Below are 144,179 nucleotides of genomic sequence, written 5' to 3' on the forward strand. Positions count from 1 at the left end.
AAGCATTGGCGAAACGACGGCGTCGGGTGCAGCGCTGCACAAGGGGGGGACACCGGTGTATGGCTGATTGTGAGGCAGAGCTGTTATACACTCGTGCTGTGATCCTACAGACTGCTCGTTATTGGCTTTGAATACTCTGGATATAGACATTTTTAGCCGCTCTTTCTTCTCTAGACGTTCTGTGCCACGCTTTGTTTGGTAGCTCAGGCTTTTCTCTGCTTTTTACATTTTTAATATATTTTCAATAAAAATGATGTATTTTTTTTAAACCTCTTATAGCAAATGTCTGTTGTGAACCCTGGGACAGGTCCCCTATAAGAGCTGCACTGGCGGCCATACTGCCGCTCGCGAGTCGCAGTGTCTGGAGGACATGGACGCTGTGAGTGACGGGGTACCATCGCTACAAGAGTCACGGAGCGGAATTCTCCACACAAGGCGTCAGAAAATAGATCTGATTAGTTTGGCAGCAAAGTGTGCACTTGTCCGCCCCTCACTGTGTCTGATGTGCCCCTCGCTGTGACTGATGTGCCCCCCGCTGTGTCCGATGTGCCCCTCGCAGTGTCCGATGTGCCCCCCGCTGTGTCCGATGTGCCCCTCGCTGTGACCAATGTGCCCCTCGCTGTGACCAATGTGCCCCCCGCTGTGACCAATGTGCCCCCCGCTGTGTCCGATGTGCCCCTCGCAGTGTCCGATGTGCCCCTCGCAGTGTCCGATGTGCCCCTCGCTGTGTCCGATGTGCCCCTCGCTGTGTCTGATGTGCCCCCCGCTGTGTCCGATGTGCCCCTCGCTGTGACCAATGTGCCCCTCGCTGTGACCAATGTGCCCCCCGCTGTGACCAATGTTCCCCCCGCTGTGACCAATGTGCCCCCCCGCTGTGACCAATGTGCCCCCCGCTGTGTCCGATGTGCCCCTCGCAGTGTCCGATGTGCCCCTCGCTGTGTCCGATGTGCCCCTCGCTGTGTCCGATGTGCCCCCCGCTGTGTCTGATGTGCCCCTCGCAGTGTCTGATGTGCCCCCCGCTGTGTCCGATGTGCCCCTCGCAGTGTCCGATGTGCCCCTCGCTGTGTCCGATGTGCCCCTCGCAGTGTCCGATGTGCCCCTCGCAGTGTCCGATGTGCCCCTCGCAGTGTCCGATGTGCCCCTCGCAGTGTCTGATGTGCCCCCCGCTGTGTCTGATGTGCCCCTCGCTGTGACCAATGTGCCCCTCGCTGTGACCAATGTGCCCCTCGCTGTGACCAATGTGCCCCTCGCTGTGACCAATGTGCCCCCCGCTGTGACCAATGTGCCCCCCGCTGTGACCAATGTGCCCCCCGCTGTGACCAATGTGCCCCCTGCTGTGTCTGATGTGCCCCCCGCTGTGTCTGATGTGCCCCCCGCTGTGTCCGATGTGCCCCCGCTGTGTCCGATGTGCCCCCCGCTGTGTCCGATGTGCCCCTCGCAGTGTCCGATGTGCCCCTCGCTGTGTCCGATGTGCCCCCCGCTGTGTCTGATGTGCCCCCCGCTGTGTCTGATATGCCCCCTTGCTGTGTCTGATGTGCCCCTCGCTGTGTCTGATGTGCCCCCTTGCTGTGTCTGATGTGCCCCCCACTGTGTCCTCACAGCCTGAGCAATCAGACAAGAGCGGCTTCTAAGGGGGGATGCAGCTTGACAACACCGGTTCCTAGGCAGGGTGTCCTTAGCAACCAAACAAAACGCAGCTAAATGGCCTCATAGATTGGATTTCTGTGGGAAAATAACCTCGTTACACTGACTGTGAGGTGTGAATATCCCGACAGGAAGCCAGAAACTGAGGAAACCTGACCGCGTCTCCATAACACTTCACATTTCATCACGTGTAGCCGGGGATTTTCAGTGGTGGCCATAAAGGGGACCAGAATGATCCCTGCACCTTCAAGGGACGAGCCCGCGGTATAATCCCTCCAGCGCCGCTGATCTCCACACTTCTTTACCCTCTCAACCAATCAGGAGGTCACATGACTGTTCCGCCACTATGAAGCCCCGTCATGGCGCGGGATCACAGACCACACGATCAGTCGCTGAGTAACAATCAGAATTTTATTATCCCTGAATTTGTGACACAATGAAAACAGCAAAACAAATAAATAATAATAATAAAGCGAGGCGTCAGCAGGCCAAGATGGCGTCTCAGGCTCCTCACAAGAACAGATTGTTAGAAAATCGCATTATTACAGCTAAAGAAAAAAATGTGCAAACATGAAGAACAGAAGCCGAAAGAAGAAAATGTGAAGATGGCGGCCGGGTCCTAGACCGTGCGAGGTACGAGACGCAGCCGCCACCGAGAGCAACAACAACCGACATCCACAACCTCACAGATACCAGAACCGGGAGCCGAAACTCCCAGAACATGGCAGCTAAAAAACTAAAAACAACTTCTGATGGAGATTCCCAGATTATCTCAGAATGGTAAATTGGGGAAAAAGATCAGGAATAAAAAAAAAAAATAAATAATACAAGAAAATGACAAAAAAAGTTATATTTTTGCTGTAGATGATTAAACTTTGCAAAACGTAGAAATTAATTTGTGGGATTATATTAATAAGAGTGAAATGTGTAGACGTTTCCTCTACTCGTCTGCGTGTCGCAGTTATTGAGCCGCAGCCGCCATGTTGTGCGCTGGAGTAGAGGGGTCTTCTGGTGAGATCGTGCTGATCGTCGGGGGCCGACTGCTGGGACCCGCACTGATGTTTTTGGCAGGGGGTCAGCCATGTTACCTGCAGGTATTTCTCCTCTATCCAGGGGATGAGAACAATGATGGCGGCTCCAGTCTTTGTGGATAATATCCATATATTACGATATGTGGAATATACAGAACCCCTCCCCCCATTTAATAGAACACAATGGGAACACACAAGTAATGCGGAGGGAGAAATATAAAATTTTATATAAAATAGTAAAAAAAAAAATCAAATCTCTGGACTATAACTTCTTGTAGAGTCCATCCCTCGGGGCAGGATGAAGGTGAGGGCTCCCGTAGACTGGTGGTGGGAACGCATGGGGCTTGATTGACCGCGCAGAGCAGTGGAGGAGGCAGCCGCCATCTTACAATACTCAAGAAAAGTGCAAGTGCAACTTCAAGTATTCACACGCATAAGACGAATACACATCTCCATGAGAAGAAGTCCTTGTGGTAGAGACCTGATCGAGTTTGTGTCCTGCAGGACTCCAGCCACCAGAGAAGTCCTGTCCTTACACGATGGTGGGTCCAGCAAATGATCTCCAGCCATCTTCTTATATGAGATTACCCCAAGATCTTTCGTAAATGACGACCAACGTCAATGACGGCCGATAGTCTGGAGCACATTCCGTCCAGGGGATGAGGCGCTCTCAGGAGACGTTGCAGCATTACAACTTCATCTGCTGCCTGTAGATCTCCCGCTTGCTTCTGTCACCTCCCCATGTCCGACTCTTGGCACGGTAGAGTTTTAGGTCTTCCTTAAAGTCTTTGTGATACATGGAGCGATAAGCCTGAGGCTCACAGAGCGTCTGCAAAAGAAGAAGGGAGCATGATCAGACCAAAGCTCATGAGCCATAACAGACACCGGTGCAGACCTGCAGTTCTGTGTACAGATCGGCTTCACTATAGGGCCTGCCATGGTGACCACCGGTATACAGATGACCTGCACCATGTATACTGTGAAGGGGGCAGCGCCGTCACCCACCTGGAAGCCGGGGAAGAACTCTTTGTAGCCTCCTTTCAGCACGTATAGCTCGGGGTAATGTAGTTTTGGGTATTCATTGCTGCTCCTGTCCTGCATCCTAACAAAGCGGCACCTACGGAGTAATAAGGGACAGTAAAATAACAATTCTATACAAGACATAAAGTAAGACTTGTTTACATAGGAGGAGGACACGTACATGCGGGGTCCTCTCTCGGAGGAAAATTCACAGTGGAAGATGATGATGACTCTCTTATCCTCGCTGCTCGGCACGATCGGGGTCTTCAGGAGGAATTCTTCCACATCGTGCTCCATTGGGAGATTCACTGCTCCCTGCAGGAAGGAGGCACAATGCAGTAAGCACAGATTATATGTATAATTCCACACATCCGTCCATCAATCCTGCTCCTCCCTTACCCTGATGTGTCCGCCTTCATACTCGTACGGATAGCGGCAGTCCACAACGATGCAGCGATCGATCTGATGCGTGTATTTTCCGTTCAGCACGTCATTCATCTGACGGAACAAACAGGAGGGTTATATCATATGTACCCCGTCCTAATATACGGTCTGCTCGGGGGTATGTAGTACGGCGCTGGAGGTCCTATTATACAGTCTGCTCGGGGGTATGTAGTACGGCGCTGGAGGTCCTAATATACGGTCTGCTCGGGGGTATGTAGTACGGCGCTGGAGGTCCTATTATACAGTCTGCTCGGGGGTATGTAGTACGGCGCTGGAGGTCCTATTATACAGTCTGCTCGGGGGTATGTAGTACGGCGCTGGAGGGCCTATTATACGGTCTGCTCGGGGGTATGTAGTACGGCGCTGGAGGTCCTATTATACAGTCTGCTCAGGGGTATGTAGTACGGCACTGGAGGGCCTATTATACGGTCTGCTCGGGGGTATGTAGTACGGCGCTGGACGTTCTATTATACAGTCTGCTCGGGGGTATGTAGTACGGCGCTGGAGGGCCTATTATACAGTCTGCTCGGGGGTATGTAGTACGGCACTGGAGGGCCTATTATACGGTCTGCTCGGGGGTATGTAGTACGGCACTGGAGGGCCTATTATACGGTCTGCTCGGGGGTATGTAGTACGGCGCTGGAGGTTCTATTATACAGTCTGCTCAGGGGTTTGTAGTACGGCGCTGGAGGTCCTATTATACAGTCTGCTCAGGGGTATGTAGTACGGCACTGGAGGTCCTATTATACAGTCTGCTCGGGGGTTTGTAGTACGGCACTGGAGGCTCTATTATACAGTCTGCTCGGGGGTATGTAGTACGGCGCTGGAGGTCCTATTATACAGTCTGCTCAGGGGTATGTAGTACGGCACTGGAGGTCCTATTATACAGTCTGCTCAGGGGTATGTAGTACGGCACTGGAGGTCCTATTATACAGTCTGCTCGGGGGTATGTAGTACGGCACTGGAGGTCCTATTATACTGTCTGCTCGGGGGTATGTAGTACGGCGCTGGAGGTCCTATTATACAGTCTGCTCGGGGGTATGTAGTACGGCACTGGAGGTCCTATTATACGGACTGCTCAAGGGTACGTAGTACGGCACAGGAGGTCCTATTATACGGTCTGCTCGGGGGTACGTAGTATGGTGCAGGAGGTCCTATTATAAGGTCTGCTCGGGGGTACATAGTATGGTGCAGGAGGTCCTATTATACTGTCTGCTCGGGAGTACGCAGTACGGCGCTGGAGGTCCTATTACGGTCTGCTCAAGGTTATGTAGTACGGCACTGGAGGTCCTATTACGGTCTGCTCAAGGTTATGTAGTACGGCACTGGAGGTCCTATTATACGGTCTGCTCGGGGGTACGTAGTATGGTGCAGGAGGTCCTATTATACAGTCTGCTCGGGGGTACATAGTATGGTGCAGGAGGTCCTATTATACTGTCTGCTCAGGGGTACATAGTATGGTGCAGGAGGTCCTATTATACTGTCTGCTCGGGGGTACATAGTATGGTGCAGGAGGTCCTATTATACTGTCTGCTCGGGGGTACATAGTATGGTGCAGGAGGTCCTATTATACTGTCTGCTCGGGGGTACATAGTACGGCGCTGGAGGTCCTATTATACTGTCTGCTCGAGGGTACGCAGTACGGCACTGGAGGTCCTATTATACTGTCTGCTCGGGGGTACATAGTATGGTGCAGGAGGTCCTATTATACTGTCTGCTCGGGGGTACGCAGTACGGCGCTGGAGGTCCTATTACGGTCTGCTCAAGGTTATGTAGTACGGCACTGGAGGTCCTATTATACGGTCTGCTCGGGGGTACATAGTATGGTGCAGGAGGTCCTATTATACTGTCTGCTCGGGGGTACGCAGTACGGCGCTGGAGGTCCTATTACGGTCTGCTCAAGGTTATGTAGTACGGCACTGGAGGTCCTATTATACGGTCTGCTCGGGGGTACGCAGCACGGCACTGGAGGTCCTATTATACGGTCTGCTCGGGGGTACATAGTATGGTGCAGGAGGTCCTATTATACGGTATGCTCAAGGGTATGTAGTACGGCACTGGAGGTCCTATTATACGGTCTGCTCGGGGGTACATAGTATGGTGCAGGAGGTCCTATTATACTGTCTGCTCGGGGGTACGCAGCACGGCACTGGAGGTCCTATTATACTGTCTGCTCGGGGGTACATAGTATGGTGCAGGAGGTCCTATTATACGGTATGCTCAAGGTTATGTAGTACGGCACTGGAGGTCCTATTATACGGTCTGCTCAAGGGTATGTAGTACGGCACAGGAGGTCCTATTATACGGTCTGCTCAAGGTTATGTAGTACGGCACTGGAGGTCCTATTATACGGTCTGCTCAAGGGTATGTAGTACGGCACAGGAGGTCCTATTATACGGTCTGCTCGGGGGTATGTAGTATGGCACTGGAGGTCCTATTATACGGTCTGCTCGGGGGTATGTAGTACGGCACTGGACGTCCTATTATACGGTCTGCTCGGGGGTATGTAGTACGGCACTGGAGGTCCTATTATACGGTCTGCTCGGGGGTATGTAGTACGGCACTGGAGGTCCTATTATACGGTCTGCTCAGGGTATATAGTACGGCACTGGAGGTCCTATTATACGGTCTGCTCAAGGGTACGTAGTACGGCACAGGAGGTCCTATTATACGGTCTGCTCGGGGGTACGTAGTACGGCACAGGAGGTCCTATTATACGGTCTGCTCGGGGGTATGTAGTACGGCACAGGAGGTCCTATTATACTGTCTGCTCGGGGGTACGTAGTACAGCACAGTAGCCGCACGCTGGGGCAACACTTACCATTTCTGGGGTGATGTACTTGAGGTCCTGGTGCTGACCCTCCACCGTCTTCAATAAATATGTCTATAAAATAGAAAGGTACAAATATCTGTACATCTAATAAAAGATTATAGGTAGTGTCTAATCCACCATCATTCATGGGAATTGCAGCCCGTCCCTGCCAGGATCAGACTGGGATATACACACATACTACCCTTATATAGGGTGATATGATGGCGGCAGAATATTACCAGATGACTTATTTCTGTCGTCTTACCTTCGAGGAGTCACCAATTAAATCCCCTTGATCGTCATCTAAAATCTTCTCAACCGTTTCCACACAAAGTGACTTGGATCGTCCGAGCTTCAGTTTCTAATATGGAAGAAGAACGTTCAGGGCTGAGTTATCTACAGATGGGTCCGTATGACGGAATGATTCCTATAAGAGGGGGTCTCTATACTCACAGGCTCCACCGGATCAGGCTCCTCCTTGGCCACACAAACCACTGCCACGTTTTTATGCCGCTTAGGTTTTACCGGAGTGTCGCCATCATCTGGTCTGTCCATGCGTTTCAGGACTGGTCGTATGATGCTGCTCGGCATGGATGGTGAGCGGAAGAGGCGCCGACATTTGCTTCTTATAACCAAATCCTAAGAGATGAAGGGAAAGGAGAGGTCAGCAGATGGGAGCAGCCCAGACGCCCGTCACAGAGCATAGATCTCTACAGAGAGGACACAAAGTAATAAAACACGACAGCGTACCACATCACGCGTGTCCTCCTTCAAGGGTGCGCACAGAAGGTTCTCCATACCGGTGGGAAGATTTGGTTCCTCCTGAAAATAAGGTTACAGCAGGTGAATAAAGAAAAGAGCATTAAGGAAGGGTCCTGCTTGTTACAATATACGGTGGACGCACTTTCCGTTCATCATCATCCATGATCTCCATGAAGCCATCATCATCTTCATCTTTCAGAGAGAAGGTCAGGGAAGATTTGCGTAACCGGACAGGGCTTTCAGAATCCAAGTCATACTCGATTCCCTCCGGGGAGAACTGGAAGGGGAGCGATAATTTGGCTCATGCATACTGCCATACGACATATCTTCCTTTACATGAGGTAGACACTTTCTTTTTCTACTGATGTCACCGTATTAAAAGGAGCAATGTGGGATTTTTACTTTTTTTTTTTTTAAATATGGCCCTAAACCAGATAACGAGTATTGCTTCATTTACTGTTTTTACTCACCTATTCTGTCCCCAGCTGTGATGGCCTCCGCCGGCCGGCCCTGGAGCGATGATGATAGCATCCACGCAACATCATAGCTGCCGGACCCACGGAAACCACCACAGCCGCAGCGCTGGATTCAATAGGTGAGTATTTTCATCATTACAATGCACCATCTTCTGCGTTCTTACATATTCATTGTGATATATGGATTTATTGCCTTATGTATGAAAATTCCACTTCATAAAGTAATTATTTTTCCATACACCATTGCAGGGTAAACAGTAAACACTGCAGTTTTTTGGAACTGGACGATTCTAAAGGCCCCGTCACACATAACGACTCACCAGCGATCCCGACGATATCAACGTGTCAGGATCGCTGGTGAATTGCTACATGATCGCTGGTGAGCTGTCACACAGACAGCTTCACCAGCGATTAGCACAGCGACGCCGAGCACGCGGCGTCGCTGTGTTCGTTAGTTACCAGCTCTCTGCATCCAGCGCGCTGGTAACTAACGTACACATCGGGTATCCAAGGAACGTGCGTCCCTTAGATACCCGATGTGTACGTTAGTTACCAGCTGATCGCTGGTCTCCCGCCTGTCACACGCAGCGATGCGTGCTGGCCAGCGGGAGACCAGCGACCAAAGAAAAGTCTAGGGCATTCCTACAGCGATCAGCGATACCGGCAGGGGGGGCCGGTCGCTGATCGCTGTCACACACAGCGATCTTGCTGGTGAGATCGCTGTTGTGTCACAAAACTTGTGACTCGCTAGCGAGATCGCTATGTGTGATCGGGCCCTAAGGGTCATAAGTAGAGCTGGTGTGAATCGATCCGCAGAACGCTTTACACCGGCTACATCAGTAGGTGCAAACCCCTTCTAAGCTGATGGCATTCGCAGACCCTCTTTTGATTAGCTGGCATTGCATGACGTCATTGATGGAGCGTGACACAAATGTGACGTCGTGCCAGGCCGGCTAATGAGTAGGAGGCAGTTCTCTAGACCCCTGTAAGAATGCCACTGTTACTGATACTAGGTCCAGATTTACGCCACCTCTAGTCATAAGCAGCGGCACCCCCTGATGGGGAGGCTACAGCATGAGACTCACCATGAGAGAGGGGGCAGAGTTAGGTCTTGACTTGAAGGTCTCATGGCTACGTAAACGAGTCCTTGACACCGGACACAAGAACGGCCTCTTGAATAAGAAAACTTCCTGCAACGAAGGGAACAAAAAGATTAAAGATAAAGTGTAAAAAACCCATTAGTTATAATGTGTTTCTTATAAAGCACCATCATATTCCACAGACATCATCACTGTCCCCACAATCTAATATCCCTATCAGTATGTCTTTAGAGAACTGGGGAGAAAACTCACACAAACATGGGGAGAACATACAAGTTCTTGGCAGATGGCGTCCTTAGTTGGATTTGAACCCAGGACCCCAATGCTGTACAGTGACACTGCTAACCACTGAGCCACCTGTGCTGCCCACTATCCCACGGACTTACATTCTCCTTGTTGTCTTTGGCTGCAGGCTGCACTTCCCTGGGGCTGGTGATATCCAGGTCTGATGTACTGTAGAGTCTTCTTAGGACTGGACTTCCATGGAGGAGCGTCACCTATAAAATGCAGGAACAGTCTGTCAGGATGATGATAGCGGTGTGCTGCATACATGCAGATAGCCCAGGACAGGAGATGAGCAGTTAATCTCGTTTCCTTTATCTCCTGATACACAGACCATCAAGGGGTCAGAAGAAGGCAGGTTGTGATATCCTGCAGAAACCAGCAGGTATTTACTGATAAGTCCGCAGCTCCCCGCCTTAAAGTATATATAGGTGCACACTGGAAGCCTACGCTGTATGCGACTGGTGCAATAACCGGAGGACACTTACTGGTAAGGACTGTCTTCTGATCGATGCTTTACAACTGCAAGAACAAGAGGAGAAAGAACGGAGAGTTGGTGTTATCATAGGCATATTTCACATTATGGGTAGCACGGTGGCTCAGTGGTTAGCACTGTTTCTTTGCTAATGCTGGGGTCTGGGGTTCAAATACTGCAAAGGACAACCTCTGAAAGGAGTTTGTATGTATCAGGTTTCTTCCCACTGATGGGGGTTCTAGATTGTGAGCCCTAATGGGGACAGGGCCAAGACTGTCTGTAACGTGATGTGGAATTAATGGCGCCATATAAGTGGGTAAAATAAATAAAATCTGGGGTGAAGAAAGTTCAAGTGAAAACTTTTCTGTAATGCACCCGCAAAGGGTTAACGCCAGCCATTGTTACGACTGCACTGAATGAGGGGGTGTCAGCGGCCCGCGCGTCATACTCACTCATTGTTCAGGACTCCTCTGTCAAAAATAGACTTCTGGAAGCTGTAGGAAGGAAAGAGAAAATTAGAAAGCGGCAGCCACGGACCCGCCGTCCTGTGCAGGTGTAGGACGCGGTAAACACGGACACCGTACGGTCACAGCGGCTTTTGTTCTAGTGCACGTATCTGGGGTATAGACGGTATACACGGAGGTCACATGGCCCCGGGATTAAACATTAGACACAAAATCCCCCAACAAAAGGCGTTTTTGGTCCTGCCGGCCCCCTCCTCTCTATGGCCGGGCAGCCCCCTCCACCTGTATGTAAATGTCCGCCTTTTGTCAGCATGCCCCGTGCAGGCGTCAGGCCGGCAGCTGTCTGATGATAAGTGTGGCATCTGAAAAGCTTCCATTCATTACAGGACAGCAGGCCTGCAGCGGGGGCACGTGTGCGGCAGATGGGGGGCAGCCACCACCCAATTACCTTACTCTACAGACGTGTCCCCCCCCCAGATTACTGCATTCACTGCAGGTCACCATTAACCCCTTCTCTGCTCTCCCAGCCAGATCTGGGATATCGACCCCCAGTTTTCATTTCCCCCCACACATCAGGGGAGCCAAGCTATTGTGCAATCCGGGTCCATGTATGAGCAGAGACCACCACAGAGGGTAATGAGATGTAATGGCGGGGGCAAGGGGTCAGGGCCACAGGAAACCCAGCAGCTGTCCTTTATGGGGCAGAAATGACCCCGCACCCCCATCCTTTGATGTAGACTTTATATGAAGTGCGAACAGGTGCCCGGCAGTGTCACCACCAGACTGACCCCAATTACACCCACAAGTGGGGGAGCGGCCATACTGTTATTTTCTTCATCATATCTGACATGTTTGTCAACAAAGTGCACCTGTCACTGGTACTAAAGCCGTAAAGTAAGTGACCCCCACAGATTCCCCCACTTTACTGACATGTTTGCAGTTAATATCACATTGTGAAAACGTGCTAGTAATATAGTAAGAAAAAAACCTCGCCGTGATAACAACCAATCAAATCACAGCTTTCATTTTTTTCAGTGGAGGTTGGAAATGAGACAAGCAATTTGATTGGTTGCTAGGGGCAACAGCTCCAGTTTGTAATCAGTGTAGGCCTAAAGCCTGAACACAGCCAACTCTTTCTTCAATAAACTTTATCGCCAAGTCTGTCACCGGGTTTCTTCCACTTCTAATAACCTTTACTGACATGCTGGGAGTTGTAGTTCTGCTCTAAATAGAGAACCATACATTTTCTAGTACAGGACTGCCCTCCATGTCGGCCGCCGCCGTCCCGTGGGATTGGTATTGACAGCTGCATTCCCGAGAACAAAGTGGCCGTCTGTTACCCAGAACGAAACTGCGCTGGTGTGAACATCGCCCACCACCCTGCCTGCGGCTTCAGAGCCACGGTCCTGCCACTGATGGGTGGCACTGGTTACGGGGGCGTTCATGCATTATACGGGTGTAATGTGAGACGGGCGATACCGGATCGTATCGGCAGAGTCCTGGGCCGCCAGATGTCTATGACTGTGCCCCGAGGACGACGGGCGGCCCCGCACAGCCACAGAGAATGCATAAGATCCAGAAGAGATAGAACCCACCGTCGCCAAGCGAGGGGTCCGACAACAGAGACAGAAAACGGGGAGACTTACATGTCTGGGGGTAAATCCGGGTCCAGGGGGCTGAGGTAATCCATACACAAGCCTGGGGATGACACAGAGGCAACGGTTAACCCCTAAATGGGACAAGGCTCGTTAGTAATAACCTCACTCATTATAAAACCCACCAGAGTCGGAGGACGCGGTGCGGCTCAGGGACGCCATCTCCACGCGGCTCAGGGACGCCATCTCCACGCGGCCAAGGGACGGCATCTCCACGCGGCTCAGGGACGGCATCTCCACGCGGCTCAGGGACGGCATCTCCACGCGGCTCAGGGACGCCATCTCCACGCGGCTCAGGGACGGCATCTCCACGCGGCTCAGGGACGGCATCTCCACGCGGCTCAGGGATGCCATCTCCACGCGGCTCAGGGATGCCATCTCCACGCGGCTCAGGGACGGCATCTCCACGGGGCTCAGGGACGGCATCTCCACGGGGCTCAGGGATGCCATCTCCACGCGGCTCAGGGACGGCATCTCCACGCGGCTCAGGGACGGCATCTCCACGCGGCTCAGGGACGCCATCTCCACGCGGCTCAGGGACGGCATCTCCACGCGGCTCAGGGACGGCATCTCCACGCGGCTCAGGGACGCCATCTCCACGCGGCTCAGGGACGGCATCTCCACGCGGCTCAGGCACGGCATCTCCACGCGGCTCAGGCACGGCATCTCCACGCGGCTCAGGGACGGCATCTCCACGCGGCTCAGGGACGGCATCTCCACGCGGCTCAGGGACGCCATCTCCACGCGGCTCAGGGACGGCATCTCCAGGGTTCTTTTCGGTGTATCGCTTTCCCTGTAATATAGGAAGTGATAGCGACACCAATCAATCGAAGGGAAGGCATTATGGAACTACAAGTCACAGCAAGGCCGAGATGGCTGCCTAGAGTCTTATAGAACTCTTGGCAGCCATCTCAGAAATGATCTCGAAGGCTCAGACCCCGCAGGGCTGATCAGTGACACCTATAGGGTCTCTGTCGGACAGAGAAAAGACTCTGCACGGCGGGGTCAATGGGATCTGACAGCTACAAAGACCACAACCCCACAAGAGAGCGCCATGTTATACCGGAGCAGAGCTTTTTATGTACCCCAAAATACTGTATGCCCCATGTGTACCCCCATATACACAGCTAAATAACACTGCGCACCAGTGCACCCAGCGCGGCACACCAGTACACCAAAATACAATGGGATACAGAGCACTGTACCCCGATGTACACAGCGCTGTGCACAAGTATAAGGGTGTGCGCACACGTTATGGATTCTGCTGCTGATTTTTCCGCGCAGATTTGCCTGCGTTTTACCTGCGGTTTGACACCTGTAATGGAAAAGGTGTCAAACCGCTGCGGATTCCGCACAAAGAAGTGACACGATGTGGATTTAAAACCACAGCAAATCCGCACGGAAAAATCCGCAGCATGTGCACAGAGTTTTTCATTTTCCATAGACTTAAATGGTACTGTACAATGCAGCACCAACTGCTGCGGATCCGCAACGTGTGCACACACCCTAAGGCCGGGGTGACACTCGCGAGTATGACGTGAGAAACTCGCGCATCAATCTCCGGCACTGCCGCCAGCACTCGGAGCCGGAGTGTGCAGCTGCATAGAAATCCATGCATAGAAATCCATGCAGCTGCACACTCCGGTCCCGAGTGCCGGCGGCAGTGCCGGAGATTGATGCGCGCGTTTCTCGCATCGTCCTCGCTAATGTGACCCCGGCCTAACTCAGCATACACCACAACACAGTACACGCAGCACTGCGCTCAGTCCTTACCCTCCCAGGCCGGTGAGTCGGTTCATGGTGAAGGCTAGGCTGGTGACCGGGGACAGCACCCCTCCAGTGTCCGGGGACCGCAGGCTCCGGCCGCAGGGCAGCAGGGTGCAGGGTCGCGGCAGTTTAGGGCGGCTGGGGCTGAACTCTCTCAGCAGTTTTGTTATCTCCATTTTGCAAAGAAAGCAGAACCCAGGGTGTGCAGAAGAGCGCCAGTGACCAGAGCGTGCAGAAGAGCGTCAGTGACCAGAGCGTGCAGAAGAGCGTCAGTGACCAGGGCGTGCAGAAGAGCGTCAGTGACCAGAGCGTGCAGAAGAGCGTCAGTGACCAGAGCGTGCAGAAGAGCGTCAGTGACCAGAGCGTGCAGAAGAGCGCCAGTGACCAGAGCGTGCAGAAGAGCGTCAGTGACCAGAGCGTGCAGAAGAGCGTCAGTGACCAGAGCGTGCAGAAGAGCGTCAGTGACCAGGGCGTGCAGAAGAGCGTCAGTGACCAGGGCGTGCAGAAGAGCGTCAGTGACCAGGGCGTGCAGAAGAGCGTCAGTGACCAGAGCGTGCAGAAGAGCGTCAGTGACCAGGGCGTGCAGAAGAGCGTCAGTGACCAGAGCGTGCAGAAGAGCGTCAGTGACCAGGGCGTGCAGAAGAGCGTCAGTGACCAGGGCGTGCAGAAGAGCGTCAGTGACCAGGGCGTGCAGAAGAGCGTCAGTGACCAGGGCGTGCAGAAGAGCGTCAGTGACCAGGGCGTGCAGAAGAGCGTCAGTGACCAGGGCGTGGAGAAGAGCGTCAGTGACCAGGGTGTGCAGAAGAGCGTCAGTGACCAGGGCGTGCAGAAGAGCGTCAGTGACCAGGGTGTGCAGAAGTGCGTCAGTGACCAGGGCGTGCGACTAGAGCGTGCAGAAGAGCGTCAGTGACCAGGGCGTGCAGAAGAGCGTCAGTGACCAGGGTGTGCAGAAGAGCGTCAGTGACCAGGGCGTGCGACTAGAGCGTGCAGAAGAGCGTCAGTGACCAGGGTGTGCAGAAGAGCGTCAGTCAGTGACCAGAGCGTGCAACAAGAGCGTCATATTGTGTCCACAGTGTGCAGAAGAGCGTCAAGCCGTGGCGGGGACGTGCTGTAGAGCGCAGACATCGGCGCAGGATGAGGTCGCTGCAGGCAGGAGGCCCGGAGTCCTGGTGTAGGCAGAATCCCGGTGCACGAACAGTGAGAGCCCCGGTGCAGGCAGGGTCCGGGTGCAGGCAGAGTGAGAGCCCCGGTGCAGGCAGAGTGAGAGCCCCGGTGCAGGCAGAGTGAGAGCCCCGGTGCAGGCAGGGTCCGGGTGCGGGCAGAGTGAGAGCCCCGGTGCAGGCAGAGTGAGAGCCCCGGTGCAGGCAGGGTCCGGGCAGAGTGAGAGCCCCGGTGCAGGCAGGGTCCGGGGGCAGGCAGGGTCCGGGCAGAGTGAGAGCCCCGGTGCAGGCAGGGTCCGGGGGCAGGCAGCGCGCACCTTCCTGCTCCGCCGTCGCGGCCTCGCTCTCTCTTCTGTACTCGGTGCAGCCACAGCGCAATATTTATATTCGAATCATAACACTGACGGGAGGCCAGGAGCCAGCCAATCAGTGAGCGCGGCGGGGGCGGGGCCGGTGACGTCACGTACTGTACTGCTGCCTGATGGGAGGGGGAGGACACTGCCCAGAGCTGGGTATCACAGTGCGCCCCGGAGGGCGGTGATGAGAGGGTCGCATGGTTTGGGCCGCTGCTCTCACACTGCAGACACAGAGCCGGGAGCCGCACACCCCGGAGCCTCCAGCCTGGCGTCAGCACTCACAGATCGGAGTCAGTGATGTCAGTGAGGGGTTACATGGTTTGGGCCGCTGCTCTCACATTGGGGCCTCTCTGGTCTCAGTACCGGCGCTGTGCGGCTCCATGTGTTTCTATGCAGCGGAGCGCTCCGGTCCCGGCTCCGGTACATCTGGCCGCTCCTGCACTGTGTCGTGTTCTGTCCCATGTTACCTGATATCACTGCATTATATATTACTATTATTTATTGTTATAGCGCCATTTATTCCATGGCGCTTTACATTGTAAGGAGGAGGAGTATACATAATACATACAAGTACAGTAATATTAAACAATACAAGTCACGACTAGTCCAGGAGGAGAGAGGACCCTGCCCGCGAGGGCTCACAATCTACAGGGGAGGAGAGAGGACCCTGCCCGCGAGGGCTCACAATCTACAGGGGAGGAGAGAGGACCCTGCCCGCGAGGGCTCACAATCTACAGGGGAGGAGAGAGGACCCTGCCCGCGAGGGATCACAATCTACAGGGGAGGAGAGAGGACCCTGCCCGCGAGGGCTCACAATCTACAGGGGAGGAGAGAGGACCCTGCCCGCGAGGGCTCACAATCTACAGGGGAGGAGAGAGGACCCTGCCCGCGAGGGATCACAATCTACAGGGGAGGAGAGAGGACCCTGCCCGCGAGGGATCACAATCTACAGGGGAGGAGAGGACCCTGCCTGCGAGGGCTCACAATCTACAGGGGAGGAGAGAGGACCCTGCCTGCGAGGGCTCACAATCTACAGGGGAGGAGAGAGGACCCTGCCCGCGAGGGCTCACAATCTACAGGGGAGGAGAGAGGACCCTGCCCGCGAGGGATCACAATCTACAGGGGAGGAGAGAGGACCCTGCCCGCGAGGGCTCACAATCTACAGGGGAGGAGAGAGGACCCTGCCCGCGAGGGCTCACAATCTACAGGGGAGGAGAGAGGACCCTGCCCGCGAGGGCTCACAATCTACAGGGGAGGAGAGAGGACCCTGCCCGCGAGGGCTCACAATCTACAGGGGAGGAGAGAGGACCCTGCCCGCGAGGGCTCACAATCTACAGGGGAGGAGAGAGGACCCTGCCCGCGAGGGCTCACAATCTACAGGGGAGGAGAGAGGACCCTGCCCGCGAGGGCTCACAATCTACAGGGGAGGAGAGAGGACCCTGCCCGCGAGGGCTCACAATCTACAGGGGAGGAGAGAGGACCCTGCCTGCGAGGGCTCACAATCTACAGGGGAGGAGAGAGGACCCTGCCCGCGAGGGCTCACAATCTACAGGGGAGGAGAGAGGACCCTGCCCGCGAGGGCTCACAATCTACAGGGGAGGAGAGAGGACCCTGCCCGCGAGGGCTCACAATCTACAGGGGAGGAGAGAGGACCCTGCCCGCGAGGGCTCACAATCTACAGGGGAGGAGAGAGGACCCTGCCCGCGAGGGCTCACAATCTACAGGGGAGGAGAGGACCCTGCCCGCGAGGGCTCACAATCTACAGGGGAGGAGAGAGGACCCTGCCCGCGAGGGCTCACAATCTACAGGGGAGGAGAGAGGACCCTGCCCGCGAGGGCTCACAATCTACAGGGGAGGAGAGGACCCTGCCCGCGAGGGCTCACAATCTACAGGGGAGGAGAGAGGACCCTGCCCGCGAGGGCTCACAATCTACAGGGGAGGAGAGAGGACCCTGCCCGCGAGGGCTCACAATCTACAGGGGAGGAGAGAGGACCCTGCCCGCGAGGGCTCGCAATCTACAGGGGAGGAGAGAGGACCCTGCCCGCGAGGGATCACAATCTACAGGGGATGGGTGATAATACAGTAGGCGAGGGTAGAGCTGGTCGTGCAGCGGTTTGGTGGATCTGTGGTTACTGCAGGTTGTAGGCTTGTCGGAAGAGGTGGGTCTTCAGGTTCTTTTTGAAGGTTTCGATGGTAGGTGAGAGTCTGATATGTTGTGGTAGAGAGTTCCAGAGTAGGGGTGATGCGCGAGAGAAATCTTGTATGCGATTGTGGGAAGAGGAGATAAGAGGGGAGTAGAGAAGGAGATCTTGTGAGGATCGGAGGTTGCGTGCAGGAAAGTACCGGGAGACGAGGTCACAGATGTATGGAGGAGACAGGTTGTGGATGGCTTTGTATGTCATGGTTAGGGTTTTGTACTGGAGTCTCTGGATAATGGGGAGCCAGTGAAGGGATTGACAGAGGGGAGAAGCTGGGGAATAGCGGGGGGGACAGGTGGATTAGTCGGGCAGCAGAGTTTAGAATAGATTGGAGGGGTGCGAGAGTGTTAGAGGGGAGGCCACAGAGCAGGAGGTTGTAGTAGTCAAGGCGGGAGATGATGAGGGCATGGACTAGGGTTTTTGCAGATTCTTGGTTGAGGAATGAACGGATCCATGAAATATTTTTGAGCTGACGTCGGCAGGAAGTGGAAAGGGCTTGGATATGTGGTTTGAAGGAGAGATCAGTGTCAAGGATTACCCCGAGGCAGCGAGCTTGTGGGACTGGGGAGAGTGGGCAGTCATTTACTTTAATGGATAGGTTCATTGGGGGGGGTCACGTGCGATGGGAGAAAGGTGATGAATTCTGTTTTGTCCATATTAAGTTTCAGAAATCTATAGGAGAAGGATGAAATAGTGGACAGACATTGAGGGATTCTGGTTAGTAGGGAGGTGATATCTGGTCCAGAGATGTAGATCTGTGTTTCATCAGCGTAGAGGTGATACTGAAAGCCATGAGATTCTATGAGCTGTCCCAGGCCAAAGGTGTAAATGGAGACGAGCAGGGGCCCAAGGACTGAACCTTGCGGGACTCTAACGGATGGGGGGCGCGGTGAGGAGGTATAATACAAAACATGCAAATATTATATACTCGGCGCAGCACACTAGCTCAGTATTTAGCACACAGTGGCTCTGTAGTTAGCACACAGTGGCTCAGTAATTAGCACACAATGGCTCAGTATTTAGCACACAGTGGCTCAGTAGTTGGCACACAGTGGCTCTCTAGTTAGCACACAATGGCTCAGCAGTTGGCACACAGTGGCTCTGTAGTTAGCACACAGTGGCTCAGTACTTAGCACACAGTGGCTCTGTACTTAGCACACAGTGGCTCAGTAGTTAGCACACAGTGGCTCTGTACTTAGCACACAATGGCTCAGTACTTAGCACACAGTGGCTCTGTACTTAGCACACAGTGGCTCAGTAGTTGGCACACAGTGGCTCTGTAGTTGGCACACAGTGGCTGAGTATTTTGCACACAGTGGCTCTGTACTTAGCACACAGTGGCTCAGTAGTTAGCACACAGTGGCTCAGTAGTTAGCACACAGTGGCTCAGTCGTTAGCACACAGTGGTTTAGTAGTTAGCACACAGTGGCTCAGTAGTTAGCACACAGTGGCTCAGTAGTTAGCACACAGTGGCTCTGTACTTAGCACACAGTGGCTCAGTAGTTAGCACACAGTGGCTCTGTACTTAGCACACAATGGCTCAGTATTTAGCACACAGTGGCTCTGTACTTAGCACACAGTGGCTCAGTAGTTAGCACACAGTGGCTCTGTACTTAGCACACAGTGGCTCAGTAGTTAGCACACAGTGGTTTAGTAGTTAGCACACAGTGGCTCAGTACTTAGCACACAGTGGCTCTGTACTTAGCACACAGTGGCTCAGTATTTAGCACACAGTGGCTCAGTAGTTAGCACACAGTGGCTCAGTACTTAGCACACTAGCTCAGTACTTAGCACACGATGGCTCAGTATTTAGCACACAGTGGCTCAGTAGTTAGCACACAGTGGCTCAGTATTTAGCACACCGTGGCTCTGTAGTTAGCACACAATGGCTCAGAAGTTAGCGCACAGTGGCTCTGTAGTTAGCACATAGCAGTGACTGGCGCTCAGTTGTCGGCTTTGTTCTGTAATGTTTCTGTTTTATGACACGAGCGGAGATCCTGACAGTGTATTAGCGTCTGCTCCGGGCCTGTCAGGTCGGGGACCGGTAGAACAGCTCTGGGTGGGTGCGGCCGGCACCCTGTATTACGCCCACTCCTCCAGGTGTGTTCACACCACTAAACTATGGACGGATGTGCTGATTACAAGCAGGTAGAAGAGGGGTAAAGAGACCCCCATCCACGAATCTACCACAAATGTATCATTATGCCAACACTATTACATGGCGATGGCGGTATACGCTGTGTGATGGCGGTATACGCTGTGTGATGGCGGTATATGCTGTGTGATGGTGGTATATGCTGTGTGATGTGGTATTTGCTGTGTGATGGCAGTATATGCTGTGTGATGGCGGTATACGCTGTGTGATGGCAGTATACGCTGTGTGATGGCGGTATATGCTGTGTGATGTGGTTTATGCTGTGTGATGGCGGTATACGCTGTGTGATGGCGGTATATGCTGTGTGATGGCGGTATATACTGTGTGATGTGGTTTATGCTGTGTGATGGCGGTATACGCTGTGTGATGGCGGTATACGCTGTGTGATGGCGGTATATGCTGTGTGATGGCGGTATACGCTGTGTGATGGAGGTATATGCTGTGTGATGGCGGTATACGCTGTGTGATGGCGGTATATGGTGTGTGATGTGGTTTATGCTGTGTGATGGCGTTATACGCTGTGTGATGGCGGTATATGCTGTGTGATGGCGGTATATGCTGTGTGATGGCGGTATACGCTGTGTGATGGCGGTATACGCTGTGTGATGGTGGTTTATGCTGTCTGATGGCGGTATATGGTGTGTGATGTGGTTTATGCTGTGTGATGGCGTTATACGCTGTGTGATGGCGGTATATGCTGTGTGATGGCGGTATATGCTGTGTGATGGCGGTATACGCTGTGTGATGGCGGTATACGCTGTGTGATGGTGGTTTATGCTGTCTGATGGCGGTATATGGTGTGTGATGTGGTTTATGCTGTGTGATGGCGGTATACGCTGTGTGATGGCGGTATACGCTGTGATGGCGGTATGTGCGGTGTGATGGCGGTATACGCTGTGTGATGGCGGTATACGCTGTGTGATGACAGTCACATAATATTCTTGGGTCATATTTCGGGTTTCCATGTGAATCACATGTTACACATCAGAGCCGCGGGGAGAGGATGTGCGCTGTCATGGCGGCCGCTGGCTCCTGGCTTCTATTTTATGGGTAGAGAGTAATTGGACGTTCCTAAATATCTCCATATAGCAGTGATTCCTCCAGGCCGGGCTCACCCTCGTCTGCAGGGCGGCCATTGATGTTGTGTTTGTGTACACGAACAATCTTGGGCTCTTTATAATGCAAATAAATGGAGGGAAAATCAGCTTCTTGGCGGCAGATGATTCCCTCATGTGTTAAGGCCCCTTTACATTTAGTGATGCGCCAGCGATACGACCACGATACGACCCGGTCAGGATCGCCGGTGCATCGCTAAATGATCGCCAGTGAGCTGCCACACAGATCTCACAGCGGCGCAGCGCATGATGCTCACCTGTCACACACAGCGATCCTGGCGTCCTCCCGCCCGCCTCCAGCGTCGCTCATCGTCACAGCAGGAAGCAGACGACGAGAAATGGAGCCGGACATTCTCACGCGATCAGCGATGGACAGCGGGGGAGCCGGTCGGAGGTAAGTATGAGATATAGCGATATCGCTACGTGTAAAACCCCCTTTAGAGGACGACCCGAGGGTCCCGGACCACCTCATGTCACCACTGCTGGATATAGTACAGCGTCCATCACAAGGCCTAATCCATCACAACAGCCGTGGGAATCAATTCATGGCAGCGAGCAACCAAGCGCCTCAGATTGAAGGAGGAGGCCATTGTGGTAGACGGGCAGAGCGTGTTATTCTGGGGTTCTCTCCAGTATAAGAATACATTACACACGTGGCGGCCATTACTGGGGGCGCGCACCTCACACTTCAGCCTTCTGTATATGTATATACACCTATACCACATATTACTATATACACATGTATGTAGAGCTTTATTACACACGTGGCGGCCATTACTGGCGGCCATTACTGGGGGCGCGCACCTCACACTTCAGCCTTCTGTATATGTATATACACCTATACCACATATTACTATATACACATATATGTAGAGCTTTATTACACACGTGGCGGCCATTACTGGCGGCCATTACTGGGGGCGCACACCTCACACTTCAGTCTTCTGTATATGTATATACACCTATACCACATATTACTATATACACATATATGTAGAGCTTTATTACACACGTGGCGGCCATTACTGGCGGCCATTACTGGGGGCGCGCACCTCACACTTCAGCCTTCTGTATATGTATATACACCTATACCACATATTACTATATACACATATATGTAGAGCTTTATTACACACGTGGCGGCCATTACTGGCGGCCATTACTGGGGGCGCGCACCTCACACTTCAGTCTTCTGTATATGTATATACACCTATACCACATATTACTATATACACATGTATGTAGAGCTTTATTACACACGTGGCGGCCATTACTGGCGGCCATTACTGGGGGCGCGCACCTCACACTTCAGCCTTCTGTATATGTATATACACCTATACCACATATTACTATATACACATGTATGTAGAGCTTTATTACACACGTGGCGGCCATTACTGGCGGCCATTACTGGGGGCGCACACCTCACACTTCAGCCTTCTGTATATGTATATACACCTATACCACATATTACTATATACACATATATGTAGAGCTTTATTACACACGTGGCGGCCATTACTGGCGGCCATTACTGGGGGCGCACACCTCACACTTCAGTCTTCTGTATATGTATATACACCTATACCACATATTACTATATACACATATATGTAGAGCTTTATTACACACGTGGCGGCCATTACTGGCGGCCATTACTGGGGGCGCGCACCTCACACTTCAGCCTTCTGTATATGTATATACACCTATACCACATATTACTATATACACATATATGTAGAGCTTTATTACACACGTGGCGGCCATTACTGGCGGCCATTACTGGGGGCGCACACCTCACACTTCAGCCTTCTGTATATGTATATACACCTATACCACATATTACTATATACACATATATGTAGAGCTTTATTACACACGTGGCGGCCATTACTGGCGGCCATTACTGGGGGCGCACACCTCACACTTCAGCCTTCTGTATATGTATATACACCTATACCACATATTACTATATACACATGTATGTAGAGCTTTATTACACACGTAGCGGCCATTACTGGCGGCCATTACTGGGGGCGCACACCTCACACTTCAGCCTTCTGTATATGTATATACACCTATACCGCATATTACTATATACACATATATGTAGAGCTTTATTACACACGTGGCGGCCATTACTGGCGGCCATTACTGGGGGCGCACACCTCACACTTCAGCCTTCTGTATATGTATATACACCTATACCACATATTACTATATACACATATATGTAGAGCTTTATTACACACGTGGCGGCCATTACTGGCGGCCATTACTGGGGGCGCACACCTCACACTTCAGCCTTCTGTATATGTATATACACCTATACCACATATTACTATATACACATGTATGTAGAGCTTTATTACACACGTAGCGGCCATTACTGGCGGCCATTACTGGGGGCGCACACCTCACACTTCAGCCTTCTGTATATGTATATACACCTATACCACATATTACTATATACACATATATGTAGAGCTTTATTACACACGTGGCGGCCATTACTGGCGGCCATTACTGGGGGCGCACACCTCACACTTCAGCCTTCTGTATATGTATATACACCTATACCACATATTACTATATACACATGTATGTAGAGCTTTATTACACACGTGGCGGCCATTACTGGCGGCCATTACTGGGGGCGCGCACCTCACACTTCAGTCTTCTGTATATGTATATACACCTATACCACATATTACTATATACACATATATGTAGAGCTTTATTACACACGTAGCGGCCATTACTGGCGGCCATTACTGGGGGCGCACACCTCACACTTCAGCCTTCTGTATATGTATATACACCTATACCACATATTACTATATACACATATATGTAGAGCTTTATTACACACGTGGCGGCCATTACTGGCGGCCATTACTGGGGGCGCACACCTCACACTTCAGCCTTCTGTATATGTATATACACCTATACCACATATTACTATATACACATGTATGTAGAGCTTTATTACACACGTGGCGGCCATTACTGGCGGCCATTACTGGGGGCGCGCACCTCACACTTCAGTCTTCTGTATATGTATATACACCTATACCACATATTACTATATACACATATATGTAGAGCTTTATTACACACGTGGCGGCCATTACTGGCGGCCATTACTGGGGGCGCGCACCTCACACTTCAGCCTTCTGTATATGTATATACACCTATACCACATATTACTATATACACATATATGTAGAGCTTTATTACACACGTGGCGGCCATTACTGGCGGCCATTACTGGGGGCGCACACCTCACACTTCAGCCTTCTGTATATGTACAGTGCCTACAAGTAGTATTCAACCCCCTGCAGATTTAGCAGGTTTACACATTCGGAATTAACTTGGCATTGTGACATTTGGACTGTAGATCAGCCTGGAAGTGTGAAATGCACTGCAGCAAAAAAGAATGTTATTTCTTTGTTTAATTTTTTTTTAAATTGTGAAAAGTTTATTCAGAGGGTCATTTATTATTCAACCCCTCAAACCACCAGAATTCTGTTTGGTTCCCCTAAAGTATTAAGAAGTATTTCAGGCACAAAGAACAATGAGCTTCACATGTTTGGATTAATTATCTCTTTTTCCAGCCTTTTCTGACTATTTAAGACCCTCCCCAAACTTGTGAACAGCACTCATACATGGTCAACATGGGAAAGACAAAGCAGCATTCCAAGGCCATCAGAGACAAGATCGTGGAGGGTCACAAGGCTGGCAAGGGGTACAAAACCCTTTCCAAGGAGTTGGGCCTACCTGTCTCCACTGTTGGGAGCATCATCCGGAAGTGGAAGGCTTATGGAACTACTGTTAGCCTTCCACGGCCTGGACAGCCTTTGAAAGTTTCCTCCCGTGCCGAGGCCAGGCTTGTCCGAAGAGTCAAGGCTAACCCAAGGACAACAAGGAAGGAGCTCCGGGAAGATCTCATGGCAGTGGGGACATTGTTTTCAGTCAATACTACTAAGTAACGTACTCCACCGCAATGGTCTCCATTCCAGACGAGCCCGTAAGGTACCTTTACTTTCAAAGCGTCATGTCAAGGCTCGTCTACAGTTTGCTCATGATCACTTGGAGGACTCTGAGACAGACTGGTTCAAGGTTCTCTGGTCTGATGAGACCAAGATCGAGATCTTTGGTGCCAACCACACACATGACGTTTGGAGACTGGATGGCACTGCATACGACCCCAAGAATACCATCCCTACAGTCAAGCATGGTGGTGGCAGCATCATGCTGTGGGGATGTTTCTCAGCCAAGGGGCCTGGCCATCTGGTCCGCATCCATGGGAAGATGGATAGCACGGCCTACCTGGAGATTTTGGCCAAGAACCTCCGCTCCTCCATCAAGGATCTTAAGATGGGTCGTCATTTCATCTTTCAGCAAGACAACGACCCAAAGCACCCAGCCAAGAAAACCAAGGCCTGGTTCAAGAGGCAAAAAATCAAGGTGTTGGAGTGGCCTAGTCAGTCTCCTGACCTTAACCCAATTGAAAACTTGTGGAAGGAGCTCAAGATTAAAGTCCACATGAGACACCCAAAGAACCTAGATAACTTGGAGAACATCTGCATGGAGGAGTGGGCCAAGATAACTCCAGAGACCTGTGCCGGCCTGATCAGGTCTTATAAAAGACGATTATTACCTGTAATTGCAAACAAGGGTTATTCCACAAAATATTAAACCTAGGGGTTGAATAATAATTGACCCACACTTGTATGTTTAAAATTTATTAAAATTTAACTGAGCAACATAACTTTTTGGTTTGTAAGATTTATGCATCTGTTAATAAATCCTGCTCTTGTGTGAAGTTTGAAGGCTCTAACTTATTTGCATCTTATCAAACCTGCTAAATCTGCAGGGGGTTGAATACTACTTGTAGGCACTGTATATACACCTATGCCGCATATTACTATATACACATATATGTAGAGCTTTATTACACACGTAGCGGCCATTACTGGCGGCCATTACTGGGGGCGCACACCTCACACTTCAGCCTTCTGTATATGTATATACACCTATACCACATATTACTATATACACATATATGTAGAGCTTTATTACACACGTGGCGGCCATTACTGGGGGCCATTACTGGGGGCGCGCACCTCACACTTCAGCCTTCTGTTTATGTATATACACCTATACCACATATTACTATATACACATATGTAGAGCTTTATTACACACGTGGCGGCCATTACTGGCGGCCATTACTGGGGGCGCACACCTCACACTTCAGCCTTCTGTATATGTATATACACCTATACCACATATTACTATATACACATATATGTAGAGCTTTATTACACACGTGGCGGCCATTACTGGGGGCGCACCTCACACTTCAGCCTTCTGTATATGTATATACACCTATACCACATATTACTATATACACATATATGTAGAGCTTTATTACACACGTGGCGGCCATTACTGGCGGCCATTACTGGGGGCGCACACCTCACACTTCAGCCTTCTGTATATGTATATACACCTATGCCGCATATTACTATATACACATATATGTAGAGCTTTATTACACACGTGGCGGCCATTACTGGGGGCGCACCTCACACTTCAGCCTTCTGTATATGTATATACACCTATACCACATATTACTATATACACATATATGTAGAGCTTTATTACACACGTGGCGGCCATTACTGGGGGCGCACACCTCACACTTCAGCCTTCTGTATATGTATATACACCTATACCACATATTACTATATACACATGTATGTAGAGCTTTATTACACACGTGGCGGCCATTACTGGCGGCCATTACTGGGGGCGCACACCTCACACTTCAGCCTTCTGTATATGTATATACACCTATACCACATATTACTATATACACATATATGTAGAGCTTTATTACACACGTGGCGGCCATTACTGGCGGCCATTACTGGGGGCGCACACCTCCATTCCTGGTCATTCCAAATCTTAGAAGAGAAATTCTTGTTTTCTTTAATCTTTTGTTCTAATCCAATAAAGGCCGTTTTCCTTATGAAAAGCCTCTTGGACCCTCACCTGGCTCCTGCGTGGCCACAACATCTCCATTCAATGCAGATTGACCCCAGCCAAGACTTTATTTATCTTCTGGGGCCCTGAGCCAAACAGAAAGCCATCAGCATAAAATAGAGACAACAACCACACAAGAAAACACACCAGAAAGGTGTGAAGCCTGCAAACATCCGCCAGATCGCCCCCTCCTCCATGAGAACTGCCCCGAGGGGTCACACTGAGACACAGAGCTGATATTGTGCCAAAATACACAGAAAAGATGGGAATATGGTGAAGTTTTCTTTAGAACGTGGGAAAAAAAGAGACGCGTCAACTATGGGTGCGGTTTAAAATCTCACAAGAAATATATGGGAAAAAAACTGCTGAAAAAAAATTGTCATTTTTTCCAAGGTGTTTTTATATTTATTGGAGAGTTTTTGATCTAAATGCTCTGTGTGAACAGATTGGGGATCTCTTTAGACCTCTTTCACAAGTGCATCCATGATACGGGTCCGTGGTACGTACCCATGATGGAACCTGAGACATCCGTTTTTCATCAGTTTTTCATCAGTTTTTTTACATTTGTGTTTTTCCTTCATTGCTGTTTTTATACCATTTTTGCCCAGTTGAAAATAGATCTGATAAATGCAAATACAGATGTAAAAACCAATCAAATAGCGAAGCCTCCGTATGATAAGTCGTCCTCGTAAGTGTTAATGGTCAGTAAAACCACAGGACACGGTTATGTAAAACAGACGTGAAGAAAAACAACCCTCGCGTCCTTTTTGGCTGACATTTTCTCCGTGTTTCAATCTGTATAAAATAGATGAAATCTGCACAATGTGACCGTGTGAATGAGGCCCGATTCATCGAGTGATTATTGGCATTTTTTTTAGTAATTTTTCCCCTTTTTTCTTGCTGCATTCATTGATGTTTTTTGTGACCACAAGGTCAAAAATGCCTTTTATTTTTGTCTTATATATATTTTGTGCCATTTAATGGCAAAAATGTGCATGTTCTGCTGAAATGTTACAAAAATAAATACATTTCTGGAGTAATCAAAATGATTCCAGGGGAGAAGTGCGGGATTGGAGCAGATTTCAGCCAAAATGTGGTGAACTTTTAAAAAGTCGCAATTGAAGAAACAAGTGAAAAATATCTGGGAAAATCTGAAGCAAACCCAATGACCAACACAAGACAAAAACACAGGAAAAAAAGAGAATACTTGAAAAAACGGAGCAGATTAAATGAGGAATTTTGGTGCAAAACATAAAGCAGGAAGAAAGCTCCATAAACTGGAGAAAAGGGGCAAATGCAAGAATAATCGTCCCGAAAAGTGCCAAGGAATTGTATTTCTAGTACGCGCCTATGGAATCCCACTGAAGAATTCACCGCTTGTAGTCAGTTTCATGTTTTACAGCAGATATTAGGTGTGAGATATTCATAAAAGTAAAAAAAAAGCCAGGAAGAAAAAAATCAGCTTAAAAAAAAACAGTGCGGCTTTTGAATGCTGAATGTCCTGGATATTACAGATATGAGGCCTTTGTATGATTGTGGCCTCCGGGTGGTGACAGGTGTTCGGCGGTGGGTTGTGGCTTTGGCCCTCTGCCACCTGTCACTCCACCAGCCCCAAACAGCATGGCCCTCTCTACACACTTCCCGCCTGTGTTCAGGATCTCCCGCCATCCCCCAGGGAAGGGATTCCTGCATTGTGGAGTAAAGGGACCTGCAGTTCTGTAATCTGCACCCCTGGAATGTAACCCCTGCAGGCCAACTACCTCCCCGCAGATGGAGGACTGGTGCATTACAGACTGGGCTCTGTGGATAGGCCATGGCGGTCAGCTTGATCCATTGGGAAGCTTTATCTGCTCATTAGAATGGTTAGAAAAAAATACATCATGAGATAATGGACGTAGGGTTCATAAAACATGGAAGACATTGTAGGGCCGGCACAGCCCAAAAATAAAGACTCCTGTGTTTTTTGACTATTGGACCCTCAACACAGTAGAGGTGATCAGGGATTTGGATCCTACTGCTCCTACGACAGGGGTTAACAGAATTAAATCACAGGACAAGAAGTGTTGTCATAGGCACCAAATAGTAGAAAGGCTAATTTTTATATGAATGCTTTAATTTAGGGTTGTGGACTCTTGATTTAATTCTTGTAACTCATTCACCGATGTCAGTGATGGGGTCGTATACAGATGACTGACAGCCAGGACCACCACACCTATAATCACCCCCTCCGGCCAAACGTTACCAGCCCAAGGCTAGAACAAATTACTGAGAGATTGGAGGCCTTCAGCGTCCCCCATAATCCGCCTGACTATGAGCAGCTGCTGTGATGACCACAGACACATGGAGGGATCTGATTACTGACTGCTAAGACCCCCAATCCTCCTGCATAAATGTGTACAAGACTGTATAGAGAGGCACATGGCGTCCCCTACAAAACAGTGCTGAGATAATACTGCCATACACTGCAAATATAATGTACTGTACTGTGCTACAGAATACTACCATACAGTGTGGAAATTATAAAGCCATACACTGCAACAGTAATATACTGTACTGTGCTACAGAATACTACCATTAAGGGCTGAAATAATACTGTCATATACTGCAAATATAATATACCGTACAGTGCTACAGAATACTACCATTCATAGCTGAAATAATACTGCCATACACTGCAAATTTAATATACTGTACTGTGCTACAGAATACTACCATTCAGTGCGGAAATAATACTGCCATACATTGCAAATATAATATAATGTACAGTGATACAGAATACTGCCATACAGTGCTGAAGGAGCACGCTCATACTGTGCGGAGCAATGGTAACACCACAGTGCCGATACAGAGGTTGGGCCGAGCACTCTGCACCGTGATTGTCGGGGTTTCACAGTGGCAGTTTTATTATTTCATAGAATTGTATATTTCATGTTACATTGTGCTCTGTGCAGACTGTCTGTACATTGTGACGAGCGCCTCACATTCCCTCCGCTCTGCCGCAGCTTTGGAGGGATGGATGATTCAATGGATGCAAGAGTGTAATAGAGGAAGTGCTGAGGTTGTCCTGGGCCCCGGAGACTATGGGGTCCCAAAAGAACCCTGAGGCCCATAAAAGTAAACCAAAATTAGTTGGGGCCATGAGGCCGAGGAGCTTGATGAGTGGCGGGATAAGACCTGCTGGGGGTCACTCCGGGCCCCCACAGCCTCACGGGCCCAGATCTGTAATCAGACTCATCACAATGGGACCATACAGTCTGCTCTGCTGCGCATACAATGACTGGAGCAGTAGTATCGCAGATACCCAGAATGTGCAGAGTTGATACCGGCCGGGGCAAGGAACTGATCGGCCATGGCTCTGCCAGGAGGCTTCACCAGCAAGAATTCACTTGGAATAGCGTGGTGAATTAGTATTAGTATGGGCACCGTAGATTAGGGTGTGACAAGATCCCCTGACTGTTCCCGAACCTTCCAAATCTGAAGACCCCCAGAGATGTCACTTCTGAACCATGGAGTGCCCCAACGCAATATCATGTTTTATATATTGAGACTTTACCCCTTCCTCATACATAATTCCTGAATAATAATAATATATTTTATTTCTATAGCGCCGACATATTCCGCAGCACTTTACATTTCAGAGGGGATTTGTACAGACAATAGACATTACAGCATAACAATAATCACATAGATCATAACAAATAACACGAGGAGTGAGGGCCCTGCTCACAAGCTTACAGTCTATGAGGAAAGAGGGAGACACGAAAGGTGGGTGGTAACAGTTACCCTGATTGTATGGACCAGCCATAATAAGTGTGTGAATCCCGGCTTTGGGGTGGAGGGTGATCTCAGGGTGTTGGGGGTGGGTACATGGAGGACTTTTCAGGACAGATGTCCATTGTTCAGGCTCCTCCATTGTCCATCAGGCGGCTGCCAGCTGTCCCTAAGGACCCAGCCTTCTATTCTTCTGTAGAAAAGAGCAGGACTTCAAGGAGCTCTCCAAGAATTAACCCAATTATTACCGGAGGAAAGCAAATCATAATAATCTATGTGGGGGGAACCAAAGAAAGGTAGAGACTCCCTACACAGTATGGAGAAATCTGCCCTAAAGAGGAGAAACCCCTCCATAACCCTGCATGGTGAAGGGACAGGGGCAACAGACCCTCTAGTCTTCCCATTCTTACATGTAGGTGTCCTGAGATAACCCTTCCTCTGTCTCACCGCTCTTACAGAAAAGAACACTTCCCACCACTGACAATCCTCTGCAATGGTCTCCGCTCAAATAGAAGGCCACTGATTCTCCAAAAACAAATATGTGCGGCCCCTCCTGGGGTCAATGCTTCCCTGTATGACATAGGTGTGGGCTCCTATGGAGGGTCACGTGGTCATGGGTACGACTCGATTGTACAAACAGTTGGGTGTAAAATGTAACCAGCCACCTCCAACAAACGTGTAACCAAGGAGCTATCCAAATAAAGTGCAATAATGGCCACCCCTGGGGATGGATTGTTACCCATGTCCTCCAGATTCTCCCAGTTCTGCAGCCATATGACAGTGGGATGGCGCCGGTCAGGTGTCTGGGAAAGCGGAATGACTAGTCCTGCACACAAGGTCCAGGACTGGGGGTCCCACATGGACCCCACAAGCCTCTTTTCTGGTTCATAGCTATAGTCTACGACTACAGTCCCTCAGCTAATTTCCACCGGACACATTATACACAGGTCACCGCTGCTTTACACAGCGCCCATCATCATCCTCCCATGATCGCCCCCTCGTATAGAAGCGTGGAGACCCTTATTAGTGGGTAATGCACATTCGCAATGGTCGCCCCCAGCGACCGGAGATGGCGTGCAGAACCAAACCCCAGGAGGAGACGTCACCAGGACCGTTTATCACCCCCCACATGTGTGACACCCATCACTGACGCTCCAATGGGGGAGATAAGACGGCGCTACATAAAACAGCAAAAAAAGGAAACAAAGCTGAAAAGACAATGAATGGCACCAACATAGAAAAATGATAAAATCAACAAAAAGAAAGTGATGATAAAATATGAATACAAATAAAGAAATGGAGAGAATTAATAAAAAGGGAAATAAAATAGGTTAAAAAATAGTAAAAAGACAATAAAAATAACAACAAATAGTGAATAAAATAAAAACAAAGGATAAATAATAACATAAAAATGTAAATAGTTTAAAATAAATGATTTAAAAAATAAAATATAGAAATAATTAAAATAGATTTAATGATGTAAATGTGAAGATATCTGGTGGGTTGTTGGGTCACATAGTAATCATTATGTAGATTGGGGGCTGATATCAGCAGCTTCCCCTCATACAGGACCCTGGCAGCCCCCAACCCCAGGACAATAGAGGAACTGAACCAGAAATGTGACAATCTCCATATCATTACCATGGAGGGGACGCTGATCTCTGCTGACGCCCCTGGAGCCATGGCTTGTATTATCATTCATAGGTGGGGGGCTCAGACACCATCATCCACCCCCCACCCTGCAGCTGAATTTGCCTTGTTTAAACAGGAAGAACAATATTACTCTATAATGAGGGGAGAGCGCGGACCCCTGACCCCAGAAGATGGAGGGGGGGAGACCCGCACAATGAAGAAAGTGTTCCCTCAATGGAGCCCAAGACCCCAAATTACTGGATAAACAGACACTTAACTACAACTAAGCATAGACACTGTGAATCCCCCCAACCCCAAGCCCCCTACACCCCGGAACGAGGGGCCACGACACAGTCCGCTTATGTGTCTTGCCAGGGAGGATAGAAGTGTATTTCTCTGAATATACAGCCCCGACCCATAGGTATTATCACACAATGTGCTGCTGAGATGCTGTATCTAAACCTATAGATGGTGATACAATCTGCTGAGCCGTGTATCTAATCCTATCCTGTGTGATACTGACTGCTGAGCCATGTATCTAATCCTATCCTGTGTGATACTGACTGCTGAGCCATGTATCTAATCCTATCCTGTGTGATACTGTCTGCTGAGCCGTGTATCTAATCCTCTCCTGTGTGATACTGTCTGCTGAGCTGTGTATCTAATCCTCTCCTGTGTGATACTGTCTGCTGAGCTGTGTATCTAATCCTGTCCTGTGTGATACTGTCTGCTGAGCCGTGTATCTACTCCTGTCCTGTGTGATACCGACTGCTGAGCCGTGTATCTAATCCTGTCCTGTGTGATACTGACTGCTGAGCTGTGTATCTAATCCTGTCCTGTGTGATACTGACTGCTGAGCCGTGTATCTAATCCTCTCCTGTGTGATACTGTCTGCTGAGCCGTGTATCTAATCCTCTCCTGTGTGATACTGACTGCTGAGCCGTGTATCTAATCCTGTCCTGTGTGATACTGTCTGCTGAGCCGTGTATCTAATCCTATTGTGTGTTACTGACTGCTCAGCTGTGTATCTAATCCTATCCTGTGTGATACTGACTGCTGAGCTGTGTATCTAATCCTATCCTGTGTGATACTGACTGCTGAGCTGTGTATCTAATCCTATCCTGTGTGGTACTGACTGCTGAGCTGTGCATCTAATCCTCTCCTGTGTGATACTGACTGCTGAGCCATGTATCTAATCCTATCCTGTGTGATACTTTCTGCTGAGCCGTGTATCTATTCCTATCATGTGTGATACCATCTGCTGAGCCATGTATCTAATCCTATCATGTGTGATACCATCTGCTGAGCCGTGTATCTAATCCTATCCTGTGTGATACTGTGTGCTGAGCTGTGTATCTAATCCTATCCTGTGTGATACTGACTGCTGAGTCATGTATCTAGTCATATCCTGTGTGATATATTTGGCTGAGATGTACATCTGATCCTATCCTGCGTGATACTGTTTGCTGAGGGTTGTTTATCTAATCCTTTTGTGTGTGATACAGTCTGCTGGGCTGTGTATCTAATTCTCTCCTGTGTGATAGTTTGCTGGGTTGTGTATTTAATCTTAGCCTATGTGGTACAATATTCTGGGTTGTGTATCTAATCCTAGCCTGTGTGATACAGTCTGCTGGGCTGTGTATATAATCCTTTAATGTGTGATACGTCTGGTGAGCTGTGTATCTAATCCACTCCTATGTGATACAATCTTCTGGGTTGTGTATCTAATCCTAGCCTGTGTCATACAGTTGGCTGAGCAGTGTATCTAATTCTTTTGTGTTTGATACAATCTGCTGGGCTGTGTATCTAATAATTTTGTGTGTGATACCGTCTTTTGAGCAGTTATACTGTGCCCATGTATTGACATGACGATGTCTATATTGAGCCCTATATATTAGCATTAGCACCGATGCGCCATATAGGCTTCCAGCAGAGTTATTACAAGCCTTGTTGTTGAGGGATTATTAATTATAGCAGTCACTCATATCTAGAGAGGGCCTCTGTTAGTTCAATGAGGTGCATAAGGGTTTGTATATAGATTAGTGTACCCAACACTTGGAATTTTGGGTTCTGCTCCTTCTTTGTATAAATATATGAAACAAATATTTAGAGAAACATACAGGGATAATTCAATAATCTTTGAATGTCCCCTAAAAATAACAGCAACATGACAGCTTATAACTGCTACATTATATAATATTATGGGACCGTAATGGGTGCATACAATACCCCAAACTTGCAAAATTAATCAGAGTTAACCATTTTGTTTGTGGTGATAACTGGTATGTACTTGGGTGCAGTATGATCACTCTTCATATATAATAATCCAGAATATTTAATAAATGACACCCATATAGTCCCGTATCTCTTCTTAGTATACCTGCATTTGACATTGAGCTGGGACCTAACATGCCAAGAATGAGATACATCTGATAATGACAAGTCACATTGCTCCTGCCCTGGACGTGTTTCCTGTAAGATTTTCTTACAGTAACTGGGTGTGGACTCATTAATATATTACAGGATTATCTCTGGAGTGGAGGTCTCCTCCTGCTTTGTGGGTGCACTGTTCTTCCTGACAGACTTCATGCCTGGAACAATGGATCTGTTGGGGGAAGCCAAAAATGTCTAAATACATTGTGTTCCCCTCAAGCCTCGTTGTCTCTGGCATCTGTCGAGCCCCATATCATAGCATTTTGTATATGCATAGATCCATTAATGTTCACATAAACCTACGATAAGGCTGAACAAGTTCGGCACTACGGAAGTGTTGCCATAGGGTCTAATGATTAGAATCACTTCATCTAATAAAGACATGTTTGACCTTTTATATAATGCTTCTCTAGATTTTATGGGATCGTTCACATTGAACTTTGGTGCTGGAGACTAATCCAGGTCACTGACAAAAAAGAGATAAAGGGGTCAGTCAGGCATCCTTTGTTAATCTGATTATGGAGGTACATTCATAATCATAATCGATTAAAGGATTATCTTATTACATTCCTCCTAGGGATCAGCAGAAACATCCACTTAGAAGGTTGGACCCTCTGATAACTCTTCTGATACAATCACCCCACAGTGCTGTCTCCATTGTCCTGGTTGACAGTGTGGTGGCTGTCACCCTTCAGCCATTATTGACTGTGGTGTGAATGGAGCTTCCTTTCCTGGCAGATATCAGTCCCATCAGCCTCATCTCACAGGTCCTCAATGAGTTCAATTATAGCACAGGATTTATTTATCTATTGATAGTGACAGTCCAGGGAGAGATAAGGCTAAAAGCCATGGCCTGAGGGATGATGGGGGAAGCGGGTGTTTTATATGTACACAGCCACACTGCATAGCAATGAGCTCCCTGTGGTGTCTCCTGGAGAACCATCTCCATCAATGGTCACATCTATATATACACGGGGCAGCCGGCCGGGCGTACACATTAGTGTAGATGGTGATTATCATCCATACATGGGTTGAGGATCATCAAAATTGGCTAAAATCTGTCATTGCAGCCAACACCAACCAATCACAGTGCAGCTTTTGCTTACCAAAACTGTTAAAAAAAAAAGATCGGTTGCTATGGGCAACAAAAACGTTTTTTCTTTTAAAAAGTTTTGAAAGATGAGGTCTCCGTGACAACACTGCAACTGATAAGACATGGAAAGTCACCAGAATGTCTCAGTAGTACAGCCTCAGGCTTCCGGCCTGTAACTTTTTATTCCCTGTGACGGTTATCAGAATTGGTGGTTGTCCCAGAAGTCAAGACCACCACTGATCAGACGTCCATGGTTGGAACAGCTCTTCAAAAATGTATTAAAGTTTGGTGGTCTGTGTTGTCTTTGGAGGCACGACCCCCGGCCCTTCTTCATAGGCCCTGAGCTCTAATATGATAACTATTGCTATGGATGTGGTTGAGGTTCTCCACCGTCCATCTTCTGTCCTATGACAGCCTGCAGTGGTTGATGACAGAGAGCAATGGGTGATCTTGAGCTGCATTGCCGGGAGAGTGCAGCTGTAGTGTTTCTGTAAGGCGTGACTGTGTAACCACGGGCTGCGGTGTGAGCCGGACTAGGTCTCCTGTTGATCTCCACCTTGTCTTCGCTTCGAGGCTTTTTGATGGAACATTTGTTGCATATGAAGCCTTGAAGACGTTACTTTTACCTCACACAACTAGTGGGGTTTATACGTCCCACAGCCCCCGATCTGCTAGGAAAGGGGGCAACACTCCAGCGACTGATCATGGCGGCCACATTGATTTTCACCCAATCAATACGACTATGAAAAGCCGAGTATGACGATGTTTCTGATTTTAGGAGCCCCGGGTTGGGGTTCGTTGTTGGCCGGAGACTACGTTACGCAGCACACCTTAGTATTGGAGAAGTGGTTTCGGTGGATTTCTCCTTTAAGGAGCATCAGGCCCTTTGTACGGACGAGGTGCTATTCCCGGCCATATGTCCTCCACGTCCTGTGGTGGGGGGCTTCACATTTGGTGCAGCTGTTGTCATGTGCCAGGTGGAGCTGCACTATGCAGCCTGGGGCTGGATGGACAGAGGCAGGTGCACGGCACGGACATCGTTCACAGCCTCATCTTGGCCACGGACGACCAACTTAACCTCCATGACACGACCGTCATTCAGTGGAGTGATGTGGGTACACATCACCCCACGTTTATCCCCGGTATTGCTGCGGGCCTCTTTGCTTTGGCTGCACAGGCTCCTGGACTGGAGGCTCAGCGGGTAAAACCGCCAGAAGGCAGATCATCATTCAAAGGACCTCCCCTGTGGACATCACCCCGGCCGCTGCCGGTGCTACACCCCCAAAGGATCATCTGCGGTGGAGGAACAGTAAGGACACGATAAGTTTGATAACTGGACTGTTATTATTCTGCACTTGCTTTTCACCATCAAACTCTTCATAGGGAGATAAAAGATTAATCTTCCCTATTAATTAAATTGTTAAACTTGTTAACCCTTACTCTGCCTCCTTTACGCTAAGTCTGCAGGATGCAGTGAAGCAGTCAGCAGGATGCATTCTACAGGTGCAGAGTCAGCAAACCAAGTGGTCATGGCTGCCCCACAAGGGCCGGCTTGTCGCTGGGGACCATACTCGGCAATCTCCCAAAGGTTACAGTGAGCAATTCACTGCTGTGGGACTGAACTGAGCGAGTTAAGGGAATGCTGAGGATGCACCCTATGATCCCCGCTATGCAAGCAGAGATTGCTGTGATGGCCCTGGAAGGAGAAGCTAGATGTTCTGTGATGTTTCGGCCCCCACATGAGCGGAACACCTTCACTAAGGTGCTGCAGATTCTAGAGGAGATGCATGGAGACCCCACTGATGTTGGAGAATTGCAGATGCGATTGTTCAGCCGCGCTCAAAGGGAAAGTGAATCTGTGACCCAATATATTTATGCGCTACAAGAGGTGCACGCAGCGATCGCTGAGCGGGATGATGTGGGCATGGGACCCCCGATGTGATTCTGAGGGATCAACTTGTAGCAGGTCTCCGTTATGCGCCACTTAAGCAAACTTTGCAGGAGCTCCTGCGTGCTAATCCGCACACAACTTTCCTAGAGATTGGGGCAGAAGCATGGAACGGCAGCCTGGGCAGGGACGGTGAGGAGCAAGGAGCAAGGAGGTACCCGCTTCACCTACAGCTGAACCAGAATAGGCCAGTGAGATTAGGAAGGAAATTCAGGAAATGCGGAAAGAGTGGTCGGGCGTCAGAAGGGCCCCCTGTGGCTCGACTCCGTCCAGAGACGAGACTGACCCCGGGCCTCACTTGCCTGTGGCACTGTGCTGTCCCATCTAAAGTTATGATTAAATGCTTTATATAGATTGTGTTATTTTCCATGCTGTGTAGTCTTGCATTTGGTCTGCTTCCACCTGCTGTCCTTTTTCTGTATAGCAGACTGCAGCTAATTATTTCTTGTACATGCCTTCCTCTTCCTGGTCAGGGTCACTGCTTCTCTTCCTGTTAGCTGCCATTATTACTTTCATTTTCTCTTGGGAGAGACTTGCCTGTACGGGCTGTGAAAGGCATCAGTTTTTTGACCACAGACTTCATTGCTCACACAACTTGCTGAATCATCTTGCTGTACCACCTGGTTGTTACACCTGCATTTCTGGAGAAGTACTGCATTACCAATCATACGCTGCATGTCCAGATCTCCAATAAACAAGTCTGGACTTCACAATATCTGGTGTGTATCATCTCTCCGGACGCATGAACAGCAAAACAGCAACAATGGTCCTGTCTGCTCTGCATTGAGGAAACGGAAGGTAGGAATCTCTCCCAGCCCCAATCAACTACACCTCCATTCACCACATGTGGGGACAGAACAGGCACATCGCCAGGAAATGGGGCCATCCCGAGTAGAGAGACAACCGACCTGCTACAAGTGTGGAGGTGTTGGACACTATGCCCGAGGGTGTGCAAGATGGGGACGGCCGCTTACCCGGCAGCCGTTAAAGGGAACTTATCACCTCAAAATGCCGTAGATAAGCCCCTAATGGCGGTGGCCGCAGCTTATATGCGAAAAATGAGGTGACAGGTTCTCTTTAAACTAGTGGGCTTCGTGACTGGGGGAAGTCACCCAGAGCCTGAGCAGCCAAGCAGGACAGAAGGCAGTCCCGCAAGTTTAATCTCCCTGAGTCCCCTCGTGTGGGGTGAAAGACAGCGGACGGCTCGTCCATCCATACTTGACACCGGCTCCCAGGTGACCACCATGCCAGAAACGTATTTCAGACATCATTTTTCTGTAGCGACGCGGCCTGAGTGGGGCCCAGTGCTCAAGTTAACAGGAGCCAAGCAGTTGCCCATCCTGGTTGCAGGGGTGGTCAGGATGCAAATCACCGTATGTGGTACAGATGTGAGCCGAAAGGGAATCATGTTGACCGCCGGGGACCCTGGCAGTGGCCCTGCAGTGACTTTGGCGGATGAATGTGTTGAAGGAACTTGGAACTCTGTTGATCAGCCGTCAGACGGGTTTCTGGATCGATGGCAGACTATATGGTCTGGGGGCTGTGCTGTCCCAAATACAAAAAGGGAGAGATCAAGTGATTGCCTACGCAATCCGGTCACTCCACGACTCAGAACGGAACCCGGATAATTACCGTTCCTTCAAGTTGGAGTTGCTGGTGCTGGTATGGGCGATGACCGAAGTTTGCTGAATACTTGTCAGGGTCCGAAGTCTTGGTGCGCACCGATAACAATCCCCTGGCCCATCTGGAAAATGCCAAACTGGGAGCCGTGGAGAAAAGATGGGTGGCCCACATGGAGAAGTACCGATACAAGATTGCATATCGAAAGGGAGCTGAAAATACACACGCTGATGCTCTGTCCAGAGTGACCCATGAGCGACCGGGACATGATCGAGACGAAGAATAGGAGGCAGAAGAGATTCCTAGCTGCCGAAACTTCGCCAAGTCATTGGCGGCAACGCAGGGACAGATCGGAGAGGCGTCCGCAGAACAGGTGTTGGGACGACCTCAAGATGACTGGGTGCAGCTGCAACAGGAAGATAAGGAACTTGCCCAATTGTGACAGTGGTTGGCTTTGAGACAGCTCCCTAGCAGGAGTGAAAGAGGTGCTCTGTCCCCGGGATCTCTGCAGATCCTCAGACAGTGGGAGAGGCTCCAAATGGAAGATGGTTTGCTGTATCGAAAAGTGCAGTAGGTGCGGGAGTTGGGAGTGACCTGGCAAGTGGCACTCCTGCATACATACTGTATGGGCACTGCTGTATATATACTGTTTGGGCACTGCTGCATATATAATGTATGGGCACTGCTGTGTATATACTGTATGGGCACTGCTATATATACTGTATGGGCACTGCTATATATACTGTATGGTCACTGCTGTATATATACTGTATGGGCACTGCTGTATATATACTGTATGGGCGCTGCTGTGTATACACTGTATGGGCACTGCTATATGGGCACTACACCATGATCACTAGGGTCACACTGGTCATGTTGGGTACATATATGAGCGTATACTGGTTACGCAGGGTGCTCTCTTCTGCTCGCTGATCTCCCCACTACTCCGCATTATGTTCCTGCCCCGACACCTGCCCCTACACCAGTATATACAGTTGTGGCCAAAAGTATTGACACCCCTGCAATTCTGTCAGATAATACTCACTTTCTTCCTGAAAATGATTGCAAACACAAATTCTTTGGTATTATTATCTTCATTTAATTTGTCTTAAATGAAAAAACACAAAAGAGAATGAAGCAAAAAGCAAAACATTGATCATTTCACACAAAACTCCAAAAATGGGCCAAACAAAAGTATTGGCACCCTCAGCCTAATACTTGGTTGCACAACCTTTAGCCAAAATAACTGCGACCAACCGCTTCCGGTAACCATCAATGAGTTTCTTACAATGCTCTGCTGGAATTTTAGACCATTCTTCTCTGGCAAACTGCTCCAGGTCCCTGATATTTGAAGGGTGCCTTCTCCAAACTGTCATTTTTAGATCTCTCCACAGGTGTTCTATGGGATTCAGGTCTGGACTCATTGCTGGCCACCTTAGAAGTCTCCAGTGCTTTCTCTCAAACCATTTTCTAGTGCTTTTTGAAGTGTGTTTTGGGTCATTTTCCTGCTGGAAGACCCATGACCTCTGAGGGAGACCCAGCTTTCTCACACTGGGCTCTACATTATGCTGCAACATTTGTTGGTAGTCTTCAGACTTCATAATGCGATGCACACGGTCAAGCAGTCCAGTGCCAGAGGCAGCAAAGCAACCCCAAAACATCAGGGAACCTCCGCCATGTTTGACTGTAGGGACCGTGTTTTTTTCTTTGAATGCCTCTCTTTTTCTCCTGTAAACTCTATGTTGATGCCTTTGCCCAAAAAGCTCTACTTTTGTATCATCTGACCAGAGAACATTCTTCCAAAACGTTTTAGGCTTTTTCAGGTAAGTTTTGGCAAACTCCAGCCTGGCTTTTTTATGTCTCCGGGTTAAGAAGTGGGGTCTTCCTGGGTCTCCTACCATACAGTCCCTTTTCATTCAGACACCGACGGATAGTATGGGTTGACACTGTTGTACCCTCAGACTGCAGGGCAGCTTGAACTTGTTTGGATGTTAGTCGAGGTTCTTTATCCAACATCCGCACAATCTTGCGTTGAAATCTCTTGTCCATTTTTCTTTTCCGTCCACATCTAGGGAGGTTAGCCACAGTGCCATGGGCTTTACACTTCTTGATGGCACTGCGCACGGTAGACACAGGAACATTCAGGTCTTTGGAGATGGACTTGTAGCCTTGAGATTGCTCATGCTTCCTCACAATTTGGTTTCTCAAGTCCTCAGACAGTTCTTTGGTCTTCTTTCTTTTCTCCATGCTCAATGTGGTACCCACAAGGACACAGGACAGAGGTTGAGTCAACTTTAATCCATGTCAACTGGCTGCAAGTGTGATTTAGTTATTGCCAACACCTGTTGGGTGCCACAGGTAAGTTACAGGTGCTGTTAATTACACAAATTAGAGAAGCATCACATGATTTTTCGAACAGTGCCAATACTTTTGTCCACCCTCTTTTTTATGGTTGGTGTGGAATTATATCCAATTTGGCTTTAGGACAATTCTTTTTGTGTTTTTTCATTTAAGACAAATTAAATGATGATATTAACAAAGAATTTGTGTTTGCAATCATTTTCAGGAAGAAACTGAGTATTATCTGACAGAATTGCAGGGGTGTCAATACTTTTGGCCACAACTGTACTGTATGCACACTGCTGTATATATACTGTGTGGGCACTGCTGTATATATACTGTATTATTATTATTTATTATTATAGCGCCATTTATTCCATGGCGCTTTACTGTACTTGTATGTATTATGTATACCCCTTCTCACATGTAATCTTAAACAATACAAGTCACGACTGGTCCAGGAGGAGAGAGGACCCTGCCCGCGAGGGATCACAATCTACAACGGGATGGGTGAGGATACAGTAGGCGAGTGTAGAGCTGGTCGTGCAGCGGTTTGGTGGATGGGTGGTTACTGCAGGTTGTAGGCTTGTCGGAAGAGGTGGGTCTTCAGGCTCTTTTTGAAGGTTTCGATGGCAGGTGAGAGTCTGATATGTTGTGGTAGAGAGTTCCAGAGTAGCGGGGATGCGCGGGAGAAATCTTGTATGCGATTGTGGGAAGAGGAGATAAGAGGGGAGTACAGAAGGAGATCTTGTGAGGATCGGAGGTTTCGTGCAGGTAAGTACCGGGAGACGAGGTCACAGATGTACGTACGGAGGACTCAGGTTGTGGATGGCTTTGTATGTCATGGTTAGGGTTTTGAACTGGAGTCTCTGGGTAATGGGGAGCCAGTGAAGGGATTGACAGAGGGGAGAGGCCGGGGAATAGCGGGGGGAGACAGGTGGATTAGTTGGGCAGCAGAGTTAAGAATAGATTGGAGGGGTGCGAGAGTGTTAGAGGGGAGGCCACAGAGCAGGAGGTTGCAGTAGTCAAGGCGGGAGATGATGAGGGCATGGACTAGGGTTTTTGCAGATTCTTGGTTGAGGAATGTATGGATCCGTGAAATATTTTTGAGTTGAAGTCGCAGGAAGTGGAAAGGACTCGGATATGTGGTTTGAAGGAGAGATCAGTGTCAAGGATAACCACAAGGCAGCGAGCTTGTGGGACTGGAGAGAGTGGGCAGCCATTTACTTTAATGGATAGGTCTGTTGGGGGGTCACGTGAAATGGGCGAAAGATGATTAATTCTGTTTTGTCCATATTAAGTTTTAGAAATCTAGAGGAGAAGAAGGATGAAATAGTGGACAGACATTGAGGGATTCTGTTTAGTAGGGAGGTGATATCTGGTCCAGAGATGTAGATCTGTGTGTCATCAGCGTAGAGATGATACTGAAAGCCATGAGATTCTATGAGCTGTCTGAGGCCGAAGGTGTAAATGGAGAAGAGCAGGGGTCCTAGGACTGAACCTTGCGGGACTCCAACGGATAGGGGGCGCGGTGAGGAGGTGGTGTGCGAATGGGAGATGCTGAATGTCCGGTCTGCTAGGTATGACGCAATCCAAGATGGTATCACAGACTTGGCCCTAAGAGATGAGAGGGTCTGTAGTAATAGGGAATGGTCCACTGTGTCAAAGGCAGCCGACAGGTCCAGGAGGAGGAGGACAGAGTAGTGTCGCTTGGCCTTGGCGGCTAGTAGGTCATTGGTGACCTTAGTTAGGGCAGTTTCAGTGGAGTTGTGGGGCCGGAAGCTGGATTGCAAGTGGTCAAGGATTGAGCAAGAAGAGAGGTGGGAGGACAGTTCAAGATGGACGTGTTGTTCCAGTAGTTTTGAGGCATAGGGGAGAAGTGATATAGGGCGATAGCTAGATACAGAGGATGGGTCAAGAGAGGGCTTTTTGAGGATAGGTGTGATGGAGGCATGTTTAAAGCTTGAGGGGAAAACACCAGTTGTTAGTGACAGGTTGAAGAGATGGGTTAGGGTTGGGATGAAGTGAGAATGAGGATGAATGAACTCATGGAGATCAACATCCAACACGGCGGAGACACCATCACGTGTTTCTCAACACAGTGATTCTAGAGCACTACCCCCATCCCTTATGGGAAATATGCAAAACATGCAAAACAGAAGCCGCGGAGACACCATCACATGTTTCTCAACGCAAGCAATGACCAGCCAGGTCTTTCCCCGGGAAGGAACAACCACGGGAAGGGCAGTCTCCAATGAAGGAAACCACCTATGCCAAAACATGGTATCCATCCACATACAGCTGTTTCGGGGTATTGCCCCTCATCAGTGTGGAGTAGGAAACTGGCTGGTAGGAGCAATGCCTAGTAGAAGACTGTGAAAATGAGGATGAGTGACCTCATGGAGATCAACATCCAACACTGCGGAGACACCATCACGTGTTTCTCAACGCAGTGATTCTAGAGCACTGCCCCCATCCCTTATGGGAAATATGCATCCTCATTCTCACAGTCTTTTACTAGGCATTGCTCCTACCAGCCAGTTTCCTACTCCACACTGATGAGGGGCAATACCCCGAAACAGCTGTCTGTGGATGGATACCATGTTTTGGCATAGGTGGTTTCCTTCATTGGAGACTGCCCTTCCCGTGGTTGTTCCTTCCCGGGGAAAGACCTTGCTGGTCATTGCTTGCGTTGAGAAACATGTGATGGTGTCTCCGCGGCTTCTGTTTTGCAGGGTTGGGATGAAGACTGTGGTGAGGTTTGGGATGAAGTGGGATGGGATCGGGTCAAGTGCACAGGTAGTGAGATGTGATCTTGAGAGTAGAGTGGAGAGTCGATCTTCTGTAATGGTGGAGAAGTTGGTTTTGGGGGGAGGAGGGCAGGGCAGTTAGGAGGAAGGGCACTGGGGCTTGTTGACCAAAACTGTCTCTGATGTTATCAATCTTCTCCTTGAAAAATGAGGCAAAGTCTTCAGCTGAGATGAGTGGGGAGGGAGGAGGTGCTGGGGGGCGGAGGAGAGAATTGAAGGTGTTGAATAACTGTTTAGGGTTGTGAGACAGGGAGGATATGAGAGATGAGAGGTAGGTTTGTTTTGCTGCAGCGAGTGTGGCCTTGAAAGTAGTGAGGGACTGTTTGAATGTGATGAAGTCCTCTTTGGAGTGGGATTTTTTCCATCTCCGCTCAGCAGCCCTGGAAGCTCGCCTCAGTTCTTTGGTCAGACTGGTGTGCCAGGGCTGTCTGTTGATTTTGCAAGCTTTGGTATGTTTGAGAGGGGCAACTGATTCCAAAGCTACAGCTATTGTGGTGTTATATAGAGCGGCAGCGTCATCCGCATTGTGTATGGAACTTATATCTGTGAGAGGGAGGAGGGATTCAGACAGTGAGTGTAGATCGAGGTGTTGAAGATTTCTGCGAGGGTGTGCGAGTTTTTGAGGTGGGGATTGTGGACCTGAGGAGGAGAGGGAAGAGAATGTAAGTAGGTTGTGGTCAGAGAGAGGAAGAGGTGAGTTAGAGAGGCTAGATAGGGAGCAGGGGCGGGTGAAGATGAGGTCTAGTGTGTGGCCATCTTTGTGAGTGCATGCAGAAGACCATTGAGTGAGGCCGAAGGAGGAAGTGAGAGATAGAAGTTTAGTGGCAGCTGAGAGGGAAGTGTCAATGGGGATGTTGAAGTCGCCCAAGATATGGGCACTGTATATATACTGTATGGGCACTGCTGTGTATACACTGTATATATACTGTATGGGCACTGCTGTATGGACAATGTATGGGCACTGCTGTATATACACTGTATGGGCACTGCTGTGTATATACTGTATGGGCACTGCTGTATATATACACTGTATGCCCACTGCTGTATATATACTGTATGGGCACTGCTGTGTATATACTGTATGGGCACTGCTGTATATATACACTGTATGCACACTGCTGTATATATACTGTATGGGCACTGCTGTGTATATACTGTATAGGCACTGCTGTATATATACACTGTATGCACACTGCTGTATATATACTGTATGGGCACTGCTGTATACTGTATGGGCACTGCTGTATATACACTGTATGCGCACTGCTGTATATACACTGTATGGGCACTGCTGTATATATACTGTATGGGCACTGCTGTATATACACTGTATGCACACTGCTGTATATATACTGTATGGGCACTGCTGTATATACACTGTATGCACACTGCTGTATATATACTGTATGCGCACTGCTGTATATACACTGTATGGGCACTGCTGTATATATAATGTATGGGCACTGCTGTATATATACTGTATGCACACTGCTGTATATATACTGTATGGGCACTGCTGTGTATATACTATATGGGCACTGTATACATACTGTATGGGCACTGCTGTATGTATACTGTATGGGCACTGCTGTATGTATACTGTATGGGCACTGCTGTATATATAATGTATGGGCACTGCTGTATATATACTGTATGGGCACTGCTGTATATATACTGTATGGGCACTGCTGTATATATACTGTATGCACACTGCTGCATATATAATGTATGGGCACTGCTGTGTATATACTGTATGGGCACTGTATATATACTGTATGGGCACTGCTGTATGTATACTGTATGGGCACTGCTGTATGTATACTGTATGGGCACTGCTGTGTATACACTGTATGGGCACTGCTGTATGTATACTGTATGGGCACTGCTGCATATATAATGTATGGGCACTGCTGTGTATATACTGTATGGGCACTGTGTATATACTGTATGGGCACTGTATATATACTGTATGGGCACTGCTGTATGTATACTGTATGGGCACTGCTGTATGTATACTGTATGGGCACTGCTGTGTATACACTGTATGGGCACTGCTGTATGTATACTGTATGGGCACTGCTGCATATATAATGTATGGGCACTGCTGTGTATATACTGTATGGGCACTGTATATATACTGTATGGGCACTGCTGTATATATACTGTATGGGCACTGCTTTATATATACTGTATGGGAACTGCTGTATATATAATGTATGGGCACTGCTGTGTATACACTGTATGGGCGCTGCTGTATATATACTGTATGGGCACTGCTGTGTATATACTGTATGGGCGCTGCTGTATATATACTGTATGGGCGCTGCTGTGTATACACTGTATGGGCACTGCTGTGTATACACTGTATGGGCACTGCTATATGGGCACTACACCATGATCACTAGGGTCACACTGGTCATATTGGGTACATATATGAGCGTATACTGGTTACGCAGGGTGCTCTCTTCTGCTCGCTGATCTCCCCACTACTCCGCATTATGTTCCTGCCCCGACACCTAATAATGTAATAAGTCACCGCATCAGTCTATTATAGGAGCCGCAGTCACCCCCATCAATGGGGCCCAGACAATGGGGCCAGTGGAGCACAGACTATGTGACAAAGGCCCAGCAGGGGGGAAGAGTCACAACTGGGGAAGAAGTGGGTGAGGTGGTCTGCAACTGTGGGGGGCTGGAGATAATTAGCATACCACCCAATAAATGGCCATATGTCCTCAATGCACCCGACCACCAACTGATGGCTCTCTGCTGCCAGCTATGGGTGACAACTGGTAATGGCAGGTACGAGTATAAGACCAAGGCTGCCCCCTAGAGGAAGAAGGAGGAAGAGCAAGAATAACACCGACCCTGTGAATGATAGTCTGACTATTGCTTGCTGGGAGTTGTAGTTTCACAACTGCTGCAGAACAGCATGTAATCTCACTGGAACAACATCCTGCCCAGCTCCTTCATAATCTGTGCAGGAGCAGAAGGGGTGAGATGGCGGGCTGTCACCAGATACTGATGATGGAGGTGACGGGCGGTCACCAGATACTGATGATGGAGGGGACGGGCGGTCACCAGATACTGATGATGGAGGGGACGGGCGGTCACCAGATACTGATGATGGAGGAGACGGGCGGTCACCAGATACTGATGATGGAGGCGACGGGCGGTCACCAGATACTGATGATGGAGGCGACGGGCGGTCACCAGATACTGAAGATGGAGGAGACGGGCGGTCACCAGATACTGATGATGGAGGCGACGGGCGGTCACCAGATACTGAAGATGGAGGAGACGGGCGGTCACCAGATACTGATGATGGAGGGGACGGGCGGTCACCAGATACTGATGATGGAGGGGAAGGGCGGTCACCAGATACTGATGATGGAGGGGACGGGCGGTCACCAGATACTGATGATGGAGGGGACGGGCGGTCACCAGATACTGATGATGGAGAGGACGGGCGGTCAAGGGGACGGGCGGTCACCAGATACTGATGATGGAGGGGACGGGCGGTCACCAGATACTGATGATGGAGGGGACGGGCGGTCACCAGATACTGATGATGGAGGGGACGGGCGGTCACCAGATACTGATGATGGAGGGGACGGGCGGTCACCAGATACTGATGATGGAGGCGACGGGCGGTCACCAGATACTGATGATGGAGGCGACGGGCGGTCACCAGATACTGATGATGGAGGGGACGGGCGGTCACCAGCTACTGATGATGGAGGGGACGGGCGGTCACCAGCTACTGATGATGGAGGGGACGGGCGGTCACCAGATACTGATGATGGAGGGGAAGGGCGGTCACCAGATACTGATGATGGAGGGGACAGGTGGTCACCAGATACTGATGATGGAGGGGACAGGCAGTCACCAGATACTGATGATGGAGGGGAAGGGCGGTCATCAGATACTGATGATGGAGGGGACGGGCGGTCACCAGATACTGATGATGGAGGGGACGGGGGGGTCACCAGATACTGATGATGGAGGTGACGGGCGGTCACCAGATATTATTTATTTCTATAGCACCATTGATCCCTTGGTGCTGTACATGAGAAGGGGTTACATACAAATTACAGATATCACTTACAGTAAACTAACAATGACAGACTGATATAGAGAGGAGAGGACCCTGCCCTTTCGGGCTTACATGCTACAGGATGGTGGGGAAGGAGACAGTAGGCTGGGGGGTTGCAGCAGCTCCAGTGATGGTGAGTAGGTAGCGGGATCACTGCAGGCTGTAGGTTTTCCTGAAGAGGTGGGTTTTCAGGTTCCGTCTAAAGGATCCGAGTGTGGTTGATAGTCAGACATGTTGGGGCAAAGAATTCCAGAGGATGGGGGCTATTGGGGAGAAGTCTTGGAGGAGGTTGGGTGAGGAGCGAATAAGTGTGGAGGAGAGAAGGAGGTCTTGGGAGGACCGGAGATTACGTGAGGGAGGGTATCGGGAGATTAGTTCAGAGACATATGGGGGAGACAGGTTATAGATGGCCTTGTAGGTCAGTATTAGTAATCTGAACTGGATATGTTGAGGGAATGGGAGCCAGTGAAGAGATTTGCAGAGGGGAGAAGCGGAGGATTGAGCGAGGAGAGAGATGAATTAGTTGGGCAGCAGAGTTAAGGATGGACTGGAGAGGTGCGAGGGTGTTAGCAGGGAGGCCACAGAAAAGGATGTTGCAGTAGTCGAGGTGGGAGATGATGAGGGCATGCACATGCATTTTAGTAGATTGAGGGTTGAGGAAAGGACAGATTCTGGAAATATTTTTGAGTTAGAGGCGACAGGAGGTGGAGAGAGCTTAGATGTGCGGTTTTAAGGACAGGGAAGAGTCAAGGGTTACTCCTAGGCAGCGGACCTCCGGTACAGGGGAAAGCATGATGTCAATTGTGATAGCTAGGTCGGGTAAGGACGATCTGGGAGATGGAGGAAAGATGATGAGTTCAGATTTGTCCACATTGAGTTTGATGAAGCGAGAGGAGAAGAAGGAGGATATGGCTGATAGACACTCTGGGATTCTGGACAGCAGAGAGGTGACGTCTGGGCCAGAGAGGTAGATCTGAGTGTCATCAGCATAAAGGTGGTACTGGAATCCATGGGACTTTATGAGTTGCCCCAGGTCAAGTGTATAGCTTGAGAAAAGTAGGGGTCCTAGAACAGAGGGACTCCAACAGCGAGAGGGTGGGATGAGGAGGTGGTGTGGGAGTGGGAGACGCTGAATGTGCGGTTGGAAAGGAATGAGGAGATCCAGGATAGGGCGAGGTCTTTGATGCCAAAGCAGGAGAGGATCTGTAGAAGGAGACAGTGGTCACCTGTGTCGAATGCAGAGGACAAGTTTAGGAGGAGGAGTATAGAGTATTGTCCATTTGATTTGGCTGTAAGTAATTTTGGTCAGGGCTGTCTCGGTGGAGTGATGGGGGCAGAAACCAGACTGAAGATTGTCAAACAGCAAGTTAGGGTTTGTTTCCACGTAGCTGAAACATTCAGGATTAGCTGCGGATTGAACGCTGCTTCCTGCTGCAGCATTTAATCCGCAGCGGCCAGATGTTCCTGCATAGTGGAGGGGATTTTATGAAATCTCATCTCCACTATGCGTCCGATTACGTGGGTGACACACCTGCTAAAGCGGACATGTGGCGCCTCTTTTTAGACCGCAGCATATCGGTTTACCTTGCGGAGATGCTCAGTCTCCGCAAGGTAAACAGCCTAGTCCATGGCTACCCTGCGGCGATTCCGGAGTGTTCACTGAGCACATCCGGAATCACCGCACGGACAGAAGGGGGTGGGGTTTTGCGTGGAGCGGGGGTTTCCGCTCTGTCCAAAGCGCTGTGATTACGGTATGTGGAAACGTACCCTAAGATGAGAGGTGGGAGGAAAGTTCACCGTGGACGTGCTGCTCCAGGAGTATAGAAGTGACTGGGAGCAGCGATATTGCTGGACATAGCCGTTGGGTCGAGGGTTGGCTTTTTAGGGATAGGTGTGATTGTGGCCTGTTTAAAAGCAGAAGGGAAGGTACCGGAAGTTAGTGATAGGATGAAGAGATGGGTTAGGGCTGGGATAAGTGTTGGTGGTGAGGTTGGGGAGGAGTGCACAGCTGGTGAGGTGCGATTTGGAGAAGAGGTGATTAAGCTCCCCTTCAGTGATGTTGGAGAGGGAGGTTATGGGGTTTGGGCATTGATCTGGTATACAAAGGGGTTGTGGTGGTTGAACAATGAAGACTTGCCTTGTTTGGTCGATCTTGTTTTTCAAGTGTCTGGCAAAGTCCTCGGCAGAGATTAGGGAGGTTGGTGGAGGCAGTGGTGGGCGGAGGAGGGAGGTGAAGGTTTTGAATAACTGTTTGGGGTTGTAGGATAGGGAGGATACAAGGGTTGTGAAGTAGGCCTGTTTAGCAGAGGTGAGGGCAGATTTGATAGCGAGTGTTGCCTGATTGAATGCAGTGAAGTCATCTTGCAAATTTGTTTTCTTCCATCGACGCTCTGCAATCCTGGACACTTGCCGGAGCTTTTTAGTGGTGTTATTGTGCCAGGGTTGTCTATTGATACGTTGCATTCTGCCATGAACGAGAGGGGCGACCGTGTCAATAGCTGATGCGAGAGCGGCATTGTAGAAAGCAGTGGCACCGTCTGTGTCATGGAGTGAAGCTATGGAGGACAGTGGTAGGATAGAGTCAGACAGCGCGCGAGTGTCTAGATGTGTGTGGTTTCTGCGGGGGTGCGGGTGCTGCTGGACATGGGTGCCAGGAGAGGAGGACAGGGATGAGAAAGTGAGTAGATGGTGGTCAGATAGAGGGAGAGGGGAGGTGGTGAAGTTAGAAAGAGAGCAGAGGCGGGTGAAGACCAGGTCTAATGTGTGTCCATCTGTGTGGGTGGCTGAGGAGGACCACTGAGCACGTCCAAAGGATGAGGTAAGGGACAGGAGTCTGGAGGCTGCAGACTGCTTGGGGTTGGCGGATGTTGAAGTCACCCATGATGATAGTGGGGACGTCAGCGGAAAGAAAGTGGTGGTCACCAGATACTGACGACGGAGGTGACGGGCGGTCACCAGATACTGACGACGGAGGCGACGGGCGGTCACCAGATACGGACGACGGAGGTGACGGGCGGTCACCACATGGCTGATGGGATTTACATTTCTTTTTTATTATTTTTTTTGGTTAATAAATGATTAACCCTTCCAGTACTGGAAGCTTCTTACGCTGCAGCATTTCTTGCACATGCCTGTGTCCAGGTCACCGGACTCTGGTGCTACCTGTCGTCACCTGTGCAGGCCTCTGAGGATGGGAAGCTTCGGTGCAGACGCTCTTCAGCTGTGGTGTGTCCGGCTCTGGAGGAATGTACAGGGTGAGACCCCGCGTACAGTATAGCGGAGGTGTACAGGGCGCCCCCTGCTGGCAGTGACCTCTGACCTGTCACATTACTATGTGGTAAAATGATCGGTGTCATTCAGAAATCAGAGGCGGCTGACGGGAGGAGACATGAATGTGGCGGACGTCTGCTTACACTGCGCTGCCATCGAGTGTCTGAGCGCGGTACTGCACGCCCTCTATTATGAACGACATGCTGGAGCTTGTAGTCCTACCCATTTCACAGACCGCACTCCGTATATCACTTTCATCACTTTTGCCCTTATAATATCGGGCAGCGGGAATAACGTCCATAAATGTAGTGGCATAAACCCTGCCGAGTCCTGAGTCACGTCCGTATTCCCATCATCTCCTAAGGAAAATGGTGGCCATCACGTAATAATAATATAATGCTTATTATGACACGCGGCTCAGACCGCTGATAGCTCATGTCACACCGATGACATCATCGTCCAGGACATCTGGGGAACTACAACTCCCAGCATGGTCAGAGGTGCGTCCTGGCGTCTGCTCCTTGTCCATCGCCAGCATTTCGGATGGCGGGGGATCCTGCGGCCACAGATAAATGGCGGAGTCTGACTGCGGAGGGGTGAGGACGGCCCCTCGAATTCTCCTCCGCCATCTTGGGCTGAATCATGAGCAGCTGCACGCAGGGGGATCAGGACGGCCATTTCTTCAGCGTCGTTTCTCCAGGTCTCTTCTTCCAGAAGATGATGGTCAGAGCCACGAAGGAGACCACAAGGCAGAGGAAGATGGAGACCTTCCCCAACTGAAAGAACAAGCACAAGGATCCATTAACCCTTCCCAACTAGAAGAGCAATCACAAGAATCCACTAACCCTTCCCAAATGCAAGAGCAAGCACAAGGATCCATTAACCCTTCCCAAATGCAAGAGCAAGCTCAAGGATCCAATAACCCTTCCAAACTGAAATAGCAAGCACAAGGATCCATTAACCCTTCCAAAATGCAAGAGCAAGCACAAGGATCCATTAACCCTTCCCAACTTGGAGAGCAAGCACAAGGATCCACTAACCCTTCCCAACTGCAAGAACAAGCAGAAGAATCCATTAACCCTTCCCAACTGGAAGAGCAAGCACAAGGATCCACTAACCCTTCCCAACTGGGAGAGCAAGCACAAGAATCCATTAACCATTCCCAAATGCAAGAGCAAGCACAAGGATCCATTAACCCTTCCCAACTGGAAGAGCAAGCACAAGGATCCATTAACCCTTCCCAACTAGAAGAGCAAGCAACCCTGGCACACCCTGCAAACACGTTTCCTGCAGCGGTGCTCCAGGTGCGCCGAACGTCTGTGGAGAAAATCCAATCTACCCGAAGATTTCATCCATTATAAGTTTATGCTTTGAACATACAACACTGCCCTTCACCTCTCCAAACAAACCTATTTCACCACCCTCATCACCTCACTATCCAATAACCCGAAATGTCATTTTGACACTTTTTATTCCCTGCTCAACCCAAGAGTACAGGCCCCAACCACGGAGCTCCATGCTGACCCTCTCCAATCCGGTTTCCGCTCTTTACATTCTACTGAAACTGCCCTCACTAAAGTCTCTAATGATCTACTAACAGCTAAATCTAATGGTCATTACTCCATGCTAATTCTCTTGGATCTCTCTGCAGCATTCGACACTGTGGATCATCAGCTCCTCCTCACTATGCTCCGTTCCATTGACCTCAAGGACACCGTACTCTCCTGGTTCTCCTCCTATCTCTCTGACCGCTCCTTTACTGTATCTTTTGCCGGTTCCTCCTCTCACCTTCCCCTTACTGTTGGGGTCCCCCAAGGATCGGTTTTAGGCCCCCTCCTCTTCTCCTTGTACACTGCCCCTATTGGTCAAACAATCAGTAGATTTGGTTTCCAGTACCATCTCTATGCTGATGACACCCAATTATACGCTTCTTCTCCTGACATCACGCCAGCCTTTCTAGAAAACACCGGCGATTGTCTAAACGCTGTGTCTAACATCATGTCCTCACTATATCGGAAACTGAACCTGTCAAAGACTGAACTCCTGGTGTTTCCTCCCTCTACTAATGTACCTATACCCGACATTGCCATTTCTGTGTGTGGCTCCACTATTACTCCCCAGCAACAGGCCCGCTATCTTGGGGTCATACTTGATTCTGAGCTTTCCTTTGCCCCCCACATACGATCACTGACTCGCTCTTGTCATCTGCACCTCAAAAACATTTGTAGAATTTGACCTTTTCTTACTTTCAACTCTGCAAAAACTCTTACTGTTTCTCTTATTCATTCCCGTCTGGACTATTGTAACTCTCTTCTAATCGGTCTCCCTCTTACCAAACTCTCCCCCCTCCAATCTGTCTTGAATGCTGCAGCCAGGATCATATTCCTCACCAATCGTTACACCGATGCCTCTACCTTGTGCCAGTCATTACACTGGCTACCCATCCACTCCAGAATCCAGTACAAACGTATTACCCTCACCCACAAAGCCCTCCATGGCTCAGCACCACCCTACATCTCCTCCCTTGTCTCAGTCTACCACCCTACCCGCGCCCTCCGTTCTGCTGATGACCTGAGGTTAGCATCCTCAATAATCAGAACCTCCCACTCCCGTCTCCAAGACTATACACGTGCTGCGCCAATTCTTTGGAATGCACTTCCCAGGTCAATACGATTAGTCCCCAATCCCCACAATTTTAAGCGTGCCCTGAAAACTCATTTATTCAGACTGGCCTATCGCCTCAATGCATTAACCTAATCTATCCCTGGGTGGCTCATTCAGAATTTTTACCATAACCAGATTCCCCGCATCATGTTCCCACATGCTTTATGCATTTAATAGCCCTCTGCGTCTGTACTGTTACATACAGTATTTAGACTGTTAACTGGTTCATGCAGCAACAGGAACACCCAAATCTTACACTATGGCTGGTCCATACAATCAGGGCAACTGTTACCATCCACCTTTCATGTCTCCCCTTTTATCCTCATAGACTGTAAGCTTGTGAGCAGGGCCCTCACTCCTCTTGGTATCTGTTATTATCTATGTGATTATTGTTATGCTGTAATGTCTATTGTCTGTACAAGTCCCCTCTGAAATGTAAAGTGCTGCGGAATATGTCAGCGCTATAGAAATAAAATTATTATTACTATTATCCATTAACCCTTACCAACTGCAAGAACAAGCAAAGGATCCATTAACCCTTCCCAACTGGAAGAACAAGCACAAGGAGCAAACAGAAGGATCCATTAACCCTTCCCAACTGGAAGAGCAAGCAACAGTGGTACACGCTGCAAACACGTTTCCTGCAGCGGTGCTCCAGGTGCGCCGAACGTCTGTGGAGAAAATCCAATCTACCCGAAGATTTCATCCATTATAAGTTTATGCTTAGAACATACAACACTGCCCTTCACCTCTCCAAACAAACCTATTTCAACACCCTCATCACCTCACTGTCCAATAACCCGAAACGTCTCTTTGACACATTTCATTCCCTACTCAACCCAAGAGTACAGGCCCCAGCCACGGAGCTCTGAGCTGACGATCTGGCCAATTACTTCAAAGAAAAAAATTGACCATATCCGACAGGAAATTATCTCCCAGTCACCTCATACCATGCACTGTCCTTCCTCCCCCACTGCATCTAGCTCACTCTCTGAGTTTGAACCAGTCACAGAAGTAAGCAGGCTCCTTGCATCTTCTCGCCCAACCACTTGCATCAGTGACCCTATTCCCTCACATCTCCTCCAGTCCCTTTCCCCTGCTGTCACCACTCACCTAACTAAAATATTTAACCTCTCTCCCTCTTCCGGTATCTTTCCCTCCTCATTTAAGCATGCCATCATACATCCACTACTTAAAAAAACCATCCCTCGACCAAAACTGTGCCGCTAACTATAGACCTGTTTCTAATCTTCCCTTCATCTCTAAACGCCTGGTCCACTCCCGTCTTATCCGCTATCTCTCTGATAACTCTCTCTTCGACCCTCTCCAATCCGGTTTCCGCTCTTTACACTTTATAAGCACAAGGATCCATTAACCCTTCCCGCTGAAGGCGACTTCTTTTCTATCTCTCCATTGTCGGCCGTCTCAGAATTACTTTTTCCCGGACGGTTTTCAGTTCTGTCTGACGCCGTTCACTTTACTGTAAAATATACTGAAGAAAACAGAAAAAGATTCCAGGTTGGATTCCATGGTGAAAAAAACCCGCCATTTCACAATCTTTTTGGGGATTCATTTTGCGCCGTGATTCTCCCGATCCGCACGAGTCCAGAGATACCAAACTCATAGGCTTCTTTTGTTCTCACTATCCTGCCCCCCAGAAGGTTTCTCCGGCGGCGCAGAGCTTGTTTATAGATGGGCCGAGGTGGCGGATGATTTCGTCACAGCTTGTGCAGAGGCTGTTACTCTAAAATGCATTAAAAACCGCATGGTGTGAACATGGCTGAAGAGTTTGGTTTTGCTGTAAATCCCGGTCTATGAGGACACAAGGGCGAGGATGGCGGCAGCGGGAGCCTTCACCGTCACTTAGGATCCGTGTAGTCACACTGCTTCCATGCTGTGGTCACAGTGCGGCTCTGGCGCTATGTCACTCACATCCTCCTGGGGGGTACCGCGGACTTACTGGCTTCCAGAGTCACCATCGGGTCGCTGTGCAGCATCGGCTCATCCTGGAGACAACAGATCGGAGTATCACATTCAACATCTGTCAGAGGATCTGGATGAAATTACCTCCCTGCTATGCTTTACACTGCAGCTCTGCTTGATTAGTACATAGCAAGGATCAGTGACTCCAGCTCAGCTGCACTGTGTAATGGGGTCTAAGGTCATCTGGAATCATCTTCCTGCTGCTAAGTCCTACCCCCCATGCTTTACACTGCAGCTCATCTTGGAAATCAGCACCTAACTCTCCCAGGAGGACACCGCTATGTAATTATCATGGAGCGGTGACTGTATCCCCCCACATAGGATGATGGCGGACTCACTATGTAGGTGTGCGGTCGGTCCATCAGGCAGGTGATGTCATTCTCCTCCAGGAATCGGTGGAGGGCGCGGTGGCTGCAGTCGCTGAACATCTCATTCATGTTGTGTCTGCGGAGGAGACAATGCAGCAATGACCACCATACCTGCCTCCACCACTGGGGGCAGCACAGACACAGGCGGCACCGCTACAGATGATTGGTCGGCTTTCCTGCCATAACCCTGGGATGAATGTGGTGTCTGTGCCACTACGAGGATCACAGATTAGCTGAGGATCTACGCTTCGGACAGAAGTACTTTTCTTGTACAGCACAGAGTATTTCAGGAGAGCAGAGTGCTGACCTTACTGAAGGTTAATGGCCGAGAATTCCATAGTGGAAGGAGCAGCACAGAGTGTTTCAGGTGTGCAGCATTTGTTGTTTCGGACAGGACCACTGCTTACCCGGTGCGCTGTGATAGCAGACATTTCCCGGTGGCGACAGGGCAGTAGCAGTGCTCAGTGTCGTGGCTCATGCCCAGATTATGCCCCATCTCATGCGCTATATACTTAGCCAGTTCTCTGGCACTGAGTCCCGTGTCCTGCAGAGAAATGACATGGATGAGAAGCCACAGATGGAGGGGACGACAAGTGTTTATTACAGCGCCCTCCACAGGTCACTGCTAATATAATCTACATGTGCTTATGTTATGATCCAACAAGAGAGGATATTGTGGAGAAAGCACAGATACAGAACTAAGACAACGCAAAGTCCCAGATCTCAAATGGCTCTTACTGTATTGAACCATTCAGGACTGAATCCAGCATGTAACTCTGATCTTCACATGACAGCCTAATCCTCATCTACAGCCTCCCCTCCAACTACAGCCTCCCCTCTACAGCCTAATCCTCATCTACAGCCCCACCACTACAGCCTAGTCCTCATCTACAGCCTCCCCTCCAACTACAGCCCCACCTCTACAGCCTCCCCTCTACAGCCTAATCCTCATCTACAGCCCACTCCTCATCTACAGCCACCCCTCCAACTACAGCCCCACCTCTACAGCCTAATCCTCATCTACAGCCTCCTCTCTTCAGCCTAATCCCTATGTACAGCCTCACATCTAATCACAGCTTCAACTCTACAGCCTAATCACCATCTATAGCCTTGCCTCCAACAACAGTCTCACATCTGCAGCCTAATCCTCATCTATAGCGTCATCTCCAACTGAAGCCTAATCCTCATCTATAGCCTCACCACTACAGCCTAATCCTCATCTACAGCCTCCCCTCCAACTACAGCCTCCCCTCTACAGCCTAATCTTCATCTACAGCCCCACCACTACAGCCTAATCCTCATCTACAGCCTCCCCTCCAACTACAGGCTCACCTCTACAGTCTAATCCTCATCTTCAGCCTCACCTCCAACTACAGGCTCACCTCTACAGTCTAATCCTCATCTTCAGCCTCACCTCCAACTACAGGCTTACCTCTGCAGCCTAATCCCCATTTACAGCCTCACCTCCAACTACAGGCTCACCTCTACAGCCTAATCCTCATCTTCAGCCTCACCTCCAACTACAGGCTCACCTCTACAGTCTAATCCTCATCTTCAGCCTCACCTCCAACTACAGGCTCACCTCTACAGTCTAATCCTCATCTCAACCTCACCTCCAACTACAGCCTCCCCTCTACAGTCTAATCCTCATCTTCAGCCTCACCTCCAACTACAGGCTCACCTCTGCAGCCTAATCCCCATTTACAGCCTCACCTCCAACTACAGGCTCACCTCTACAGTCTAATCCTCATCTTCAGCCTCACCTCCAACTACAGGCTCACCTCTACAGTCTAATCCTCATCTTCAGCCTCACCTCCAACTACAGGCTCACCTCTGCAGCCTAATCCTCATCTTAACCTCACCTCCAACTACAGCCTCCCCTCTACAGTCTAATCCTCATCTTCAGCCTCACCTCCAACTACAGGCTCACCTCTGCAGCCTGATCCCCATTTACAGCCTCACCTCTGCAGCCTAATCCCCATTTACAGCCTCACCTCCAACTACAGGCTCGCCTCTGCAGCCTAATCACCATTTACAGCCTCACCTCCAACTACAGGCTCACCTCTACAGCCTAATCCTCATCTTCAGCCTCACCTCCAACTACAGGCTCACCTCTACAGTCTAATACTCATCTTCAGCCTCACCTCCAACTACAGGCTCACCTCTACAGTCTAATCCTCATCTTCAGCCTCACCTCCAACTACAGGCTCACCTCTACAGTCTAATCCTCATCTTCAGCCTCACCTCCAACTACAGGCTCACCTCTGCAGCCTAATCCCCATTTACAGCCTCACCTCCAACTACAGGCTCACCTCTGCAGCCTAATCCCCATTTACAGCCTCACCTCCAACTACAGGCTCACCTCTGCAGCCTAATCCTCATCTTCAGCCTCACCTCCAACAACAGTGTCCCCTTTGAGGGCAGACTCAACCCCAACAGCAGCCTTAACCCCGACCGCTGCTTCCTCTCTGACTGTCCAGCATCTCTTTTTACCTTTATGACTCCCCCGCTCTGAGCCTCAGTGCACATCTTGGCAAGGTACGCCTCCCCCAGTGCATGGTTCTTGAAGTGGGCGCCACTGGATGTAAGAGAGGAGGCCATGAGGGGCGTCACGTATGATAGAGATGCAGTGAAGGGGGAAATGTTTCATGCACAATTTTAAAAGTAAGAACAATTCAGAAAGGAAAGTTGTGAGATTCGAAGTCTGTGACTCTGGAAGATTGTCTGGAAGACGTCGGAGATTGTAGGGACACAAACCTGATGAGCTGGATATTATCGTGATGCTTGCGAGGCAGCACGTCCTCAGTCCTCCACCGCAGGAACCTCTGCAGGGTGGTGGAGGCCTTCTCTGACACCACAGCTTTGTTTTCTTGTGTCCAGATCTCCACCCCCACAAGGAAGACCTGGAAGTTGATCCTTGATAATATCTAGCAGAGTAAAATAGGACATTTCTCCGTGAGATCCGGAGAGGACACTGCTGACAGGTCTGTTACATGGGAGACCCCTGCTGTACCTGGTTTAGGTGGTGAGCCACCGAGATAAGATGGTGTCTGGTCTTCTCTAGGTCTGCTCCATGGCGCTGATACTACAGAACGAGGACATTAATAATATGCAGCCGCAGAGACAATCACCAGAAAATCCGTAATTGCACTAGTCCCTAGACTCGGCTCCAGCGGTGGAGATGGCTTACCTCCTTCTGATCAGCCACCAGGAACAGCTCAATGTTGTAGATCTGTCGCTGACCCTACGACACGAGCATCAGACATGGAGATCAGGGCTTCTAATACTAAGGGTACGTAACCCAGAGGGCCTCCGCCCAGTGCCTCATCCGCCACATGCCGTACCTCTCTGCTGATGGACTGTAGCGAGCGCTGCGGACGCTTGTGGGAGTCAGCCACCTGCCGCTCGTTGTGAAGAGCAGTAATGACGAGGTCTGATGATCTTGACGAGACAGGATCAATGCTGTATGTCTCATCTCCAATAGTTATATAGCCGCTGTAAGAAATACATATATATATATATATATATATATATATATATATATATATATATATTGCCACTTGGGGGAACTCAAAACAGGGGATCTGTATAAGGCTAGGCTCACATTGCTGAGCATCCGTTAAACGGATACCCCTAACGCAGATGTCATTTTTTACATCATTTGTGACCATAGCGCTAATGTATGCGCTAATGCATGGTAGCAGCTCGTTACCATGCGTTAACCCATACAAGTCTATGCACAGCGAACGCGTCCGTTCGCTTTGAGCTAGTCCCAATGCATCCCCGATTTTGGCATGCGCTAGGAAGCGCTACTGTCATTGCAGGCAATGGCGGCGTTAACACGTTAGTGCTGCTGTGTAACGGATGCCGTCAGCGCATTGCCCGCAACGCCATGTGAAACCAGCCTAAATCTGTATGTTATTAACTTCCTCTAGTGGTGGCTGTATAAATCTGTATGTAGTGAGCTCCTCCTAGTGGCGGCTGTATAAATCTGTATGCAGTGAGCTACCCCTAGTGGTGGCTGTATAAATCTGTATGTAGTGAGCTCCCCCTATTGGTGGCTGTATAAATCTGTATGCAGTGAGCTCCCTCTAGTGGTGGCTTTATAAATCTGTATGTAGCGAGTTCCCTCTAGTGGTGGCTGTATAAATCTGTATGTAATGATCTCCCAATAGTGGTGGCTGTATAAATCTGTATGTAGTGAGCTCCCCCTAGTGGTGGCTGTATAAATCTGTATGCAGTGAGCTACCCCTAGTGGTGGCTGTATAAATCTGTATGCAGTGAGCTACCCCTAGTGGTGGCTGTATAAATCTGTATGTAGTGAGCTCCCCCTATTGGTGGCTGTATAAATCTGTATGCAGTGAGCTCCCTCTAGTGGTGGCTGTATAAATCTGTATGTAGCGAGTTCCCTCTAGTGGTGGCTGTATAAATCTGTACATAGTGCACTCCCAATAGTGGTGACTGTATAAATCTGTATGTGGTGAGTTCCCTCTAGTGTTAGTTGTATACATCTGTATGTAGAGAGCTCCCCCTAGTGGTAGCTGTATAAATCTGTATGTAGTGAGTTCCCTCTAGTGGTAGCTGTATAAATCTGTATGTACTGGGCTCCCTCTATTGGTGGCTGTGTAAACCTGCATGAACATCCCTATCTGGGATATTATGTAAATTCTCACCTGAGACCATGACAAGTGCAGACTGAGGCCACAGATCCAGTGATTCCCTCCACTGATCCCGTATAACAGCAGTGAACCTGGCAAAAGACACAGAGTCAGACAGCGCCTCTTATTTACAGAAATGAGGCTTGTGTGGGATGAGCAGGACAGAAGAGGTAGCAGCAGTGATGTATGAAGAGAGAAGAGGCAGCTGTAAAGAGGGAGATGAGACGAGACAAAGCTGGAGAGAGCAGGAGTGAGGACAGAAGAGACAGCAGAAGTAATAGGACAGTAGAGACATTAGGAGAGAAGAGAAAGCAGGAGTGAGGACAAAAGAAATAGTGGGAGCAAGATGAGGACAGGAGAGATGGAAGGAGGGAGGGCAGGAAAAAGAGAAAGCAGGGATGAGGAAAAATGGACTACTATAATACTGCCTCTATGTACAAGAATATAACTACTATAATACCGCTCCTATGTACAAGAATATAACTACTATAATACTGCCCCCTATGTACAAGAATATAACTACTATAATACTGCCTCCTATGTACAAGAATATAACTACTATAATACTGCCCCCTATGTACAAGAATATAACTACTATAATACTGCCCCCTATGTACAAGAATATAACTACTATAATACCGCTCCTATGTACAAGAATATAACTACTATAATACTGCCCCCTATGTACAAGAATATAACTACTATAATACTGCCCCCTATGTACAAGAATATAACTACTATAATACTGCCCCCTATGTACAAGAATATAACTACTATAATACTGCCCCCTATATACAAGAATATAACTACTATAATACTGCCCCCTATATACAAGAATATAACTACTATAATACTGCCTCTATGTACAAGAATATAACTACTATAATACCGCTCCTATGTGCAAGAATATAACTACTATAATACTGCCCCCTATATACAAGAATATAACTACTATAATACTGCCTCTATGTACAAGAATATAACTACTATAATACTGCCCCCTATGTACAAGAATATAACTACTATAATACTGCCCACTATGTTCAAGAATATCACTACTATAATACTGCTCCTATGTACAAGAATATCACTACTATTACTATAATACTGCTCCTATGTACAAGAATATAACTACTATAATACTGCCCCCTATATACAAGAATATAACTACTATAATACTGCCTCTATGTACAAGAATATAACTACTATAATACCGCTCCTATGTACAAGAATATAACTACTATACTACTGCCCCTATGTACAAGAATATAACTACTATAATACTGCCCCTATATACAAGAATATAACTACTATAATACTGCCCCTATATACAAGAATATAACTACTATAATACTGCTCCTATGTACAAGAATATAACTACTATAATACTGCTCCTATGTACAAGAATATAACTACTATAATACTGCTCCTATGTACAAGAATATAACTACTATAATACTGCTCCTATGTACAAGAATATAACTACTATAATACTGCTCCTATGTACAAGAATATAACTACTATAATACTGCTCCTATGTACAAGAATATAACTACTATAATACTGCTCCTATGTACAAGAATATAACTACTATAATACTGCCCCCTATGTGCAAGAATATAACTACTATAATACTGCTCCTATGTACAAGAATATAACTACTATAATACTGCCCCCTATATACAAGAATATAACTACTATAATACTGCTCCTATGTACAAGAATATCACTACTATAATACCGCTCCTATGTACAAGAATATAACTACTATAATACCGCTCCTATGTAAAAGAATATAACTACTATAATACTGCTCCCTATATACAAGAATATAACTACTATAATACTGCTCCTATGTACAAGAATATAACTACTATAATACTGCTCCTATGTACAAGAATATAACTACTATAATACTGCTCTTATGTACAAGAATATAACTACTATAATACTGCTCCTATGTACAAGAATATAACTACTATAATACTGCTCCTATGTACAAGATTATAACTACTATAATACTGCTCCTATGTACAAGAATATAACTACTATAATACTGCCCCCTATGTGCAAGAATATAACTACTATAATACTGCCCCTATATACAAGAATATAACTACTATAATACTGCTCCTATATACAAGAATATCACTACTATAATACCGTTTCTATGTACAAGAATATAACTACTATAATACTGCTCCTATGTACATGAATATCACTACTATAATACTGCTCCCTATATACAAGAATATAACTACTATAATACTGCTCCTATGTACAAGAATATAACTACTATAATACTGCTCCTATGTATAAGAATATAACTACTATAATACTGCTCCCTATATACAAGAATAAACTACTATAATACTGCTCCTATGTACAAGAATATAACTACTATAATACTGCTACTATGTACAAGAATATAACTACTATAATACTGCTCCTATGTACAAGAATATAACTACTATAATACTGCTCCTATGTACAAGAATATAACTACTATAATACTGCTCCCTATATACAAGAATATAACTACTATAATACTGCTCCCTATGTACAAGAATATAACTACTATAATACTGCTCCTATGTATAAGAATATAACTACTATAATACTGCTCCCTATATACAAGAATAAACTACTATAATACTGCTCCTATGTACAAGAATATAACTACTATAATACTGCTACTATGTACAAGAATATAACTACTATAATACTGCTCCTATGTACAAGAATATAACTACTATAATACTGCTCCTATGTACAAGAATATAACTACTATAATACTGCTCCCTATATACAAGAATATAACTACTATAATACTGCTCCTATGTACAAGAATATAACTACTATAATACTGCTCCTATGTACAAGAATATAACTACTATAATACTGCTCCTATATACAAGAATATAACTACTATAATACTGCTCCTATATACAAGAATATAACTACTATAATACTGCTCCTATGTACAAGAATATAACTACTATAATACTGCTCCCTATATACAAGAATATAACTACTATAATACTGCTCCTATGTACAAGAATATAACTACTATAATACTGCTCCAATGTACAAGAATATAACTACTATAATACTGCCCCTATATACAAGAATATAACTACTATAATACTGCTCATATGTACAAGAATATAACTACTATAATACTGCTCCTATATACAAGAATATAACTACTATAATACTGCTCCTATGTACAAGAATATAACTACTATAATACTGCTCCCTATATACAAGAATATACTATAATACTGCTCCTATGTACAAGAATATAACTACTATAATACTGCTCCCTATATACAAGAATATAACTACTATAATACTGCTCCTATGTACAAGATTATAACTACTATAATACTGCCCCTATGTACAAGAATATAACTACTATAATACTGCCCCCTATATACAAGAATATAACTACTATAATACTGCCCCCTATGTACAAGAATGTAACTACTATAATACTGCCTCCTAGCTGTGAGGTTGTGTGTCTGTGGTTCTCCTCATGTCTGGAGGAAGCCCAGGGAGGGGCCACCCTGGGCGGGGAAGCACCCCAAGCAAGGCCCTGGCTTCCAGGCCTACACTGGGAGGAAACTCCCAACCTTCTCATGTGGATGGAAATCCCAGGGTTGCCTCTGGGGAAATTAAACCTCAGAATGGAAGTCCCAGCAGCATGGAGAAAGATCCTGTGTTGAAGCTCAGTACGGGAAAGAAACAAGAGAAAGCTTTGTCTGTGTGCAAGGATGTTTCTGTTAAACAGTCGGCCAGTCAAGGCAAACAGTGTCCAGAGCCTGGAAGGAAATCCCAGAAGGCATCTTCTGCTGAGAACCTGAGTGCTGGAGGGCAGGTGGCTGCACAGAAGGTGAGGCAGAGTCCATCACCAGCTTCAGGTGTGCAGCTCACTCCAGGCAGACAGAGACGGACATCTCTGGAGAAGCAAACACTCCAGGAGAACCTTCAGCTGGGACATGTGGTGACCAGCATGGCGAGCTCTGGACGCACGAGATTGCAGGTTGGTGGCAGTGGTAAAAGTGTTGCGGAGGCTGGAGCCACAAAACCAGCGACATTAAAAACTAATGTGTCAACCCCTAAAGCAAGACCCCAGAAGGAGCCGCCGCGAGCCCCAGAGCTACAGCTGGCAGAGGAGATACCAGGACTGGTCAGGAGGATGGGTGAGTTGCAGCAGCAGAGGAATCTTCTGCAAATGGAAATAGACTGCATTTACAAGTTGAAGGCTGCTAATCCTGGGGATCACTCTGTATATGACCAGAGCCTGAATGCACTGGGGGTAGAGCTGGCGACTGTGGTGCGGGACATGGACTGTGTGCTGGCGAGGATGGGGCCCCTGGCAGAGACATATAGGAACCAGGAGTGGTTTAGGTCCTGCATGCAGGACTGTGCTGGTTCCCGCACAGACATTGTCCCAGGGGGGACCCGGCAGCAGGTACGGCCGGTGCTGCAGCCTGCTAGCTTCTGTTTTAAGGAGGGTCAGATGCTACACCAGCAGCTGCAACTACCTGCGGCAGACCCCAAGCAGGAGCAAGAGGCTCAGATCCCAGCGGTACCACAAGTCCCAGCATGCCCAGCACAACAGCAAGACAGTGGACATGAGACTGCATCTACTGTTGGAGCCCAGGAGAGCACTAATTCTGGGGATATTGATACTGTTCATGTGGGGTTGGGGGCTGAAGGGGGTACAGAGACTGTGGTGGACATTGCGCATCCTGATGACGCTATTGAGATTGATGATGATGATAATAATGTGCAAAATGTCTGTGATTTCCCCCCTTTGGTTTCCAGCACACAAGGTGCAACAGGCCCCTCCGCTGCAGACCCTCGCCCTGTCAGTCAGCCCAGTGTGGCCCCACAGGTCCCTCCCAGTAATGTTTGGAGCCGCGGCGCTCCGTCCTTTACCTCCGGCGCCAATTACACCGGGCAGGCTTTCAAAAGGAGGAATGTGGTGCGGTTCAGGCACATAGGTGCCAAGGAGGACCTGCCGGACAGGAGGCTGGTAGTCAGGGAGCTTCTGTGCCGCCAGATGGGGTTTGCGCCGGTTAATATCTTGGCGGTCATCAATCTGCCAGACAGACAGGGCTATGATATCAGCTTTAAGCTTATGTCTGATCTGGACAGATTCTGGGCCAATTTCCCCAAGTTCAGGGACGCTGATGGCTGGAATAAGTTTAGCTTCATTCCAATATCTAAGCCAGATACCGCCACGGTTAACATCATCTTTTGGAATGAGGCTGTTCCCCCGCAGGACATTGTGGTGTGGCTCCGGAGGCATTGTGACCTTGTCTCCGACCTCACCAAAAACAGGGATGAGGACGGTATATGGACCGGTGGATGGAAGGTGCTGGTGAAATTGCACCAGCACAACAACATCACGGCTCACTTACCCAACTCCTTTATCGGGAGGGAGAAGGGGGTTTGCTTCTACCCTGGGCAGCCACGAAAGTGTTTTAAGTGTGGTAAAGTGGGTCACCTGGCAAACACCTGTACCGTGGTAAAGTGCAGCCTGTGCGGGGAAGTCGGCCACTTAGCGGCAGATTGCCAGAACATCAAGTGCAGTCTCTGTGGGGAGATCGGCCACCCTCACAGGGACTGTCCAGATGCCTGGCACAATATATGCAAGCTCCTTCCTGATGAGGAGTTAGTGACAGGGACAGAGGCTCAGGAGGAGGAGGCTTTAATGTCAGGGACAATACTGACCAGGTCAGAGGTCCACCAGGGGTCCGCTCAGGTAACATCAGAGCAGCTTGGTACAGAGGGGAGCATGGAGGTCGTCCCTCAGGTCCAGCAGCCACATGTAGCCACCACTTCAGTATCACCATCTCTAGCTGAAGAAAGTGTCTGTAATCAGGTAAAAAGGAAAAAAAAGGACAAGGCCTCCCGTAAACCTGAGGAGGAGTATGTCACTAGCCAGGGTGGCAGGAAAAAAGTCCAGAGTTCGGCAGATGTGATGGTCGTGTCCAATAAGTTTGATGTTTTGTCTGAGTCTGATGGGGACTTGGAGGAAGAGATAAAAAGAATAGAGACTGAGTATGACAGGGACGTAGCGGACCATCCCCCTACAAAACGGAAGCCCGTACTTGCTGACACTGAGATACAGTCTGACATGGAGACCGGTGGTAGTCAGAACATCTGTGACCCAGACTTATGATGGCGGCTTTTACATCTCTGCTCCTCTGTTGCGGTATTGTGATGGCAGACTTCTCATTAAAAGTAACATCCAGTAATGTGAACAGCATTAAGGTGAGGAGGACGAGGCACGCTGTCTATGACCATCTCCGATACCTGGACGCAGATGTCATCTTTCTGCAGGAGACACAGCTGACAACTCAGGGGCTCATGAGGGAGGCTGAGAGGGAATGGCGGTCTGGTCCCTCTTTTTGGTCACTGGCTGTGGAGTCGTACGCCGGGGTCGCCATTCTGTTTAACACCAGGGATGTGACAGTACATAGGATGACGGAGGTGGTTATGGGACGGTGTCTGGTCCTGGAAGTCACTGTCCATGGGAGGCGACTCTGGCTTATTAACATCTATGGGCCACAGACGGTGACTGACCGGATACAGTTATTTAATGATGTCAAGCCTTATCTGTTCACCTCTCTTCCAGTGATAATGGTGGGGGACTTTAATGCCATACTGACATCTGGTGACAGCTCCTCAGGTAGAACCGTGACGAGGGATGGTAGGATCTTGAATAACAGTCCTGCAGGCCGGATTAGGGGACGTCTTTAAACGGGGAGGACGAAAGCCAAAATTAACCTATTCCTGCTCCAATAGAGGCAGTAGAATAGATCTGGCTTTTGTAAGTCCCATGGAAGTCATTGGTGCCATGAGTGAGAGAGTCGTCCCATACTCAGACCATCTTGCCCTATATTTCTGCCTAGGGGCCACTAAGCGAGCTGATGTTGGTAGGGGGTTATGGAGACTCAATTCTAGCCTCCTCAATGATGTCTCTGTCCAGAGTTGTGTCCACTCTCTTTTGCAGGGTCATCTACAGAGAGTGGACTTCTATGACAACATGGCCGACTGGTGGGAGGACGTCAAGGATGATATCAGATACCTCTTGAAGAGACTGTCAGTTAAGAAAGGCAGGAGTAAGTATAGCCAGTACCTAAGGCTGCGCAAAGAATTGGAGTCTCTGTATTCGGAGGGCGGGGGTAACAAAGAGAAGATCGACCGGCTGAAATCTGAGATAAGGCAGTATCAGTACAGCAGGTATACCTCCTTGGTTCTTGAACGGGATTATGGGGTCTTAGGGGCACCTGATCCCTTTGAGAATTGCCGGGAGCAGGTGGCCAATAAATTGGTCACAGGTCTCATTGACTCCCAGGGTGTATTGCAGGAATCTCGGGAGGGTATCCTGGGGGTTGTGAAATCTTATTATACTGACTTGTTTCAGAGGAAGGCTTTGGATAAACATAAAATGACTCAGTTCTTGGAGGCAACTCCAGTGCCTGATACTAATGATCTGGACCTTTCTCCTTTGACAGCAGAATTAACGGTGGAGGAGGTTAAGGAGGCCATTGATAAGTTACATCTGAAGAAGGCACCAGGTCCGGATGGTATAACAGCAGAATTTTATAAGAAATTCAGAGACCTCCTGGCTCCAATTCTTGTGAATGTTTACAAAAATTGTCTAGAAAATCACCTGATGCCCCCATCCATGAGAGTGACCTCATTAATTCTGCTGTCTAAAGGTAAGGAGCCGAGCGACATCAAGAACTGGAGGCCAATTGCCCTCTTGAATGTTGACAGGAAGATTCTGGCAAAGATCCTGTTTTCTAGGTTAGTCTGTTTGTCCTCGGCACTGTTGGTAGGCCCTCAGTTTGGCACGGTAAAAGGGCGGAACATCTCTGGAGAAGTCATCTCGACACGGGAGATGTTTGAGAGATGTAAAGCTCTGCGGTGTGGGAGATATGTTGTCAGTCTGGACCAGGCTAAAGCCTTTGACAGAGTTGATCATGATTATCTGTGGGCCACTTTGTCAAAGTATGGTATTCCAGGACAATTTGTGGATTGGCTGAAGACGTTGTACAGAGAGGCGGTGAGCTTTCCTCTGATTAATGGTTGGCAGGGTGGCACTTTTGGAGTTGAGGCGGGGGTGAGACAGGGCTGCCCGCTGAGTCCACTCCTGTATATTTTTGCCATAGACCCGTTTTTGAGGTCACTGCAGGAGTGTAACTTTTGGGGGGTGCCGGTCCCCCACTGCTTGCCTCTGAAGGTGGTTGCCTACGCGGATGATGTGACGCTGGTGATATCTAATCCTCATGAGGTGCAGATGTTGTCTGCGGCCATCAGAAGTTACTCAGAGGCCTCCGGGTGTCTGGTCAACCTTGAGAAGAGTCAAGCTCTGTGGACATTGCAATCTGACCCAGAATTTGATCTGCCGCAGTTTGTTAAGGCCTCCACCCATATTAAGATCTTAGGGGTTAAATTTGGGAGGGAAGATAATGCCAGCCTAAATTGGGAGGAAAAATTGGAGACCGGAAATGCAAAGGTTCAGCGATGGAAGAACTGGAGGCTGACTTACAGAGAAAGGGTTGCTATGTTGAAGACTTACCTGGTCCCCGTCTTCTTGTATGTCTCTGTCGTTTTTCCTTTGCCAGAATCCTTCTCGGCGAGGCTCCTCAGCCTGTTCTTCCAGCTCTTGTGGGGGAACAGGATGAACCTGATAAAGAGGGGAATAACGTACCTACGGCGGAGTGAGGGCGGGCTGGATATGTTGAATCCAAGGGTTTTCTTTGACTCCTTGTTTCTGAAAGTAAATTTTGGGAGCATGGATTCAAACAGTAGCTCCCTGTGGGCGAATAGTATCAGGTATTGGATATTGCCTTTTGCGGAATCTTGGGTGCGAGGCGGCAGTCTCAAGAGGAGGAGATGGACAGGTGACCACCTCCCCCAGTATCTGGAATATGGTCTGAAGTGTGTCAGGAAGTGGGGACTGGAGAAGTCCTACATTGAGAGTAATACGAGGAAAGATCTGTGTGCTCATATATGTAGGACTTTCTTCTACTCTCCACTGGCCCTAAGGGATTGTGCCACCAAGACTCTTCAGGACAGTCTCCGATTCCTCAATGGGAGGCGACTTCCAGCAAAGTTTTTTGACATTGCTTGGCTGTCGCTACATGGGAAGCTCTTTGTGAGGGGGAACTTAAAATATTTAAGTGTTTTGGATCGGAACTGTCCCCTTGGTTGTCAGCAAGAGGAAACCATGGAGCATTTTATTTGTGATTGCTGGGGAAGTAGGGAAATATGGACGGAAGTATCGACCAAGCTGAAAATCCCCAGACTGCTGTCCCTGAATTACCCTGACATTATCTATGGAGTCCCATCCACTGACGGTAACATCGACAGGGGGACAATGTACCTGATCATTACCACCATTAAGTATTACCACTGGCACATGAGAACCCGAGTGTCCCTCCACAGCGAGCCCTTCCATCCCGTCACCGCAGCCACAAAGATACTGTCCGAGCTCAGATGGATAAGAGCGTTAGAGATAAAGAAAAGTCAGAGTAATGAGAAACTATGGAGGAATGTGTCTGTGGGATAATAACATGATCGTGTTACTAAAAGTGTTTATTTCATATTCTTCCTTCCACCGGAGTGAACTCTAAGTTACCTTTATTCCTAATGTATTAATTTAGTTCTATAATTATTGTCTGATGCATTCATGAGAATTTATGTTTTGTATTAAGGAAGAATTCTGTTTATTTTAATTGTATTTGTGGGTTTTATACAATAAAAATTGCCCCATGTACAGAAATATAACTACTATAATACTGCTCCTATGTACAAGAATATAACTACTATAATACTGCTCCTATATACAAGAATATAACTACTATAATACTGCCCCTATATACAAGAATATAACTACTATAATACTGCCCCCTATGTACAAGAATATAACTACTATAATACTGCTCCTATATACAAGAATATAACTACTATAATACTGCCCCTATATACAAGAATATAACTACTATAATACTGCCCCTATATACAAGAATATAACTACTATAATACTGCCCCCTATGTACAAGAATATAGCTACTATAATACTGCCCCTATATACAAGAATATAACTACTATAATACTGCCCCTATATACAAGAATATAACTACTATAATACTGCCCCTATATACAAGAATATAACTACTATAATACTGCCCCTATATACAAGAATATAACTACTATAATACTGCCCCCTATGTACAAGAATATAACTACTATAATACTGCTCCTATGTACAAGAATATAACTTCTATAATACTGCCCCCTATGTACAAGAATATAACTACTATAATACCGCTCCTATGTACAAGAATATAACTACTATAATACTGCTCCTATGTACAAGAATATAACTACTATAATACTGCCCCTATGTACAAGAATATAACTACTATAATACTGCCCCTATGTACAAGAATATAACTACTATAATACTGCCCCCTATGTACAAGAATATAACTACTATAATACTGCCTCTATATACAAGAATATAACTACTATAATACTGCCCCCTATGTACAAGAATATAACTACTATAATACCGCTCCTATGTACAAGAATATAACTACTATAATACCGCTCCTATGTACAAGAATATAACTACTATAATACTGCTCCTATGTACAAGAATATAACTACTATAATACTGCCCCTATGTACAAGAATATAACTACTATAATACTGCCCCTATGTACAAGAATATAACTACTATAATACTGCCCCCTATGTACAAGAATATAACTACTATAATACTGCCTCTATATACAAGAATATAACTACTATAATACTGCTCCTATGTACAAGAATATAACTACTATAATACTGCCCCCTATGTAAAACAATATAACTACTATAATACAGCCCCCTATGTAAAAGAATATAACTACTATAATACAGCCCCCTACTGTATGTACAAGAATATAACTACTATAATACTGCTCCTATGTACAAGAATATAACTACTATAATACTGCTCCCTATATACAAGAATATAACTACTATAATACTGCTCCCTATATACAAGAATATAACTACTATAATACTGCTCCCTATATACAAGAATATAACTACTATAATACTGCCCCTATGTACAAGAATATAACTCCTATAATACTGCCCCCTATGTACAAGAATATAACTACTATAATACTGCCCCTATATACAAGAATATAACTACTATAATACAGCCCCTACTGTATGTACAAGAATATAACTACTATAATACTGCCCCCTATGTACAAGAATATAACTACTATAATACTGCCCCTATCTACAAGAATATAACTACTATAATACAGCCCCTACTGTATGTACAAGAATATAACTACTATAATACTGCCCCTATGTACAAGAATATAACTACTATAATACTGCTCCTATGTACAAGTGTGACGAACAGCCCACCGCGTTCGTCCACTTACGGGCGACGACTAACGGGGGTCCCGCTGCCACCAAAACGCGACGGACAGCGGACCCTGTGTCACCACTATGTCACGATCCCACCACTGACACCGGTGTATCAGCGGACGGAGGGGCGTGACACAATGCCGGCACACGGCTATCACAGGCGCAGTGGGGCTTATCTTAGTTATCCCAACACTGGCACCATGTGACCAAAAATATCCAGCAAGCTAATCTCGCTCTACAATTTGCCGCAGGGGGAGTTTAATTTGGATGCCCCACCACTGCTATCAATCTTCCAAGTACTGCGGGGATTTATGTATATCCCACTTTCTCAGTTCCACTTTGGAACTCGCAGCTCTCCGGCGCCCCCCTTACCCTCAGGTCAGTCAGGGAACTGCACCTAGGATAATTAGTCGCCGGACGGGCTGCCTGTTGTGAACCGGCAATTAGGCTTCTGCAGTAAGGGAATTATCAATGCTGTGGCTGAAGCCCCTTACTCAGCAATATAAGACCCTTCTAGACTGCCAGCAAGCCGTAATAGCCGTACACAACGCGCTGCCACCAGTCACGGTTACTTAATTCACAGTGTTAAATTAAGAGGGTCCGTGGCAAACCCCTTGAATTAGTAGCGATTATCTATCAAAGGCGTATAGTTCGATTCTTAGAGCATGGAGACAGATCTAAATAATTTCATTTATTTTCCGAAAGAGGACAGTGATTACAGATAAAAGTTGCTATAAAATTGAGACATAAAATATGTACAGTACAGGTATAAAATAAAAGTGGAGAAAACAAAGAGATTACACTCACAGTTCCATATTGTTCCTTAGGCAGACCATGCGGCTTTAAGGGAGGAGGAGCCACACGTCTCCATTCATCTGGAGTTCTTGTCAGCACGGACTCTGCAGCTGTTCTGAGCTGGTTTGCCCAGGAAATGCCTTATAGACTTTCCTATGTGACATCACGGAGAGGTGCATTCTGGGTTGATCCCACCTCTCTTATCCAAGTTATGTTTTGGCTACAAAACTTAGATTAGCTATAACTTTATGGGAGAAGCTGGTATGGACTCATCAGTGGTATCATGTTTCCCAGCGTAATGAGCCCATCAAGAAAACATCAAACATCTATGCGATATGACCGTCCATTTGGGCGCAAATCATATCTCATGTTCTGGACAGGGTAGAACTTCGAAACATACGCGGTCTCGAAGCTGGGACCGCTCAGGTTACAAAAATATGATTTTCATATCTCTAGGGGGTATGGTTTTCGTAATATGACTTTTATGTTTCCCATATACCGGCATACAGCCTGTGTTTTTCCGAACAAAGGGATCCCTTCCCCCTGCTCTTCGAGAGGAAGTTGGTTTAAGGTTTCAGAGCTAGCCCAGGCAGGGGGGCACTGGTCAGTGTGTGAGTGAGCCATGGGCGAAAAGAGGAGGGGGGAAGGTGCTGCATGAGCTGACAGCCTGCATTGGCATAGAGGGCTGGATTTTTCTGGAAAGTTACAACAGAAAACATCATATTTTGTAGACAAAACCCCATACCTCACAGACATTGTACATCACACCTCCCCCCTTAAGAGGGCGCTAAGGAGGCATTACCTCTCGGTAATCGGCCATGCGCACCTCAGCGGGTTCGCCCCGGCGGGACAACCCATCGGCATTGCCGTTTTCGCTGCCCTTCCTGTGTTTTACAGTAAAATCGTACTGTTGAAGGGCAAGGCTCCAGCGGAGCAATCTTCCATTGGTTCCGGACACTGTGTGCAACCAGCTCAGAGGGTTGTGGTCGGTTACCACCGTGAAGGCGCGCCCGTACAGGTAGGGCTGCAAACGTTGCAGTGCCCACACCATGGCCAGACACTCCTTCTCGATGGTCGAGTATGCCACTTCCCTCGGCAGAAGTTTCCGGCTCAGGTACAACACGGGGTGCTCTTGGTTCCCCGAGTCGACCTGGCTAAGCACAGCACCGAGGCCAAACTCGCTGGCGTCGGTCTGTACCAGAAACGGGCGACTGCTGTCGACTGCTCTCAACACTGGAGAGTTGCACAGGGCTGCTTTCAAAGCTTGGAAAGCCGCCTCACAGTCATCTGTCCAGTTGACTGTTTGGGGTAGCCTCTGCTTGGTGAGGTCAGTCAAGGGTTTGGCAAGGGCGCTATAGTCCTGTACGAACCGCCTATAGTACCCTGCAGTGCCCAAGAAGGACTTCACCTGTTTCTTGGTCCTGGGGGTGGGCCAGGACACAATTGCGTCCACTTTTTCTGGCTCCGGACTCATGGAACCCCCGCCTACCCGGTGCCCCAGGTAGTGGACCTCGCGCATGCCTATCTGGCACTTCCCCGGCTTGATGGTCAGGCCTGCCTGGTGAAGACGCTTGAGCACCTCCTGGAGGTGCTGAAGGTGTTCCTCCCAGGTGGAACTGAAGACGGCAATATCGTCTAAGTACGCCACTGCGTACTCCTCCAGTCCCCGAAGCAGGTGGTTGACCATCCGCTGGAAAGTGGCAGGGGCATTCTTCATGCCGAAGGGCATGACCGTGGACTCGTACAGTCCAAAGGGGGTGATAAAGGCGGATTTCTCCTGCGCCTCAGGGCTCAGGGGAATCTGCCAGTATCCCCGACTCAAATCCATGATGGATATGTAGTTGGCGTTTGTCAACCGCTCGAGCAGATCCTCGATGCGCGGCATCGGGTGGGCATCAGAGGTTGTGATGGCGTTGAGCCCCCTGTAGTCCACGCAGAACCGGGTGGTTCGATCCTTTTTAGGCACGAGGACTACAGGTGAAGCCCACGCACCTTTTGACCGTCGAATCACTCCCAGCCTTAACATCTCATCGACCTCTTGGCGCATGACTTGTTGCACCGTTTCAGAGATCCGATAAGGTGTTCGCCGTAATGGGGCATGATTCCCGGTGTCCACCTCATGAACCGCTAACTCCGTCCTCCCAGGACGGTTGGTGAACACGGGCCGGAAGAGTTCCAGGGTGGCCATCAACTGCAACCGCTGGGACACGGTGAGCGAACCACTTATCTCCATGTCCTCAATGGACCCATTGGCCTTGGCCTGGGCCAGCATGTCCAGGAGGGAATCTTCCTCCCCATCCTCTGGCAGATTGCAGACCGGTAGGACGCAAGCTTCACGTTCATAGTGCGCCTTCAGCATGTTGACGTGAAAGGCCTTGCGCCTACCCCGAGCATGGTCAAGCGTGACCACGTAGGTGACCGGGTTGAGCTGTTGGTGGACGACGTACGGGCCTTCCCAGGCTGCCTGAAGCTTATCCGTTGGTACAGGGACCAGCGCCCACACCTTTTGACCCACCTGGTAGGTCCGCTCCCGGGCGTTCTGGTCGTACCAGTGCTTCTGGTCAGCCTGAGCCTGCGTCATGTTGTCATGCACCAACTGCGTCAAGGTCTGCATCTTGTCACGGAAGCGCATGACATAATCCACGATGGACACTTCTGTGGGGTTTGGCTCATCTTCCCAGGATTCTCTTATCAACCCAAGGGGTCCCCGGACTCGCCTGCCATACAGGAGCTCGAAGGGGGAGAACCCGGTCGAGGCCTGCGGAACTTCTCTGTAAGCGAACAGCAGGTGTGGGAGGTACCGCTCCCAGTCGCGCCCTTGGGTCTCAACCAGTATGCGGAGCATCTGTTTGAGGGTACCGTTGAAGCGTTCACACAAACCATTAGTCTGTGGGTGATACGGACTCGATACCAGGTGCGTCACCTGCATTTTCTCACAGAGAGCCTCCATTAGGCGAGACATGAATTGGGGCCCTTGATCGGTAAGCATCTCCCTGGGAAATCCTACCCTTGAAAAGATGGTCACCAGTGCGTCAGCCACCTTATCTGCCCTGGTTGAAGACAGAGCTACTGCCTCTGGGTACCGGGTAGCGTAGTCTACCACGGTGAGAATGTATCGCTTTCCGGAGCTGCTGGGGACGGACAGCGGTCCTACAATGTCCACCGCGATTCTCTGGAAAGGCTCCTCTATCACCGGCAAAGGAATAAGGGGAGCCTTAAGAGCAGGCCCCGCCTTACCCACTTTTTGACAGGTGGCACAGGAGCGGCAGTAGTGTGTTACATCTGTCCCCATCTTGGGCCAATAGAAGTGTTGAGACAGCCGTGCCTTTGTTTTGCTGATCCCCAAGTGTCCAGCGAGTGGAATCTCATGGGCAATCCGCAACAACTCAGTTCTGAACTGATAGGGGACGACCAGCTGTCTTTCCCTCAACCACTCCTTTTTAGGATCTCCGGGTACTGTCTCCCGGTACAACCTTCCTCGTTCCCAGAACACCCTCTCCTTATCAGACTTGGAGGTGGGCGTCTCAGCGAGACCTCTCAATTTCTCCAGGCTGGCATCTGAGTGCAGAGCAGCCTGGAACTCCATGCTGGAGGCTGTCAGAAGTGACGTCAGGGTACCTCCTTTACTGGGACCCTCTGGAACCGGCTCTGGGTTCACCTCTGGTTCAGTCTCTCCTGTAGCAGCAGAGGGTCCAGAAGACAGTGCGTTACCTGCGATCTGGGCACTCTGACTGCGTGTGACAGCTGCTATGTATGCTGTCTCCCTGGGGATTTCTGCAGACCCACCAGCTGGTGCTGCCCTGGGCTCTACCTCCCCATCCACCCCCAACACTTCAGGAGCAGTGCTACTTATGGGCCAGTTACCTTCCTCGGTGGCACTGGTCAGCTGCATGGCATTACCTTCCTCATGGTCCCCATGCACCTCCCCATTCTCTTGAGCACCGTTGCTTGCTCCTGCCAGGGGTTCCTCAGCCGTCTCACTCCGCAGAGTGACGGGGCTGAGCACCTCGGTACCTGTGGACACATCTACCGTTTCAAAGAAAGGGTTAACGGGTTCAGTCGGCACAGATACATCAACATCATCATTCCTAGGAAAAGAATGGTTATCAGTTTGCTTTGGTACAATCACATCAGCATCATACCTTGGGAAAGAATGGTTGTTAGTTGCATCATTACTCATCAAGGCATTAGCAGGTAACACATTCAGTTTCCCATCATCAACATCATCAGGGTTAACGTTACCCTTATTATCAGTTTGGGGAAGGGTGTCAGGGACATAGTATGCAACCATCCTCCCCAAGTCAGTCCCCAATAAAACATCAGTGGGCAAATTTTCAGACACTCCCACCTCCCTCAACCCGCTCCCGGCACCCCAATCGAGATAAACTCGTGCCACTGGCAAGGGACAACGGGTGCCTCCAATCCCGGTGACAGTCAGGGTTTTCCCCTCAACAAACTCTTCAGGGGCCGCCAGTCCAGGACGGATGAGGGTTCGTTCAGCCCCGGTGTCCTTGAGGCCTGTAGCAAGACGGGCCCCCACCTGAACAGGTTGAACGTTGTCGTCAGCCCTCCCAACCACACCTCCCACCAAAAGAACAGAGGCGTTGGGCCCGGGGGCCTTGGCTGGGGGGTTCTTCGGCCTGTTCGGACAGGCGTAAAAGAAGTGACCAGGCCGCTGGCAGTGGTGACACAGGCGACTGTCAGTAGCCGGCCTGTTGTTGGCAACAGGGACAGGGCCTCCGGAGGGACGGCCAGCTGGGGCATTGGGGTTGGTTGCTGGCTTACCCCCTTTCCAGCTGGTGGTGACTGGCCTCCGCGTCTCGGGCTTCCGGTTGGCCTCGTGGTTGTCGGCGATCTGCGCCGCTTTGTCCGCGTTCGTTGGTTCGCGGTCCAGGATGAACTGTCGGACCTCAGCTGGGCAGAGATGCAGGAACTGGTCTTTGATCATCAGGTCCCGTAGCTGCTCAAAGGTTTCAACGGACAGTCCATGGATCCACTGGTCAAAGTGGGTCCTGAGTCCTTGCACCACATCACTGTAGCTATCGTGTGGGCCACGTTGGAGGTGTCGGAACTTCTTTCGGTATACCTCAGGTGTCAGCCGGTATTTGGCGATCAGCGCCTGCTTTATGGCGTCATAGTCGTCATCGGCTTCTGGCGGAAGAGAAGCAAATGCCTCCAGGGCTTTGCCTTTTAGCCCGGGGGTCAAGTACCTTGCCCATTGGTCTCTAGGCAGCTGGTACTGTCTGCAGGCTTTCTCAAAGGCTCGCAGGAACGTGTCCAAGTCCCCATCCTTTTCCATCACGGGAAAATGCTCTGGCCGGGGTTTAGGAGTCTGGACGCTGCTGGGCTCACGGCTTCGGGCTGTGGGGGCATTCCACCCCCGCTGGAGCATCTCCAGCTCATGGGCCCTCTGAGCTTCTGCATGGCGCTCAGCTCTCTCAGCCTGGGCTTGACGCTCGACCCTCTCAGCCTCAGCTTGGCGCTCACGTTCGGCTTGGGCCTCCTGCCGATATTGCTGGATCAGCCTCACCCGCCCATCCCTGTCTTCGGCGGGGAGTTCGTCCAAGGCCATTTGCAGATAGGGGTCCACCCCGTTCTGGTTGAATGTGGGGCCAGCGCTCAGGAGTGGAGCCTCTGCTGCAGCCCCATGGCAACTTGGGCCAACTTCTGCGCTCGCTGGATTCTGGCCGTTGTCCAGCTGCACTAGAGCCGCGATCATTTGATCTTTGGTTCCTCCTGCGGCGTCTATGCCTCGGTACGTGCATAACCCAGCAAGGGTGTCCTTTTTCTGCTTCTGATACCACTCCACTGTCATCGCCGCCATGGTTGCCAAATAAAAGATAGAAAAAGAAAAACGAAGAAACGGGAGGGGGATACTTGCAAGTACACACTAATGTCTCAGGACTAGTAACCACTGAGTCTGTTCTCCAAAACCTATGATGCAGGATTCCCGCAGGAACCGTGCAGGTCTTTAGTGAGAGGAATGATTGCTCAAACCAAATCACTAATGCTCTAGGATTATCCCACCGCTGCCACCAATATGTGACGAACAGCCCACCGCGTTCGTCCACTTACGGGCGACGACTAACGGGGGTCCCGCTGCCACCAAAACGCGACGGACAGCGGACCCTGTGTCACCACTATGTCACGATCCCACCACTGACACCGGTGTATCAGCGGACGGAGGGGCGTGACACAATGCCGGCACACGGCTATCACAGGCGCAGTGGGGCTTATCTTAGTTATCCCACCGCTGCCACCAATATGTGACGAACAGCCCACCGCCGTTCGTCTACTTACGGGCGACGACTAACGGGGGTCCCGCTGTCCGTCGCGTTTTGGTGGCAGCGGGACCCCCGTTAGTCGTCGCCCGTAAGTAGACGAACGGCGGTGGGCTGTTCGTCACAACAAGAATATAACTAATACTGCCCCTATGTACAAGAATATAACTACTATAATGCTGCTCCTATGTACAAGAATATAACTACTATAATACTGCCCCCTATGTACAAGAATATAACTACTATAATACTGCCTCTATGTACAAGAATATAACTACTATAATACTGCTCCTATGTACAAGAATATAACTACTATAATACTGCCCCTATGTACAAGAATATAACTACTATAATACTGCTCCTATGTACAAGAATATAACTACTATAATACTGCCCCTATGTACAAGAATATAACTACTATAATGCTGCTCCTATGTACAAGAATATAACTACTATAATACTGCTCCTATGTACAAGAATATAACTACTATAATACTGCTCCTATGTACAAGAATATAACGACTATAATACTGCCGCTATGTACAAGAATATAACTACTATAATACTGCTCCTATGTACAAGAATATAACTACTATAACACTGCCCCCTATATACAAGAATATAACTACTATAATACTGCTCCTATGTACAAGAATATAATTAATATAATACTGCCACCATGTACAAGAATATAACTACTATAATACTGCCCCTATGTACAAGAATATAACTACTATACTACTGCTCCTATGTACAAGAATATAACTACTATAATACTGCTCCTATGTACAAGAATATAACTACTATAATACTGCCCCTATGTACAAGAATATAACTACTATAATACTGCTCCTATGTACAAGAATATAACTACTATAATACTGCCCCTATGTACAAGAATATAACTACTATAATGCTGCTCCTATGTACAAGAATATAACTACTATAATACTGCTCCTATGTACAAGAATATAACTACTATAATACTGCTCCTATGTACAAGAATATAACGACTATAATACTGCCGCTATGTACAAGAATATAACTACTATAATACTGCTCCTATGTACAAGAATATAACTACTATAACACTGCCCCCTATATACAAGAATATAACTACTATAATACTGCTCCTATGTACAAGAATATAATTAATATAATACTGCCACCATGTACAAGAATATAACTACTATAATACTGCCCCTATGTACAAGAATATAACTACTATACTACTGCTCCTATGTACAAGAATATAACTACTATAATACTGCCCCCTATGTAAAAGAATATAACTACTATAATACTGCCCCCTATATACAAGAATATAACTACTATAATACTGCCCCTATGTACAAGAGTATAACTCCTATAATACTGCCCCCTATGTAAAAGAATATAACTACTATAATACAGCCCCCTACTGTATGTACAAGAATATAACTACTATAATACTACCCCTTATGTACAAGAATATAACTACTATAATACTGCCCCCTATGTAAAAGAATATAACTACTATAATACAGCCCCCTACTGTATGTACAAGAATATAACTACTATAATACTGCTCCTATGTACAAGAATATAACTACTGTAATACTGCTCCCTATATACAAGAATATAACTACTATAATACTGCTCCCTATATACAAGAATATAACTACTATAATACTGCCCCTATGTACAAGAATATAACTCCTATAATACTGCCCCCTATGTAAAAGAATATAACTACTATAATACAGCCCCCTACTGTATGTACAAGAATATAAGGGTCTGCAAACCCTGTCTTATGAGGAAAGGTTGCAGGATTTGGGAATGTTTAGTTTGCAAAAGAGAAGACTGAGAGGAGACTTAATTGCTGTCTACAACTATCTAAAGGGCTGTCACATTGTAGAAGGATCAACTTTATTCTCATTTGCACAAGGAAAGACTAGAGGCAGTGGGATTAAACTGAATGGGAGGAGACACAGATTAGATATTAGAAAAAACTTTTTGACAGTTAGAGTGATCAATGAGTGGAACAGGCTGCCCGCCACGAAAAGTGGTGAGTTCTCCTTCAATGGAAGTCTTCAAACAGAGGCTGGACAGACATCTGACTGGGATGATTTAGCGAATCCTGCTTTGAGCAGGGGGTTGGACCAGATGGCCCAGGAGGTCCCTTCCAACTCTACGATTCTATGATTCTATGATAACTACTATAATACTGCCCCCTATGTACAAGAATATAACTACTATAATACTGCCCCTATGTACAAGAATATAACTACTATAATACTGCTCCTATGTACAAGAATATAACTACTATAATACTGCTCCTATGTACAAGAATATAATACTATAATACTGCCCCCTATGTACAAGAATATATCTACTATAATACTGCTCCTATATACAAGAATATAACTACTATAATACTGCTCCTATGTACAAGAATATAACTACTATAATACTGCTCCTATATACAAGAATATAACTACTATAATACTGCTCCTATGTACAAGAATATAACTACTATAATACTGCTCCTATGTACAAGAATATAACTACTATAATACTGCTCCTATGTACAAGAATATAATACTATAATACTGCTCCCTATGTACAAGAATATAACGACTATAATACTGCCGCTATGTACAAGAATATAACTACTATAACACTGCCCCCTATATACAAGAATAGAACTACTATAATACTGCCCAAGAATATAATTCTATTTAGAGATACTTCTGGTGTATTATAAACAATTGCTTTTATATTATTTCTGCCCATGGCACACATTATTTTACAGATATACAGTATGTGATATAGTTACCAGATGTCCCGGTGTTTCTGTAACCCGAGATCCGTCCTCCTGGTAATGAGATGCAGTAAAGTCCAGGGGTAGAAGATTTCTAGAACAAAATAAAGAACAAAATACATTTATAGTGTATATTTATATACTCAGAGCCATGGGTCTGCCCAGACGCAGTCTACCCATTTCAAATTCCATATTTCAAATTACAGATTTCTAATTATGCTACTCTGAATTAGACTAGAATTCTAGAATGCATTTGGCCACTCATCACCCCTGCAATATTATCATCATCATCATCATCGTCGTCATCATCTAATAAAGTTGTTTTTCCTCTTCCCACAGGTACGCATTGAATGTCACCAGCTTTCACCAGCTCCTGAGTGTCTTCTGTGAATTTCTTGTACTATCACTGGTACGCATTGAAGGTCCTACCTTTTATATCCATAATGTATTTCTTTCCTTTTCAGTCCTCCATGCTTACCTCCGAGTAAGCCATCCCTCCCCTGATTTTTAGCACTTTTGGTTAACTCTGCACATGTGGTCTGGGCAATCACGCCCACATCCCCTTTCACAGCTGACCCCTCTTAGTTGCAGATATACTCAGAGCCATGCGTCTGCCCAGACGCAGTCTGACTATTTCAAATTACAGATTTCAAATTACAGATTTCAAATTATGCTACTCTGAATTAGACTAGAATTGGACTGGAATTTGACTATAAGGTAACAGAATAGATAACCACTACAATGTTTAGGTTTCTTCTCACTTTCACCCCCATACTTCTCTATTTTGTCCGATCTCCTGTAATCCCCCCACCTAGTGTCAGCGCCGGGATTTTTTTCTCTAATCACCAACCTCGGGTAAAGCTCATTTAGAGCTTCTCTTACCTAGGATCCTAGGAATGGAGACGAAAGAAAAAGACACAGGAGGCTTGTCTTTCCAGTTAATCTCTCTCCTTTATTAAGATGGGTACTTCTTTTATAGGATCATAAAAGAGGAAATAGACAAATATAGACAATTTCCGTAATATTATGTAACAATTGCGAAATGGTGGATGGTTGGCAAAAACAACAGTTATATAACAGGGACCCCATTTATTCAGTATGTGGGGGAGAGAATGATTCCTCCTGCAGGAGCCAGTTACTGTCCGGTGGCTTTGAGACACTTTGAAATGAATACTAGTTTGTGAAGTGTACGTGAACAGTTCTGAGGAGAAGGTTAGTAAGGAACTAGTCATTTCCCCCTCCATCCTCCCCAGCCACCTAACCTTCTCCTCAGAACTGTTCTTCCACATACAAACCTTTTTCTCCAGACATACACGGCCACATCATGTCCTATCCTGCTCCCACCTTCTAACGCTCTACCTGCTACTACTCATTGCTGGCGACGTATCCCCGAAATCCTGGTCCTCCCCAACACATCCCCACTCATTTCTAACATCCTGCCACGATCCTCTACACGTTTTTGCAATCATGATAACCTCATACCTTTTCATTCTGCCCCCACTCCCCCGATCCTCTTACCTGGAGCCTTATGGAACGCACGCTCTGCAACAAGCTGCCGTTTATCCATGACCTCTTTATCACCAACAAACTCTCCTTCCTTGCCATCACTGAAACCTGGCTCACTCCTTCTGACACAGCCTCTCCAGCTGCGCTTTCCTATGGCGGATTCCATCTCTCTCACATGCCTCGCCCCAGCAACAAACGTGGTGGAGGAGTTGGCTTGCTCCTGTCTGAGACCTACTCCTTTACCCCAATTCAACTTCCACCCTCCGCTACTCTTCCCTCGTTCGCGGTGCACTCTGTCTGCATCTATTCCCCCTCCAACTGGCTGTCATCTACCACCCATCAAAACTAGCCATCTCCACCTTTCTCGACCACTTCACCACCTGGCTGCTCCATTTCCTCTCTGCTGACATCCCCACCATCATCATAGGCGATTTCAACATCCCCATTGACACTTCCACCTCAGCTGCCTCTAAACTTTTATCACTGACTGCCTTCTTTGGCCTCACTCAGTGGTCCTCTGCATCCACTCAGAAAGATGGTCACACGCTGGACCTTATCTTCACCCGTCTCTGTTCCCTCACTAACTCACCCCTCCCCGTCTTACCACAACCTACTGACATTCTCTTCCCTCTCCTCTCCGACGGCGCAACCACCACTCCACAAACTTGCTCACACTCGCAGAAATCTCAAACACCTCAAGCTACAATCACTCTCTGAGTCCCTTCTCCCTCTCACAGACATAACTTCCCTTCATGACACAGACGCTGCCACCTTTTATAACACCACAATAACAGCAACACTTGATTCGGTTACCCCCCTCACGCAGAGCAAAACTCGTACAATCAACAGGCAGCCCTGGCTGACCAGCCTGACCAAAGAACTGAGACGGGTTTCCAGGGCCGCTGAGCAGAGATGGAAGAGAACCCATTCTACTGAGCACTTCAGCGAATACAAGCAGTCCCTCATCAGCTTCAAGTACACGCTCTCTGCCGCAAAACAAACTTACTTCGCATCTCTCATATCCTCACTTGTTTCACAACCCTAAACAGCTCTTCAACACTTTCAATTCTCTACTCCGTCCCACAGCACCTCCTCCCTCTCCTCTCATTTCTGCTGAAGACTTTGCCTCCTTCTTTAAGCAGAAGATCGATACGATCAGAGAAAGCTTTGACCCACAGCCCCCAATGCCCCTCTTAGCCGCTCAGCCCTGTTCTTCCAAAGCCAGCTTCTCCACCATGACAGAAGATCAGCTCTCCACCCTCCTGTCAAGATCACACCTCACCACTTGTGCGCTTGACCCGCTCCCGTCCCACCTCATCCCTAACTTGGCCACAGTCTTCATCCCAACTCTAACACACCTTCACCCTTTCACTTACAAATGGTGTCTTTCCCTCATCCTTCAAACATGCCTCAATCAGACCCATCCTCAAAAGCCCTCCCTTGACCCATCCTCTGTGTCTATCGCCCAATATCTCTTCTCCCTTACGCCTCAAAACTACTGTAACAGCATGTATATCTTGAACTGTCCTCCCACCTCTCCTCCTGTTCCCTCTTTGACCGGTTACAATCTAGCTTCCGACCGCATCACTCAACTGAAACTGCCCTAACTAAAGTCACTAACGACCTACTAACCGCCAAGAGCAAGCGACACTACTCTGTCCTCCTTCTCCTGGACCTGTCTTCTGCCTTCAACACCGTGGACCATTCCCTCCTGCTACACATTCTCTCATCTCTTGGCATCACAGACTTGGCCCTATCCTGGATCTCATCATACCTAACAGACCAAACATTTAGTGTCTCCATCTCACACACCACCTCCTCACCTCGCCCCCTGTCTGTCGGTGAACCCCAAGGCCCAGTTCTAGGACCCCTACTCTTCTCCATCTACACCTTTGGCCTGGGACAGCTCATAGAATCCCACGGTTTGCAGTATCACCTCTACGCCGATGACACGCAGCTCTACCTATCTGGACCTCACCTCACCTCACCTCCTTACTGACCAAAATTCCACAATGTCTGTCTGCTATCTCAGCCTTCTTTTCTGCTCGCTTTCTCAAACTGAACATGGACAAAACAGAATTTATCATCTTTCCCCCATCTCACTCTACGCCTCCACCAGACCTATCCATCAATGTCAATGGCTGCTCACTTTCCCCAGTCTCGCATGTTAGGTGCCTCGGGGTGATCCTCGACTCTGCCCTCTCTTTCAAGCCACATATCCAAGCCCTTGCCTCCTCCTGCCGCCTCAAACTCAAAAATATTTCCCGGATCCACGCATTCCTTAACCATGAAACCACAAAAACACTAGTGCACGCCCTTATCATCTCCTGCCTCGACTACTGCAACCTCCTACTCTCTGGCCTCCCCTCTAGCACTCTGGCACTACGCCAGTCCATCCTACATGCTGCTGCCCGACTAATCCACCTGTCTCCCCGCTATTCCCCAGCCTCCCCCCTATGCCAGGCCCTTCACTGGCTTCCTATTGTCCAGAGGCTCCAGTTCAAATCCCTAACCATGACATACAAAGCCATCCACAACCTGTCTCCTCCATACATCTGTGACATAGTCTCCCGGTACTTACCTGCACGCAACCTTCGATCCTCTCAAGATCTCCTTCTCTACTCCCCCCCCCTCATCTTTTCTTCCCGCAACCGCATACAAGACTTCTCCCGTGCTTCCCCCATACTCTGGAACTCTCTGCAGCAACACATCAGACTCTCACCAACAGAAACCTTCAAGAAGAACCTGAAGACCCATCTGTTCCGACAAGCCTACAGCCTGCAATTATCCTCGGTCTACTGAACCGCCGCACAACCAGCTCTACCCTCTACTAGTGTATCCTCACCCATCCCTGTAGACTGTGAGCCCTCGCAGGCAGGGTCCTCTCTCCTTCTGTACTTGTGTGTCCCTTGTCTTACACATGTTTATTATACTTGTCTATATTTCCCCTTTTCACATGTAAAGCGCCATGGAATAAATGGCGCTATATAAATGTATAATAATAATAATACTACTACTAATAATAATAATACTAATAATAATAGTTAATGGTGAGAAGTTATAATTTAAAATCTGCATATCAGAGATTACTGCGACAGAGGCCAGAAGACCGCAGCGTCTGATTTATTCTACTCCTGCACCGATTAGAAGCACTTCACCTTCATATTAAATGGTGCAGGTTTCTTTTAACAGTGCAGGGGTTTATCTGCTCACTTGAGAGCTCCTGGAAGCTTTCCTGCATTAAGGTTGGAAGCTTTGCTGCATTAAGGTTCTCAGCTGTGCCCTGTTAGCCACTCCCCTCTCTTATATAATCTGGGCCTTGGCTAGCACTCATTTTCAGAGAGATAGCTTATGCTGCATGGCTGGAGGTTGTTGCTGGTGGTTAATGGAGAAGGCATTTGGTGGATTTATCTGTGACTATTGCTAGGTTTTGAGTGTGTGATATTTCCCTTCCTTTTCCTACTATTTCCTTTATCCCTGTTGTATTGCCTTGTTAGTCTGGTTGGTGTATTGGGGGTACACTACTGCTCCCCTCTTCCCTGTGTGGGGGTGAAGGGTACACACTGAGGGCAGATGCAGGAACTAAGGCAAAGTATGTGGCCCCGGCCTCTTTACCATCAGAAGTAATCCGGGGAACAGGGCGAGATAGGGCACCCCTAGTATTAGAGACAGAGAAGGAGTCCCTGATCCTGGGACACCCAGCAGAGTTGGGACACTGACATTATTAGTTTGCAGCCCCCTTTATTATGAAGGCTGACAGGATAGGACTGGCCTACCAGTGTAGCAGAGGATCCTCCGGTAGGCCCACACTGTGGCACAATATTGGGTCTCGCCAGTACAGAAAATGATGCTAACTTTTCAGCAATCACTGACCCTGTGATCTTTCTGCAATTTTTTTCCCTCTCCTTCTTTCAAGACCCATAACTGCCTTAGTTTTCCGCTGATGTAACCTTATAGGGGCTCATTTGTTGTGGGACAAGTTGTAGTTTAGAACGACACAGTATGACGTGAAAAACAGGGAAACTGAACTTTGCAAAAACAAAGAACAAATGAAGGCTTGTGTGACCATTTTTTAAGAGCCGAACCTGCTTTCTATTAGAGGTGAGCGAATTTGTTCGGGTTCCCTCTTATTCGGTGAGCTATGGCCCTTCCTGGTTCGCACCAGCTGATCAGTTGATCGCCGTCGCAGCTTCATGTGTCGCGGCTGTGTCACAATCACAGCACATTCATGGAGAGCCCAACAAGCAGGCTATATCAATACATGTGCTGTGACTGTGACACAGCCGCGACACATGAAGCTGCGGAGGCGATCAGCTGATTAGGAGCGATCCAGGTATCCGGATTCCCTCGGCAGCTTCTTCGGTAAGCACTATAACTTGCCAAATAAGAGGGAACCTGAACAAATTTGCTCCACTCTACTCTCTATCTTTCCGTTGATGTCGCGTTGTGAGGTCCAGTGTTTTGCGCACTGCGCTGCAGTTTCACTGATATAGTTTTGGGGGCACACAATGTTTTGATTGCTTTTTATTGTGTTTTTTTTTTTTAGGCAATTCTGGCGCCTTAATTATTTTTTATGGTTTAATTACTTTTATATTTTGTTCGGACTTTTACAGACTCAGTGATTCCAAGTATGTTCATTTTCGTCTAATTACTTTATTTTTACAGGGGTGGTCTCCATCTGGCACCCGGTATGCAGAGGTCATATGCGGGTCCTCTCTACTGGTCTTCTTATGGGTAGCCCACATGCACATGAAACGGGGGCCAGGGCGGTAGTCGTGACTAGCGGTGGCAGCTCGGGCACACCCTGGCTTTCCGCCACATTAACACATTGCAGTCCATTCACTTGTAAGTCGGGGGGTCCTCTCCCCGCAGCCGGGGCTCCTTTTCTTTCAGCATCACGCAATGATAGAGTCTGGATTCATTTTCAGCAAAAGGATTTTACTCAGCTCGTCCAGTTTAGTCACAGAAACAGCACAAGACTCCTCGCAGAACATAACCATTCTGTTCCTTGTACTGTCCCTTACTCCTCCAGAAATATCCCACTTTCGTACCGTGTCCGCCGGTACCGCAGCTTCCTGACTGGGCAGAGTAACCCGCTTCAGGAGTTCCCTACCCGCTTCCCTCTCCGAAGGCAAAGTTGAAGGATGGCTCTCCAATCCTTTCTAGGCCGTGGTCCTCGGACATTAAGGAATGTTCACACAAAGTTAGCTGCTACCATTCTTATGCTGTCCTGATATTCCACCACGACCGTGTGACTGTCAGCCTCCAGGCCCAGGACTGCTGGGTTCCTAGACTTAAACGTTACCAGGCACAACTTCCCTGTCTTGGCCCCAGATTCTCACACACTAACTCCATGAAGCTCCCCCAACTACCCTTCCTTAGCCCCTCCTAACTAGCCTAATCCTATTGGTCCACCTAATCCCCTATTCTATTCTACCATGCTCCCCATACTGTTCTAAGTCCTACACTGTCCCTATATCTTCACAACACATGAACATAGGAACAATGCCATGCACATTATGATGACATTACAAGACATATAAGATGTACCCGCTTTACCAGGGAGCGCGGGGCATAAACTGGCCTCCGTGCACCCCGTACACACAGTAGATGTCAAATATATGTCCTCTCTAGAAGTTACCTCCTGCGTGGTGGCCTCAGCAGTGCTAAGAGCGTCCTGGAAGTCATGATGTTCTACATACTTAGGGAAGTTTTTCATCATTGGGTGTTCTCTGGATGATCTTCCTAGATAAATAGTGGTCTCACTATTGGCACCTGCTATGTAGATGTCATGTGCATTTCCTCTCTAGTGGTGGCCTCCTGCATGGTGGCCTCAGTAGTGGCAAGAGCATCCTGAAGGTCCTGATGTTCTGCATCCTTACAGATGGTTTCCATCATTGGGAGTTCTCCAGAGAACATCTTCCTGGACAGTGGTGGTGTGCTCTCGGGTATTCCCACTTAGATGTCATATGTACATCCTCTCTAGTGGTCGCCCCCTGCACATGGGCCTCAGTAGTGGTCAGAGCTTCCAGAAGGTCCTGAAGTTCTGCATCCTTAGAGATGTTTTCCATCATTGAATATTCTCTGGATGATCTTCCTGGACAGTGGTGATCTCCTATTAGGTATCCCCCATGTAGATGGCCTATGTACATCTTCTCTAATGGTCACCCCCTGCACTGGGGCCTCAGTAGTGATCAGAGCTTAGAGATGTTTTCCATCATTGGATGCTCTCCTGATGATCTTCCTGGACAGTGGTGGTCTCCTCTTGGCTCTCGCGACGTAGATGTCATATGTTCTCCACTGGTGGCTTCTTTTAAGGTGGCGAGTCTGCCCTGTAGGTCTTGGGATGATGTTCGGACTCATGCAGCCTTTCCATGAAAATCGCATGGCCTCAGTCGCAGGAAGACGAAGTGGAAATATCCGTACATATGGACAATTGATAAAACTGTGAACACTTTACATGGGGTGCACTTACTTACTAGACTGTTAATTCTGAAGAGTGCCATTTTTTAACAGCACTATCTCCTGTGTGAATGGGGGCGGCCATCAGACATCTCTGTATGTGATATGGGTGAACGACGTCCCCCCGGCAAAGGAATTGCTCAACAATAACTGATTGCAGGGGCTGGTAAACCCTCGTTCTCAGGACTGCTGGGGGTCTCACAGGTTCAACCCCATTATATTATATATTCAGTTAATGAGGAGAAAGAAAGGGATAAATCTTCAGGACTATGTCCGTCTAATTCCTGTGAAGATGGTGGAGGAGGTTTACTACAAGACATTGTTACAAAGCTTCATCCAGTACTAGCAGGTATCAGGAGAGCAGAGATCAGCTGTCAAAGCTCCGGGGGATCCACAGCGATCATCCACATCTGCCCTATACTCTACCTGAAAAACATGATAGCATAATCCAAACTCATCCCCGCACCTGCCTGACACATTCCTGGAGATACACGAGCCCACAACATACAAGGCAAGAACCACAGAGAAATTCCCTTATCCACATCCTATAAATTCTACAGCTACACACTAATGTATATCACGAATTCTCCATGTGTACAACATACAGAATATAACTAATAAAATACTGCCCCCTATATACAAGAATATAGCTACTATAATACTGCCCCTATGTACAAGAATATAACTACTATAATACTGCCCCCTATGTACAAGAATATAACTACTATAATACTGCCCCCTATGTACAAGAATATAACTACTATAATACTGCTCCTATGTACAAGAATATAACTACTATAATACTGCTCCTATATACAAGAATATAACTACTATAATACTGCTCCTATGTACAAGAATATAACTACTATAACACTGCTCCTATGTACAAGAATATAACTACTATAATACTGCTCCTATGTACAAGAATATAACTACTATAATACTGTCCCCTATGTACAAGAATATAACTACTATAATACTGCCCCTATGTACAAGAATATAACTACTATAATACTGCTCCTATGTACAAGAATATAACTACTATAATACTGCTCCTATATACAAGAATATAACTACTATAATACTGCTCCTATGTACAAGAATATAACTACTATAACACTGCTCCTATGTACAAGAATATAACTACTATAACACTGCTCCTATGTACAAGAATATAACTACTATAATACTGCCCCTATGTACAAGAATATAACTACTATAATACTGCCCCTATGTACAAGAATATAACTACTATAATACTGCCCCCTATGTACAAGAATATAACTACTATAATACTGCTCCTATGTACAAGAATATAACTACTATAATACTGCCCCTATGTACAAGAATATAACTACTATAATACTGCTCCTATGTACAAGAATATAACTACTATAATACTGCCCCCTATGTACAAGAATATAACTACTATAATACTGCTCCTATATACAAGAATATAACTACTATAATACTGCTCCTATGTACAAGAATATAACTACTATAACACTGCTCCTATGTACAAGAATATAACTACTATAATACTGCCCCTATGTACAAGAATATAACTACTATAATACTGCTCCTATGTATAAGAATATAACTACCATAATACTGCCCCCTATGTACAAGAATATATCTACTATAACACTGCTCCTATATACAAGAATATAACTACTATAACACTGCTCCTATGTACAAGAATATAACTACTATAATACTGCCCCTATGTACAAGAATATAACTACTATAATACTGCTCCTATGTACAAGAATATAACTACTATAATACTGCTCCTATATACAAGAATATAACTACTATAATACTGCTCCTATGTACAAGAATATAACTACTATAACACTGCTCCTATGTACAAGAATATAACTACTATAATACTGCCCCTATGTACAAGAATATAACTACTATAATACTGCTCCTATGTATAAGAATATAACTACCATAATACTGCCCCCTATGTACAAGAATATATCTACTATAATACTGCTCCTATATACAAGAATATAACTACTATAATACTGCTCCTATGTACAAGAATATAACTACTATAATACTGCCCCTATGTACAAGAATATAACTACTATAATACTGCCCCTATGTACAAGAATATAACTACTATAATACTGCCCCCATGTACAAGAATATAACTACTATAATACTGCCCCTATGTATAAGAATATAACTACTATAATACTGCTCCTATGTACAAGAATATAGCTACTATAATACTGCTCCTATGTACAAGAATATAATTACTATAATACTGCCCCCTATGTACAAGAATATAACTACTATAATACCGCTCCTATGTACAAGAATATAACTACTATAATACTGCCCCCTGTGTACAAGAATATAACTACTATAATACCGCTCCTATGTATAAGAATATAACTACTATAATACCTCTCCTATGTACAAGAATATAACTACTATAATACTGCTCCTATATACAAGAATATAACTACTATAATACTGCTCCTATGTACAAGAATATAACTACTATAATACTGCCCCCTGTGTACAAGAATATAACTACTATAATACCGCTCCTATGTACAAGAATACAACTACTATAATACCGCTCCTATGTACAAGAATATAACTACTATAATACTGCTCCTATGTACAAGAATATAACTACTATAATACCTCTCCTATGTACAAGAATATAACTACTATAATACTGCCCCCTGTGTACAAGAATATAACTACTATAATACCGCTCCTATGTATAAGAATATAACTACTATAATACCGCTCCTATGTACAAGAATATAACTACTATAATACTGCTCCTATGTACAAGAATATAACTACTATAATACTGCTCCTATATACAAGAATATAACTACTATAATACCGCTCCTATGTATAAGAATATAACTACTATAATACCGCTCCTATGTACAAGAATATAACTACTATAATACTGCTCCTATGTACAAGAATATAACTACTATAATACTGCTCCTATGTACAAGAATATAACTACTATAATACTGCCCCCTGTGTACAAGAATACAACTACTATAATACCGCTCCTATGTACAAGAATATAACTACTATAATACTGCTCCTATGTACAAGAATATAACTACTATAATACTGCCCCCTGTGTACAAGAATATAACTACTATAATACTGCTCCTATGTACAAGAATACAACTACTATAATACCGCTCCTATGTACAAGAATATAACTACTATAATACTGCCCCCTGTGTACAAGAATATAACTACTATAATACTGCCCCCTGTGTACAAGAATATAACTACTATAATACCGCTCCTATGTACAAGAATACAACTACTATAATACCGCTCCTATGTACAAGAATATAACTACTATAATACTGCTCCTATGTACAAGAATATAACTACTATAATACCTCTCCTATGTACAAGAATATAACTACTATAATACTGCCCCCTGTGTACAAGAATATAACTACTATAATACCGCTCCTATGTACAAGAATATAACTACTATAATACCTCTCCTATGTACAAGAATATAACTACTATAATACTGCCCCCTGTGTACAAGAATATAACTACTATAATACCGCTCCTATGTACAAGAATACAACTACTATAATACCGCTCCTATGTACAAGAATATAACTACTATAATACTGCTCCTATATACAAGAATATAACTACTATAATACCGCTCCTATGTATAAGAATATAACTACTATACTACCTCTCCTATGTACAAGAATATAACTACTATAATACTGCTCCTATGTACAAGAATATAACTACTATAATACCTCTCCTATGTACAAGAATATAACTACTATAATACTGCCCCCTGTGTACAAGAATATAACTACTATAATACTGCTCCTATGTACAAGAATACAACTACTATAATACCGCTCCTATGTACAAGTATATAACTACTATAATACTGCCCCTATGTACAAGAATGTAAGTACTATAATACTGCTCCTATGTACAAGAATATAACTACTATAATACTGCCCCTATATACAAGAATATAACTACTATAATACTGCCTCCTAGCTGTGAGGTTGTGTGTCAGTGGTTCTCCTCATGTCTGGAGCAAGCCCAGGGAGGGGCCACCCTGGGCGGGGAAGCTCCCCAAGCAAGGCCCAGGCTTCCCGGCCTACACTGGGAGCAAACTCCCAACCTTCTCATGTGGATGGAAATCCTAGAGTTGCCTCTGCTGGAAATAAACCTCAGAATGGAAGACCCAGCAGCATGGAGAAAGATCCTGTGTTGAATATGATATGATAGGATATGTATGATGGGTATATGGGCACGGGACTATGGGATGAAGGATATGTATGATGGGTATATGGGCACGGGACTATGGGATGGAGGATATGTATGATGGGTATATGGGCACTCGACTATGGGATGGAGGATATGTATGATGGGTATATGGGCACGGGACTATGGGATGGAGGATATGTATGATGGGTATATGGGCACGGGACTATGGGATGGAGGATATGTATGATGGGTATATGGGCACGGGACTATGGGATGGAGGATAATTATAATTTGCTATAACTAACCACAGTTAGTTACTATGCCCGGGCAGCGCCGGGCTCTTCAGCTAGTAATTATATAAAGCTCCCATCTGCTAGGGCGGCACAGTGGCTCAGTGGTTAGCACTGCAGCCTTGCAGCGCTGCGGTCCTGGGTTCAATCCCATGAAGGACAACATCTGCAGTGAGTTTGCATGTTCTCCCCGTGTTTGCGTGGGTTTCCTCCGGTTTCCTACCACATTCCAAATACCTATTGATAGGGCACTTAGATTGTGAGCCCCAATGGGGACAGCAATGATAATGTCTGTGAAGCGCTGTGCAATTAATGGCACTATATAGATGAGTAAATTAAATAAATAAATCTGCTGCATTTCTGGAGAACAAGTGATGGTGACTCAGTGGCCAAGTGTCTCCTGATCTGACACCTCTTGGGAGTTCTGGAGACAAGTTGTCAGCACTCTCCATCCGGCATCCAGGCTCTAGAGCTCATTCTGGGGATGGAGAAAGATGGCCGCTGTAGTATGTCCAGGCCTAGAAGACTCGGTGCTTCCTCACACACAATACTAGATGGAGGAGTTGTTGATGGGGGTGTACTCATTTTTGCATCAAATAATTTGAATAAAACTGCAGACTTTGTAATGAGTTATACGGTACTATAACATCACTGTCGTGTGATGGTGAAAATGGTCGATAAAGCTCAGAATTGTCAGAAAGTGGAAATTGTTCTTGTGTTCACTGAAATAGTGATTAAAATCAGACTTTTCAAAGGGGGTGTACTCACTTCTGCAGAGCACTGTACATATACTGGGGACAGCACTTACTGGGCCTTGGTTAGATGCAGCACACGGTGATCTCCGTGGATCTGTACTCTGTATCGGAGATGATTCTTGTACAGCGTCTAGAAAAATAGTCACAGCGAGAAATAAATGTGTCATTATCCTGCACCCCGTGTCACTACCCTGCACCCCCAGTGTCATTACCTTGCACCCCTAGTGTCACTACCCTGCCCCCCTAGTGTCACTACCCTGCACCCCCAGTGTCATTACCCTGCACCCCCAGTGTCATTACCCTGCACCCCCAGTGTCATTACCCTGCACCCCCAGTGTCATTATCCAGCACACCCAGTGTCATTACCCTGTACCGTGATTGTCAGTGTGTCACTGTCCTGTCCCCCATATTAACCTTGTAGGGTACCGTGTTGTATAGTCCGGAGGCTCGGTGGTCTGGGAGAACCATTGCTTTCCGGTTTCTTGGATATGGCATGGCTAGAAGACAAGGAATACATTGATTGAACCATGTTGATTTCTCAGCACGATCCCCAACAGGAGAATCTACAGAATAACAACCTGTATGTAACGGTCTCTGAAAATGAGCTCTAAACATTCTTCTTCCTTCAGCCCCATCATTGAGCTGTAATCAGGAGTATTTCTAAACTGCTAGAAACCTGAACTAGTATCCAGATAACAGGACAAAAAAAACTTAACATGCATGATCATTAAGAGTTCTAGTCTTTGTTTAGTTCATGCCCACTCAACACTTTCCTGATGCAGACTGGCATGCAAACCCCCAAACCACTGAGGCTTTTTTTTTTTTTTTTTTTTTTTTTTTACATGAAATGTAGTCATGAAAATGGATACATAGATTCAGGTTTAATAGCATGATTTCACGACTACTTTGGAGCATGTGCTGTCAGACCCCATTGCGGTCCCTTGGAAAATTCTTACAGTTCTGATCAATACTGTGTATATCAAACAGGGACTGACTCTCAGAGCAGCTTATTCCTTTCTCATATACAATAGAATATTGGCTTCTTACCATTTGTCTTGGGATAGAGTTGCTGCATAAGGATGAAAATCAAAGTCCGCAGAAGATTTTTCATTGTAGTGGGAGATTGTGTATTAAATTCTGTGAAAGAAGAGTTGCAGTGGAGTGCAGTGTCCAAGAGAGGAGAGTGAGGTGCAAAGTGAATAATAGAGGGTAGAGAAGTGTGCAAGAGAGGAGGTCACAATGTCAAATTAAAGAACAGAGTACAGTGTATGGGAAACTACAGTGTGGTGTACTGGAGATGGGAGAGCAGGGACAGGGTGCAATGTCCTGGAGATCCTGGGGGTATGCCCAGCCCTGGAGAGAGGAGAGCAGGGTGCAGTGTCCTGGAGATCCTGGGGGTATGCCCAGCCCTGGAGAGAGGAGAGCAGGGTGCAGTGTCCTGGAGATCTTGAGGGTATGCCCAGCCCTGGAGAGAGGAGAGCAGGGTGCAGTGTCCTGGAGATCCTGGGGGTATGCCCAGCCCTGGAGAGAGGAGAGCAGGGTGCAGTGTCCTGGAGATCTTGAGGGTATGCCCAGCCCTGGAGAGAGGAGAGCAGGGTGCAGTGTCCTGGAGATCCTGAGGGTATGCCCAGCCCTGGAGAGAGGAGAGCAGGGTGCAGTGTCCTGGAGATCCTGAGGGTATGCCCAGCCCTGGAGAGAGGAGAGCAGGGTGCAGTGTCCTGGAGATCCTGAGGGTATGCCCAGCCCTGGAGAGAGGAGAGCAGGGTGCAGTGTCCTGGAGATTGGAGAGTGCAGTGGCTTGGAGATGAATGAAGTCTCCTGGATAGGGGCTTCATTAGTGACGTTTACATCTGGAGAGAGACAGACAGGTCCTGACAAGCCATTACTGAAAATCAGAGTAGTGTGAACTCTGTCCCTGGAGGGCAGTGGGGTGAGCTCAGGCCCAGCGGCATCTGTTGTCTTCATCTGCAGCAATATACAAAGCACCGGTGGATCCTACAGAGCACAACGGAGACATCAGGACGCTCCGCACTACCGTTCCAATAATGGTTCCATACACTCTGGATGCCACTGCCGGTCCAGAATAATAACGGTATAATTGCTGCCCATTTAATGGCCAGTGCTGGTCCAGCCAGGGCAGGTGCGTTATGGTTTATGGCTAAGGGCTCGTAACTCTACAACTTGACGCGTCCTATAAAAATAATGATTGTCCTTCTGTAGAAGCCAAGCGATAAATTCCAAGAATGTTGCGGGGAAGCTTCTTATCCTGGAGGCGAATCATCCAGTACCGGGCCCGGTGTGAACGCCGTACCTCACCTTGTGTCCCCACATTGACCTGATCTCGGTGCAGGGACTTGTACTCACTTTTCTGCTGATCAGTGACTAAAACGCTATGAAGATCTTCGGGTGGAGAGGACACACGCTTTCTAGGCAGTGCAAACGGTACTGGGAGCAGAAGCGCACAGCTGTGAACACATTCATGCCCTTTTCCACAGAACGATCAGTTGGTAAAAAGGATCGTCGCTCCCTGATATATGCATTTATGCTCCAGCAATGGTCTGTGCTCTTGTGCCGGTGGTCAGTTGTCTCATCTCTTTTCCGTCCGCAATTCCTGCTGTTTTTATTGCAAATGGCTGTCAGATTCCTGATTACAATATGGCAAGCTGCTGAAAACATGAAAGATTCAATCAATCATAAAGAAGAAGGGAATCAACGCTGATATGTGGATTGCGGCACGTTTAAATTGCACAATCATGATCCAGTGCTAATGTCCTACTAATGATCCAATTATGATGTCCCACTACTAATCCAATGATGTCCTACTCATGATCCAATTCTGATATCCTACTCCTGATTCTGGAACGTCCTATACATGATCCGGCAATGTCCTACTCATGATCCAATAATAATGTCCTACCTTATGATCCAATGATGATGTCCTACTCATGATTCAGCAACGTCCTACTCATAATCCAATAATAATGTCCTATACATGATCCAATGATGATGTCCTACTCATGATCCAATAATAATAATGTCCTATACATGATCCAATGATGTCCTACTCATGATCCAATAATAATGTCCTACTCATGATCCAATGCTGATGTCCTACTCATGATCCAATAATAATGTCCTACTTATGATCCAATGATGATGTCCTACTCATGATTCAGCAACGTCCTACTCATAATCCAATAATAATGTCCTATACATGATCCAATGATGATGTCCTACTCATGATCCAATAATAATAATGTCCTATACATGATCCAATGATGTCCTACTCATGATCCAATAATAATGTCCTACTCATGATCCAATGCTGATGTCCTACTCATGATCCAATAATAATGTCCTACCTTATGATCCAATGATGATGTCCTACTCATGATTCAGCAACGTCCTACTCATAATCCAATAATAATGTCCTATACATGATCCAATGATGATGTCCTACTCATGATTCAATAATAATAATGTCCTATACATGATCCAATGATGTCCTACTCATGATCCAATGCTGATGTCCTACTCATGATCCAATGCTGATGTCCTACTTGTGATCCAATGATGATGTCCCACTCATTATTCAGCGATGTCCTATACATGACCAATGATGATGTCATTCATCTTGTCAATGATGATTACCAACATGTTCCAGTGATGTTATCCAATTCATGGACCAATGTTGATGTTCTATATATGACTAATGATGACATCCTACACATGACTAATGATGACGTCCTACACATGACTAATGATGACGTCCTACACATGACTAATGATGACGTCCTACACATGACTAATGATGACGTCCTACACATGACTAATGATGACGTCCTACACATGACTAATGATGACGTCCTACACATGACTAATGATGAAAACCTACTCATGAACCAATAATGGCATCCTACTTCAGCGATCATGTCCTACATGTGACCATACATACATATACCATGGGATCATGCACTGATACCTGTAGCCTCACAATGATTTCAAACCTTCCATCTGGTTGATTCTGGTAACATAGGCAATTACTAAGAGCGAACTCCACTTGCTAAATTGCGGAAAAGTTTAGATGCTTCCAGCTAAGGATGAACTGGTGGTAGTGGTGGCGGAGAAGATCCATCCATATAGGCAGCACAGTGGCTCAGTGGTTAGCATGGTTGCTTTTCAGCGCTGGGGTCCTGTCTACAAATCCCAACAAGGACATCTGCAAGGAGTTTGTATGTTCTCCCCGTGTTTGCGTGGGTTTCCTCCAACATTCCAAAGACATACTGATAGGCAATCGAGATTGTGAGCCCCAATGGGGACAGTGATGATAATGTGTGCAAACTGTAAAGCGCTGCGGAATATGTTAGCGCTATATAAGCAAAAAATAATAAATAAATAATAATCCATGGTTTCTCTTGGCGGTAATGCTCTATATTCCTCGGTTTCTAACACTCAGGAGCCCAGAGATTAAGCTGAATCCTCTAATGCAGGGGTCTCAAACTCAATCTACCGGGGGCCGCTGGAGGTAGAATGTGGGGGGGGGCTGGGCCGCAGCAGGTTTTCCACAAGAAAAGCTCTTACAAAAAAAACATTCCAATGTTATCAAATGTCTTTATTTTTTCATCTTATTTTGTGCTAAAAAATAAATTAACAAAATCATAAGAAAAAAATAAATCAGTAATAAATAAATAAATAAATAAATAAAATGATGATAATACAGAAGATATAGAAAGACTGAAGAAACCACATAGAGTCGGTGACTAGAGAAATGTCATCATTATTATTCAGATGTCTGTATTAACAGTTCTTTAACATTTACCTTTCTGAACATGAATGGAACATTGCACATAAGCTGCTTTGATCATGGCTTCTCCTGCCTCCTTCTTGCTCCTAGAGATCTGGCAGCGATGACTCTCGCAGAGCCGAGCCACATTTGGCTTAAGGGGGAAGATGCTCCTCAGTAAGTCTGGACCTGTACTTGGACTTATTGAAGTTCAAGGTAGAGAAGAGCTTTTCGCACAAGTATGTGCTCCCAAAAAGACACAGGGTCCGCTGGAACATTCGGGGAAGCAGGAGGGCAATTCTCTCAGAAATGGCCCGAGCTTTTCCACTCACCTCCCTGAACTTGGCTTTGGGTTCAGAGTTGCACTGCGGGTCAGTGAGCTCCATCTGAAGCACAGGAGGGGGATCTTGCACATCAAAGGAGAAGGGGTCCGCAAAAATTTGAAACGTGGCTCTGTGCGTCTTGAAGTCTGCAAATCTGTGCTCAAATTCCTCCTGTAGCTTCAAAATGACATCCGTATACTCCTCACCACTGACTGGTGCGCCTGCTTCCATGAGTGCCCTGCATGATGGGAAATGGCCAAGGCTTGTCTGAGACAGCTGGGCTTTCCATAAGTTTTGTAGAGAATGCTCTGTCGTAGGCAGCACTGACAAGTTGCCCCTGGCCTTGTAACTTCTGGTTCAGTACATTAAACTCATGTGTGATATCAGCAATAAAGGCGAAGTCCAGGAGCCATTCTGGATCACTTGGCACAGGACCAGCAGCCCCATCTTTCTCCATGAAGGCTTTAACTTCTCTCAACTCAAAAAGTCTCTTCAATATGTTTCCCCTGCTGTGCCGATGCACCTCGGTGATGCAGAGCACATCCCCATATTCTGACTCCATTCCCTCTGAAAAAGCACGAAGCCTTCTGTGGTTTGAGCCCCTGGATCTGATCCGGTTGATGCATTTCACAATGAAAGACATCACATTGTCAGACGTCAGGCGTTTAACGCTGCAGTGGGCCTGCTGATGGATGATGCACAGCAATGTCCTCCTCCACACCTTCCTCTCCCAGCTTTTTTTTTTAACAAGTGCCACCAGTCTATTTTTCCTCCCGGTCATTGATGGCGCTCCATCAGTTGTTTTTCCAACAAACCTCCTCCAAGGTAAGCCGGCATTCTCAGTGGCGTCACACAGCTGGTGAAATATCTCCTGAGCGGTGGTCTGGCCTGCATGGGAATCACTGTGAGCAACTCCTCTGTGACTTCACAATGGTCATCAACACCACGGCCATAGATTGCGAGCTGGGCCGTGTCGGTGATGTCTGTGGTCTCATCACGAGCGGCTGAGTAGACACAGAAACACCATTGATCATAAATGTCACTGGACAGGTCAGACATGCGCTCTGCTACGGTGTGGGCAGAAAGGCTGGTGTTGCTACACTGACCTTTCTCTTCTGGACAGACAATACTCGCCGCCTGTAATTCGCACTTTTTTACAAATTCACCTTCTTTGACTGGCTTTCCTGCTTTAGCAATCTTCTCGCTAACCCCGTAGCTGGTTTCTACTGCTGCAGTCTTCTCTTTGGTTGCTTTCTTAAACAAATCTTGTTGCCTCAGTAGATCTCTTTTATCCGGCTGGCTCTTTCATCTCCCTGGTGTTTTGCAGACTCCTCGGCATGGCTAGTTATGTAATGACGTTTCCCATTGTATTCTTTGTACACTGCCACTTTCTCTGCGCACATAAGACCCGTCGGATGCCCCTGGGCTCCACAAAGAAATATTGCACTTCCCACTATTCCTGAAATTGCCTGCGCTCATCACCAACCTCTCTCTTCACTGCAGGCTTTGAAAAAGACATGTTTGGGGCCGTGTAACCGATAATTCCACTTGGTGTCACTGTTTCAGTGTTAGCCGATGCGTCTTGTCCGCTTTTTTTCTGTCCCGCTGAGCAGCAATTTCCGCGGCCGCCTCCGCTTCTGAGCCTGGGGTAATGGCGCAAGTTCGCAATAAGGCCGGCTGATGTCCCGCCTCCAAGAGCAATATACCGCACCGCCCCACCGCTCAATCTGAACCCGGCGCACCTGAGTCTGTGGCGCGGTCCGGTCCCTGCTCGGCTGCTCCTGCTGCATGTTTTGTGAGTGTGACAGCAGGCTGCTATGACTGTCTAGCCATCATCATATTCACCTCCTCCTGCTGCAGCTCCGATGGTCCAGCGCCGACATCATCTTCCTGTATGAGCATGCGATACTGCTCATTAAACTCATGAATATGGGCGCCACGCCTATGAGTGGAGTGGCGTCCATATTCATAACCTTAATGAGCGGTACTACGTGTGACTAGGATTTCACATGCGAGACTCAGCCGTGCTTCTCACGGGTGATCCCGGCCGAGGTGAGGGCCGCCAACTATTGTCCCGAGGGCCCAAGAGGTGAGGGCCGCAAACTATTGTCCCGAGGGCCGTGAGTTTGAGACCCCTGCTCTAATGGGATGAATTGATGGATATTGATGCACCTGCGCATTAATCTTCCATCGCGTCTCTGCAGGTATGATCCTCACTGATCATGGAAATTAATTAACCACAATTTCTGATTTGCACAGCTCATTTTTGTGCCCATGTACATGGACAGCTAAGCTCTATTCAGCTCCTTGTGAACCAGCACAGGGATGTGACTTGGATGGAGGAACCCTAGTTGCCCATGAGAGGTCTGTACAACCACGGGAGTCTTCTCCTACCAGATGGTGGCTCATGAGTGGTCCCCACTTGGTTTGCTGAGAGAAAACTGGACAACCATTGGAGGCTTCTCTTACTAGACGGTGTTTCATGGGTGGTCCCCACTTTGTCCCTGAGAGGACTGGAGTCTCTTCTTTCTTGATGGTGGCTCATCAAAGGTCCCCACTTTGGTACACTATGACTATCTTTGCTCATTGTACACCTCCTCTAGTATCACATATGGCTCCATCTGCTCCGTATCCTGTTACTCTGCTTGTCTACATGCCAGGAAATAATTACCTGCCACCATGTAGACGCCTGTGGGGTCAAGAATTGACTTGTGTCTGTCAGATGTCACATTCTCGAGGTCATGCCAGCCTTTACCTGCTAGGACGGTCATGTGCGAAACGTCTGATCTCTTTCTGATCTTTTCTTTGAACCTTAACATTTATTGAAGGTGAGGGGGAAGCTCTGAGGGAACGGCCAAATGATTAATGGTGCAACATAGCTGAATAAACAGTTAAACCATCCACAATCCCATGATGAGGATTCTCCATGTGGGGATGTGCCCATAATATCACACCCCACTGTACATAACACCGACGGAGGTCATTGGTAAATGTCTGACCTTGTTCCATGGAGCTTACAATCTAAGCCTGTTGAACAAAGTCTGGTGGCACCTCCCGCTCGAGGTGGTGGCATCGCTGTGCCCTCTGAGCATGGACCGCCAGTTTGGAGGCACACAGGGCATTATTCTTCTGATGACTGAGTTACTTATGGTCAGTACATTGATCCGGTGGCCTGCTGACACCGCTCCTCATCCATCATCTACAGGATCTTGAGAGTTATGACTCCAACATGTCAGGACAGCAGGACTGTGCAGATTTTATGTTTCCTCCTGAGGCCAGGACACCAAACTGAGGTCCCTCCAGGGAACAGTGAGGTATTTACTGATCCTATCTTTGACCTGAATACCTGGTGCTACACAAATAAGAGACAAAATACAAATCCTGAAGCACTAGCAGGTAAATCATCCCCAAGCAGCAATCCAAACCCCGTGATAATGGGGAGGGGAAGCGCACCAGACCCCGAGCCCTCACTGCCCACGGAAAAGCTTCATGAAACTTCAGAGGCCTAAGTTGTATGTAGGGCGACACCTACATGTAGGTCCGATGATGTCAACATCTAAGGCTGTGTGCACACGTTGCGGATTCTGCTGCGTTTCTGCAGCGGTTTTGGCCCTGGTACAGTACCATGTAACCCTATGGCTTTTCAAAACCGCTGTGCTCACGCTGCGGTTTTTTCCGCGCGGTTTACAAACCGCAGCATGTCAATTGTTTGGGCGGTTTCCGCAGCGGTTTCACACCTTTAACATAGTAGAGGTGTGAAACCGCAGGGCTAAACTGCAGGAAAACCGCAGGTCACTTTACCTGCGGATCCGCACGGAAAAACCCTCAGGTGAATCTGCAACGAGTGCACATAGCCTAACACCAAGGGACGGATAAAGAATATCCACAAAACACCACTCAAGAAAAAGAATGATATATCATAAAATAATCCACATTTTTATTAACAAAATGATGATATACATGATAAAAAACATGAATCAAAGATAAACATGATACAAGTGACGAGGAATCCAAAAATAGAGGAAATACTCAAGTGAACATAGGTGGTGAAGCGGAGAGGAATCAGGCTGCAGATAATGGTAGTGATAGTATGACCAAGAAATATTAAGCACGTGCCTGCAATACCAACCCACACTATACAGACCTCATGGAGACAAAGCATATATCTTACCCATAATCCCGTAATCGCCTGTCTGCCACACCACATAACACCCCGATGCGCGTTTCACGGATGTGCTTTCTCAAGGGGAGTGTGTGCAAGATTACCTCATACCATATAAAAGTTCCTATTTTGCTTTAAGACAGACAGCGCCTGCAAACAGCGCCTCCAAGTCACAGCTGCATCGTGTTCGGGCGCTCCACCCCAGCGTGAGTGAGGTCCAACGCTAGATAAACGGATGACATGATTATTATCTGGTCCGCTGACGGGTCTGATATCCCCAGACTCATGAGTTTTCTGTATAATAACAATTGTACCTTTTTTTTTTTTTTTTTTTACCTACACCTATAACAAAACCAACATCAGTTTTTTTGGACTTAGGGATCTCTGTGGATGACAGGAATAAGGTAACAACTACTTCTCTCCACAAGGAAACTATGGGCAGCACCATTCTGAGAGCGGATTCCTGTCATCCCAGACATGTGAGGGTTAATATTCCAGGGGAAGAATTACATAGATCTAAAAGAAGCTGCAGTGACCATGAGTCCTATAGTAAAGAGAGAGGAGAAATCTGTGCACGTTTGAGGGAAAGAGCTTGTCAGAATTGGTCTTTGGAAAAAGCAAAAAAAAATAAAAATATGAAAAAATCCCCAGAAAAGACATGGAAAAATTCCATAAAAAAGACCAAAAAACAGGAGAATCAAAAACCCATATATGTCACCACCTATAGCAGGCCTGGGCAGACTGCGGGCCACATCCGGCCCGAGTGCTCCTGTGCCCGACACAGCCAGAGGGCTGGAGCCCTCACCTCTGTATGTCAGAGTTAACCCTTAGCTCCCAGCTTGTACTGTTCTATGTCCTGTGCAGGAGAGGTAAGGGTTAAGTCCCCCTGTGATCTGTGGCTTATCACATCCACTCCATAGACTGCAGTAAGGATTCCCACCCCCTCCTGTCAGCTCAGTAGCGTCGCTACTGGGGGGGCAGAGGGGGCCATTGCCACGGGCCCTATAACATGCAGGGGCCCACTGGGAGACAGGGCCACTTATGTCATGAGGCCGCGTCTGAGGTGCAGGGAGAAAGCAGCACAATGCTGGCTCCTGTGTCTGACAGACTGCACAGTGGCAGGTATGTGGTACAGTAAAGGGTGTTGTACTGGATGGAAGATATGTTTCTCCCAGCAGATTAATATTTGGTCGGGTTTTTCCTTATAGACAGGACCTGCGATGTTGTCAGGGTCACGTGATCAGCCCATGTGATGTCTACCTATTTCGATTGGTGACAGATCATTCCCCTCTTATGTGGATGAGTCAAGCTAAGGAGAGGAATGCCCGAGTCACCAGGTGGTTCCTGTCCCTGCAAAACTTTAAATTTTCCGTAGAACATTGCGCAGGCAGACTACAGGGGAATGCAGATGCCCTGTCCAGAGTTCACTGTTTGTCATGTGTCCACCCCTCTAGGGTTGAACATAGGGGGGAGGTATGTGGTACAGTAAAGGGTGTTTTACTGGATGGAAGATATGTTTCTCCCAGCAGATTAATATTTGGCCGGGTTTTTCCCTAAAGACGGGACCTGTGATGATGTCAGGGTCACGTGATCAGCCCATGTGATGTCTACCTCACTGGTGGGAGGGGTTGGGCCCTATGTAATGGAGGTTGGTGATTGCCACAGTGTGAGAGTGTGTTTCTGGAAGCTACAGGGACTTGTGTGGACTCAGCCTGGAACTTGTATACAGGATTCCCGTGCTGCAAGACTCGGAAGAACCCCGGGAATGGCACCTGGTGGATGCCGCAGGACCTGGCAGCGCTTAGTTACGCCCGTCCCGTGGAAGGGGTGAGTCTGGGACCAGTGGTTCTCCAAGCTGGAGTAGGTGTTCTATTTCCCTTCTGTTTTGTTAAGCTGCTGGTTACTGAGTGACATAAAAACCACTGAAATTGGACTTTATGCCTGTGTGATGCCTCGTTACTGCCGCCCAGCTATTGCCCACCAGAGCGAATCCCTACAATTGGTGGACTGAATGCGGGCAGAGGCAGTGAGTCCAGGCTGTTTTTGTTTTGATCGGTACCATAGCCTATGTCTTGGGTGAAACGAGTGCAGAGATCCAGGCGGGGAACTTTCCAGAAATGCAGGCCACGGTAAAAACACTCATAGAGGCCATGCGACACCAGCAGCAGGCCATGCAGCAGCAACAGGAGGCCATGCGGCAACAGCAACAGGAGGCCATGCGGCAACAGCAACAGGAGGCCATGCGGCAACAGCAACAGGAGGCCATGCGGCAGCAGGCAACCAATCAGCTGTTGATACAGCATATCACGGCAGCGCAGACCAAAGGAGCTGACCGGGGAATCCATGAGGTCCGGAAAGCGGTTCGTATAGCGATTCCCAAGATGGAGAAATCGGGCGATGTGGAGGCGTACCTGGAGATGTTCGAAGGAGTCGCTGGAGAGGTGGAAGACTTGCCGCTGGGATCGAGTAGTCAGACTTGAATGTATCAGGTGATAATTTTGGTACAGCGCAACTCCGAGACCTCACTTTAGCCAGGGCCAGAGAAAATGTATTGTTTGTCAATGGGGAACCCCAACAACCTGGGGCAGATATGGTGTTTCCACACTTTGAATTGAATCAGGATTTGTTGTACCGAGTGGATAAAATACGTGGGGAATTGGTACAACAGTTAATGGTACTTTAGACATATCGAAGGCTGGTAATGGATTTAGCGCATGCGCATGTACTTGGGGGGGCATTTGGGCCAAAAGAAGACCCTCGACCGAATTCTGCAGCAATTTTACTGGCCAGGGGTTCATGAAGAAGTTAAAAGGTACTGTAGCTCTTGTCCAGTATGCCAGGTAACCAGTCCCCAGCCTCACTTTCGGAGTCCTTTGGTGCCTTTGCCAATTATAGAGGTACCCTTCGAGATAGTGGCCATGGATCTGGTGGGGCTTCTCAATAAGTCGGCAAGGGGACACCAACACATTCTTGTAGTTCTAGACTATGCTACCCGATATCCTGAGGCCCTTCCTCTGCGCCACACATCAGCTAAGCTTATAGCAAAGGAACTCATGGGTATGTTTTCACGGGTAGGAATTCTGCAAGAGATTTTAGCAGATCAGGGAACCCCCTTTATGTCAAAAATTATGAAGGAACTCTGCCGGTTGTTAAATGTTAAACAGTTGCGTACCTCGGTCTATCATCCCCAAACAGATTGTCTGGTAGACTCAATAAGACACTGAAGGGCATGTTAAAAAAGGCAGTTTCCAAAGATGGGAAGGACTGGAATCTGTTATTGCCATATTTGTTATTTGCAGTGCGGGAGGTGCCTCAGGCATCTACGGGGTTCTCGCCCTTTGAACTATTGTACGGCAGACATCCACGGGGCTTACTAGATATAGCCAAGGAAGCCTGGGAGAATCAACCCACCCCCCCACAAAAGTGTGATAGAACATGTTGCAAAAATGCAAGAGAGAATGGAGACAGTCCTACCTTTGGTCCGGGAACATATGGAGGCAGCACAACGGTCACAGAGTCGGGTCTATAACCGGGAGGCTCAGGTAAGAACCTTTAGCCCTGGGGATCGAGTTTTGGTGCTTGTGCCTACAGTAGTTAGCAAACTTCTCGCAAGGTGGCAGGGACCAGTGGCGGATCATAATAGGGGTGGATGGGGCGGTCGCCCCGGGCCCAAGGTTTTTTGGGGGTCCAAGGGCCAATCCGGAGCCGCCGCAGCGCAATTTTGGCTTCCCCCAATAGTCGCGTGTCGTGGCAATTGGCGGCTGCTCTGAATGGCTGGCTCAGTCACCTGATCCTCCTCCCCTCTCTCCGCAGCGGCCGCGCTCATTCCGGCCAGCAACTGGCATCACGTGGCTGCATCAGAGTGACGCTGGCCACTCACACTCTGGCAGCGGCTCCTCTGTTCCCTCCCCTTCGTTGGTGTCCATAGATACAGCGGGGCCCGGCAACTGACAGCCCAGCCGACGCCGTGTATCACAGGAGGAAGAACAACTCTCTGGTGCCTGGCTGGTGGACAGTGTTGCAGCAGCACTGCCTGTTCCTCACCTCTCCGAACTTGGGGGTAAGGCGCAGCAGGGTGGGGCGGAGGTATGTCATGACTGACTCATGTGGATGTGGGGAAAAACACTCTTTGTTATACATTTTAGCCCTATGCTGATTGCTCATTAAATATTATAAACTGAATGTACATTTCCTGCCTATTGATGATTACCCTCTAAGAGTACACCGCATAACATCTGGGCCTCCGTCCTTGATCACCGGCACACGTGTTTTAGCCCTTAGTTGCCTACCACATCTTTCTCTCATCTACTTTATGTGGATGTGGGGGGCCTTGGTCAAGAGGGGTGCCGGGTGCCCAGACTTTAGGAACAGCCTCGGACCAGTGAGCAGTGCACTGCACGCATTATGTAACGTAACCCATTCAGGTCCTCACATCACGTCCCCTACGGCCAGGTTCACGTTGGGCGATTTTGTGCGTATTGGCCGTAGGCCTACAGCTTATGTGCAACGTCTTTTTAGGCCATGTCCACACGTGGTGGAATGGTGGCGGGTTTTCCGTACGGACCCGCAGCAAACCAAGTGCTGCGGTCCGTACGGCTGTCAATTCCCGCACGGGGACCGCAGCGCTCAGCTAGCTGTATTTAGGTGAGAGATCCTTCTCAAAACGTAAACGAATTAAAAATGAGTTGAGGAGTCAAATGGGACAAGACAGACTCCATCATCTCTCTTTAATGAGCATTGAACAGGAGCTTGTGAAGAGTCTCGACCTCTCAGAAATCATCAACGACTTTAGCACCAAAAAATCTCGCTGAAAAAGTCTGTGAGCAGTTTATGATCTTCAGTGTCAAAAAAAAAAAATCCGAGTTTCTAGTCCATTCAGAAATTGTTGCCTGTGCTCATTGCACTTTTCCTGTTAGGCCACCACCCACAGATATACATCTGTATAGATACATAATTATGTTGAATTATTGTTTAATATTATGTTTCCATGTTCTTATTTGCACTTACATGTGGTACGGTGAATGTCGCCTTATGTTTACCTTGTATGAAGAAATACAGGCCAGTATATACCACATTATATATATTGATTGTTGATTTTGAGGAATATTTAATATTATTTATATTTTTTGACCATACAATACAATTGCTTGTGAGAAAAAAGTAATTTTTCTTTGTTTTTATGGTGTAATAAATGTTACAATTTGTATACCTAAAAATCAGCATATGCAGTGTTTTTGTGAGAAGAGCCACAAAATTTTGACAGAAAATGTTTTCCTGGGAAGTGGGGTACAGGGGCCCAGGTTTTATGAACAGCCCCGGGCCCATGGTCCACTTAATCCGCCACTGGCAGGGACCCTATGAGATCATGGAGAAGGTGGGTCCAGTAGACTACAGGGTACACCAACCAGGTCGGAGAAAGCCAGAACAGGTTTACCATATTAATTTGCTTAAACCCTGGAAAGATAGAGAGCACCTTGGTGGGGATCATCCGCTGCCAGCGTTTCAGATGGAAAAGGCTCCGTTACCTCGGGGCGAGGCAGGAGAAGCCCAACCCGCGGTCAAAATTGCAGATACTTTGTCTCCTAAACAGGTTCAGGAGGTCCAGGAGTTCATCAGCCGAAATACAGATGTTTTTTCGGAGCTCCCGGGACGCACCTCCCTAATCCAACATGACATTGTCACAGAGCCACAGGCCAAGGTCCGACTAAAGCCATATCGGGTGCCTGAGGCCCGGCGACAAGCCATCTCGGAAGAGGTAAAAATGATGCTAGAGTTAGGGGTCATAGAAGAGTCTCAGAGTGAGTGGGCCAGCCCAATAGTTCTAATACCCAAGCCTGATGGGTCGCTAAGATTCTGTAATGATTTTAGAAAACTCAATGACATTTCAAAGTTTGACGCCTACCCCATGCCCCGGGTTGACGAGTTGATAGAGCACTTTGGGCAAGCACGGTATTTTACAACTCTGGACCTCACAAAAGGTTATTGGCAGGTACCCCTAACAGAGGCGGCGAAGGGAAAGACGGCCTTTATAACACCTGAGGGGCTGTTCCAGTATAAGGTGTTACCCTTTGGGTTGCATGGCGCTCCAGCAACGTTCCAGCGGTTAATGGATATTGTTCTCCGTCCCCATCGCCGCTATGCCTCAGCCTATCTAGATGATATTATTGTGTTCAGCACCAATTGGGAAAGCCACTTAGCAAAAGTACAGGCAGTGGTAGACTCCCTGCGACAAGCAGGGCTAACTGCCAACCCAAAGAAGTGTTCCATAGGGTTGGAGGAAGCCCGGTACTTGGGTTATGTAATTGGGAGAGGAGTTCTCAAGCCCCAAGTAAACAAAGTAGAGGCAATCCAGAACTGGCCCCGTCCCCTCACAACAAAGCAGGTAAAGGCCTTTTTGGGTTTGGTGGGATATTACAGGCGATTCATTCCCAACTTTGCAACCCTGTCTGCACCTTTAACAGATTGTTTAAAAGGGAAAAAATCTGTGATGATCCACTGGAATGATCAGTTAGAGGAGGCCTTTACAAAATTAAAAGGGGTACTGTGTGGTACACCAGTCCTGATCACTCCAAATTTCAAAAAAGAGTTCGTGGTGCAGACTGATGCCTCTGAGATAGGCCTCGGTGCCGCGCTGTCTCAGGAGGTTAACGGGGAAGAGCATCCTGTTAACTTCCTAAGCTGGAAACTTACCCCAGCTGAAACCCGGTACAGTATTGTGGAGAGAGAGTGCCTGGCCATCAAGTGGGCACTGGAATCGTTGCGCTACTATTTGCTGGGGAGAACATTTCGGTTGGTGACAGATCATTCCCCTCTTATGTGGATGAGTCAAGCTAAGGAGAGGAATGCCCGAGTCACCAGGTGGTTCCTGTCCCTGCAAAACTTTAAGTTTTCAGTGGAACATCGGGCAGGCAGACTACAGGGGAATGCAGATGCCCTGTCCAGAGTTCACTGTATGCCATGTGTCCACCCCTCTAGGGTTGAACATAGGGGGGAGGTATGTGGTACAGTAAAGGGTGTTTTACTGGATGAAAGATATGTTTCTCCCAGCAGATTAATGTTTGGCCGGGTTTTTCCCTAAAGACGGGACCTGTGATGTCAGGGTCACGTGATCAGCCCATGTGATGTCTACCTCACTGGTGGGAGGGGTTGGTCCCTATGTAATGGAGGTTGGTAATTGCCACAGTGTGAGTGTGTTTCTGGAAACTACAGGAACTTGTGTGGACTCAGCCTGGAACTTGTATATAGGATTCCTGTGCTGCAAGACTCGGAAGAACCCCGGGAATGGCACCTGGCGGGTGCCGCAGGACCTGGCAGCCGCTTAGTTACGCCCATCCCGTGCAAGGGGTGAGTCTGGGACCAGTGGTTCTCCAAGCTGGAGTATGGGTTTTATTTCCCTTATGTTTTGTTAAGCTGCTGGTTACTGAGTGACATTAAAACCACTGAAATTGGACTTTATGCCTGTGTGATGCCTCGTTACTGCCGCCCAACTATTGCCTACCAGAGCGAATCCCTACACAACCCACACTATACAGACCTCATGGAGACAAAGCATATATCTTACCCATAATCCCGTAACCGCCTGTCCGCCGCACCACATAACGCCCCGATGCGCGTTTCACGGGTGTGCTTTCTCAAGGGGAGCGTGTGCAAGATTACCTCATAGCATCTAAAAGTTCCCATTTTGCTTTAAGACAGACAGCGCCAGCAAACAGCGCCTCCAAGTCACAGCTGCATCGTGTTCGGGCACCGGCATGTGTGAGGTCCAATGCTAGATAAATGGATGACATGGTTATTATCTGGTCCGCTGACGGGTCTGATATCCCCAAACTCATGAGTTTTCTGAATAACAACAATTGTACCTTTTTTTTTTTTTTTTTTACCTACACCTATAACAAAACCAACAGTTTTTTTTGGACTTACGAATACTCTGTTGATGACAAGAATAAGGTAAAAACTACTTCTCTCCACAAGGAAACTATGGGCAGCACCATTTTGTCATCCCAGACATGTGAGGGTTAATATTCCAGGGGAAGAATTACATAGATCTAAAAGAAGCTGCAGTGACCATGAATCCTATAGTAAAGAGAGAGGAGAAACCTGTGCACGTTTGAGGGAAAGAGACTGTCAGAATAGGTCTTTGGAAAAAAAAGCAAAAAAAAAAAAAAAAACTATGAAAAGATATGGAAAAATTACATAAAAAAGACCAAAAAACAGGAGAATCAAAAACCCATATATGTCACCACCTATAGCAGGCCTGGGCAGACTGCGGGCCACATCCGGCCCGAGTGCTCCTGTGCCCGACACAGCCAGAGGGCTGGAGTCCTCACCTCTGTATGTCAGAGTTAACCCTTAGCTCCCAGCTTGTACTGTTCTATGTCCTGTGCAGGAGAGGTAAGGGTTAAGTCCCCCATAGTGCTCCCCCTGTGATCTGTGGCTTATCACATCCACTCCATAGACTGCAGTAAGGATTCCCACCCCCTCTTGTCAGCTCAGTAGCGTCGCTACTGGGGGGGCAGAGGGGGCCATTGCCATGGGCCCTATAGCTTGCAGGGGCCCACTGGGAGACAGGGCCACTTATGTCATGAGGCCGCGTCTGAGGTGCAGGGAGAAAGCAGCACAATGCCGGCTCCCGTGTCTGACAGACTGCACAGTGGCAGATTGCAGAGTCTCAGTCCCTGCAGTGTTCTGTCCCCACATGAGGCGAATGGAGGTGTAGTTGATTGGGGCTGGGAGAGATTCCTACCTTCCGTTTCCTCAGTGCAGAGCAGACAGGACCATTGTTGCTGTTCAGTGTTCACACCAAGGATTGTGAAGTCCAGACTTGTTTATTGGAAATCTGGACATGCAGCGTATGATTGGTAATGCAGTACTTCTCCAGAAATGCAGGTGTAACAACCCAGGTGGTACAGCAAGATGCAGCAAATTGGTAAAAAAAAACTGAGGCCTTTCACAGCCCGCACAGGCGAGTCTCTCCCTGGTGAAAATGAAACTAATAATGGCAGCTAACAGGAAGAGGAGTGACTGACCCGGAAGTGGAAGGCATGTACTAGAATTAATTAGCTGCAGGCTGCTGTACAGAAAAAGACCAGCAGGTGGCAGCAGACCAAATGCAAGACTACACAGAATGGAAAAAAACACAATCTATGAAACCATATAATCATAACTTTAGACGGAACAGCACATGCAGTGTGCGATACTTTCTCACCCCAGAAGCTCCTTCCTGGCCAGCAGCAGCTGCAGTTACTTTCTCTCTGTGCAGACTCTGATTGGCTCAGGCACGCTGGGTCCTAGTGCCCTCCTCACATTAAACTGGACACTTCCTGGTCCTGCCTCACTGCCTGCAAACTTCATCGGTAAGTGGGGATGGAACTGATTTTATACATTTTGTTTGGGCATGTCATGATCACTGTGGGTTGAATGGGGGTATGGTGGGGGCTAGGGCACTGGGGGTGAATGTGAGAAGATTGGGAGAGGAGACATGTTGCTGTAGTGTGAATGTGAGAGGATGGGAGCATTGTGGGTGTTGGGGTGGTGGAGATGAGATAGGGCACTGGGGGGTTGATGTGGGAGGATGGGGGTATTGTGGGGGAGGGGGACAAGGCACTGGGGGCTGATTATTCTACTGTTTTGATATGAAATTATATGCACTCCCATCACATGTCATAGTTGCTGTCTTGGGGGGCTGGAGATAAGGAGATAGGGGTCTTTTATACTTGCGGGCTGGGTCTTTTATAAGTATTAGTATGATAAGCATAACAATACAGGTTAATAGCAATAATACGTTAATAAGGGGTTAATATCTAAGTATTAGCATAACCAGGATAAGTATAAAGCCAGAGTCAGACTTGCGAGTGTGACTCTCGCACCTGAACACCTGGCACTGCCGCCGGCACTCGGACCGGAGTAGGCGGCTGCATAGAAATACATGCAGCCGCACTTTCTGGTCCCGAGTGCCGGCGGCAGTGCCAGGTGTTGAGGTGCGAGTTTCTCGCAAGTGTGACCCCGGCCTTAGCATAAGGGCGCAGGCAGACGGCCGTGTAACTCGTGAGGATCGCAGCGCAATCCTCGGACTGCCCGCTGCCGCTCCTGACATGTGACAGTGTGATGGATTACTATGCAGCTGTCACACTCAGGTCAGGAGAGCCGACTGTCAGACCGAGGATTGCTATACGATCCTCGCATGAGAAATCTGTCCGCCTGTCTGCCCCCTAACAAGTATAACAATGCAGTAACCCCGAGCTGCATTCTATTAATAATTTCATAATTTATTAGTATAAAGTTACTAAAGGAACGGGATAAATGTCTGCAGTCGCTCTGAGACTACAGACGGCCAAGTCATGATATGGAGCGCCTGCTGTCATGATGGGGAGCGCCTGCTGTCATGATGGGGTGCGCCTGCTGTCATGAGACCCCAAGACCACTGGTGCGATCAGGCGGTCATGTGATCACGTTTGCAATGTGCCTGTGTCGATTAGATTAGTTTGACTTCACTCAATAGAAGATAATTGGGAGAAGCCGACCCGTCATCACACCACCCCCTGCTCACATCAGAGATGCTGGGGCCATTACTACTGTACATAGGGGGACTCGGGCAAATATTCAGTGGGCACTTAAGAAGCATTATTATTTATAGGGGCACCAGTAGGGTAACTACTGGGTGGCAGACGGTGTTGAGGCGGCTGTCAGTCAGTGCCGGGGTGAGGTTACAGCCGCCACTCTCTATACACAGAGCAGTGACTGAAACCGTGCCAGCGCAACCCCTATGACTGGAAGAGCGAGGCTGCCGGGAGGAATAAAATTAATTTCCTCCCTGCAGCGGGGCAGGAAGGAAATTACATGATGTCAGAACGCTATTAACAATTATACTGTGTATTGGGGGAGCAGTGGGGACATCATTATATATATATATATATATATATAGGGGAACTCTGGGGGACATCATACTGTATGTATGGGAGCTGTGGGATCATCATACTGTGTATAGGGGAGCTGTGTGCCCAGCATACTGTGTATAACGGAGCTGTGTGCCCAGTATACTGTGTATAAGGGAGCTGTGTGCCCAGTATACTGTGTATAAGGGAGCTGTGTGCCCAGCATACTGTGTATAACGGAGCTGTGTGCCCAGTATACTGTGTATAAGGGAGCTGTGTGCCCAGTATACTGTGTATAGGGGAGCTGTGTGCCCAGCATACTGTGTATAAGGGAGCTGTGTGCCCAGTATACTGTGTATAGGGGAGCTGTGTGCCCAGCATACTGTGTATAAGGGAGCTGTGGGAACATCATACTGTGTATAAGGGAGCTGTGGGAACATCATACTGTGTATAGGGGAGCTGTGTGCCCAGCATACTGTGTATAAGGGAGCTGTGGGATCATCATACTGTGTATAGGGGAGCTGTGTGCCCAGTATACTGTGTATAACGGAGCTGTGTGCCCAGTATACTGTGTATAACGGAGCTGTGTGCCCAGTATACTGTGTATAAGGGAGCTGTGTGCCCAGTATACTGTGTATAAGGGAGCTGTGTGCCCAGTATACTGTGTATAGGGGAGCTGTGTGCCCAGCATACTGTGTATAAGGGAGCTGTGGGAACATCATACTGTGTATAAGGGAGCTGTGGGAACATCATAATGTGTATAGGGGAGCTGTGTGCCCAGTATACTGTGTATAAGGGAGCTGTGGGATCATCATACTGTGTATAGGGGAGCTGTGTGCCCAGCATACTGTGTATAAGGGAGCTGTGGGGACATCATACTGTGTATAGGGGAGCTGTGTGCCCAGCATACTGTGTATAAGGGAGCCGTGGGGACATCATACTGTGTATAGGGGAGCTGTGTGCCCAGCATACTGTGTATAAGGGAGCTGTGGGGACATCATACTGTGTATAGGGGAGCTGTGTACCAAGCATACTGTGTATAAGGGAGCTGTGGGGACATCATACTGTGTATAGGGGAGCTGTGTACCCAGCATACTGTGTGTAGTGTAAGGGAGCTGTGGGATCATCATACTGTGTATAAGGGAGCTGTGGGATCATCATACTGTGTATAGGGGAGCTGTGTGATCATCATACTGTGTATAGGGGAGCTGTGGGATCATCATACTGTGTATAGGGGAGCTGTGGGATCATCATACTGTGTATAGGGGAGCTGTGTACCAAGCATACTGTGTATATGGGAGCTGTGGGGACATCATACTGTGTATAGCGGAGCTGTGTGCCCAGCATACTGTGTATAAAGGAGCTGTGGGGACATCACACTGTGTATAGGGGAGCTGTGTGCCCAGCATACTGTGTATAAGGGAGCTGTGGGGACATCATACTGTGTATAGGGGAGCTGTGTGCCCAGCATACTGTGTATAAGGGAGCTGTGGGATCATCATACTGTGTATAGGGGAGCTGTGTACCCAGCATACTGTGTGTAGTGTAAGGGAGCTGTGGGATCATCATACTGTGTATAGGGGAGCTGTGTGGACATCATACTGTGTATAGGGGAGCTGTGTGCCCAGCATGCTGTGTACAAGGGAGCTGTGGGCTCATCATACTGTGTATAAGGGAGCTGTGGGATCATCATACTGTGTATAGGGGAGCTGTGTGCCCAGTATACTGTGTATAAGGGAGCTGTGTGCCCAGTATACTGTGTATAAGGGAGCTGTGTGCCCAGTATACTGTGTATAAGGGAGCTGTGTGCCCAGCATACTGTGTATAAGGGAGCTGTGGGAACATCATACTGTGTATAAGGGAGCTGTGGGAACATCATACTGTGTATAGGGGAGCTGTGTGCCCAGTATACTGTGTATAAGGGAGCTGTGGGATCATCATACTGTGTATAGGGGAGCTGTGTGCCCAGTATACTGTGTATAAGGGAGCTGTGTGCCCTGCATACTGTGTATAAGGGAGCTGTAGGATCATCATACTGTGTATAAGGGAGCTGTGTGCCCAGCATACTGTGTATAAGGGAGCTGTGGGATCATCATACTGTGTATAGGGGAGCTGTGTACCAAGCATACTGTGTATAAGGGAGCTGTGTGCCCAGCATACTGTGTATAATGGAGCTGTTGGGACATCATACTGTGTATAGCGGAGCTGTGGGATCATCATACTGTGTATAGGGGAGCTGTAGGATCATACTATGTATAGGGGAGCTGCTGTGAGATCATCATACTGTGTATAGGGGAGCTGTTGGCCCATTATACTGTATATAGGGAAGCTCTGGGGGCATTATACTTTCTATAGTGGAGCTCTGTCGGCATAAGCATGGGAGTTGTGGGTTCATCATACTGTCTATAGGGGAGCAGTGGGGACACCATACTGTGTATAGGGGAGCTGTGGGATCATCATACTGTGTATAGGGGAGCTGTGGGATCATCATACGGTGTATATGGGAGCTGTGGGATCATCATACTGTGTAGAGGGGAGCTGTGGGATCATCATACTGTGTATAGGGGAGCTGTGGGATCATCATACTGTGTAGAGGAGAGCTGTGGGATCATCATAAGGTGTATAGGGGAGTTGTACATGGGGAACTTAGGAGACATAATTAAATGTTAAGTGGGCAATTAAACATTATTGCTATAGGGGCTCTCGGTATTGTGACCATCAAAGTTGCAGAGGAAGTATTACTTTCTAGGGACAAAATGTGGAGGGCACATGCACAGGAAATGAATAATTTCTTGAAGGCAATTTTACCATCTAGAGATCACAAAGGAGGCATTATTACGATGTAAGGGGCACAGTGGTAGCATTACAATGTGGGGCAGTAAGAGGAAGCTCTGTGTACCACACAACAGAGGCAGTAATAGGGACACATACGGCAGCAGCGGCTCAGCATTGGGGTATCAGGTGCAGTAATAGGGACACATACGGCAGCAGCGGCTCAGTATTGGGGTATCAGGTGCAGCAATAAGGACATACGGCAGCAGCGGCTCAGCATTGGGGTATCAGGTGCAGTAATAGGGGCACATACGGCAGCAGCGGCTCAGTATTGGGGTATCAGGTGCAGTAATAGGGGCACATATGGCAGCAGCGGCTCAGTATTGGGGTATCAGGTGCAGTAATAGGGGCACATACGGCAGCAGCGGCTCAGTATTGGGGTATCAGGTGCAGTAATAGGGGCACATACGGCAGCAGCGGCTCAGCATTGGGGTATCGACAGGATGAGGAGTTTGTGCAGGTTGGGAATACATTTACACATGGAAACACGAGAAGCAATGGGATGAAACTGAAAGGGAAAAGATACACAATAGATATTAGAAAAAACTTTTGGACAGTTAGAGTGATCAATGAGTGGAACAGGCTGCCACAAGAGGTGGTGAGTTCTCCTTCGATGGAAGTCTTCACACAGAGGCTGGACAGACATCTGTCTGGGATGGTTTAGTGTCTCCTGCATTGAGCAGGGGGTTGGACACGAGGATTATGATTCTACATCTGAACGGTGCTGGAAATGTGAAGTCAGATGTGTCTGTTGTAATCTCTGCAGATGAGTCCTGGCTGCGGAAGTAGTCATGTCGGTCTGGGCCAGATGGAATAGACGGGAAAAGTGAATGACTTCACCTGAAAGAACGTCAGCGGTAAGTCACTATCTGTAACTGTACTGTAATCTCTATATGTTCTGCAGAACTGGTATCTACCAGTATATGTCACCATATGGCGGTAATCTCAGTGCTGGTCTTTGTATGGGGATTTTCAATAACACAGCGGTCATCTCCTCAGGTTCCCCTACACCACCATAGCTATAATCATGATTACCTAGTTAGGGGCCACAAGGAGACACAGACCGAAAGAGGCCCTGTGCAAGAACAATGTATGGGCCCTTTGCAGCCCAAGCGCACCTTTTTTTGGAGGTAGATATGGGCCCCCTTACCTCTTGCGCCCATGTGTGGCTGTTCAGGTTGCACCAATGATATGATCCATTACAGCAGGGGATCGCAGAGGATACATTTTGCGAGGTAAAATATAGTTTAAAAACAGTCAGTGAAATATTTTCCCTCACAAAATGAATCCTCTGTGATCCCCTGCTGTAATGTCAGTGTTGTCTTTTGCTTCCTCCCCTGCCCAGGAGCTGTGGTATGCTCTGTACACGGTCAGACACAGACAAATTTTAAAATGAACTTTTCTTCGTGGGAAAACCCCTTTAATGTGACCGGCTTCCTCTGCCTGTAGACACGTCGCGCATCTGCCACCGGGATCAGCCGAATGATGGTACCGCCCAAGAGGCTTTGAGAAAGTGTGTGTCTGAGTGTGTGTGTTAGAGAGAGTGAGTGTGAGTGAGTGTGTGTGAGAGAGTGTGTTGGTTCGGCCCTCCACAGCAGAGCCAGTTTCTCATGTGGCCCCTTGGGAAAACTAATTGCCCCCTCCTGCCCTATAGCAAAGAACATAACCAGATAAAGATGATTACCAATAAATACTTCCCAATGCTCAGACGCAATCCTGCTCCGGAGAGTCTTCTTCAGGAGGGAGCTTATTCTCCACAGGAACGCTCCCTCCCTCTCTAATGTGCGGACCCCCAGTCTGGTAACGGATGGTCCTGTGAGAACGTCCCGGCTGTCCACTAAAGGCTTCTTTATCTGTGAGGATGGCAGATGTGGAGCATGAAAATACGCAGCAAACACCAATCAATGTATTAGGAAAGTGAGGGGTGAAACAACTGTTATTCCTGACTTCATGAATGGTAGCAGCTCCTCTGTCGTATATATGGCTACCGCCAACACCTGTGATCTCTCCTGCACAAACACTCCAGCAGCCATCAGTGACCTCCTCAGGGATTCAGTAGATCCGGGGGTCCGGTTGACATGTCGGGTACGTGCACGGCCCCTAATCCTCACTGTAGATCCTGGGGTCCGGTTGGACATGTGGGGTACGTGCGCGGCCCCTAATCCTCACTGTAGATCCGGGGGGGTCCGGTTGGACATGTGGGGTACGTGCACGGCCCCTAATCCTCACTGTAGATCCGGGGGGGTCCAGTTGGACATGTGGGGTACGTGCGCGGCCCCTAATCCTCGCTGTAGATCCGGGGTCCGGTTGGACATGTGGGGTACGTGCGCGGCCCCTAATCCTCGCTGTAGATCCGGGGGGTCCGGTTGGACATGTGGGGTACGTGCGCGGCCCCTAATCCTCGCTGTAGATCCGGGGTCCGGTTGGACATGTGGGGTACGTGCGCGGCCCCTAATCCTCGCTGTAGATCCGGGGGGGTCCAGTTGGACATGTGGGGTACGTGCGCGGCCCCTAATCCTCGCTGTAGATCCGGGGGTCCGGTTGGACATGTGGGGTACGTGCGCGGCCCCTAATCCTCGCTGTAGATCCGGGGGGGTCCGGTTGGACATGTGGGGTACGTGCGCGGCCCCTAATCCTCGCTGTAGATCCGGGGGGGTCCGGTTGGACATGTGGGGTACGTGCGCGGCCCCTAATCCTCGCTGTAGATCCGGGGGTCCGGTTGGACATGTGGGGTACGTGCGCGGCCCCTAATCCTCGCTGTAGATCCGGGGGGGTCCGGTTGGACATGTGGGGTACGTGCGCGGCCCCTAATCCTCGCTGTAGATCCGGGGGTCCGGTTGGACATGTGGGGTACGTGCGCGGCCCCTAATCCTCGCTGTAGATCCGGGGGGGTCCGGTTGGACATGTGGGGTACGTGCGCGGCCCCTAATCCTCGCTGTAGATCCGGGGGGGTCCGGTTGGACATGTGGGGTACGTGCGCGGCCCCTAATCCTCGCTGTAGATCCGGGGTCCGGTTGGACATGTGGGGTATGTGCGCGGCCCCTAATCCTCGCTGTAGATCTGGGGGGTCCGGTTGGACATGTGGGGTACGTGCGCGGCCCCTAATCCTCCACTTAGTGATAATTTTTCTTAGTAATCCAGAATAAAGTGACATTTTTGGAGCTGGGTCGGGGGTCTCAGTGACACCTGCTTGTCTCTCGCCATTATGGGGGTCCGGGGTCTGCCCTGCGTTATCAGGAGCGGGGGTCAGTGTGAATGGCCGCGGCAGGAATCATCCAGGACACTGTGGAGACCATGCTGTCAGGAGACTGAAGCCCCGCCCCCCGAGTGTCACTGTGCAGGGACAATAAAGCTTGATGATTGACGATGACGCCGCCTGGTCGCTCTGGCAGCCGTCGCCATGGCTACATGTAAACAATGAGTGTCAGGCGCCGGAGGGCAGCGGGAGGAAGAGGACGCCGCCATGGCCGCTGCCGGGGACTTCGATGAGCAAAACCTGCAGGAGCTGTACAGCTGGGTGGATAAGATCCCACTGTCCAGACCCAAGAGGAACCTGAGCCGGGACTTCAGCGACGGAGGTGACACAGGAAAGGCGGCACCAATATGGGGGCACTGCGGATATCACTGTTATTATGGGGGCACTGTGGATATCACTGTTATTATGGGGGCACTGCGGATATCACTGTTATTATGGGGGCACTGTGGATATCACTGTTATTATGGGGGCACTGTGGATATCACTGTTATTATGGGACACTGCGGATATCGCTGTTATTATGGGGACACTGCGGATATCGCTGTTATTATGGGGACACTGTGGATATCGCTGTTATTATGGGGCACTGTGGATATCACTGTTATTATGGGGACACTGTGGATATCGCTGTTATTATGGGAGCACTGTGGATATCGCTGTTATTATGGGGACACTGTGGATATCGCTGTTATTATGGGGCACTGTGGATATCACTGTTATTATGGGGGCACTGCGGATATCACTGTTATTATGGGAGCACTGTGGATATCGCTGTTATTATGGGGACACTGTGGATATCACTGTTATTATGGGAGCACTGTGGATATCGCTGTTATTATGGGGACACTGTGGATATCACTGTTATTATGGGGGCACTGTGGATATCACTGTTATTATGGGACACTGCGGATATCACTGTTATTATGGGGACACTGCGGATATCGCTGTTATTATGGGGACACTGTGGATATCGCTGTTATTATGGGGCACTGTGGATATCACTGTTATTATGGGGACACTGTGGATATCACTGTTATTATGGGGACACTGTGGATATCACTGTTATTATGGGGACACTGTGGATATCACTGTTATTATGGGAGCACTGTGGATATCGCTGTTATTATGGGGACACTGTGGATATCACTGTTATTATGGGGGCACTGTGGATATCACTGTTATTATGGGAGCACTGCGGATATCGCTGTTATTATGGGGACACTGCGGATATCGCTGTTATTATGGGGACACTGTGGGTATCACTTATTATGGGGGCACTGTGGATATCACTGTTATGGGGGCACTGTGGATATCACTTATTATGGGGACATTGTGGATATCGCTGTTATTATGGGGGCACTGTGGATATCACTATTATGGGGACACTGGATATCGCTGTTATTATGGGGGCACTGTGGGTATCGCTGTTATTATGGGGGGCACTGTGGATATCACTGTTATGGGGACACTGTGGATATCGCTGTTATTATGGGGGCACTGTGGGTATCGCTGTTATTATGGGGGGCACTGTGGCTATTGCTGTTATGGGGACACTGTGGATATCGCTGTTATTATGGGGACACTGTGGGTATTGCTGTTATTATGGGGGCACTGTGGGTATTGCTGTTATTATGGGGGCACTGTGGGTATCGCTGTTATTATGGGGACACTGTGGGTATCGCTGTTATTATGGGGGCACTGTGGGTATCGCTGTTATTATGGGGGCACTGTGGGTATCGCTGTTATTATGGGGGCACTGTGGGTATCGCTGTTATTATGGGGGCACTGTGGGTATCGCTGTTATTATGGGGGCACTGTGGGTATCGCTGTTATTATGGGGGCACTGTGGGTATCGCTGTTATTATGGGGGCACTGTGGATATCACTGTTATTATGGGGGCACTGTGGGTATCGCTGTTATTATGGGGGCACTGTGGGTATCGCTGTTATTATGGGGGCACTGTGGATGCCCCCGATCTGTGTTCTCGGCCTGCTGAGGTGTAATAACACTATAATGTCTCTGTCCTCACAGTATTAACTGCAGAAGTCGTCAAACATTATTTTCCTAAACTGGTGGAGATGCACAACTATGTCCCGGCCAACTCCTCTCAGCAGAAGCTCAGCAACTGGGGCACCCTGAATCGGTGAGACCCTCCTGGTCCAGGCTCCCGGCGCCTCTCTCCCTTACTCTCCTCCTGCTCCTCCTCCGCTTTCCTCTTCTCCAATTCCTATCTTTTCTCTAGTGAGCGGGGTCTTCCGTGTGTGCTCTAAGCCAATTGGCTGCCTACTCTGTGCTCCTCCCCTCTCACAGCATTTGTCTCCCACAGCCTGAGGCCCAGACCCTGCAGCTCCATACCCCCTTTTCTTGCTCTTCTCTTAGTTAGTGTGTTTTTAGCCTGTAGATATAAACCATGTTCCCATTGACTGAAGGCAGCAGAGAATATTCCTTCTTCTGCCTCAGGAAAGTTCTGAGTAAGATGAGCTTCTCCGTGCCGGACGACGTGGTCCGCAGGATCGTGCAGTGCTCCCCGGGGGTGGTGGAGCTCGTCCTGTGCACACTGAGACAGAAGATCGAGGAGCGGCAGCGGCAGGTGCAGAGCGATCAGGTGAGCGGTCGGGGATGATGGGAGCGATAACAGTAGATTGTGAGTTCCAGGGGTCAGAGATGATGGGAGTGATAACAGTAGATTGTGAGCTCCTGGGGTCAGGGATGATGGGAGTGATAACAGTAGATTGTGAGCTCCTGGGGTCGGGGATGATGGGAGTGATAACAGTAGATTGTGAGCTCCTGGGGTCGGGGATGATGGGAGTGATAACAGTAGATTGTGAGTTCCAGGGGTCGGGGATGATGGGAGTGATAACAGTAGATTGTGAGCTCCTGGGGTCGGGGATGATGGGAGTGATAACAGTAGATTGTGAGTTCCAGGGGTCGGGGATGATGGGAGTGATAACAGTAGATTGTGAGTTCCTGGGGTCGGGGATGAAGGGAGTGATAACAGTAGATTGTGAGCTCCTGGGGTCGGGGATGATGGGAGTGATAACAGTAGATTGTGAGTTCCAGGGGTCGGGGATGATGGGAGTGATAACAGTAGATTGTGAGTTCCAGGGGTCGGGGATGATGGGAGTGATAACAGTAGATTGTGAGTTCCTGGGGTCGGGGATGAAGGGAGTGATAACAGTAGATTGTGAGCTCCTGGGGTCGGGGATGATGGGAGTGATAACAGTAGATTGTGAGTTCCAGGGGTCGGGGATGATGGGAGTGATAACAGTAGATTGTGAGTTCCTGGGGTCGGGGATGAAGGGAGTGATAACAGTAGATTGTGAGCTCCTGGGGTCGGGGATGATGGGAGTGATAACAGTAGATTGTGAGTTCCAGGGGTCGGGGATGATGGGAGTGATAACAGTAGATTGTGAGTTCCAGGGGTCGGGGATGATGGGAGTGATAACAGTAGATTGTGAGTTCCTGGGGTCGGGGATGAAGGGAGTGATAACAGTAGATTGTGAGCTCCTGGGGTCGGGGATGATGGGAGTGATAACAGTAGATTGTGAGTTCCAGGGGTCGGGGATGATGGGAGTGATAACAGTAGATTGTGAGCTCCTGGGGTCGGGGATGATGGGAGTGATAACAGTAGATTGTGAGTTCCAGGGGTCGGGGATGATGGGAGTGATAACAGTAGATTGTGAGCTCCTGGGGTCGGGGATGATGGGAGTGATAACAGTAGATTGTGAGTTCCAGGGGTCGGGGATGATGGGAGTGATAACAGTAGATTGTGAGTTCCAGGGGTCGGGGATGATGGGAGTGATAACAGTAGATTGTGAGCTCCTGGGGTCGGGGATGATGGGAGTGATAACAGTAGATTGTGAGTTCCAGGGGTCGGGGATGATGGGAGTGATAACAGTAGATTGTGAGTTCCAGGGGTCGGGGATGATGGGAGTGATAACAGTAGATTGTGAGTTCCAGGGGTCGGGGATGATGGGAGTGATAACAGTAGATTGTGAGTTCCAGGGGTCGGGGATGATGGGAGTGATAACAGTAGATTGTGAGTTCCAGGGGTCGGGGATGAAGGGAGTGATAACAGTAGATTGTGAGCTCCTGGAGTCAGAGATGATGGGAGTGATAACAGTAGATTGTGAGCTCCTGGGGTCAGTGATGAAGGGAGTGATAATGATTGTGAGTTCCTGGGGTCAGGGATGATGGGAGTGATAACAGTAGATTGTGAGTTCCTGGGGTCGGGGATGATGGGAGTGATAACAGTAGATTGTGAGTTCCTGGGGTCAGGGATGATGGGAGTGATAACAGTAGATTGTGAGTTCCTGGGGTCAGGGATGATGGGAGTGATAACAGTAGATTGTGAGCTCCTGGGGTCGGGGATGATGGGAGTGATAACAGTAGATTGTGAGTTCCTGGGGTCAGGGATGATGGGAGTGATAACAGTAGATTGTGAGTTCCTGGGGTCAGGGATGATGGGAGTGATAACAGTAGATTGTGAGCTCCTGGGGTCGGGGATGATGGGAGTGATAACAGTAGATTGTGAGCTCCTGGGGTCGGGGATGATGGGAGTGATAACAGTAGATTGTGAGTTCCTGGGGTCAGGGATGATGGGAGTGATAACAGTAGATTGTGAGTTCCTGGGGTCAGGGATGATGGGAGTGATAACAGTAGATTGTGAGCTCCTGGGGTCGGGGATGATGGGAGTGATAACAGTAGATTGTGAGTTCCTGGGGTCAGGGATGATGGGAGTGATAACAGTAGATTGTGAGTTCCTGGGGTCAGGGATGATGGGAGTGATAACAGTAGATTGTGAGCTCCTGGGGTCGGGGATGATGGGAGTGATAACAGTAGATTGTGAGCTCCTGGGGTCGGGGATGATGGGAGTGATAACAGTAGATTGTGAGTTCCTGGGGTCAGGGATGATGGGAGTGATAACAGTAGATTGTGAGCTCCTGGGGTCGGGGATGATGGGAGTGATAACAGTAGATTGTGAGCTCCTGGGGTCGGGGATGATGGGAGTGATAACAGTAGATTGTGAGTTCCAGGGGTCGGGGATGATGGGAGTGATAACAGTAGATTGTGAGTTCCAGGGGTCGGGGATGATGGGAGTGATAACAGTAGATTGTGAGCTCCTGGGGTCGGGGATGATGGGAGTGACTGTAATACACAGCGGGACACATCATCTGACCTTTATTTTCTTGCAGGAGTTGAGTCCGTGCTCAGAGCCCAGTAACCCCCCAGACTCAGGTAATGGCGGCCCTGTGGTTGATCCGTAGTGTGACCACTGATCATAGTGATCCACGTAGAACTAAGTGTAAAGATGTCTGCGTAGTACTGACCCAGAGTGACATTGCGTCGCTGCACACAGCTGGAGCTGTGAGACATCACATTCAGAGCAGCATTCATAGCTCTGTCATTATATCACGTTTTATACTCTAATCACATCCAGAGCAGCATTCATAGTTCTGCATAGTAGGTTACATGATCAGATTTATGGGAAGTTAAGGGGGATACACACCTAAATCCATCCAATCACGTGTCTCCTAATCTTCCTTATATCCCAGGTTACGCAACAAAGCAGAATAGCAACGGTGGAGAGAAGGCGGACGCTGGGAGGTGGGTGACAACAGCGAGACAACGGAGAGGAGGCGCCTGTGTGATTACAATGTTATACTATTACTAGCTATGAACCTGTTCTACGCCCGGGTGCCGGGCATTTTTAATGGTATATGTTCTCCCATCCTGGTATGTATTGTACCCTCACCCCCCTAACCTGGTATGTATGGTCCTCGCACCCCCCCTATCCTGGTATACATGGTCCTCTCACCCCCCCATCCTGGTATACATGGTCCTCTCACCCCCCCCTATCCTGGTATACATGGTCCTCTCACCCCCCCATCCTGGTATACATGGTCCTCTCACCCCCCCCTATCCTGGTATACATGGTCCTCTCACCCCCCCCTATCCTGGTATACATGGTCCTCTCACCCCCCCCTATCCTGGTATACATGGTCCTCTCACCCCCCCCTATCCTGGTATACATGGTCCTTCTCACCCCCCCCTATCCTGGTATGCATGGCTCCCCTCACCCCCCTAACCTGGTATGTATGGTCCTCGCACCCCCCCTATCCTGGTATACATGGTCCTCTCACCCCCCCATCCTGGTATGCATGGTCCTCTCACCCCCCCCTATCCTGGTATACATGGTCCTCTCACCCCCCCATCCTGGTATGCATGGTCCTCTCACCCCCCCCTATCCTGGTATACATGGTCCTTCTCACCCCCCCCTATCCTGGTATGCATGGTCCTTCTCACCCCCCCTATCCTGGTATACATGGTCCTTCTCACCCCCCCTATCCTGGTATACATGGTCCTTCTCACCCCCCCTATCCTGGTATACATGGTCCTTCTCACCCCCCCTATCCTGGTATGCATGGTCCTCTCACCCCCCCCTATCCTGGTATACATGGTCCTTCTCACCCCCCCTATCCTGGTATACATGGTCCTTCTCACCCCCCCTATCCTGGTATACATGGTCCCCCTCACCCCCCTATCCTGGTATGCATGGCTCCCCTCACCCCCCTATCCTGGTATACATGGTCCTTCTCACCCCCCCTATCCTGGTATACATGGTCCCCCTCACCCCCCTATCCTGGTATACATGGTCCTCTCACCCCCCCATCCTGGTATGCATGGTCCTCTCACCCCCCCCTATCCTGGTATACATGGTCCTTCTCACCCCCCCTATCCTTGTATACATGGTCCCCTCACCCCCCCATCCTGGTATACATGGTCCCCTCACCCCCCCATCCTGGTATGCATGGTCCTCTCACCCCCCCCCTATCCTGGTATACATGGTCCTCTCACCCCCCCCTATCCTGGTATACATGGTCCTCTCACCCCCCCCTATCCTGGTATACATGGTCCTCTCACCCCCCCATCCTGGTATACATGGTCCTTCTCACCCCCCCTATCCTGGTATACATGGTCCCCCTCACCCCCCTTTCATGGTATACATGGTCCCTCTCACCCCCCTATCCTGGTATACATGGTCCCCCTCACCCCCCTATCCTGGTATACATGGTCCCCCTCACCCCCCTTTCGTGGTATACATGGTCCCCCTCACCCCCCTATCCTGGTATACATGGTCCCCCTCACCCCCCTATCCTGGTATGCATGGTCCTCTCACCCCCCTATCCTGGTATACATGGTCCTTCTCACCCCCCCTATCCTGGTATACATGGTCCCCCTCACCCCCCTTTCATGGTATACATGGTCCTCTCACCCCCTATCCTGGTATACTGCAGTGTGTCTTCAAGAAAATGGCGGCGGTAAGCGAGGACTGCGCAGGCGCCGATTCATGTGATGTCAGGAGATGGCTGGTTGTGGCGCTGGAATCGGCGTCTGTGCAGTCCTCGCTTTCCGCCGCCATTTTCTTGAAGACTGCGCAGGCGCACGGCGCCGCAACCGCCCTCTCCTGACATCACATGGTGCAAGACCCCGCGGCAACAGCAACATCGGCTCAGTGCTTACGCATACCGCGATCTCTTGGGGGGGGGGGGGATGCGTCACTCTGTCTGGAGCAAGACTGCGCAGTGCGCAGGCACGTCACGCTTGCGCAGTCTATAGAGGCTTCAGACAGAGTAACGCTTAGCCCATTATATTATAGATAGGGATGGCGGGGATTATTACCATCACTATTATATTACAGTTGTGCTCAAAACTTTATATACCCCGGCAGAATTTTTGGTTTCTTGGCCTTTTTTCAGAGAATATTAATGGTAACACCAAATCTTTGTTTCCACTCATGGTTAGTGGTTGGGTGAAGCCATTTCTTGTCAAACTACTGTGTGTTCTCTGTTTAAATCATAATGACAACCCAAAACATCCAAATGACCCTGATCAAAAGTTTACATACCCCAATATCGTGTATTGCCCCCTCTATCATCAATGACAGCTTGAAGTCTTTTGTGGTAGTTGTGGATGAGGTTCTTTATCTTCTCAGATGGTAAAGCTGCCCACTCTTCTTGGCAAAAAAGCTTCCTGTTCCTGTAAATTCTTGGGCTGTCTAGCATGAACTGCGTGCTTGAGATCTCCCCAGAGTGGCTCAATGATACTGAGGTCAGGAGACTGAGATGGCCACTACAGAACCTTCACTTTGTTCTGCTGTAGCCAATGACAGGTCGACTTGGCCTTGTGTTTTGGATCGTTGTCATGTTGGAACGTCCAAGTACGGCACATGCGCAGCTTCCGGACTGATGATTGCACATTTGCCTCCAGTATTTGCTGATAATGTGCTGCATTCATCTTTCCTTCAACTTTGACCAAGTTTCCTGTGACTTTGTAGCTCACACATCCCCAAAACATCAGCGATCCACCTCCGTGCTTTACAGTAGGAATGGTGTTCCTTTGATCATAGGCCTTGTTGACCTCTCTCCAAATGTAACATTTATGGTTGTGGCCAAAAAGTTCAATATTGGTCTCATCACTCCAAATTACCTTGTTCCAGAAGTTTTGAGGCTTGTCTCTGTGCTGTTTTGCGTATTGTAGGTGAGATACTTTGTGGCATTTGTGCAGTAATGGCTTTCTTCTGGCCACTCGACCATGCAACCCATTTTTCTTCAAGTGCCTCCTTATTGTGCATCTTGAAACAGCCACACCGTTAGTTTTCAGAGTCCAGTATTTCAGCTGATGTTATTGTTGGGTTTTCTTTGCATCCCGAACAATTTTCCTGGCAGTTGTGGATGAAAATTGTCGGTCTACGTGACCGTGGTTTTGTTTTTACAGAGTCCCTGATTTTCCACTTGTTAATCACAGTTTGAATGCTGCTGACTGGCATTATCAATTCCTTCGATATCTTTTTGCATCCCTTTCCTGTTTTATACAGTTCAACTACCTTTTCCCGTAGATCCGTTGACAATTCTTTTGCTTTCCCCATGACTCACAATCCAGAAACGTCAGTGGCTGGATGAAAGATGCAAGAGTCTGTCTGGATCTCAGAAACTCATTCAGCTTTTATGCACACACTGATTACAAGCAAACAGGTCACATGTGAGGGTGTTACCTTTAGTAGCCAGTCAAACCCATTTGTGTCGACTTCTGTGCATGTTATCAGGCCAAAATCACCAGGATATGTGAACTTTTGATCAGGGTCATTTGGATGTTTTGGGTGGTCATTATGATTTAAAAAGAGAACACACAGTAGTTTGACAATAAATGGCTTCACCCAACCACTAACCATGAGGGGAGAAAAAGTTTTGGTGTTATTCATATTCTCTGAAAAAAAAGGCCAAGAAGGCTAAAATTCTGCCGGGGTATGTAAACTTTTGAGCACAACTGTATAACACTGTTGCTATGGTGATGAGGATTATTATCGTCACTATTATATTATAAGGTTCTGTTGCTGTGACGATTATTATTTGATGTAATAACCTCTCGGTCTCGCCGTCCCCAGTAAAGCCTCGCAGGGTTACTCTCAGGTCGCCCACCCTGATTCCAGTGTCCGGATCCAGCTGGCTGAGAAGGAGCGGGCGCTGATGGTCTCACTGGAAACCGTTCAGGTAAGGACAACTCCCAACATCCCTCGCCCGTGCCCAACATATTTCCCATAGTTCTTACCTGGAGAGCGGTACCATTATATACAGAATTTACATCCAATAGTCCAGAAGTTCATCCTTTACTCCAGAGCTGTATTCATAATTCTGTGCTGGAATAACCCTGTGTTCGCTGCTTGTTCATTCACCTGAAAAAATTCTTCATGAACAGTGAACTTCATGTAATCTCAGCAGAAAGTGCTAACAAGGACAAGGCAGCTGATATCACTCTATCAGGCTGACTGTCTTATAAGAGCAGCCTGGAGGCTTTATAATGGAGCTGGTACCTGAAAACATTGTCTTCTCCTGTTAACCATTGAAACTTCCAAGGAAACGCATGCAGTCATCATTGCTTTGCATCAAAAAGGCTTTACAGGCAAGGACATTGCTGCTTGTAAGATTGCCCCTAAATCTACCATTCATGAACTCTTCAAGAAGCGCAAAGAGAGAGGTTCTATTGCTGTTAAGCAGGCTTTAGGGCATCTAGGAAAATCCAGAAAGTGCCAGAAATTCTCCTAAAGAGAAATCAGCTCTTAGAGCACAGAGTTTGCCCCGGAATGGCAGCAGGCAGGTGTTAGAACATCTGCTCACAGGGAGGTGTAGGCTTTTGGAGGCAGCCAGGGGTCAAGAAGGGCAGTAAAGAAGCCACTTTTCTCCAAGAAAAACATCATGGACGGACTGACATTCTGCAGGAAGTATAAGAACCGCACAGCTGAGGACGGGGCTAACATTGTTTTCTCTGACGTCTGGAAGATAATTGTCTGGAGAAGAGAAGGTGATTCTGCCGTAAGTCCTCTGTCTGCAAGCAGTAAAGCCTCCTGAGACCGTTCATGTGCGGAGCCTTCTCATCCATGGAGGGGGGGTCATTCACAGTGTGCGAGTGGGGGGGGTCTTCTCATCCATGGAGGGGGGGGACATTCACAGTGTGCAGGCGGGGGGGGGGACATTCACAGTGTGCGGGGGGGGCTTCTTATCCATGGAGGGGGTCATTCACAGTGTGCGGGCGGGTGGGAACTTCTCATCCATGGAGGGGGGACATTCACAGTGTGCGGGGGGGGGGCTTCTTATCCATGGAGGGTGGTCATTCACAGTGTGCGGGGGGGGGCTTCTTATCCATGGAGGGGGTCATTCACAGTGTGCGGGTGCACATTCACAGTTTTACCTTAGATCACAACCATGAACAGAGAGTGGGATCTGATACTCCAAGAACAACCTCTCCTATCATCCAGGACAATGTGGTGTTGATGCTTTTCACAGGATGATTGAGATCAGGTCACATGGGAAAAGTGAGAACATAGTGGTCAGGGTATAAAACAACGACATTTCGGGCCCATGGACAAAAGCCCCCCCCCAGATCTCATCCCAGTGACAACCCGCGGTCAGTCCACAAATATCTACAAAGAAAACCCCAGAAATTCTGAAAAACTCTGAGTGCTGATGAGACTAGGCTGTGGAGACCTGAGTGTTGTCCTAAGCAGAGCCTTCACCCCCCTTCCCACCAATCCTGTAAAGAATACACCGGTTATTAATTACATAAGCAGAGAGGGGCAATTACATTTCGTAACGGGCGGCTCATGGCTGAGATCCTGTCCGCGATCAACAGGCGATTTGGCCAACGAGCGGTCACGAAGCTTTGCCCTCCTCTACTTCTTCCGCTGTGACTTATTATCGTTAACAAAGATTTGTTATATATACATGCTTTTTTTTTTGTAATAATAGTACACATATATCCATAACTCCGTCGCAGTTAGTATGGCGATTTACCCCCATTGAAATATTTAAGGGAGGGAGGGTGTGACAAAAGCTTCCAAGTGAGTGACCGCCGGAGGGGAAAGGAAGTTGCTGACCTGGGAACCCAGATTTAACCCCTGTAGGTGTGGCCGTAGATACCTTCCCCTTTAAGGACCATTGGACAGCAGGGCATGCCAATTAGTGCATCACCGAGGGGAGTGGTGCGAGGGGAGGTGAATTGGGCACTGTCCGTATTTTATTAGCTTTTATCTATGGGGCTCCACAGTCAGAGGCACATTCCTTAAGCAGTACTGTGCCTGCCAAAATGGGTGGCCATCAGTCAGGATCTTCCCAGCCATCAATATCCATCGAATAAGGGGCAGAAGTCGGTAGAATAAGGGGTCGGGAGTGCGGAGAATAAGGGGGTCGGGAGTGCGGAGAATAAGGGGTCGGGAGTGCGGAGAACAAGGGGCAGGTGTTGTGAATTCACTTTCTGGCCTACCTCAGGTTACTAGTGAAGGTAGTGGAGCTGGTTATACTGACAGAGGGGTCACGAGTTCTCTTTCAGAGCTCCCTCTGGTGGTTACAGGAGGTAATGAAGCTGATCTAATTAACAGAGACCTGCCACCTGATAATGAGGAGGACGATTGGACATCTGGAGTTTCTGATTGCATTTAAGTCAGCTGACTCCCTCTATCCCTGCTGGTGATTTTTTCTTGCCTCCTGAGGTCTTAGTTTCCAGCTCAGTCCCTGCATGCTCAAGCTAAGTGTTCTTTTGCTATTGTTCTCATTTGATTTGGTTTTGTCTATTTCACTTTTGTGTGGCCAGCCAGCCCTGGTTGGGGCTGTGCTGAATTTCCATCCTTATGTTACTGTTTGTGCCAGTTTGGTTTTGTCCCTTATTAGATTGGCCTCCCTTTGCTCTGCTTTCAGAATATGCCAGAGTGCTGATATAGCGGGCGAAGTCTAGTGACTTCAGTGTTTTTTCTATCAGACGTGTTGGGAATTTTTTGCAGGATTTTTTGTGTGATTGCAGACAGTGTCTTTCCTTTCCTGTCCTGTCTAGTTAGTTTGGGCCCCATCGTTTGCTCAGCCTATTTTCCTACCTGCCTTTGTGTTTTTCATCTTGTCTCACCGACAATATATGTTTGGGGTCTGCTCTGGGGCAGTTTAGATTTCCCCTTTCTTGCTTTAGGCTTATTTAGTTCTCTGGCTGTGTCGAGGCGTCTAGAATCATCGTAGGCACGCTCCACGGCTACTGCTAGTTGTGTGGATAGGATCAGGGGTCTGAAATCCGCTTAGTTACCAACCTCTCTGGTTTTCTGTGGCTTAGCTTGGTCTTGCCTTCCTCCTCGGTGAACCAATCATAACAGGCAGGAGTGCGGAGAATAAGGGGGCGGGAGCGCGGAGAATAAGGGGGCGGGAGCGCGGAGAATAAGGGGGCGGGAATGTTTGCAATTGTTCGTCAGTAACCATAGAAACAGTGACTAAAATGGCGAAAAAAACGAAAGAGGGAAAATGTGAAAACCCGAATCTGTGTGAGAACTTTTAGACACAACTGTAGATAATATATAATAACATCAGGACACAAGTCTTCATGTAGATGAGATCTGTGTGGGAGCTGAGCGTCTAGGACATCTGATAATCGCTGCTATAGACAGTGTATTTACAGTACATTCAAAAAGTATTCATACCCTGTGAACTTTCCATATTTTCACATTACAGCCACAAACATATGTATTTTATTGGGATTTTATGTGATCTCAACACTAAATAACAAGCATGTGTGAAGCGTAAAGGAAATTGAGGTTTTCTAGATATTTCAAAACAATATATCTGAAAATCGTTCTGTGCATTTGTTTCCAGCCCCCTGTAGACTGTTCCCCCTAAATAAATTCCTGAGTGACCATTCACCCCCAGAAGCCACATTATTAGTAGATTGCGTCCTCCTGGGTGTGATTTCTTCTCAGTATAACTACAGCTGCTCTGTGAAGGCTTTAGAGGTTTGTGTGAGAACATTAGGGTTAAGACAGCATCAAGAAAACCAAGGAGCTCCCCAGACAAAGACCACTTCGCCAAAACGCGCGTCGGGGTGGGCACACTGGGTGCACTCTTACAACAAGCCTGAACAGGTAACAATTATCATGTATTATTTTTATACAATTCCATGTTTGGAAGCCTAGTATTTAGTTTTTTATGGCTACTGGGGATAGTGCAATATATTGAAAAGCTATGCATTGGCAGCTATTGTTAAAATGATGGTCACATATATCTCCTTTTGTCTTCCATCCTAAGTGTGCCCCATGTTTCCCCTGTGCTATTTGGTCTTCTGTCCCACTGCTTTCCATATGTCCTGATATTCATAATAAAATTTTATTTTGTATTTCCTATTTATTTGTTTGGGATTTTCTTTGATCGTGTGTTTTTTCTTGGCTATATCAATTAGTGTTAGCGATTGTCCGATCACGTCCATATAAAAACCCATTATGTAAAATTACATGACAGCGTTCAATAAATATTTCATTGTATTTTAAATGGTTATTTTTTCCATGAAGTTGTTAAGGTCAGGGATAAAGTGGTGGAGAAGAGGAAAGCAGGTTTAGGGTAGAAAAATAGCCCAAGCTCTGAACTTCTCAAGGAGCATCAATCCATCATCCAAACATGTAAGGAGCATGGCCCAACTGCAAACCTACCAAGACATGGCCGTCCACCTAACGTGACCTCCCAAGGAAGGAGAGCACTTGTGAGAGACACCGCCGAGAGGCCCATGGTCACTGGAGGAACTGCAGAGATCCACAGTTAAAGGGGAGAATCTGTCCACAGGACCACCATTAGTCGTGTGCACCACAAATCTGGTCTGTATGGAAGAGGAAAGCATTAATGAAAGTCATAAGAAGTCCCTTGTATGGGACACAGTGAGCATGTGGAAGAAGAAGGGGCTCTGCTCAGATGGGTCCAAGGGAGAACTTTTTAACATTAGGTGTGGTTTAAAATGAACACTGAACATCACCCTGTAAACATCATCCCCACCGTCACACATGGTGGTGGCAACATCTGCTGCGGGGAGGCTGTTCTTCAGCAGGGGCACAGAGAATCTGTGAAAATTACTGATCACAGACGTCTCCATTGAATCTCACGGAGCGAGGGGGCAAAATGTCACCTCTAGATGATGCACAAACCCCAAAAGACCCCAGCAGTGATGGCAGTGAAAGGGTTTCCTATAAAGTATTCACTCAGGGGCTGAATATAAATGCATCTCACAATGTTCAAGTTTATACTTGTAAAATAATTAGAAAACCTTGTATCATTTCCTTTACAAGTCACAAATAATTGTCACATAAAATCCCAATAAAATACATGTAAGGTTGTGGGTGTAATTTAAAAAAATGTGGAAAAGTTCACGGGATGTGAAGACTTTTCTCTGTTGCAGCCACCACCAGGGGGCGCACAGTACACATCACTGACAACGGCTGATCGACAGCTGATCTCCAGCATTATTCTGTGTGCGCCTCCCGTCCCTGTGTAACAAGTATGGCCGCCCTCCATCTATCACCTCCATGTCTCAGATTTTACAGGCGAAGCTGCGGAGAATGGAGCAGCTGCTTCATCTGAAGAACGTCCGGATAGACGACCTGAGCCGCCGCCTGCAGGAGGCCGAGAAGAAGTGACCCCCGGACACGCTGCCCACCCACCCGCTCCTGTACAGCACGCCGCGTTATCTGGAGATTCTATATATATATACTAGGATTCTATAAATATTGGGAGTCCCTGATATAGGCTGGGATTATAGATACTGGGATTATAGAGACTGGGATTCTACACTGTATTTAGGATGTTTTATATTCCCCTTTGCTTTCCCGCAATAAAGTATGTATTTGGTTTTCTAAGGTGATCACTGGTTCCCATCTTCAGTCCTTATAAATCCCCTCCCTGTCTCATGCAGATTGTGTTGTCTCCCCCATGCTTTACACTACACCTGTTCTCCGTGCGGTCAGTGCTATGGTAGGTGACGTCTCTCACAGTCGGCAGTAATCTACAGTCCACCTTGTATCTTTACTCACCTGCCCCGGGTCTCCGCACTGACGCCCTCTCAGGATGCAGCCGACCCATGAAGTAAAGACGACGGCTCCCCACCTACCAGTCCATGGCGAGGTCGGTGTTAGACTGCACAGAAGCGTCTTGAGCTGGTAGATTTGTGAGCCGTCGTCTCATCAGTGATCGCCGCCATCTTTATCACACGGGTTTGCTGCATCCTGAGACCGCATAGTACTGACACCGGGGCAGGCAAGCGCTGCTGACACCAGGGCAGGCGAGCAGTACTGACACCGGGGCAGGCAAGCGCTGCTGACACCAGGGCAGGCGAGCAGTACTGACACAGGGCAGGCAAGCGCTGCTGACACCAGGGCAGGCGAGCAGTACTGACACAGGGCAGGCAAGCGCTGCTGACCCTTTGTGCTGTATTGTTGAATTTTTGGAGGATTTTTCGTCCTTTTTTGTGTCTTTTCCACCTCATAACTCCATGACAGACACAATCTGCTCCTCCTTTTCTTTCTTTGCTTTACACTGCAGCTTTGCTTCTATAGGGAATACGTCTAAGGCCAGAATCAGACTTGTGTGTGCAATGCGAGAAACTAGCGCATCAATACCCGGCACTGCTGCCATCACTTCCCTCGGAGGCAGTGGCGTAGCATGGGGGGGGGGGCGGTCCGCCCCAGGTGGCACGTGAGCGGGGGTGGCACGGCAGCAGCAGCAATTCCTCTGTGGGAGAAGCGCGGAGGCACAGTGCGGTGCAGCGGCGGCAGGGAGCGATCACAGCAGCTCCGCTGCCTGCAAGAGGGAATAGGAGCGGAGCTGCAAGGACCCGTCCTGCTTCCTGCCCGGAGGCCGCACTTCCTGTTTGACACAGAGGAGCGCCGCTGAATGACGTCATCATTCAGCGGCCGCTGCTGTGTGAGCGAGGAAGCGCGGGCGATGCTGCGGACAGGTGAGAGGAGAGAGGTGGTGTGTGTGTGTGTGTGTGTGTGTGTGTGTGTGTGTGTGTATGTATGTATGTCTGTGTGTATGTATGTGCGCGTGTGTATGTGTGCGCGTGTGTATGTGTGCGCGTGTGTATGTGTGTGTCTGTAGGTTAGCCTGGCCCTGGAGGAGATGGAGACATGAGAAGACCGTGATGGGGAGAGAAGGCCATGATGCCTGGGGTGACGGGAGAAGGCCTTGAGGGGGTAATGGGAGAAGGCCATGATGGGGGTGATGCAGAGAAGGCAATGATGGGGGTGATGGAGCAGGCAATGATGGGAGTGATGGGGAGAAGACAATGATGGGGTGATGGAGCAGGCAATGATGGGAGTGATTGGGAGAAGGCAGTGATGGGGTGATGGAGAAGGCAATGATGGGAGTGATGGGGAGAAGGCAGTGATGGGGTGATGGAGCAGGCAATGATGGGAGTGATGGGGAGAAGGCAGTGATGGGGTGATGGAGCAGGCAATGATGGGAGTGATGGGGAGAAGGCAGTGATGGGGTGAAGGAGAAGGCAATGATGGGAGTGATGGGGAGAAGGCAATGGTGGGCTAATGGGGAGAAGGCAATGATGGGGGTGATGGAGAGGGCAATGATGGGGTGGTGGGGGAAAAATAAATGATGATGGGGTGGCGAGGGAGAATGCAATGATGGTTGTGGTGGAAAGGGCAATAAATGGGGGTGGTGGTGGAGGAGGAGGAAATGATGGAGGTGGTGTAATGGGCAATGATGGGAGTGGTGGGGGAGAAGAAAATGATGGAGGTGGTGAAGAGGGCAATGATGGGGTGGGGGAGAGGACAATAATGGGATGCAAGGGGAGGAGGACAATGAGGGGTGTGGGGGATAGGGATGGGAGGAAGGGGGACTTATAATGGCCTTAGGAACAGGGGGAGGAAGACTATCGCTTATTATGTCTAACACAGTCCCTTAGTATATAGTGTACTCACTAATTCTGTATAACATCATTCTTAGTTACACAGTTTACTCTTTTATTATGTATAACACCGTCCCTTATTACGTACCATCCTCTAGTTATATATGGTGCCGTCCCTTATTATATAGCTTCCTCTGCTGTTATGTATAGTGCTGTCTCTTACATAGTGTATTCTTGTTAATTTAGTTATTTACAGTGCCCTCTTTTATTACATAGTCCCCTCTCTTTTTAGATATAAAATAACTGCTGATCGAGGAGCCGGTAATAAAAAACAGGGCTCTATATAATCCAATATGTAAGGGACGGTACTGTACATAACAAGAGAGGGCACTGTGTAAGGGACAGCAATATACATAATAAAGGATCCCAAGCTGTCAGTGTCTGCCAAAATAATTTGTACTTTGTTTTTTTTTCTGTCACATTATTAAAAATTATTATTAAAAAAGCCATTAGGTCTTCATCCAGCATCATCAAGCTAATACATACATATATATAGAGAAGTGCAAGAAGATGAAAGTCTAGAAATGTAGAAATAATAACAGCAGAGTTAGTAGCAGACTAAAAATTAGATCTTTGAGTGTAGTGTGGGCTCTTCCGAATTATCAAGGACCAAATTTTTCGACCGCCCCGGGCGCCACAAACAGTTGCTACGCCACTGCTCGGAGGTGCCCACCATATGCAGAAGCAGTTATATCTGGCACAGTCTAGTCCTGGGGTCTTCCCTCGGAGGTGTCCACCGTATGCAGGAGCACTGTTATATCTGGCACTGTCTAGTCCTGGGGTCTTCCCTCGGAGGTGTCCACCATATGCAGGAGCACTGTTATATTTGGCACAGTCTAGTCCTGGGGGTCTTCCCTCAAAGGTGCCCACCGTATGCAGGAGCACTGTTATATCTGGCACAGTCTAGTCCTGGGGGTCTTCTCTCGGAGGTGTCCACCGTATGCAGGAGCACTGTTATATTTGGCACAGTCTAGTCCTGGGGGTCTTCCCTCGGAGGTGCCCACGGTAGGCAGGGGCACTGTTATATCTGGCACTGTCTAGTCCTGGGGTCTTCCCTCGGAGGTGCCCACCGTATGCAGGGGCACTGTTATATCTGGCACTCTTTAGTCCTGGGGTTTACCCTAGGAAGTGCCCACTGTATATGTGGCGCCCTTGAGGCTCAGTCGCCACAGAGGTACTGCTTCTCCTCCTGAGGTGTGGTATCCCACCATCCAGGTAAGGTGGAGATTCCTACCACACTCCAACACCTGCACCCCACACCACAAAGTAGTGTAGCAAAGCACCTTTGGTGGCTCCCTGCTTGGAACACGAAACGTGCTGGGAGGTGGGTGGAGTTAGATGACATTACAAAGAGCGGGAAGAGTTTAGGATTAGTCAGTCAGTTAGTTGGTTAGAGAGTTGGAGAGAAGATCCCCGGAGAAAGGGATAGATGAATGGAAGTGCTGCAGCAGATCCCAGTGACCTGGGTCTGCTGGCATGGGAAAGGAAGAGAGAGAACAACATAGACTGAAAGCCTGACTCTCCATAGAGAGGAAGATCAGCACGGAACATGAGGAGTAAGAGAAGAGAGGACATGGGTTAGAAGAGAACCCTTCCTAGAAGTTCTAAGCGCAAGGCTGGGGCCCAGTCCCCGAGGTTGTATGGATACTAATGGTCCTGCAGCAGACACCGGAGGAATAGAAGTAGTGACTAGAGTTGAGCGACTTTAGTCGGATCGGGTTTCATGAAACAAAATTTGTCTCAGATGAAACTGGTCCGACTAGGGCAAAAAAAGTCGGAGTTTTGTCCGAAACCCGACCCCAATGCAAGTCAATGGGAAATAAAAGTCGGCATTGAGTGGATGAATGTCCCATTGACTTGCATTGGGGTCGGGTTTCGGACAAAACTCCGACTTTTTTTGCCCTAGTCGGACCAGTTTCATCTGAAGCAAATTTTGTTTCATGAAACCCGATCCGACTAAAGTCGCTCAACTCTAGTAGTGACCACTCTATTCCCACACAAGACTTGGGGGCACAACAGCAACATAATAGTGAGCCGGGACTTAGTAGCAAGGAGTCCCTGAAGCCAGTCTACAGCTGTAGAGTTCATAAGAACACCGGCCAGGAGGAACCCCAGTGTAACTCAGTACTGTGAGTACTTCACACTTAAAGGCGCTATAGAGGAGACGTTCAGAAAGGGACATGTTGGCGGAGTGTTGGAAAGGAGTATTCCATCGGGCCTGGAGGTTGACTGAGTCCCTGACCCGGAGGACACTGCACGGAGGCAGGCACCTGTTTGTACAACAGACTGTGAGTAAAGCTTTGGAACTACAAGCCTGTTGTCCTCCACTTATTCCTGCGCCAACCTGCCCAGCACTGCTACATCCCTTGCACCTGACACTACACCATCTACGTATCACTCCATTTACTCTGCCCTGGGACTACAGCCCTGCCTGTGAAGGGCTATAACATCACTTCTGCACCAAACCATCTGTCCCAGAGGATCTGTCTGCAGCGTCGGCTTATATCTTCATTGCCGAACACCACAGGTGGCGTCACGAATCACTTATAAACTTTCATCACCACAAGCACACTGAAGCAACCTGTTATGAGTCACCGTAGGAGGCAAAAACAGAAATGCTAGCCAAGTCCAGAAAACCAGAGAAGTTGGCAGCTATCGGATTGCAGACGCCTGAACCTATCAACAACTAGCAGTAGCCGTGGGGGGTTCCTACGGTGCCCTAGACCCCTCGATCACAGCCGGAGAACTACATAGCCTAAAGACAGAAAGGGAAATCTAAACTGCCCGAGAGCAGACCCCAAAGCAATAGGCAGCCCCCAACATGTATTGTCGGTGAAGCAAGAAGAAAAAACACTAACACAGATAGAAAGATAGACTGAGCAAATGATGGGGCCCAAGCTAACTAGACAGGACAGGATAGGAAGGCTGCTGTCTGCAATCCGCGAAAAACCCTATCAAAATAAGAGCCAACAGACTGACAGTGAAAAAGGCCCTGAAGACGCTAGGCTTCAAAAAGACTATGTCAGTACTCAGGTATTTTCAGAAGACAGAGCAAACCGACAAAAAGGAATTCAGCTCACCCCAGCAGGGAATGGCAGAATCCAGAAAAGCAAGGCAAACTAAAACCATAACACAAATGCAAAAAGGCAAAGCAGAAAACTTAGCTTTTGAGCAGCAGGAATCAGACTGGTCTCCTAGAATTCCACAGAGAAATCACCAGCGAGGCAGAAGAGCGTCGGCTGCCTTATATCCAGTCAGAGATCCCCGTCGCCCAGTCATCCTCTCGCAGCTCAGGTGCTTGGTAATCAGCCTCACTACCTTCCTTCACCAGAAGAGGGAGTTCATCAGACCTCAATGGTGAAGGGGAAAATGAACTCATAACAGAACCCCATTTCCAATGGGCGCCCAGGGCCACGGCCCGGTCACAGCTGCCGTGACATCTCATATTGATGCTCATCGGGCCCGGTACTGAGTACCCCACAGCCCTGGGAGGGCGTCCCATTATTTTGGCATCACGAACAGGATGACGAGACCCGATGCCATCGGGTTCTGTGTGCCTAAGACTCGAATCTTTTTAAAATGTGCAGAAGACCCAATTTAATAGACTGTGAAATGAATGTTAAAAATGGCCGCCGGTGAGGTGAAGAAGGGCGTGATAATATGGGTGGTCCTAAGAAAAGAGCGCGGACTGTCCTGGGCCTCCCCTGTCTGAACGTCTATGCGACAGCAACATGGCCCACCCCCCGAGGGGTCCGTATACTGGCTTGGTATGGAGGAGTAGGAAGAAGACGCCGCCCCCAGAAGGAGGAGCAGAAGCCAGTGGCGGGAAAAGAGCCCAGGAAGGAGGAAGAACGCCAGAACGCCATGATGGAAGGAGGAAAGAAGCCAGAAGAACAGAGGGAGGAAAAGCAACTTGCCCCCAGCCCGCCCCTGCGGAGTATACGCCCGCTGAGACACCATCTGCAGCACCTGTCACCACCTCAAAGCAGATATTGTCACTGGTTAAGGCCTGCCCGGAGGGGGTACATGAGCGTTCCGGAGCCGAATGGAGAACTGGGGCCGCGCCCGCGTGGGCCCCTGCTGACGGCCTTGGCAGAAACCAACCTTGCGTCTGGCCGGATCCAGCTGCGACCTGCCCCGCCGGCAACTCCAGGAGTTGCGGCCGCTGTGACTCACGACCCTGCACCCGCACAGGAACCGGAGCCTCAGCAGGGAGCGCAAGGTATGATTACCGCTCCGGGCATGACCTTGGTGTTGGGAGTAGAACCAATGAATCGGAATGGCCTGATCGACCCTTGCCGGTGGCCCCAGGCTACTGTGCCCATCACGGAGGTCCCAATGGAAGTGGAGGACGATCCAGTGGTGCCGGAGATAACACCTTCTGAACCGCTGACCGCAGCAGAGGTACCC

At 48.2% G+C, this 144,179-nt stretch overlaps 3 protein-coding genes across 4 annotated transcripts; 1 reads left to right on the forward strand and 2 right to left on the reverse strand.

Annotated features, from left to right (window-relative positions):
• Positions 1 to 2,041: 2,041 nt before the first annotated feature.
• On the reverse strand, positions 2,042 to 14,916 carry CDC25B (cell division cycle 25B). 2 transcript variants are annotated; one of them, XM_073559928.1, is made up of 16 exons: positions 13,939 to 14,916; positions 12,291 to 12,958; positions 12,157 to 12,208; positions 10,499 to 10,540; positions 10,060 to 10,093; positions 9,676 to 9,786; positions 9,275 to 9,379; positions 7,856 to 7,990; positions 7,702 to 7,773; positions 7,405 to 7,590; positions 7,217 to 7,312; positions 6,961 to 7,023; positions 4,095 to 4,193; positions 3,877 to 4,010; positions 3,681 to 3,792; positions 2,042 to 3,504 (listed from the first exon to the last, which is right to left on the reverse strand). In XM_073559928.1, exons 1-16 carry the CDS (start codon positions 14,106 to 14,108, stop codon positions 3,364 to 3,366), a joined length of 2,220 nt encoding a protein of 739 aa, XP_073416029.1. In that variant the 5' UTR covers positions 14,109 to 14,916; the 3' UTR covers positions 2,042 to 3,363. The 2 variants fall into 2 exon arrangements, with proteins under 2 accessions (XP_073416029.1, XP_073416030.1); XM_073559929.1 differs by lacking the exon at positions 7,856 to 7,990.
• Positions 14,917 to 48,613: 33,697 nt separating this feature from the next.
• On the reverse strand, positions 48,614 to 115,472 carry LOC141072634 (disintegrin and metalloproteinase domain-containing protein 12-like). Its single transcript, XM_073559930.1, has 13 exons — positions 114,751 to 115,472; positions 96,692 to 96,774; positions 96,331 to 96,407; positions 83,017 to 83,095; positions 61,669 to 61,745; positions 60,340 to 60,490; positions 60,186 to 60,239; positions 60,009 to 60,080; positions 59,753 to 59,922; positions 59,489 to 59,573; positions 57,403 to 57,539; positions 56,966 to 57,071; positions 48,614 to 56,650 (listed from the first exon to the last, which is right to left on the reverse strand). The coding sequence occupies exons 2-13, from the start codon at positions 96,770 to 96,772 to the stop codon at positions 56,573 to 56,575; spliced, it is 1,167 nt and encodes a 388-aa protein (XP_073416031.1). The 5' UTR covers positions 96,773 to 96,774; positions 114,751 to 115,472; the 3' UTR covers positions 48,614 to 56,572.
• Positions 115,473 to 122,633: 7,161 nt separating this feature from the next.
• SPEF1 (sperm flagellar 1) lies at positions 122,634 to 137,711 on the forward strand. The gene is made up of 7 exons (XM_073559931.1): positions 122,634 to 122,826; positions 124,536 to 124,647; positions 124,965 to 125,109; positions 127,700 to 127,742; positions 128,060 to 128,111; positions 131,950 to 132,055; positions 137,386 to 137,711. The coding sequence occupies exons 1-7, from the start codon at positions 122,712 to 122,714 to the stop codon at positions 137,485 to 137,487; spliced, it is 675 nt and encodes a 224-aa protein (XP_073416032.1). The 5' UTR covers positions 122,634 to 122,711; the 3' UTR covers positions 137,488 to 137,711.
• The last annotated feature ends 6,468 nt before the right edge of the window (positions 137,712 to 144,179 follow it).

Source organism: Dendrobates tinctorius, unplaced genomic scaffold (genome assembly GCF_039654945.1).
Source record: "Dendrobates tinctorius isolate UK_male_01 unplaced genomic scaffold, ASM3965494v1 ptg000282l, whole genome shotgun sequence".
Lineage (NCBI taxonomy): Eukaryota > Metazoa > Chordata > Amphibia > Anura > Dendrobatidae > Dendrobates > Dendrobates tinctorius.

Coding starts and splice junctions, on each gene's coding strand:
- SPEF1 (XM_073559931.1), top strand. CDS start 122,712: ATGGCCGCTGCCGGGGACTTCGATGAGCAAAACCTGCAGGAGCTGTAC. Junction 124,648..124,964: donor AACTGGGGCACCCTGAATCG/GTGAGACCCTCC, acceptor CTTCTGCCTCAG/GAAAGTTCTGAGTAAGATGA. Junction 127,743..128,059: donor CAGTAACCCCCCAGACTCAG/GTAATGGCGGCC, acceptor CTTATATCCCAG/GTTACGCAACAAAGCAGAAT.
- CDC25B (XM_073559928.1), bottom strand. CDS start 14,108: ATGGAGATAACAAAACTGCTGAGAGAGTTCAGCCCCAGCCGCCCTAAA. Junction 9,380..9,675: donor CCAAAGACAACAAGGAGAAT/GTAAGTCCGTGG, acceptor CCTTCGTTGCAG/GAAGTTTTCTTATTCAAGAG. Junction 4,011..4,094: donor ATGAAGGCGGACACATCAGG/GTAAGGGAGGAG, acceptor TCCTTCCTGCAG/GGAGCAGTGAATCTCCCAAT.
- LOC141072634 (XM_073559930.1), bottom strand. CDS start 96,772: ATGCCATATCCAAGAAACCGGAAAGCAATGGTTCTCCCAGACCACCGA. Junction 83,096..96,330: donor CTGCATCTAACCAAGGCCCA/GTAAGTGCTGTC, acceptor ATTTTGTTCTAG/AAATCTTCTACCCCTGGACT. Junction 60,240..60,339: donor TACAGTCCATCAGCAGAGAG/GTACGGCATGTG, acceptor CTCGTGTCGTAG/GGTCAGCGACAGATCTACAA.